The sequence below is a fragment of the Varanus komodoensis genome, unplaced genomic scaffold (genome assembly GCF_004798865.1).
Source record: "Varanus komodoensis strain SLA01 unplaced genomic scaffold, ASM479886v1 scaffold1, whole genome shotgun sequence".
Taxonomy (NCBI): domain Eukaryota; kingdom Metazoa; phylum Chordata; class Lepidosauria; order Squamata; family Varanidae; genus Varanus; species Varanus komodoensis.
Genome location: NW_025335268.1, coordinates 25,022,110 through 25,147,580, shown reverse-complemented (window position 1 = coordinate 25,147,580; position 125,471 = coordinate 25,022,110). Strand labels below are relative to the sequence as shown.

General features: G+C 40.2%; 3 protein-coding genes across 8 annotated transcripts; 2 read left to right on the top strand and 1 right to left on the bottom strand.

Moving 5' to 3' along the window:
* Positions 1–28,829: 28,829 nt before the first annotated feature.
* Positions 28,830–46,161, top strand: EDARADD (EDAR associated death domain). The gene is made up of 6 exons (XM_044448875.1): positions 28,830–28,860; positions 34,223–34,284; positions 35,993–36,032; positions 39,616–39,704; positions 44,253–44,298; positions 45,781–46,161. Exons 1-6 carry the CDS (start codon positions 28,830–28,832, stop codon positions 46,155–46,157), a joined length of 645 nt encoding a protein of 214 aa, XP_044304810.1. The 3' UTR covers positions 46,158–46,161.
* Positions 46,162–57,884: 11,723 nt separating this feature from the next.
* LGALS8 (galectin 8) lies at positions 57,885–72,430 on the top strand. Of its 5 annotated transcripts, XM_044419931.1 has the most exons (11): positions 57,909–58,013; positions 61,615–61,712; positions 62,717–62,839; positions 64,215–64,303; positions 65,268–65,478; positions 66,772–66,891; positions 67,369–67,425; positions 67,507–67,533; positions 68,788–68,876; positions 70,612–70,777; positions 71,930–72,430. In XM_044419931.1, the coding sequence occupies exons 3-11, from the start codon at positions 62,798–62,800 to the stop codon at positions 72,077–72,079; spliced, it is 951 nt and encodes a 316-aa protein (XP_044275866.1). In that variant the 5' UTR covers positions 57,909–58,013; positions 61,615–61,712; positions 62,717–62,797; the 3' UTR covers positions 72,080–72,430. The 5 variants fall into 5 exon arrangements, with proteins under 5 accessions (XP_044275847.1, XP_044275866.1, XP_044275875.1 ...); XM_044419940.1 differs by lacking the exon at positions 67,369–67,425; XM_044419904.1 differs by having other exon boundaries at positions 67,369–67,533.
* A 189-nt stretch (positions 72,431–72,619) lies between these two features.
* On the bottom strand, positions 72,620–122,761 carry HEATR1 (HEAT repeat containing 1). 2 transcript variants are annotated; one of them, XM_044419878.1, is made up of 45 exons: positions 122,691–122,761; positions 120,620–120,772; positions 119,414–119,630; positions 118,791–118,932; positions 117,984–118,085; positions 116,934–117,074; positions 116,091–116,302; positions 114,226–114,359; positions 113,884–113,989; positions 112,423–112,533; positions 110,115–110,232; positions 109,051–109,158; positions 107,916–108,011; positions 107,500–107,594; positions 105,895–106,106; positions 105,111–105,226; positions 103,144–103,344; positions 102,350–102,533; positions 101,989–102,137; positions 101,107–101,299; positions 99,688–99,860; positions 98,053–98,220; positions 97,485–97,727; positions 95,933–96,064; positions 94,064–94,170; positions 93,098–93,241; positions 91,639–91,754; positions 91,287–91,408; positions 90,121–90,249; positions 88,785–89,015; positions 88,546–88,672; positions 85,718–85,884; positions 84,624–84,670; positions 83,580–83,703; positions 82,735–82,875; positions 81,485–81,777; positions 79,498–79,648; positions 79,232–79,390; positions 78,611–78,745; positions 78,104–78,208; positions 77,860–78,028; positions 76,263–76,414; positions 75,404–75,562; positions 74,891–74,999; positions 72,620–73,027 (listed from the first exon to the last, which is right to left on the bottom strand). In XM_044419878.1, exons 2-45 carry the CDS (start codon positions 120,759–120,761, stop codon positions 72,939–72,941), a joined length of 6,471 nt encoding a protein of 2,156 aa, XP_044275813.1. In that variant the 5' UTR covers positions 120,762–120,772; positions 122,691–122,761; the 3' UTR covers positions 72,620–72,938. The 2 variants fall into 2 exon arrangements, with proteins under 2 accessions (XP_044275813.1, XP_044275805.1); XM_044419870.1 differs by lacking the exon at positions 122,691–122,761 and adding an exon at positions 122,559–122,619.
* Positions 122,762–125,471: the final 2,710 nt, after the last annotated feature.

The following is a 125,471-nucleotide window of genomic DNA, read 5'->3' as shown; positions in this document are numbered from 1 at the left end:
CTAATCACTTCCTTTATCAGTTACTACAAGATCAAGATGGATTTTTTTTGTCCCAGTGCACATTACTTTACACTTGCTTCTATTCAAACCTAATTTGCTATTTAAATGCCCATTTTCACAGTTTGGAAAGATCATTTTGGAGTTCTTCACAATCCCTTTTAGTCAAAAGTCTTTTGGAAGTTCACTAAACATAGCTGTCCATGTGTTTATTGGCAGTCTCAAAGAATTCTAAAAGATTAGTGAGGCAGGATTTACCTCAGTGAAAGCCCTGTTGTTTCTTTTTCAATAAGGCTTATTCTTCTATATGCTTCCCAATTCTATCTTTAGTGATACTTTCAATCAATTTACCCAGAACAGACATTAATCTGACCAGCTTATAACTTCCTAGATTTCCCCACCCCCAGATCCCTTAAATTGGCCATTCTCCAGAGCTCCAGTTCACAGCACGATCATATCACCATGATAAATATTTTTGTAAGAAGGTCAACAATGTCAAATTTGATTTGCTGGCCACTGTGTTTTATTTATTTTGGTTTGTTAATCAAGTTGAGAATTTCACTTTTTGTCACTACTAACAGTCTTAGTTCATCAGTTCAGGCACTGGGATCTGTCCTATATCTTCAGTGGTGAAGACAGATGAAAATAATTAATTTGGTTTCTGTGCAATTTCCTTAGCGTTCTTTAGCATTCCTTTATTTAGCATTCCTTTATTATTCAATAGTTAAACTGCTGCTCTTGTTTCCTGCTTAAATGCATGGTTTCTAAAGACCAAAGCTATCATTCTGAAATATCACAACATGGCTCAGATGACACCAGAAACCAACAGTGGTTAAAAACAAAAACCACCATGGCTTGCCATGTTGTTTGAACCCAGCCAATAAGTTTTGCTGTTTTAGACAGATTCATTAACTCCAAATTGTTATGCCTTCAAGTTAAATACCATGTCAAGGGTGAGGCTTTTTATATGGAACATGTTTCCATATACATCCCTCACAAAAATGGAGCCATAGAGATGTGTGTTACACAGCAGAGTACCTAGTGAGCCTTTTTCCTATGTTACAGTTTTAATATCTGCAAAGAAATTCCCAGGTGATCTGATGTACTATAAACGTAAGAATCCTGATAGATCAGAACAAAGGCCTGTCTTGCTACAGTTTGCTACAGTAACCAACAGATGCTTCTAGAAAGCCTACAAGCAGGACCTATATGAAATAATAGCAACAAATTCCTGGCTACCTTAACAAGAATGATGGTGAGGATCTACATACAGGAATAACTGTCTACTCTGAACTTCCACAATGGGCTGCTCTGTGAACTGAGACAATTTCCCCATTAGCCAGTTATGCTGGTAATTGGATGTTAACTATCATGAAGATGGGAATGGATGTGCCTATGATGAAGTCTAAGCAAAATCTTGTACATTGTACCACCAGCCTTGTTTAGTTCCCAGGCATCTTTTCCCTACAGATTATTTTTCAAATGCATATAGGAATATATAAGATCAGGCATAAAGATTTCCCATTTTCTGCAGCCAGTTAGTTTTAGTTTTATCCAATGTTACTTTAAGAATTTATGTAGTACCAACATTCAGCTGACCCTTTGCTGTTTTGTTAGTTGCTGCCCTGAGCAGGTTATTCCTCATGTTTGTGAAATGTTTAGCTGCCATATTTTAATGGAAATTTACCATGTGTACTGGGTAAACATTCTGTTACTAGAGATTATTAACCTTGCTTCTCAAATTACTTGGAATCTAAAAGTTATCTGGACCAGACTCCTAAGTTATTTTTGTAATTCCATACCTTTATTATGGATAAATCAAAAGACAGATTATTTTTAAATTTAGTCAATCCCACCATAGGATATTAATTTGTCTGCAATAGTTTTTTTCTTTTTTCATTAATTACTTTTTACTGTAATGAGGTTTGGAAAAAGAAAGTTCATCTCATGATGACTGGCAACTAATTGCATTTTGAATGGAGAAACATAATTAATAGAATCTTCACAAAGATTATCTTAGGCCTTTAGGTATGATTTGTACTTTTAAGTATTAATGTTAGAAAAAGGGCAGCTATTCTGTAATGATGCTTGCTTGCTGTATCTTTCAAGAAGATCATACGCAGACCATTTCTGTGACCCAGCAACCATGGCCTCAGCCAGGCCATGGGCCAAAGTCCTCTGGGTAGCTTTAACAATAGCTTTGAAGATGGTGAAAGCAGCTCCTGATGGAGGCTCTGTGTTTAAAGCTGTAGATCAGTGAAAGCTTTACATGTCTAAGGCTGCAGATCAGTCAGTTAGAAACTAAATTAAGACACCTAGACACTTGGAAGGTAACACCTAGCATAACCACCAATGTCAAGGGGAAGCAGTTCTCAGAAGACCTTCACTAAATCGAACCACAAACTAGGTCTGGGAGACATCTAGCAAGACCCCAAATGCCACAAAAAACAATTCTTAGAAAATACCAGCAAAACTCCTAGCTGCAAGATCTCACTCTTGTAAAGATGCCCTGACGTGGGAGGCCAGGATTGAAGAGAGAGAGAGCTCCTGGACATGTGCAGTAACTGCTTGCCGATCTGTAATCTATAAAGACCATGCCCAAACCTTTGTTTTTTGTCAGCTCCACTTTTGGACATGAGCTATGCTGCTGTCCTCTTTTGCATGCAAAATAAACGGTGTAAGTCTCTACTGGGTGTTGCTTCCCTTTTTACTGATAATTGAGACCCTCCGGGAAAAAGACCAAGGGCATTTTTGAAACATTAATTTCTGATATGTTTTCTAGAAAGCTTTCAATAAGTAATAATGGACAGGCTTGTGCCCCACAAATCACTGGGAGCAAAAGCTCAAATCCATTTCAGGAATCCAGTGACAATGTAGGATGGCTACATAGTTTATTTGCTATTAACTTTGCTGAGATTGCCAATGGTGATTCAGCTTTTGCCATGGAAATAATAGAATGTTTAAATGCTTTACCAAAGGCTTCCAGCATGATGCAAGCTATGAGTCTAATTGACTTTGGGAACTTTTCTTGGTATTGCCTGAAGCTAGTGGAAATGGTAGCTTCTCTGCTGCCTGAACTAATGGCTCACTATATTAAAGCACAGGATGATGTTTCTTTCTTTTAAAGGTTAACTTGATGGTGGAGTGTTACTGTCATGCATTTTCTCATTACACAACTGTATGTGTCTAACTTGAACTTTATTTTGAGCAATATATTGTTTGATACATTTTCTACAAGAAGAACAAGAAGGCATGTTGTTAAAACTGTTCTCCTACTTGTGTTTTTTCCTAACCCAGCATGGCAGAAGGAAAATTATGCAGAATTTCATCAGAAAGATAAGATGATCCACTAACAACAAAAGTGAGCCATAATGGTAAGTGCCATAAGGTGTGTGTATGAAATAACTGGAATTTGGACTATTAGAACAAAGATTTCAAGGAAATTACTTTTTTTCCAGACATGGATGCTTTCTATTGATAAACTAGTCTGTATAGGTTTAAAAGGAAACTGGGACTGATCTCTATCACTTGACATGCAGCGTCTTTGGTGTTTCAATTAAGGTACAATATAAGAATTCATTAAGATAAAAGGACATATGCAGCAAAAGTTTATGCACATTTACTTGGAAATACATCTCACTGAATTGGGTAGGATTATTCCCAAAATCATGTACATAAGATTTCAGTCTTATATATGATGGGGCCAGCCATGATCCTTTCACTATGAACATCATAATAGAGAAAAATGTTCTAACTTAATAGAAGATCAATCATTCATTAGAGCACATGATATAGAATATAATTATAAGTGTATATGCATTTATACCAATTTGGTATGACAATGAGTATAAAATTATTTTAATATAATATTTATCTGAAATGAAGAGCTTCTGGATAACAGATGTATCTGAAACACTAGAAGCAAAAATGACAAAAATGAAGCTGTCATTCTTTTGACATGTCATGAGAAGACAAAGACCCACTAGTGAGCACAAAAATACTAGGGAAAGGTAAAGGCAAAGGAAGATCAAAAGTAAGACCAGATATGAGATAGACTGACATTATAAAGAAGCCACAGCCTCCTTGAGTCTACAAGAGCTGAGCTGTGAAGGACAGGGCATTTGGAGGGCATTCATTCACAGGGTTGCCACAAGTTGGAGCCCACTTGACAGCACATAAAAACAAATCTGAAAGATGGAAGGGCATGTCTGAAATTATGCAGCATGTGTTTTTATGCAGCATCATGCAAGATGTATGACAAGTGATTCTAAACTTTGTAGGGGGATGATTGAAATAACATTAAGGCTAATGTTCTATTACAAAAGACATATTTCCTATAATTATTTATCAAGACACTTATAAAGGTCTGTAAAACTATAAATATAACAGTTGAATAAAGGACAGAGTGTTATATAGAAAATGACTACAACATAGAACAGGCATAGAAGAGCATTTAGCAATGATTCTGCCTGTAGAAGAGGCACTATAAGAATGTTTCAGGTATAATTCTATGGATTGTACACTTGATACTCATAAGCCACTGAACCCGGAGGGTTAAGAGCATCCTATGCAAAGCAGGAATAGTTACAGGGGTGATCTTCATCTCCTCACTCTTCTTATTCTACATTTTCACTAGATGGCCATTTCCAGCTGTCTAGCTAGAGTGCCTCAGAAGGCGAGAAAAGGACACAAACTACATTATGTGTGGACTCTATGATCTCCTCCCTCTCCACACCCTTTGCTCTGTCTCTGAGGTCAAATTCCTGTCCACAAAGAGTCACCCAGGCCTGTTCATTTAGCATGGGCTGCTAGGGAGTGGGATCAGAGTGCCTGAAGGTTTGAGTGCTGTCTCTGGCCTCAGATCTGGGAATCCAAAATATCTATGGGCCATAGAATTTCTTCCTTCATCTTTAAAGGCTGCATAGCATGGCAGTGATGGTAAAAATAGGGTTGAACTTTCTGATTTTTTTTTTTGAGAGAGAACAACCAGACAAGCATATGAAACAGTATATGAAAATCTGCACAGTTTTCAAACCCAGCTGTTATTAGAAATGGCTGGAAAATAAAATTCACTCGACACTGTAATACCTCTATTCTTGTAGGGGCAAATGATACCCCTCTTCTGTAAATTAGGGTTTCAAGCAGATTTAATGGAGTCATTTTTGTCCTTTATTGTCAGTGCAGTGATTATGAAAACAAAACAAAAAACTAATGCTCATAAGGCTAGTATTACAAATGTCCTTTGTTCTTTCAACATTGACACTATTTGATGTTAACAGTGACTGTTAATATTTTTTAGCTTTATCAAAGTTAAGTTTTTAGTATTCCAACAACCTCAGTTTTTCAAGCTTTACATACCAAAGCACATGCAACTTCGTTCTTTCATTCATTCATTCATTTATTGTGTAGCTGCACTTAAATATTTCAGGAACTGTGCAGGTCCTAGTAGACAGTATAATTGGGTACAACAAACCAAGTTCCTTTCATCCCCAGTCATTGGTACTCATGTTTGAAATGTCCTTCCCAGTCCACACATGTACCTGGTAATACATTCTCATGTTGTGGTATTTTTGTAGCATACATTTGGGACACTTGTTTAAGCAAAACAAATGATGAAGAAATAGCACCTTTCTCAAATAATTTCACAAGTTGCAGCACTGATATCCTGAGACAGATCTTGGTGAAGGAACAACAATGTTTGTTTTTTAAATTAATGACCATAAATGTGCATACATTTGTGAAATTGCTGTCAAACAAGGATGCTGGGTGTGAGCATAATTTGTAACTCATGCGATCTTCTTCAGAAATGTTGCTAGATTTGGCAACAAGGAGGAATCTGAGGAACAGGTGCTAGATCCAATTATTTATTCACTTTTCTAGGTATTTACTTTGTAGATAGTTCTACAGTTTTGTACTTCTGCTTAGAATATATATATTTGGCAGACTTTCCAATCATTTTTCTGGACAGTTTTGTTATGTTAGCTTTGACATCTGCAGATTCAACCATTCCAATAGCTATACTTTGTAACTGATTATCACCTTCAAAGGCAGACAATAAAATATTCAAGTACTATCTGAAAAATAGCCAAGTACTATCTGCACATCTTTACAGTGACCTGGTTAACATGTAATGAATTTCCCTGTGAGCTGCTAATTACAGTAGCAACTGACATTTTGAATGTTTCTGAATTCTGAAGTCATGGCAGGAGCACACCCTGGCTTATAAACTGCCCCAACAAGCCATTCTCACTGGATTCATACATAACAACATGTAGCATGTCCTTGTCACAGATCAAATATTCCAAATGGCAGTCATCACCACAACAAGAAAAGCCCTGGAGAAATTCATGTATAGTAGCTTCATGTTACATGTAAACAGAGCCAGTCCCTTTTCTCCTTGTGTTGATCACTTCTTAGATGGAACACTTTATTAAGCTTTTCAATCAGTACATTGACCTCCAACAATTTTCAAACAGTGTTGAATTTCAGACATTGATGGTCTATCACAAGCCCCACTTCTCAGCAGTCTTTTTTTCAGAGTTGACAGAAATAAATTCAGACTTGATCCTAAGGACTTCCAGGATGCTCCACCTGGGAAGTCCCCGGTATTCATACCAATAGTAGCCAATCTGCTGTGGCTCAGGACTTCATAGACACCATGACAAACAATGGGGCTGTCCCAACATGTCATTGGCCCAATGAATATGGTAAGTCACACTGCTTTTTGTTTCAACTTCCATTGTGGTGCCTCAGGAAGTTCGGTTCTTTTGCCTGGCTGTGTTCATTCATCCTGCCCTGGAGGGGCTTGCACAGTCCCTGAAAGATCATGTATGCAGCTTTGGGGTGCTCCTGAATCTATCACTGTCATTTGAAGCCCTGGTAGCTTTCTCTTTACCAGCTTAAGCTGATACATAGCTTCAATCCTAATTAGCCAGGGATAGCCTGGTGACGGTTATCAATGTTCTAGCAACATCTTGGTTGGATTACTGAAATGCAAAGTAGGTAGGGCTACCTCTGAAGATGGCTCAGAAGGTTCAGCTAGTTCAAATAAGGCTGCTAATTACTAATTAGAACTGATCAATTTTATAATGTGATTCCAGTGCTTTGTTAGTTGCACAGACTCCCAGTCTGTTTCTCAGTGGTAACACCCCAATTATGAAATAAAATCCCAAAATAGTTTCACCTGGCACTTAGATTGCTGTCTTTTGGTACCTGGTAAAGACCTTTCTTTTTCTTACAGGCATTGTGGAGACTAGTTCTAGGTTATCATGTATATCTTACTGGTTCTGGTGCTGTTTATTGCTTTGCAGTATATTATATTTTGTTCTATTAAATTTTTTGCATTATATTTTATATATTTAAATTCCATTTAAATTTAAATCCCATTTAATATTTTAGCTGTTTGCAATCTGCCTTGGAAATATTAGTTATTGGGCAGATTAGATAATAAATAAATATGATTTGCCTATTGTTGGTCTTCCAGCAGTTTTCAGTCTTCACAAAAGTTCACGTCCCATGACCAGCTCTCATGACAGACCTGCCCAAGCTCTGCCAGACCTTCTAATAATATGCATTCCATTTTAAAGTTTTCAGAAAACTGAAGGATTGGTGAGTTCATTTTTTTTCATGTTCAGAAGATAAAGGTATACTATAGCCACAGTAAAAAGAAAACATTTCACAGAGGGTCTGAAGATGCAATTTCTCCATACTAGTCTTTTCTGCTCTAATTCATTTCTTCAACAGCTGTACACATATCCATATACTGCAGACATAAAACTGTTGTATGTGCATTAGTCAAATGAAACTTCTTTATCTGAAGTGGTTACACAACTTCATTGACATTAACAGATAAGCAAACATCACAAACTTCCATGGTTTTTTGACTGTAAATCACCCTGAGGGCATCTGCCAGTTGGACACTATACAAAACTAACAGACGAATGAATGCATAAACCCAACATTACTCTGCCATACAGTAGGCAGACTTCCAAACTGCTGCATCTTCTGGTGATGAGCACTGGCCATCAATTGAAAAGTCTTCACATTGAACAAGGTTATACATACCAAAGCATGAAGGCTTCACTGCATTGTATATGGGGTCTGATAGAATGTGAAACTGTTTTCCTACTGGAAGCTATAGAATAGTACTTTCCACATAAATAAGTTCCATACCTTAATGGAGCTCAGATCAGGCATGTAGCCAGTCTAAAATTTTTGCAGGAGCTGTCAAAACAGTTCATCTGGTTTGCAGGCTTTTGAAAAACAAAACTGTGCACTTTTTAAAATTCTTTGCAAAACAAAACAAAAAACAAAACAAAACACATGAGGGTCAGGCAGAGAAAATTTGAAGGTGGCCACACACTCCACAATCATCCATTCTGTGACCTATACATCCCAACAATGCATCAGAATGTAAATGCCACCAGCCCTCAATTTAACACTTAAATGAAACTTTCTGTTCCCATTAAAGAGGCCATTTGCATGGCATTCTACCACATGGATTCTTGAATGACATGATATATGAAAAGTCAAACTTATGAGCTCACACAGCACTGTCTGCCCCCAGCCATTTCCTTTACATTCTTAATAGGTAGGTTTGCATGATCCCAGAGAGAAAATAACCCAGGGTTACTTTCTTTTTTATTATTTATTTTTGTTGTGAATTTAATGAAAAACAGCAAAATCAAATAAAAGAAAAAGAAAAAACCTCCAAAATTAATAATTGCTTATATGTAAATAGCCATATAACAGCATACATCCCTATCAACTAAGCTTCAGCAAAAGCAAACCAAATATTCATGTATGGGGCCTTTTTGTCATCTGCTCAGTTACTGAAAGCATTGCTATGTTTTTGATCCATTGCATTACAGAAGATGAACATTTATTTTCCAGTGCTGTAATATCAGTCTTTTATCTGTTATAAAAGGACATAAAAATCTATTTTCAATAACCATGCTGTACCTCTCAAGAAACAGATAATTTAAGATAATGGACATATCAGAAAAATATCAGACTGTTCCAATACAAAGGTTATCCATATTATAACTTCTACCCAAACCAAGGCAACTGCTGAATATTGACAAGTGGCTCAAAACAACAAGAGCCCAAAACAGCCATCCTTCTTACTCCCAACATCTCCTATTAATGAGACATTGTGTCATCTGATAAACACAGACCACAAGTTTTTGTTGAATAAGACATAATCTGAAGTCCACCGAATTTTCAGATATAGATGCTAAAGTGATACTCCACTGCTTAGACTGAATAGGACATTCTGATAATTGATTCCATTCCTCCATTAGACACTATGGATCATATTTATTCACCAGTAGTACTTATGTATACACATGGATTGTGTGTCAGCCCTAGCTGATCAGTCTCAACAAATATTTCCAACAGCAAAAAACTGTGAAGCTGCAAAGCTGCAGGGCCCAAACCTAGACTCTAGCAGTTGTGTGTTGCTACTCAAATGCCACAGGCAATTGTATTTGGCCAACAAATCAGAAAATGACAAGAAATCACCTTCCCCCATTAACCAATCCAAACTAATAACTTGTCTGTCCAAGTCTGCCATAGAACCTAAAAATAGGAGGACCCTTATCTGCTTTAATATGCCAAGAGCCTAATTCCATCCAGTTGAAAAGAGGATCCAGACATGATTATTCTAAAACTGACAATGGTGGAAAAACTGATCTAGCAAACAACATAATTTATTACAGGTCAGCTTAAAGACCTGATGACATAGCAGACAATCTGGAAAGCTGGTGGCTTATTTTCCCTCCTTGTGCATGCTAATCACAAGCTTCTAAGTATCATAATTACTCTTATTGGGCTGCATTGTCATGATGTTGGAACCCAGTGAGGGTGGGTGGCTGAGGTGGTTTGCAACTGTCCTGAATCCCGTTATCTGTTTCTAGGGACTTTGAAGCCCCCATAAGAGAGATGCTTGTAATGAATGGCCTGTCTGTCCTGTAATGATGCCAACCTAATAACCAAGGAATTATTTAAAAAAACAGGGTTGGACCCTATTTCATATCAAGCAGGATAGTTTGTTGTTTCCAGTGCTAATTATTTTCATAAAATAAATTCTATTGAAATTCTTTTCAAGTTTTTATGCATTTTTCACTGTCCCTACTGAACTATAGGAGCCAGTGACTATAATCAGATTTATTTATTTTTTGCTTTGCCACAGGGCAACTGAGAGAACTTTGCAGGAGAATTCTTATGAAAGGGAGAAAGCAGTAGGCTCCCAGCAGTGTCTGGCCCTCTGGCCAATTTATTTAAGGTGGTTAAAACAAAAGTGTATCAGAAAGAGCACTAAAATGATCTCTCCAACCTGATAAATGGGAATCTAAATGGCAAATGCAGTTCAATGTAATCAAGTATACAGTGATGCACGTTAGGAGAAAATACCCAGCTTCGTATATACACAGATAGTTCTGAGCTAGTGGTGACTAAGAAAGAGATCTTTGGGCTGTGATGAACAGCTTGATGAAAATGTTCACCCAAGGTTCAACTGTTATGAAAAAGGCAAAATCCATGTGAGACATAATTAGGGAAAGAATATTTTCTCTCTCTCTCTCGTAATATTACAAACCAAGGTTGTTCCAAGAAGCTGATTGGTGGGTCAGTTTAAAGGAATTTCTTCTTTGCATACTCGTAGAGCAGTTATGAAATTCATTTCCAAAAGATGTAGTGATAGCTATCCATTTGGATGACTTTAAAATAGACAATTTCATGAAGGTTAATGCTATCAATGAGTATTTCTCCTGTAAGCCACATGCTACTCTAGCATCAGAGGCAGTATGCCTATGTATACCAGTTGATAGGGAACATAATCAGGTAGTTGCTTTTGCACTTATCCTCTTTTGTAGGTTTCTTGTGTACAGCGGTTTGGCCTTTATGCGAACGGTATACTAGCCTAGATAGACCTTGCTCTGATCCAGCATGGTTCTTCTTATGTTCCTATTAAGATATCAGAGGTTTATATACATTTGTGGCAGGCAATTCCTACATTGGGAAGAAGTTTTAAACTTCCTGGCGTAGGTGGTAGTCCAACACATCTGAGAGTACTAGGCTGCAGAATCCCAACTCACATGCTGTTCTTTCCCAGGGACTCTGCTTTTACTTAAGAACCAACTTAAACATGCTAGGTGAAGAAGGAACCCATGAGATATCATTCATACTGTGCATTTTGCCTCACAGGTGTATACAGTATTCATTATCTAGACATCTATATTCTGGGAAGGTGCTGCTCAGGCATGCACACATTTTACCAATAGCTGTTTAATGAGAAGCCACAGAGATAAATTATTTGCCTGGCTACATTACTAAATTTGAATTGATATTTAATATGCTGTATCCCCCTCCAACAGCTGCTGCTTTCAAATTGGGTGTGAGCAATAGATCTTTCCCAGATAGGGTTCTGAGGAATGGGGCCTGTCCCATAGTGCTGGAGGGTAAGCAATCTTTGCATAAAAGCATGCAACAAGGCAAGTAATCTCCTTAATCCTCAAACACAGACGAGGATTCTCTCATGTCTGGCAATATTGTCTCCATCTCTTTCCCTGCTTTATTAAGTAAATCTTGCTAGTTTAGAAGAATTGGCCCACCACTCCTTAGCATTACCCATGAAAGTCAGCCTAAGATAATAGTAATGCTAGGTTCTTTTTCCACACTTGGACAGTGAATGGAGGTGAGTTGCTCTAAGTCCTGAACTTTTCAGTCTATTCTAAAATACCATCTGCACATAAGCTTCAGTTACCTGCATCTCCTTGTTATCCAAAACAGTTTTAGTCCCAAATGCCTAGCTAATTAAGTTGAAAATTCCCTCATGCATGCAGATTTATTCAATGTTCCATTTCTGTATTGCTTCTATAACTATAGCACAATCTCAATTACCCACTTCACAGGTGAGGCTTCAATAATGATTGTTTGTTTAAAATCCTTGGAGAGTTTAGATATAAATAATAGGAGTTCTAGACTAAAGTAATATTTCTGGCTTTAGTAATATGGACATAGCAACAACATATTATAAAATTATTTTTATTATTTGTTAAGTTACAGGACACAATCCTATGGACACATAAATCCTAGAAGACATAGCGTCTCCCAGGCAGCATGTCTTTCTGGACACATTGGAGAGTGTAAGATTTCTTTTGGTCTATACATGCATAGGATTGCACCATTAAAAGCCTTTTCCATTGAAAATTCTCGACCATGATAAAATGAGAGAATACTGTTTCTATGTGCTTATTTTAAAAATATAAAGTACCATTAATAGAGGGGAAGAAAAAATCTATATACTCAGATAACTTATAAGAAAGTTGATGTATTTTAATCCTTCAGTTGGGTTTTTATAGGAAAATGTAGAAAAGAGGAATGTTACAAATAGAGTGAGATAATCTGTACTGAGTATGCATAGACATTATCTATGTTCTGTTTTAAGGTTCTAAGATAACAAAAATCTATATTGTTTCATCATATTATAAGTATGCATGGGTATATCCTTTGCTCTGCTTTCCATCATTTCTTGCTCAGTAGCAGTTCTGCAATTTCTTAGATTTCTATTCCTCCCTGATCCTTTATTAAACTACTTTTTTGGTTGTCCTAAATCTCAGAAGAAATATTTCTTGAACTACATCATGGAAAAGGAGAATCAACACATCTCAGATGTTCTTTCTGAAATTACTTTTCTAACTCCAGAAAGAATATTCAATAAGAAAAGTAAAATTATGTGGCATTGTCCATTGCACTTCAGATTGCAGAAGGGATATTCATTGTTTAAACTTTCCCAATGTTGTGGAGCTATGAAGCAATCCTATTGCTCCTGCACCTTATCTGAGACCACAAGAGAGTGGGAATTTTATTTTCTAAGGTCAGAAACAGAAGTCTGACCTCAGAGGTGGGATTCAGAGAACAAACGCTCCACCCACACAGCTGACATGGAAAGAACCAAGTCAGCTGCCCTCCAAAGTAAGAAAAGTGGCCGGGGGGGGGGCACTGCAATGGGTTGTGGGGGAGACCAGCGAGGCCAGGATATTAGCTTTCCTTAGGCTCCTTCCCTCCCCCTCTAAAGCACCACAACTAGATTGAGAAAGATGCTCATTTACCAAACATGTAGGATGGGAAGACAAGAAGGCAAAGATCACCTCCACTGTTCCTCCTGCCTTGCATTGGATAAGAACCCTCCAAATTTGAGGCTTCTGATCGCTGAGAGCACACTCAATTATCCTTAGGCTGTAATCCTAGACTCCAGATATAGTGGCAAGTGGGCTGTCAGATATGGGGAAAGCCCTATTATGGTGGCATATCTGCATTTCCGGCTCAACTGTGGGTGACCAGATTGCATATACAGGAAATGCTGCATTCCTTCAGATCTTCATCCTAGCTGTGATACCTGATATAGCATAATGTTATACCAATGTCAGGGGTGCTGTAAATGAAAAACTACACATCAAATTCCACAGAGACCAAGATTTACATCCCAGCTTCTTTCATTCTCCTTACTCTACCAACATGGGACATAACGCTAAGTCTGCACCCCATGTGGGTTGCCACAGCAATGGCAAGATTCGGCCAAGATAGCTATCAGTCCACACAGCACTATGCCACTGTGGCTGAATGGGTGGGAAGTTGTTATCTTTTGTGTTTGAAATATGGGTTAGATATTTTGAATCACAGCAGCACTGTGCTTTGTTTCTGTTGCCATCAGTCATGCAAAAGGTAAGTTGGGCCTGCTTCCTGTACTTTCTCATTGGAGTGGCTTGAACTCAAATCTCCTATTTCCCAATCCCAAGTCCTCTGCAATGAGGCAATAGAAGCAATTCCTGTACAATTATTTTGTGGCTTCCCTTTCTGTTTGCTCTAATTCTTTCCTTTTCCTGCCTGCTAATAGGTTCCTTTCTCCCCCATGAGGTCTTGAACCCGTGTTCAGGGAGGCCTGTACAATGGCCTGACCTTCCTTTTGCACAGGGTTTTCTGAAGTCCAACAGTTGCTGTCCTCTTCTGCCTGCAGCTCATGAGGTTAGTGGTCTCGCTTCTAACTGAAGATTCACAAAGTTATGCTGTTAATAATCCTCCCGCATCTACTATATCGTACATTTCTAAGAGCTCTTCCATTTCATGTGTTTGTTTTTCCATTAAATATTTCATGTGGGTTGTGGTTGCTTTTTTGTTATAAAGGTTTTTTTCTTTTTTAAAGGGAAGACTCAAGAGTGTATGACAAATGATAAACAATTAATAACTTTCAAATAATGGAACTGCTTATATTGCTATGTAATTCAATTATACACAGGATGGAGACTTCAATTAGTAATTAGTTGGGAATACTTTTGGGCCTGATGTTCCTGGAAAAAATGTGTATTACTTATCATGAAACAAGTGCAGAAGATTTAAAGGTGTAACTAAAAGTGCTAACTGTCAACTACTTTAAAAAAGAAACACTATTTTCCAGAATCACTTACCTCTAATATAATGTAAACTATTTTGGCAATGGTGAAAAAAGGTATGAATAATATCCTTAAGATAGATAAGAGCATCTTATGTTTTATGGGTTTGAGGAACTTCCCTCAAGGGAAGAAATCAAGCACAGAAGCATGAGGATACTTATATAAGCAAAATAATAGAGTTGGAGAAGAAACTTCTTGTTTCCCAGAAAATTTAGAATATATTACAGTACTGACTTGAAAATGTTAATTTACATAACTATTATTAACTTAGATATATTTTAATTAGAACAATTCAACCTCATTAGCATATATATGCAGAGACATCTGTTTTCTTAAGAACAGAACAATAACTATTTCCATTCATAATCAATGCAATTTATACTAACTACAAAGGTATATTTTTTCAATCTTTTCAAATATAAATGTCATTGAGATCATTTAGATCTGCTATGCCAGTCAGCCAATATATATCATAAATACACTTAAACAGCAGAAATACTCATAGAACAGCTGAAGAGACTAGTCACCACTACCATTGTCTCTGTTGGAAGTTTGAGTATTGTAGTAGCATTACAGAGTGGAGTATAGGAGGTATCTGTTGCTGTAGGCTGCAATAAATCTGGTTGCAGTTTTCTAAAGTATTTTTGGAGGGGTAACAGCAGTCTGTATTTTTTATGAATGCCTCTCTAGCTTATGCATTACTGATAATTTATAGTGTCATCATCCCCCTCTTGGATGCACACTTTGATGTGGTGAAGGGTTTCAGTGTCAGAGAAGCTGGGAATGATGCACCTAGAAGGCCAAACTGGCTCACTAGGCTAGTCCAACAGGATCACCCAAGGTAAAATGGTCAAAGCTGAGACACCAGACCAAGATGCATCCACCCTCTTCAGGAGTATTGGTCACATCTGCAGAAGTGGATGGATCTCTCTAATGATGATGGGGTAGAGAGACTCCTGAAGGGCAGCTGCTGGGCAGCAGTGGTAGTTGAAAGCAAGACTGGCAAAGGATTACAGACAACAGCAGTAATGTCCAGGCTAACTCTAGTTAGTACTGCATAAAAGAAGGCAATGGTAAACCACCTCTGCATTGTCTTACCTTTTAAACCTTATGATGAAACAATCCAAAATGAAACAAGATGTAGTGCCAGAAGATGAGTGCACCCCCCCCACCCGGTTGGAAGGCACTCAACAAAGTACTGAGGAACAGCAAAGAACAAGTATGAGTAGCATTGTCACTAATGATGCAACTAGATCAAAGCCAAAAGAAAGTCTAATGGCTCACATCCACAGAGCTGAAAGGAAACACCAGTGCTGCACAACACATTCAGTTGTAAGGTGGATTGTCAGAAGTATGAATCAAGGCAAACTGGAACCCATAGAGCAAGAAATTGGATGGCTAAGCATTGTAGTACTTGGTGTAAGTGAACTAAAGTGGACTTGAATGGGACATTTTCAATCAGACACATGAAAGTGTTTTATTCTGGAAATGAAAAACTCAGAAGAAATGAAAAAACTCTAAAACTAAGGCAAGATGTAGCTCAGGCAGTAAGGAGCTCCAATGCAAAATCTGACCTAATACTATCAATCAGAATTACTGGAAAAGCTATCAACATAACAGTCCAGCGCTATGCTCTAACAACAAATGCGGAAGAAGAAATTGAAAACTTTTATTAAGGTGTTCAAGAAGAAACTGATAATACACCAAAGTAAGACATGCTGCTAATCCTAGGTGACTGCAAAAGTAGGAAAGAGCAGAATCCAAAGTTGTGAGTGCATCTGGCCTGGGGTAAGAAGCACAAAAACTCATAGAATTCTGTGAAGCCAAAAATATTATAAACGCATAATTCAAGCAACTGCTCAGATTACCATATGCATGGACATTAGTAGATTGCCAATCCAGATATCAAATAGATTATGTAATTGGAAGCAGAAGGTGAAGAAACTATATTTTCACTGCCAAAACAAGCTTGGAAGCAGCATGCAGTAGCGACCATGAATGCTTGATCTCAAAAATCAGAGTAAAGCTGAAAAAGATGGCTAACTAACAAAATGCAACTTCAATAACATTTCAGAGTAATTTAAAATCCATGTAAAGAACAGATTTGCATTACTCAACTGATCATGAGCCAGAAGAACTATGGACTGAAAACAGAGACATTATTCAGGAAGAGTGCCAAAAGATGATCCCTGTAGCAAAAAGAAAGAATGAGCCCAGAGAGATCACAGAAGAAATATTCACAATTGCTATAAGACAGTCAAGAAGCAGTAAGTGATAGAAATAATGTCAGAATCCTGAATGCAACTTTTCAGCCACTATAAAACACAGAGACAAAAAGAACTTTCACCAGTGAAAATTAATAGGAGAAACAAAAGAGATAAAACAAGAGACCTCCACAGATGATCCAGGAAACATAGATTAGGAATGTTGTAAGACAAACAAGGGAATATACTATCTGACCAGAGAAGGTAGAAACACTATATGGAAAAACTGTACAGGAAAGGATGATAGACTCCTTTGAAGAGGAATCCTATGAGAACAGCCTGCAATATTAGAAAGTGAAGTGAAAGCTGCCCTGAAAGCAATTGGAAGGAAAAAAGCATGTGGTGTAGACAGGGTACCAGTGGAACTTTTCCAGACTCTAGAATTGGTTGGTCCAAATTCTAACAAGACTGTACCAGCAAATATGGAAAACAAAACCATGGTCCACATACTGGAAACTTTCATTAAAATTTCCAATTCCCAGCAAGGGAAATGAAAAAGAGTGCAGCAACCATTGGTCCATTGCACTAATCTCCCCTTGCACAAGGAAGTGATGCTCCTTATATGATGCCTGATGTTTAAGCTAAATTTTGAAAAGGAAGAGGTACTTGAGATCATATTGCAAATATATGTCAGCTGTTGTAGCACACCAAATAATTTCTAAAGACCAGTTTATGATTTATAGAATATAGCAAACCTTTGACTGTGTGGATGAGAAGCTATGGATGGTTCTGAAAAACATGGGTATGCCTCAGTACTTGATTGTTCTGATGTATAACCTGTATCATGAACAAGAAGCTATGGATAGGATACAATATGGAGAAACAGAATGCTTCCTATAGGCAAAGGCATCAGACAGAGCTGTATTTTATGTCCCTATCTATTCAGTTTGTATATAGAACATATTATTAGGAAAGTTGGATTAGAATTGGAGGAAGGAGTGAACATTGGCAGAAGAAACATCACTAATTTAAGATATGCAAATAATACCATTCCATCCACAGAAAGCAACAACGAATCAAAACAACTCCTTGAGAAAGAAGTGCAAAAGCAGGATTGCTGCTGAACAGTAAGAAAACCAAAATCATGACAACAGAAGATTTACAGAACTTTACTGCCAACAATGAAAAAATCAAAATTGTGAAATATTTTGTATACCTTGGCTCAGCCATCAGTTCAAAGGGAAGACTACAGCCAAAAAATGTGAAGAAGATTGAGAATTGGAATGGCAGCTATGAAGTAATTAGAAAGGATTACCAAACATAAGGCTGTTTTACCAGATACAAAGGCCAAGATAATTTATACCATAGTTTCCCCAGTCACTATGTATGAAAACTAGACAGTGAAGAAAGCTGAAAGGGGGAAAAATGATGCATTAAAACATAGTGCTGGAGGAGAGCTTTACAAATGCCTTAGACTGACAGGAAGAGGAACAATTACATCCTAGATCAGATCAAGCCTGAGCTTTCCCTAGAAACAAAAATGACAAAACTGAGGCTGTCATACTTTGGACATATCATAAGAAGGCAAGACTCACTGCAGAAGACAATAATGCTAGGGAAAGTTGAAGGCAGAAGAAAAGGAAGACCAAATATGAGTTGAATTGACTCCATAAAGGAAGCCACAACCTTGAATTTAGAACAGCTAAGCAGGACTGTCATGGCTAGGACATTTTGGAGAACTTTTCATTCATTGGGTCACCATAAGTTGATGGCACATAACAATGGCATGTTCATTGATTTTGCCTATTTGTGCTATTGTTGTTACATGTCATATGGTGACCCTGTGAATGGATGCCTTCCAAAATGCCCTATCCTTCACAGGCCTGCTTTGATCTTGTAAGGCGACGGCTTCCTTTATGGAACTGATCCATCTCATAGTTGGCCTTCCTCTTCTTCTGCCTTTGAATTTTCCTAGCATTGTGATTGTATGGTTGATTACTGTTGTAATGATGTACTATCGTACTTAATGTATTGATGTTTTTCTTGTTTTTATATTGCTATAGTGTTAGCTGCTTTGGGCTTTTTTTTGTAGAAAGCAAAGTATAAATTAAGATGACATTAAATGAGAATGAACTTTTTCTGTCAGAATTCTCAGATGAATGAGTCAGGGGACATAGGATGATATTGGAATGCAATAAACCCCTCAAACCATATGTGAACATGGTGCTAGTGATGACATTCTGCCAGTTTCTTTACACTCTGGGAACAGAAGATTTCTTTAGGTGAGGCCTTTTCTCTTCTTTTTCTAGAACCAGTCCATAGTTTCATTAATTCAATGGACTGCATATACTGAGTCTGAGGTGATGATAGCAAAAAACACACAATGAAATAATTGCATTGCATACCTTGTTCCAATATCAGATGTGTACTTTAGCTAAAATTCACATGAATAAATTCCTTGTTTTCCATCTCAGTTTCTGGCCTATCCAGCTTTGAATTATTATGTGTATACTAGTATCAGTAAAATCTCTTCCATGTAGTATCAGTTTCATTTCTTTTATAATGTTCCATTTTGCACGCTTGCTAACTGCTTATGAGACCCTAAATGGCTCACCAGTTTGGAGAACTTAAAAGGGAAATTAAAATCAATATCTCGACCCCTCAGTTTTAATGCTAGCTAGATAAACAATGGTAATCAATACATTCTCTTATTACTGTTGCAAGTTGACAAATCATTAGTTGACATACAGGGGTTATTAAGCATTAAGCAACATATGTACCATGTGATAGCATCCTGCTTTCTGCAATGCTAATTTTTTAACCACCTCATGAAGCAAGAACCTTTAAAAATGCCACAAAAAGACCTTCTAAAAAAGAGAAAGTGAGGCTGTATAAAAGAGGAACACATGCAGATAATGGTAGGAACATAAATATAAGAGGTAAGAGCAGACTCAGAAGAGGAAAGGGAGACAGCAGATGTAAAAATAGTAACAAATGGAAACTCATGAGCTAAAAAGAATTAAGCACCATGCAAAACATTCAGGTGACACAAGGGATTAGCTCTATGTTGCAGCTGTTAATATATGTACTGAGTAATATTTGATTAATACAGGCTGTTCTGACTGATTGGAACATACAGTGAAAAACTAGAATTTTTGTGGCATGGAAAAAGGACAGAAGCAGCACTGAGAATGTACAAGTCTGGACCCTTGTAAAAATCTGTCATTGACATAGGTTCCTGTCTGCAAGCACTCCAAACTGGAGAATTTATACGTCAGTGCAACTGCCAGTAAAGAGCTATTCCTTAACTAGTACTCCCACAACTAGTATCCCTCCTCAACACTTCCTATCAGAGTTCAGTGGCACTTTTCCAGGAACCAGTGTTCCCAGAACATCTCTGACCAGAGGTACGCAGCTATTTCCAGGGCACTGACCTCTGTTTATGATGTACTCTGTCCTCATTGCTAAACCCAGGCTATTCTAGATCAGAAGAAAATTGGGGTTTTTTGCATCTCTTCTGCCTGGGAACTATCTATCTCTCCCCCATGTACCAAAATCAGCATTTATTTATTTTAAAAATATTCTGCTTTATTATAACAAAAAGCCACGTTACATTAGTTCAGTGAATCGATCAGACAAATAGCCATTAAAAATAATCCTTATTACAATTCTGTGAAACAGAACGAACAAAAATAACAATAGTCTCAAGTCTATTTTGACCCTGGGTGAATAAAAATACCAACAAGGGAGAGCATTCCACATATGCGGCCTGTGGTTCATCCAGCAGACCCCAATGCTCTCAAAATCAATGTCCTTATTCAATTCTGTCTAGGTTTTCCCCTCTGAGGATATTAGAGAAAGAATAAAGCTTTGGATCCTTGCATACAATGCAAATAAAAAACACTGCACATTGATTCCCTAGAGGGGTGTTCAAATGCTTGTATATTGGTACCTCAGCTCATGAATGCCTCAGTTCATGACCAAATCAGGTCGCAAACTCTGCATTGGGTGATGATCACACGTGTGCCCTCCTTCCCTGCACGGATGAGACCGCGGTCGTGCTGGTGGGGGGGGGGGGGTGGCCACATTTGTGCTGGGGGGGAGTTGGCCATGATTGCGCCCGTGTTCCCTGCCTGAGCGCGCCCGCCTCCCCACCAGCGTGCCCGCGATCACACCTGTCTCCCCCTACATGATCACCGGGGGGGGGGGGAGAGATGGCCACAATCTTTGTTGTTCTTTGTCACTTTGCTTCAAATTTTTGTGAGTAAAAAAAATAGTTGCAGAAAAGATTAACCTTATTTACATTGACCCTTATGGGGAAATTTGACTTGGCTCATGGCCAATTTGTGTCACAACCAGAGTCCTGGAACAAATTAAGTTTGTGAGCCAAGGTACCACTGTATTTCCATATTTAGCTTTGGTTTGCAAATTGAGACTTGTTCAAGAAGTATTTTGTCACTCTACCTTTACTGAATAATCTCCTAACACTACAAACAAGCCTGCATTAGCCATTTTCTTCTAGACTCAATATAGTTCATAGTTAATTTTTTATTAGGTTACCAACAACAGTTGGAGAGCTTATATGTAATTCTATTTCATTTAAAAATAATGGCTTAGACTGCAGTGTGATTTTTAAAAATAGTTTTGGTTGTCTAACTCCACAGCATTCAAATACCTGTGAGTTACTGACCCATTTTTATTAGTAATAGTGAAGCATTCAAGACTTTTTAGAATATGACTCTAGCTAATTATTGCCTTATTGTATGTGCATGCATACCTTGAAGTGACTGGCAGTCCACTACTATACAGTGGTACCTTGGCTCACGAACTTAATCCATTCCACGACTCAGGTTGTGACCCAAGTGAAATTTCCCCATAAGATTCAATGTAAATAAGGTTAATCTATTCTGGCCCCTCCGAATGTGGTTGTGAAACAATTTTGGTTGTGAGCCAAGTCAAATTTCCCCATAATGTTCAATGTAAATAAGGTTAATCCGTTCTGTAATAATTTTTTTAAATCAGAAAAATTTGAAACAAAGTGACAAAGAACAACAAAGCAACAAAGTAATGTACAATACAGTGGAGAACAATAACCTAGGTGGGGGGAGGTTATTGTTTTGAGGGAGAGTCCCCCTCCATAAGGACATGGGGGAGATCTCTTTCAGGGGTTTCCTCTCTTCTTTGTCTCTTAGCTGCAGGGTCAATTTTGGTGAAAAAGCTGTCTATAGTCACTTGTTTTTTCCTGCGCTGCATAACCCTCTGGAAATGAAAGACCACGTTATCGTTCATCAGATTCAACACTCTGTTTGTTACAGTTATGTTGGGGTGGTGCTTCTCAAAGAAATCCTGGCACTAATTCCATTTTTTCATAATGGATTGCATCACATCACTGCTAAGCTCCTCCCTGTCTTCCTCTTCCTCTGAGGAGGAGTGGACTCCTCCTCAGCAAGTGCCTTCTGCTGCTCACTCTGGAGTTCAGCAAGTTCTTCTGTTGTCAGCTCCTCTGTGTCTTCCCTGCACGAATGCAACTGCGATCATGGCTATCTCCCCATTCGGGGGGTGGGGGGGGGAGGTGGTTGCAATCTTGGTTGCCACCAAATGCAGAGTTTGCAACCCAAGTCAAAATTTTCATGAATTTTTTGATTGTGACCCGATTTGGTTGTGAACCAAGGCGTTTGTGAGCCAAGGCCCCACTGTACTTACTCAGAAGTGAGTCGTACATTTACATGTAAGTGTGCATAGAATTTCAACTGTGCAATGCAAACATGCTTACTCAGAAATAAGTCCCTTTGAGTTGAATGGTGCTTACACAAGTGATTGTGGTTAGTGTTGCAGCTGTAGACATTCAGAATTAGAGCCACTATTTAAGGTCTAATGAATGCTCTCATTAGACAAATTACCACATTGTTTAAAGATGTGTGGATTGCACAATGGAACTGCCTTGCAGTGTTTACTTTGCAAGATACAATCAGTTATAGATCTACCCCTTAATTGCTGGATTTATTGACTTCTCAGCTAAGAACATGACAAATGACAGTTTATAGTTTTGTGTCATTTTAAAGGCTCTTCAGCCAAATTTAAGAACCACAATGATCTATATAGATTACTATGAACTGGAAATTACACCACATATTTTGCAATTTTGCCAGGTACCAAACTTGAAATGAGCTTTTGTGGCTACTACACAGGTCGTTTGAATATGGCCTGTATCTTTTTCTTTTTACAGTGGATACAATCTTGGCAAACATTTTTGTTCACTGAGTTCAGGAACCATAGGTTAATACTTTTGTGAAGATCCTATGGCCTCTAGACATTGTCTGGGGGGGGGTGGGGGGAAGGATTTTTTGGAATATCTGCTCCAAGTTTGGAGAGAGCACCGTAATACAACAATCCTATGGCCCTTAGATAGCATCTGGGGTACCAGAGTCTATTGTGAATCCCCTCTCTGATATGAGAGACAAAGCTCTAGCCTTGAGGGAAGACATGGAACACCCCCTTCCCCACAGCCACTGGGGAACACTACAGGTTGACTCCTCACCAAGGACAATGAGGGAGAGAGAAGTGTATGCTGGTGATCAGGGTGGAAGGAAAAAGACAACAGAAAAAGAGGATCCTGAGCAGAAAAAACAGAGGATCTGTTGAGTCCAAAGGACTTTCAGGCCCCACTTCTGCCTTGACAGCATGGAAGAGCTAAAAGGACCCAGAAGTCCATTTAACAGGCTGTAAAAGCCCCTGCTGTTCCTCCTGCTCTCAAGATTGATTGATTGATTTGAAGAACAGCCAGCAATGCTTTAGGATTGCCCTGCAATTGGGCCAATGTGGCTACCTGCAAATTTTGTGGGATTCAAGTAAGAAACCGTAAAGGATGTGGCTAATCTTCTGCCATTGAAACAAATAGTACTTTACTTTTCTTGCACTGTATTCAAATATTTTGAAAAACAGTCTTCTTCACAAAGAGTATTCATATAGTGTCCATTTAAAAAACCAAAACAAATTATTATGAATGGCTTGAATCAATTTTATTTTTAATATCCAGTCTTAAATGGTACATTTCTAAAGTGTGAGGTTTCATTCTCCTTTGGAGCAATATTATAAGGAATGGAAATCACCAGGGGGCACTGTGCCCTTTTGTCACAAGCTGCAAAAGAGAACCTGCAAAGAATTTTATTTTGCATTAGCTTGTAACCATGCAGTGTAAATAAATACACTGCATGGTTACAAGCTAACTCAATTCTGCAATAAACTTTATTACAGCATCCATGATCAAATATAACAGTGTTCTATATAAATATATACAGTTAAATATAACCTTAGACGATATACTAAAGAAACTAGAGCTGAGCTTTATGTGAGGGTTCCTGAGGTCCTTTCTTCTAAATGCAGTCACCCATACTACCTGTCTGGCTACTTACAAAGGTAGAGCAACTGGAGCAGCCTTGAGGATAAAGCTTGAGATGCTATGATCACTGTGTGTAGTGTATTTCAGGTTAAGAAAGTAACCTAACTTATTACAGTTAAACTTGTTTCTATAGCAGCCTCTTCCAACTGAGTGTCCTCTGCAATTGTTGGACCTCATCTCGCAGCTTCCACCAGCCACCCGTTCCAGAAAACTAAGCTGGGGACAGGTGGTCTATAGATACAGACAAAATGTCATGTGACAGTGCTCTTGGGGCTGTACCATTTCTGATTCTGTGACTCTTAATCTCTAATATGAACAGTTAGCATGCTATAAAAAGTGTGGTACCCTAAGCTTTTCCCCTATGCACAGGGAAGGTTTTGTTTTCTGGGTTGCTTAGTTGATTGGTTTGCATAGAGTAAGGGCAGCAGCTTTTGGTAGTCCCTCAATTATCACCTAGCTATGGGTGTTCTATGAGACTACCCAAACTGTTCCCATCCCAACTGGTTATTATAAGAACGGAATGTTTAATTAGTGCTGGATTGCTTTTTTCCTCCTTGCTTCTTCCTTTTGTGCCATGTATTTTAGGCTGTAAGCCTGATGAAAGGGACTGTCTTAAAAACAAAAAAAAAACAAAAAGCAACTTAGCTTTCAGACAGGATGGGAGTCTTTCTGGCTCAAGAGTGTGGTAAAAATGTTTTAAATCAATGAATAATTGTCCTTTTGAACTTAGTCCACCCATTCTATTGCAAAGTTCTAGGAGGAATTGTATGTTTCCACATAAATTGTTTTTCAGTTTGTTTAGATAGCTAACATGCCACCCAATCCTACACATGTATCACTTGGAAATTAAGGGCACAATCCCATCATGGTGCCTGTAAGCCCCAGAAGGCTTATTGTATTGCAAACAGCAGGAGCAGCAGCAGAAATCATTATCTGCCTCCCAATCCTGCCCTAGATGTTTCACCAGATGGCTTTTTCATCTACCCAGCTTAAGTATTTCTGGGCAAGAAGGAAGGAAGCTGGAGAGGCCTCTAAAGTCTCCTCCCCTCCCCATTCAACAAAATGCACCCATTTCCCCTTTCCTCTCCAAAGTTGCCTTTCCAACCTCAGAGAACAGCCAGTGTGGCTCTTTCCAGACCAGCTGCAGCACTGGTTTGGAGTCTGATTTTTGGTTTCCCCTTGAGGTTGGAGAACTGTCTTTCACTGCAGATCTAGGATTCTGATATACCCTATTCCCCCACCCCCATGCTGTCTACGGGCCACATGCTTGCCTCCTGAGTCCCAGTTTGCTTAATGGGGGTTCTTCTAAGTAAAGAACTGCAGCTTTAACTAGCCTTCTGATTCTGGTCCTGGATTGACTAGATAAAATTCTTGTCTAAGAAAGAAGTACAATATTGAAAGCTAACCAAATTTCCAACCATTAGTGGTAACAAAAGGAACAAGATGTAAGTCACAATTAAGATAGCAAGTGCCATCAGTAAAAAGTTTCCTTGGACATTGACAATTTCAGACAGACTTCTCACAGTTGTACTGTACCTTGTGCATTCATCCTCCCTGCCTTTGACTTGTCCACATTTTGTTGATAGTTGCTCATGGACCATTTCGCCCATCTCAGCTATAGATCTTTCTACTGACCCTGGAATCATCATGGGCCTCTTGGATGTTTCTCTAATGCCCTCCTAACCCAGTCCTTGAGTTCTGACAGATGCCCTTCTCTAGGCAGATTAATTATTGGGGCATATTCCTTCCAACAGTCCTCCAGGAAAGTCCATAGTTTAGGATTATTCATTTTTATAACCCAACCGTGCTTGGTGGTTCTGCACAATTTTATCCTGGAGTTATTTCAACATCTCCTTGGTCTTCATGATTCTATTTAGTTATGCTCTTCAACAAACTCAGAAGCCTTCCAACAACAGGCATATTTGATTTGAGATCATGTAGCACAGGGATTGCTCACAGGGCTCCATGCAACTACTTAAAGTACATGACTTCTGGAAGCAGAGTTGCAACAGAGCTTAGACATGTCTCAACAAAGGGGATGAATATTTATGCAAGCAACAAGTACCAGTTTGTTTTTGTTTACTCAACTTTTGCATTACAATGTTTTTTAGCACCTTCAGAGTTGAAAATCTTGTGTACAAGTGCTAACTGTGTGAGTTCAATCTGATTCTAGAAGGTAACAAAACATAGAAAAATCAAAGAGAGAGAATACTTCTGCCGAGGCATTGTAGACCTCAGTGTTTCCAGATGGAAGACTTCTAGTGCAGCTAATCAAACAGCACTGTGTAACTATTGTCTCTTCCCCTACCTGCTCCAGTTTTTTGTATCAAGTAAAATGATGGAGGGAAGATGAAAAAATACAGGAAGGTTGCAAAGGGAAAATATCATCTGGATGCTTTGCAAAATTCTCATTTTGACACAGGTAACTGCATAATGAAGTCCATATCTGAAAGCATCCTGCCCACTCAGGTTATCAACACTGAGCCGTTTCTCTAAATAAATTGCATGTGGGGACAACATATTTCTGGCTAAATCCTACAGAACAAATTGATTGAGAAAGTTTGTTTTATTGTTCTGTATTTCAACCATTAAGTGAACATTACATGAATCAATGAACAACTTGATGATCCTGAAAGGAACTTAAAGTACAGGAATGATTAAACCCGTATTTCTGTTGGCTACTCTTCAAAAATGTAACATTCATGATATAAATCTGTGGTTTATTCATGCCACTGACTTGATGACCAGGAAGCCCAAAGAACAAAAGCACACACAATGACTCAATTCAGACATACTCAGGGGTTGAGCATGGGGTAAGTGTAGGTTGCTCTTGAACTACAGGTTGTTGAAATGTGGGTTATCATATTGTCTGAACCCAGACACATGGTTTGTTAACTACAAACAACCCATACTTTACAACCCAACAACAAAGCATAATTTCTCATCATGGCTCTTAGTTAATAAAGCATGTTGCATTAGCACAGTTGGGCTCAGACAGCTTGTTTCAACATTTCAGAATGACCCAGTCCTATACCCAATCTCTGAATATGGGTTATCATGTTATACATTCAATTAACGGTTGCTTTGCTTAACTGCACAATAATTACCAAACTGATTCTCAAACACAATAATTTAAATTACAATGCTCCAGAAGCCCTCATGTATAGGTATCTAGGATACCTATAAGTACATTTAAATATGTTCAGTGGCATATAAATTTAGTAAATAGTAATAGCTCAAGATTGCATTCCTATATGCAACCATTTTATCACATATTTTACTGCTTCTCATTATCTGATTAAAAGCTTAGAGCAACTTTCCCCTTCAAATATGTTAGATTCTTGTCATCACCAGTCATCAGTGTCCCTGTTGGGGGATGCTGGGAGTCATAAGCCAGCACATCTGGAAGACATGAGGTTAGAGAAGGCTGCTCTTGGGAATAACTTGGGCATGATTACAGGCAGAGAGGTCCTATAACAAACAATCAAAAGACATCGTGCAGCTGATCCATATTTTCTTGGGTTTTTTCCTGGTAAGAAAAAGTGATGGAAAAATGCAGGAGGGCTGCAACCTCAAGATGAGATTATTATTTTACATTGCATTTGTACCCCACCTTTTTTCCTCCTGTAAGTAACCCAAGGCAGCTTACATGGCTCCTAGCCCTGTGATGAAGGCTAGGCTGAGAGCGAGTTACTGGTTCAAATTCACCTAGTTAGCTTCATGGCTGAGAAGGAACTGGAACCTGGATCTTCCACTTCATTATTCTAATCACTCTATTACACTGGTTCTCATTATTTCAGGTCCAAACCTGGAGGGGGGCAAGGGGGTCAGCTGCTCCCCACTGGGCAATTTAGTTTTTACCTGATTGGTGGCGAGTGCTGCACCCCATTCCCCCTGGATCTGGGCCTGCATTCTATGCACCCCTGTAAATTTCTTTGAATAGGCTAATGTGACTGCACAATAAAAGCCTATCCTTGGGATCTGTCTCTTCAATGCAATTATAAAACCTGATCACGAGTGGATTTGTAAATCCAACTGACAATGGGATCTACATATGGATCTAAAACGCATAAAAAGAATATACATGGGTTTCAAAACATCAACATTTTATCCATTTCAAATTCTTTCTCTGATAATGTGCTTCTGGAAACTGCATTTACTATGGGCCTTCAAGTGCACTCCGAACTGTGCCTATTTATAATCCCACTGAATGCAGTGACTTAATCCCAGGTAAGTGCGTATAGCAGGATTGCAGTCTGAACATTACCTCATCTTTTAGTTAATCCAACTCACCTTCCATCTACTAATATAAACTCTGGAGCAGTATTATCTAGAGAAAAAAGCTGTTCCTTCCTCTGCAGATTCTAAAAGTCAACTTGATAAATTCCGCTGTTTCCTCTGGGGCCAAGGAGAAGTTTTTGTTTTTTAATGAATCAGAGAGAGAGACGGGATTTGGCATGAAGCACTGCTTGGGGGTGGGGAGAATAGATCTCCCCCCGCCCCGCACATGCTTCTTCCCCTGCTCGTCTGGGCTTTACCTGCAGCTTCCGCTCCCTTCGCAGACTCTTCCCCTGCAAAAGGAAGAGCTGGGCTAGGACTTCAATCAATCCCACGCGAGGAAACGTGGGGGAAAAGAAGCGCGGCAGGAGGCGGCTGCAACGGCCACGCGGCTTGAGGGCGCGGGAGGACTTGGCCGGCCGCAGGGAGTGCGGCGACCCCCGGCGCACCCTTTCTTTCCCGCTTGCCTCGGCTCTCCTCCCTCCCCCACTGCGTCCCCCCATGGCTTCTCTCGGAGACCCTCTGCCTGAAGGTACAGTGCACCCGCTTTGTGGCTGCCGCTTCCCCGCGCCCGACTGGCGGGAGAGCGGCGCTCGCGCGTCTTTTGTGACCTGGAGCATGCGGACTCCGGAGGGGCGAGGTGGAGCTGGGCAGAGCAAGGGAGGCGGGACCTGGCGGTGGCCGCAGGGGCCGACGCGCGAACTTGCCGGGTGGACACTGGTCCGCCCACCGCCAGCGCCCTCCGGCGGGGGCCGCTCTTGTCGCGTGTGGAGGAGCAAAGAGGCGGAGGCAGCCATAGCTCCGGCAAGCCCCTCTCTGGGGCTCGAGGTGGCGGTGTGCGCACACGGGGGTGGAAGTTTGTTGTCTTTTTTTTTGGGAAGGGTGGATTGCTGTCGCGTCTTTCCTCGCAAGTCATTCGGAGGTGACGCCGTTTCTTCCAGCCCCCCGCCCCCCGCCCCAGGTGTCTGGCTGGTCAGATGCGCGGCAGAAAACATTTACGCACTTGGGAGTTGAACTTGGAGGGCCTTGGCACCCCCCCGCCCCCCTCGTTTTTGTGTGCATGTGCGCGTTGGATTGAGAACGCTTTTAAAAGGCATTTACTGGAGCTCATCACCCTCAAAGGACTTAATGAATCATTCACTCAAAGGCGAAGTAAATTAAGCCCTGCAGCGTCTTTCTGAAGTGCAGTAAAATTGCTGCGAAAATTTGTCTTATCCTGAAACTTGTGAATTTTCTATATCCTTCAGCAAGAACAAATTTCTATCGAGGTGTAATTTGGCTCATTAAAAGTTTCAGTTATGCTAGACCAAGAAAATGGTTTGTATAGGTCATTCAGGCAAAGGTGACCAACATTTCTACCTCTATCCTTTTTATTTATTTTTTTTTAAGAGCGAAACTGTTTTAATGGAGATCTGACTTGTAAAGTACTTCTGTGTTTTTTATTGTAGGGTCTTAAAACAGGTACCATAGAATCTTAAACAGGTTTACTCTTACTTAAGCGTATATTCAAGAAAGCAAATCCTATTGAAATCAATAATATTTCTCAAATTACATTTGTTTTGTGTATCAGTTAAAAGAAATATACGTGGAAACCTCTGACTGACTTTGTCAAATGCTAAAGTAATTACACATGCATTGTCCTAAAACTTGTGTTCATGATTGTACTAAGGATATTATTTAGCTTAAAATGGACCATGAATGACATTTACAAGGAGATCACATGATGCTACTTTTCCTTATTCACTGCAGGGCAGAAACTAAAGGTTGAAAAACAATACTTCATTCATGTTAGTGCTGTCTAACCGAGAATAAGTGCTTTAATAATGGAACTGGTAAAAAACACCTCTAGTTTTTAAATTTAGTAATTATGATTGGGAGGGAGTAGTTTATTTAATTCTTCATGTCTCTTGCTGATGTCCAAAGCCAAATAAGGTTTACATAATCACCTTTTGAAATAGTAATGGAGGATTAGAATTTGATGCACTCTAATTTTATAGTTTCATATTCAATATTTATTCAGTTATTAGATTTATATCTAACATTTTTCTTATAACAAACTCAAAGTGGGTCACATTTTCCTTCTTATGCTCTCAGTCTTACTCCTTATGTGTATCTGAGGGAAGTCAACATGGTTTTCTAGTGTGTGTGCACTCCCCCTACCCCAGATCTTCAAACAGGAAGGACTATAGCTAGGAAACTATAGCATAGGAGAATTGCATACATTTGCAGGTAGAAGACCCCTGATTCAATCCCTGCCATTTCCAGTTAAAAGGATAAGGTAGCAGTTGATGGGAAAGACAGGTACTCTGTCTGGCCATGATTTTGCAGATATACAATATTGAGCTGAAGAAACACATAGTTTGACCCAGTAAAGGAACCTGTAATGTTACATGGTACAGAATAAATGGTGTTCCGGATAATTAAGGTTGAATCTGTGAAACAGAACAAATAATACAACTCTGCAGAAAAGCTACTGAAACATTTGTCCCAGAGATAATGTTACAAAGGACTACTCTGTTCCTTCCTGTTTGAAGATTTTAGAAAAGCAGCCATGATTCTCGGTGTCCTTTGGTTTTTTAAATCCTTCAAACACCATTGAGTTGGAGCTTCATAAAGCATCAAGGCATAAGATGTTTGGAAAAGGATTGTGAAAGTATCCAGGAATTTTGGCATGGGACCTTGCTGACAAGTTTTCAGCTGCTTTAACTTTAAAAAACAAACAAACAACCTCTTACACATAGGAATCCTTCAAAGAGTTAACACAAATGAACAGACTTATGAAATCACAATATACAGCAAATACCCATTTACCTGATTCTAGATATCTGAGAATAAGAACTCTCAAACTCAGTGAGACTTACATTCAATTCATATGCATAGGGTTTGGTCTGTTCATTTGTCAAGGCAAGTGCTGGCTCTTCTATATTTTCTTTGGCAGTCAAGCCAGGTCTTGGAGTTAGTTTAACCAATAAGCAGGGTACATAGTGCAGTCATCACAGAAAAATATCACTTCAGGTAAGGATGTAAGGGAACCACCTGTTTAAGAGTATTTCCATACTTAAATCTGCCTAAGCCTGCAGTGTTAGTACATGCAGAGAGAAAGCTAGAAATCTATTTTTCTCTGTGACATTTATTTATTATTACTCCATCCTTTCGCCAAAGAGCTTTGGGTAGTACACATGATGCCTTGTTGTAGCATGATAACCCTATGAAGAAATGTTACATCTTGACTGTTTAGCGTTACAAAAAGGCAAGTATGGCAAGATATAATGGAAGAATACACAATTATCTACATATACAGAAAGAGGATATGAAGACATTTTTCTTCCTTTTTCATAACACTAGAGCCTTGTGTTCTCCCATGAAGCTGATTGGTGAGGGATTCAGGAAAGAGATGAGGAAGTACTTCCTTACATAGTGCATTATTAACAATGGGATTTACTTCCACAGGATGGAGTGATGGCAACCAATTTAGATGGCTGTAAAAGGGAATTGGACAAATTCATGGAGGATAAGTCTATTAATGATTTCTAGTCCTGATGACTATATGCTATGTCTAGTATCAGAAGCAGTATGCTTATGTGGACCAGTTGCTTGTGGGAAGGTGCAATTTCACTCCTGTCCTGCTTGAGGGTTACTCACAGGCAGCTTGTGTCAAGAGAATGCTGAATTAGATGGACTCTTGGTCTGATCCAGCATGGCTTTTCCTCTGGTCTTAGTTGTGGTAACATTAAAAATGAAGGATACCTCGCCTTATCAATCCTGCCTTATCAGTCAGGAGATTTGACATAGACTAGCTCCTAAACAAGTAGACTTCCATTTTTACAAACTGTATGTGCATCCTGCAGTATTGCAAGATGTCAGCATTCCCATACAAGAATCAAGGGCTGCTATACAGGAATGAGATATTTTGTATGCAAACCTATGAAGATTAAGAATGGCACAGTGCAGCATTAACTTTAGCAAAACAATGGTAGTATCTGATGTGGCCACTAAATTTCAAACAAGAACATCTCTGGAAAATGTGCTGAATGGCTCGAAGTGGGAGGCTTGGCTGGGGGAGAGGCCATACTTCAGTCACAGAGCACCTGCTTGGCATGCAGAAGGTCCCAGGTTTAATCTCTGGCATCTCCAGGAAAAGCTTCTTCATGAAACCATGGAGCATTATTGCAAGTCATTGTCGATCATACCGGGTTACATGACCCATTGTCTGATTTAGGCAGCTATGTGTTGCTGTTGCTCCAACCAAAGGCAGATAAGTGTGCAAAGAAACATTTTGAAATACAAATTGGTTCTAAACCCATAGGAAAATCTTGAACTGTACCGTGTGGAAGAGGATATTCTGATTTAGCTTGTAACATCTAGAATGGTGAGCTGCTTTTTCTCCAATTCTATCTGCCACTGCTATAACTACAGTATATGATTTATCTGCTGGAAAAGCAAAAAGGGCCATTGCTAAATACAAATGTATAGGTCAAAAGAGTGTAAGAAGCACAAATGTTAACATCTGGTTAATGAAAAGAACAATGAGATCTCAGCTGGAAATAAAATCAGAGATGAGCATGTGGCATCCCCATGATTTGAATATTTCCAGATTTGTTTAATTGAAGGATAAGTATTAATAGAATTACTGTTAGTTATTGACTTGTTATTGTTAATTACAAAAAGTATTAACAGAATTGAAAGGATATATGACCGTGAAAACAATTTCACAAATAAAAACAATCTTGTAAATGTTGGGCCAATGTAAGGTTAAAACATATATGAATGTAGAAATGACAACAATATTTAGGAAGGAAGAATTAAGGGTCAATGGTAGCATATATGGAAAAAGGACATCAGTATTCAATATATATTAATATTTAAGGAAATTGTTTAAAATATTTTACATATTTCATAAAGCACACCAACTAAGTGGAGTAAAACCAACAGAATCTAGTGTTGCGTGATGGAATGATGAATACAGAAGTGTTATACTTTCATGGAAGTGTTGCAGAAAAACAAAGTGTTACTGGAAAACAATAAGTAAAGTGATTAATTTTAACTGGAAAAAGATAAGTAAAGTGATAAATTTTACTTTAATCACTTTAAGCAAGCTGAATTTATGAAGCATTGAGTGATTTAAAACAATTCATTTTCTAAATTTTGCCAATATGCAGGGTGGTACATAAGGCATTCATGGGTCATACAGCACATATTTTGCCTACAGAAGATCCCAGATTCAGTCCTCAGAATCACCAGCTAGGGCTAGGAATGAATCCTGTTTGAAATTGTGCCTGTCATGTTGACAGTACTGGGCTAGATGGGGACCAGTGGTCTGAAAACAGTATAAGGCAGTGCCCTGTGTTCCTATATGGTGAATTCTAGAATCTATTTCAATATATTTCATATCTAAAAGTAAAGATAATGATTTGCTCTCCCATGAGATACAGCATGGAAATTCAAGTTTGACAGAATGTTAGAACTTTTAAGGAAAGACATGGGAAACGTACCCAATTTCTCAGTTTGGATATTATGGGAAATCGTGTTTCAAGAAACTAGGAAATATTTGCAAAAGTTGAGCATGTAAGAGGAAGAGAGAACAGGAGCAATTTGGAGGGAATAAATGCACAAGCACATGGTTTGTTCCTGGTCTGCAGAATACTGGTTTATTAGACTAGAATTGTTATGTCCAAACTATTCCTGAATCAGTCTTGGCCAAATCATTTGTGGCTGTCACTAAACTTTGTGAAAAATGCCAGTGAGATTTTTACTATTACTAAAGATCATCCTGTAAGACATATTTGTGTATTATGGATTTCCATTTATATAGTTATACTATGTATTTTTCACCCATTAAAGTGAACATGAGATATTGAAAAACATAAATAGAAATCCTTCTTTATTTTTTCCAGCAGATCAGGCAACTAAAGAGCCAGTAGAAGATATTGATCCTAGCACTTTATCTTCAGAAGAAGTATGTAGCTTCCTGTATTTATTGTAATGTAAATATAATAGTTAATTTGGTTATTAGAAATGCAAGCAACCATTTCATAGTTCTTAATACTCATAGAACAGGAATATAACTCACTGGTGGTTATTGACAGAAATGAGATATGCAGCTAGCTGATATTTTACTCGGTGGGCTCCACAAATGTTTATTTATATTGGGGCAGCTTGTGTTGTTCCAGATATCTTCAAATATAATTCCCATCATCCCTCACTGCTGGCTGTGCTGGTCAGGGTTGATGGGCATTACTGGCCACAAGTTGGCCACCCTGATTTAAAGAACTATATGACAGTTGTGTCACTTTAAACTTGGGATAGATGACCATGCAAATAATCTTTCTGTTGGGACCCACGGAATCTGTATGTATGTAGATATGTAACAAAGGACTCTGATGGGATGTTAATGTAATTTTACAATTTAGTAGTAAATTTGTACATGTATATATGAGCAGAATCTGTGTAAAAGTAGTATGGTGTCTCCATACACGGTTTCATGTGGTCATCAAAGTCCTTTTAATATGACCATTGGACATGTGGAGAAGTTGTAAAGACAGCAGGTGGCACGGGGTGTTGCAGTAGAAGCAGTGGGGAGTAGCTGCAGAAGAGGCAAGATGGAGCATGAGAACCAATGGTAAAGGAGTCGGACATGAACATATCTTGGGCAACTGGTGTTAGGCAAGTGGAGAAGTTGATTTTTTCCACATTTGCTGCACTGACTTGTAGAGAGAAAATAAAAATTGCCTTAAAGCAAGAGAGTCACTAATGGTGATTTGCAGCTACCGTACAATGCTCAGCCCAGAAAAATACATCTTTGGGAAATCTTCTAAGGGTTTAATTGTTATCATCATTCCTTTTCCCAAAATATTATTTCCTGATACTAGTCTCCTACAAAGGAATTTCGTAAAGTACAAGCTATTTTATGCTACCCACTGTTGCCATCTCTTCCAACATTTATAACTGTTCTTTGCAAGTTCCTCTACCACAGAACAATCTCCCTTTCATTTTCCATGCAGATGACTTCTTTAGTATTTCCCCATGGCAAAGAATGTTTTTTTTAAAATACTTAACCTCAGATGTGTGGTGTAAACCTTGGATCTGTGTTGCATATCATTTGGTGAAACATAGTTGCACAAACCATATACCAGACTATCTCAGGGCATGGCCAGAACTTCTGAAAAAAACAAGAGCTGCCACCGAAACCAACAGCTAGCCACATGTTGAATTATCTTCCTCTGTCTGTAATGCACACACAGTACCCAGAATCCTAACCTTCATTACACCTTGTGTATCATCTTCCTATAAAATGTGGAAGAGAGCAGGGAAATGTATGTCATAATGATGTCAGGATATAGGGCATGTTGTGTTACAAATTACGGAGGGGAAAAGAGTTTGTTTGACATGGGAGCAATCCATGACTCCTGTGATGTCAGATTCTGTTGTGAGACCTTAAATGACTTGATCAATTTCCACTAATTTTTCTTTCCTGTCTCAAGAGGTTAGGATTGTTGGGGATATGACTGGTGGGCTATGTTTAACACAGAAGAATGAACTAAAGATACTTCACAAGCCTGTAAATATTTGGTTTGCCAAAATACATCTGTTATAATTGAAGAAAACATTGTCCCCTCCCTCCCCCCCCCGCCCTTGTTTGTTTGTTTTGGCTTTCTTTGAGACAGACAGAAAAATACCCTGTTCAAGATACAGCTCTACCAAAAGGTAAGTGCAAAATTCCAGTAGCTATTTATTTGTAACTTTTAACAATAAAAAAGCTTAAAATGTAATATAAGCATGAATGGTACTTTACACACTGAAAGTATACATAGGATTTATCTGCAATCTAATATAGCTCAGTAGTAAAGGGGCCACATGTGTACTAGAGTTATTCTGCTTATTTTATTTCATTGTCACTCCAGTCAAGAATTGACTCCTTAAGGGTAGGAAGATCCCAAAGAGCAGGGATGGGTAATGTGTGCCCCCCCCCCCCCAATTATTGGATTCCATCTCTCATCATCCATAGCCAGCATGGCCAGGGGTGAGGAATGCTGGGTGTTAAACTCCAATAACATATAAAGGACTAGACCCCTACACAAGATCAAGAGCAGAACTCAGTGCAAAGTGAGACAAAGGAGGTGGGAGTTTTGAGTGACCAAGCAGAGGCTCAGGCCTTTGAAGTGCCCTGAAGGTTGCTGCCCACAGGTTCCCAGCCCAACCGGGAGAGCAGGAATGTTTGGGAAGGGATGGGAGAGGAGTCAAGGAAGAGGAAGAGCGGTTGCCTTGCCCAGTCCATGATGCCATGCTGAGGAGTTGGGAGAGAGCAGCCCAGTTGGAGAGCTTGCGCTGCTCTCACTGGCAGGCCTTTCAACAGTGGCAGCCACCCTGAGGGTAGAGCCCCAGAGTTATGGAAAGGAACAGGTTCTGGAGAGAAGTCCTTAGGTTAGGTTCAACTACCATTGCTGACATGCTCAGAGGTGTAGCTTCCAGCTTATTATTCCCATTACTACTACATTTTTATACTGATCCAAAGCCAATTGGGTTCTCTGGGTGGTATACAAATTTAGTTACAAAATACACAATAAAACACTCTAAAATAAAAAATAAATAGTATAGCAGTATAAAAGCAACACTAAATAACAACAATAGGCCCAAAGTAACCCTTGTAGAAAACCTGACACCTGAAGCAACACCAAACAGGTATCAAATGGATGATGCCCTTAAGCAGCTGCCCAAGGGCCCTGCCCTGGGCGCTGACTGGCTATGAAGGCATGGCTAGTGCAGGCCCCTCCTTGACTGTGCCTCTGCTTTGCAGAGGCCGCAACTACTGCCCTTTCTTCCTCCCCCTCGTGCCAGTGCTCTCACCACTTGATGCTGGGGGAGGGGGGCATGGTGGCAGACAGTGGGAGCAGCAGAAGGTGTGCCACTCTGTGGGGGAGGCAGCAGTAAAGGTAACAGCAAGCAGGTCTAGGTGTTGGACTGTTCTGTGTGCCAGCTGGCTATGAAGATGTGACTGGCAAAGGCCCCATCTGATCTCCGCCTTTGCTTTGCAGGTGCAGTGACCACTCCCCTTTCTTCCTCTTCTGGGGCCAGTGTTCTCACTACTCAATGTTGGGGCCCTCACACTGACTGGCTACTAAAAGGCTTTTAGAATTACTGTGTCTTGTAGTTGCAAAGTGCCAGTAAAGGTCTGCTTGCAAAGAGACTGTCTCGTGTTTTGTCATTGAAGGAGCCATGTTTGGGTTTATCCACTTCTGGATACCTTTAGCCTAATCCAGTCAGTTATATTGCTAGATCACAGAGACGGGGCTGCTTTGGTGGTGGGCCAGACCTATGAAATTCCGTCCACAGAGAGGTACACATGACCCCAACAATTTTGGGTTTGGAAGAACTTTGAAAACCTTTATCTTTCAGCCTGTGGTGGTTCTCAAATTGGATTCACTGCTGCCTATCAGTTATAGAATTGCTTGGGAATCTTAGCTGATGTCATATATATATATATATATATATATATATATATATATATATATCATTTGTCCTGAAAAGTGGTTAAAATGTTGTGTTAACAAAAATTAACCTTTTAAAAGAATCCTGTTACTCCTTAGTAAATATTTTTAGTATTTTATTCTAGGAATTGCTTTTGGGTTAACATTAAACAAGACAGGATGTTAATTTTGTGAAGACAAATAATAGCCATGGTTTTCTAATAAAAATGGCAGACTGGTGAGGAGCAAACAGGGTCATGACTTTAGCAGGCCCATGTGATTTCCCTCCTGTTGGTCTCCCAATAAAAAAATTCCCCATGCTGCTTTTTGCATAAAGAGGGAAGACAAGAATTAAACTAGAGAAGGCAATCTCTGGTCCATGGCCGTCATCTGGTCCATGGAGGGTCAGCATTCTCTGTGGTTCTGCCACATGCCCTCCCCAACCCCCAGTTCCCCTTTCCTGAATGGCCCATGCCCTGACTGGGATGCAAACAGCACAGAAAATAAGGAGTCGACTTACCTGGGACTTGCAGGAGCCCGTTCCTGCAAGCCCTGCTGAGTCACTGTCTCCGTGCAGAGAGAGGTGCCTCTGTCTGCATAGATAGATACAGATACAGATATATTTGAAAAATGACTGGGATGGAGTAGATAATGTCAGGGGAGGGGAGGGCTGGGGCTTTAGAGTGGGCCCCCACCCCTTTGACATTATTGAGCCTGTCAGCTTGGATTTGTGGGGAAGGTAATCCAGCTCCAGGAACAAAAGTGGATGATTGCCATTCCTTCCCAATGAAAACAGCTTTGTGCAATAGATTTCATCATTCCACAGCCTTATCTGCTGAAAAGCCATCCAGGTTGTATACAATAATTTTTAAAAATAGCCCTTTCCAACAATAAAAAACAGGAGCATTATAAGAGATGAAAGCATGAAAGAAAGGTGAACTTGAAAAGATGCATCTTTACAGTCTTTCTAAAGCCAAGACAGTAGGGTCCAACTGTAGCTCTGGAGGGGGCACATTCCATATTTGGGGACATATTGAAGTTGAACAGCAGTGGCAGGAATTGGGTATAAGCTAACTGAATTCCTTCCCCTTGCAAACTCCTCTGTAAACTAGAATAAATTGGTGGATTCCATTTTCTGTTCTTGCTTTCTCCTATGATTATCTGTCCCTTCCTGCTTGGAGACACCCTAGCAATAGAACTGAAGGAGCCTGCAATGGAAGGGAAAATCATTTGTGAATGTCCATTGGGCTCTGAGTTGGTAGATGTAACATCTGTGTACAGGAGAAGAAAAACACCTTGGTCTGCTCTTGTAACTTTGAAGAATAACTGGATATGCAGGAATGAATGGAGGAAGCTTTTTATGGCCTTGGGATAAACATAACTCGTAACTTTATCAGATCACATGGAAGTGGGGGCATTTCAAAATATGATGCCTTTAAATGCAGCATGAGCAAGACTCTGTTTTGCAGTCAAGTGCTGCTATGGCTGATGTCTGGTGACAAGGCTACTGCAGTGTTTTGTTTCAGGGAAGGGGTAATGGAGTCTCCTCTCATTATGTGCACATGCAGGGCTTTTCATGCAGTCTGGGAGCCAGTGGCAGCTGATGTTGTCCTCAGGTTAGTCCCTTCTGCAATCTCTGGTACATAGAGCTCTAGTTCTGCTGAATGTTACGTGTGGAGCTGCATGGATTGCGTGCAGCTTTCCTTCTGCTGATGCCTAGCTCAAATGATTGTTCCTAAGTTTGCACAATTTTAGAAAGCAAATGTTTTGATTAAGAGGATTGAATGTGCTTAATGTTTCAGATTCTAATGTTTGTCTTTTAGATGAGGAGTACCAAACAGAAAAGGTGACGTTGGAAATAGCAACCATTAACATCAGAAGTCTAACCTCAGATTCGGGCCTGATACAACAGGTAAACAAAAGACTGCCAACTTATCATGGTAGACGACTCTTGATACATGAAGCATAAGACTTCTTAAGTAGTGGCATCTTACTGCTACTTCCAGGAGAAGTGTTATTTCAGACTGATCTGCGAAACTAGGAAGGAGATGAGGCACTGCTATCAAAGAGTCCATAACCCTGGTTACCAACCACAATTCTGAAGGTGGGCCCAATCAGAGAAGGCTTCCACTTAAGAGCCTTGCAGGTGGGCAAGTTAATATGAGAACATTTGGTCCTGGAGGAAACCTGATCCCACACTTGTTCAAAGTTTTCTGTAGTTCCAAATCAGTCAGTGAGACTGAAAAAGAACTAGCAGCCAGTGAAGCTGCACCATTAGAGCCCTCTGCTGTTGCTAATACCTCAGCCACTCGCACTCCCTTTTCCCTTTAGAGGCTGCTGCAGATTACTGTGTGCACTTGCTGCTCTGCTGTGTGCATCTGAGCTGCTATTCCACAAGGCCAGCATGGTCGTGGATGCTTGCCAGCAGTGCACACCATTGTCACGTAGTGTCTGGCGTCTGTCAACAGAGAGCTTAGCTGCAAATGTGTGAGAGTGCTTCCTCTATGGTTGGGGAAGATGCTGCTTCCTGCTGTTTTGGGGAAAGAGTATCAGAGCAACACAGTTCAGCTCAAGCTTGGTATTCTGTATATTAAGGGGAGATATGGAAGACATTTGCAGTAGCCATATTTTTAGAGCAACCGTCCCCAACCTGGTATTTTCTGGGTATGTTGAATGCAACATTGTCATGATGCTCTGGAGAAAATGGGAGTTGTGGAAGGTTGCTTTCAAACATGGTTGCATTTTTCCTTGCTTACTTGTTTGGCGTGCACTTTCTTAGTACCTCCAACTGAATGAAGTGGTATTGAGGATGGATGTCTGGCGGCTTGAGACAAGGCATGTGTTAGGATTGTAGGGAAAAGAAGGGTTTATAATATGCTTAAGTTCTTAGGAAGCAATTTATTTAGTGTTCCCTTTTTGGGCAAAGTGCTCCTCCCCATCATTCCCCTTGTGACTTCTAAGTGTGCATGTCTTTAGGGAGGAGCCATAACTAAATGCCAGAGAGCCTGCCTTGTATGTGCAAGGTCCCAGGTAGAGCTGAAAAATCTCCTGCCTGAAACCCTGGGGAGCCACTGGCATTCAGTGATTGGTTTTGCATGTTACAACAAGCAGTTGTGGTTTATCACCATAGTGGGCTTGTTGTGATAAACCATGACTGGCTCTGGATAAAACAACAGCCTGTTTCAGAAACTACAACTACAAAGGATGGTTCGTTGTATGGTTTCGGCTTGCTACAATTGTTACTGTGATATCCAGACCTGGGAGCTCCATTGTTCCATTCATGGTGAAAAAGCACCATAGAGTCTCGTGGAAAGACTAGCAACAGAGGGGTCACTCTAGGCATCTGGTTTCTACTATCCATGGCATCTTAACAGCACACACATCATGGCTTGCTTTGCTCCTATTGGCTGAGTAATGTACTTATTCCTTTTTTGAAACAGTGAAAAATAGGTAAATGCATGGCAGGAGAAGTGTTCTTTAATGTAAAAAGATATTGAGAGGCTAGATTAGCCAGGAAGCATTAAAGGGATGGAGGTGCTATTAAGAGGGCAAAGAGGGAGAACCTGCCCCAAGATCTCAGTAGACCAATCAGGAATAGGCAGTTGAAATATTTATTTATTTATTTATTTATTTATTTATTTATTTATTAAAACATTTCTATGCCTCCCCATTCGCCGAAGCCTCGGGGCGGCTCACAACATAAAGTTAAAATACAAAAAATAACAATATAAAATAAGTAACAATATAAAATAAGTAACAATATAAAATAAGTCGCCCTGGCCAGATAAAATAAGCAAATACTATTAACAATTAAAATGACGCTTAAATAAAAAGGTCTTTGCCTGGCGCCGAAAAACAAATAGCGACAGCGCCAGGCGGACCTCTCTGGGGAGCGCATTCCATAGATTGGGCGCCACCACAGAGAAAGCTCTCCTCCGAGTACCTACCCTCCTAATTTCTTTCACGGAGGGTTCCCGGAGAAGGGCCTCTCCCGCAAATCTCAAGGGGCGGGCGGGCATATATGGATGTAAGCACTTCTTCAGGTAACCAGGACCCAAGCCATTTAGGGAACAATAGATAGGGAACAATATAGTAATGGAAGGAGTTTTGCTCAAATGACTGCTGGGATGTGTGGTGAATAAGGTAACAGAGCAGAGGGGCAGAAAATTATGAAACCAGTGAAACTTTCTATTCATCTGTCAGGAAAAATGGGGCAAGTTATCAGACAAGGCAACCTCCCATCCTTGCTTGTCATGATGTGCAGTCTCACCCAACGTCAGCAGTTTCGGGCTAGATGGACCAAGGGTCTAACGCCATATAAGGCAGCCTCCTATTTCCTTACAAGGTGTATCGCCAGTGTAGCTTAAAAGCCAGTAGCATGTCTTGAGTTCTTTCTAGTGTGGTACCACTTTGGACAAATCCTGTAGCCACTCAGCTGGTAGAACACAAGAACAGGATTTCATCCTCAATGAAATTTCTTGGTCAGGCATTGTACCATATTTAAGCTGGAATTGTGCTTGCAATAAATTTTAACATGTTTTTCTATACAAATCTTTCATTGTATATAGATTTCCAGAAGCCATGTTTTACCTTTAGGGTATACTGGTTTTTCTCATCTTCCATCAATTTGTAGTTTTGTCTGGTCTTGCAATTTATTAACAGGCAATAAAATCCTAGTTAAATGGCAATATTTTATAGCTAGTACTTGTACAGTATTTATAATGCATCAGATAGTGTGCATTAAAACGGACATAACCTTAAGGCAGTAGTTTTTACCCTTTCATTCTATTTTATATAGTGTTTTTGCCAAAAGGTTAAGGAAAGTTTGTACAGTCATCAAAGGAGGATTAAACCACAGAGAAAAAACTGAAACTTTAGTTTTGTTTTATGATTTCTTGTGAAGTTCTTTGAAAGATGGGACTAAGTTCATATGATGACTCAAGTGACACTTTACAGATCATTGCATTGTCTGTTTTGTCTGTTTTAAAGCATGATGCCAACTTGCAGAACAGGTGCTACAAATGATACATGCAAAGGGATTTGTTTGACCTCAACTCCTATTACACCTACCCAGCTGTTGTGTTATGTGAACCAGTTCTAGGGTTTATTTGTAGGTTAAACTACCCACAGTGAATCCATGCCTTATTTTTAGGTTAACTGTGGATTATTTAATCCACTAATAACCCACAGTGTGCAGGTTCAGACATCATGGCGCAGTTAACCAATTGAGCTGATCCCAGGTTGCATATACATTGCAGTAAACTGTGCATGAGTAATCCATGATCTGCCACCATTATTTACACCAAAACCCACTGTATTCTTTGCACTGCATTTTATTCCTTCCTCTCTCTCTGCTTCCCCTTTAAACTAGGCCTAGCATTTCTGTATTGCACTGGAGAACTAGAGAGACTTCAATATTTGTAGCAGTTAATTTCGCTTTCACCACAACATGTCCCAACCTCAAATATGGATATCAGCTCAGCAACTCTTCTGAGGATTGGAATGAGAAGGCCCCAGCTGAATAACATTTGGTGTCTTTAAACTCCTGACTTAAAAAAAGTAATTAATGTAATGCTGAGAAAGAGAAGCCACCAGATGGAAATATACCAACTCTTTCTGTTTAGTATGTAACATTTAAGTTTTAGATAAGTGTCAGAGTTAAGGATAATTTCCTGACATTAGTCAGTATTGTAGAAGTGTGGAGGATATGGCAAAGAGCACAGAATATAAATAGTTTCATTTAAGATAAAGGTGTGGGCCGTTAACCTTCCTTCCCTCCCGCCTTCTGATTCTGATCATCCCCAAAAGACAGATTAGACATTGTGTGGATAATTGTCATGGCTGTACCACACATATTATCTATGTAGATTATTTGGAATTGATTTATTAACGCAGCTAAGTGTAGGCGGGTAAAAATGTCTGGTTGCAACATATTATATAACTGCATAGTTTAACTGTATTTGCATGCACTGCATATGATCTTCTCTAGAGTGTTCTGTGATATTCTCGGGTGAATGACACGACACAAAAGCCAGCTGTAGTATACTGAAAATATCTAAAGGGAAAACCCCTTCTGCTTTTATCTTTAAAGCTACAATAAAAAGGTGGGGAGGGGAAGGGCTTAATCTGGGCTTCTAGCTTTTTGGGAATAGCATGAGCAGCCGCGGGTGGTTTTTCAACCTAACCACATCCAGTTCTTCTTGGCCTTGGGAATAAGGTGCCTCCTTTTTGTGCTAGAATTACTTCTGAGAAACAGATCTTTTTAAGCCAGCCTTTTTCAAGCGCTTCAGATGGATTGGGGAAGACTGATTTAAAACACTGAATATAATGGTTCACCCCTCCTATTTTCTTTATGGTGAAATATCAGCCAGTTATTTCTTTTTCTAGGTTCAGGTTCCATTGATAAAACTTCCTGTCGTTCTTTGAACATGACTTTAATGCAAGATTATTTTGTTTGTAGCCAGAAGATGATGACAGCCAGAGTAGTTCTGGTGAATCACCTACAGGTAATGCAGCACCTGCACTTGAATGCATCCTTTACTCTCAACACAAAGTTTGGAATTGTGAGTCTGCAAACAAATTGCCTTTATTGCATTAACTGACAAAATTTTATCTCAATACATCTGTGCTCTAAAAGCAAAGTTCCTTAGCTTAGACTTCCGCAGACATGTTTGGTAGTTGCCGGGTGAGTGATCCTGTAAAACGGACACACAAAAAATGAACTTCAGTCTCATCTGCATAACAAACTTGGGTGTATATGGGGGTGGGTGATTAGGAATCCAGGGTCATGATCCTCTCATTGTTCCTCTCATGGTGTTAACTGATATGGCCGTAACAGGATCCTCAGCAGCATGTTGTCACAGGATCACTTCACAAAGTTATCCTGAGATGATCCAGCATTGCAGTGGAATTAGCCTTCTGTTTTATTCAGATAGCTATAGCTCTGGGGTAGAGCAAGAGCACATGATTTGCATGCATAAAGGAGTCCTGGCTCTGTGGTAGAACAGTTGTTTTGCGCGCAGAAAATCTCAGGTTCATTCCCTGGCAACTCCCTCCTGAAAAAGGCTCCTTTCTGAACCCCTGGAGAATTGCTGCCAGTCAGGGTTGGCAGTACTAGGCTAGACAAAGCAAAGGTCCTACTCAGCATGAGGCAGCTTCCTCTGTTCCTCTGTTCCTAATACCAAGGGTTCCATCCCTGACATTTATAGTTCAAAGAATTCCACATAGGCACTTTAGGAAAGTCCCTTTTCCAAGATCTGGGGAGGCCTCTGCCAGTGAGCCTGGACAATAGGAGACAAGATGGACTACCAGTCTTGATAAACCATGTTTTCATATGCTTTCAGATATTTGGAGGGAGTGGTCAATGCTTAGGAGCTGGAAGAATTTTTCTGCCTCAGCACACACAGGATTGTGCTTTAAGACAGTTTTCTAGTTCTGATGACATGGGAAACTGTAGCTTAAGAAACCAAGCTTTGCTGAACTGGGACATGCATGGGAGGAAAGGAAGGATAAGAAGAGTCTGCATGGGTACACAGTCAGTCACTGGGTGTTTCAGATGAGCCTGCCTTATTTAGGATACAATCCTATACATGTTGAGACAGAAAAAAAATCCTACAATTCCCAGCATTCCCCAGCCACCATGGCTGGCTGGGAAATGCTGGGAGTTAAAGGAATTTTTTGTAAATAAGCATATGATTGTATCCTTACAGAATTTTACAGGATGTTGTCTTCAGTCTGTAACCTTCTTCTATTTTCCTGCTGCTGCTTCCATACATTTTCTCAGAAAAGTTGTTAAGGAAGAAATGATGGAACAGCTGCACAATGCCATGTAATAGGTACTGCTGAGGAGCTCTCTGTTGGGAAGCCTGCAGCTCCAGTCTGATAAGCTGTTGTGTACTGGGTCTGACTCATTATGTCTGAACCAGGCTATTGAGTTTTATGTTTTAGAAAGCAAAGGAATAATTTCCTATTTATAATTGCAATTCTAGCTCTGAAGAAGTCGCATACCGAAAATGGCACCTGCTCTTTATGTATGTCTCGCTCACCAACCATCAGTGACTTGCTCAATGATGAGGACTTGTTGTATATGATGAGGATAAAGTTGGATCCATCTCACCCTACAGTGAAAAACTGGAGAAACTTTGCAAGCAAATGGGGAATGACCTATGATGAATTATGCTTCCTGGAACAGAAACAGCAGAGTCCCACCTTGGAGTTTTTGTTACGGAATAGCGACAGAACTGTGGAGCAGCTAATCGATCTTTGTAAATTATATCAAAGAGTTGATATTGAGAAGATGCTGCTGAAGTGGGTGGAGAAAGAATGGCCAAAGAGAGGGCATGGAACCTTTCAGAATGACTTTTAAATAAGAGAAACCCTGTGTGATGGAAAATTGAGAAAGTAGCAGGGCTTGGTTTATTTTGCCAGTAGTGTGTGTGGAGCTTATCTTTGCTAGGGAAACAGAAGTTCATTTTACCATATAAAATGTTTAATATATCTGTGTATAGCTTTTATAATGACAAGGGTGATCTTTAAATATGAAACAGGTCTATGTCGTTTGCAGATACCTTCAGTCTTTTGTATGTTGCTCATTGATTTTCTTTTTTCCAGGCAGCAGGAGAAGATTAGAAACTCAGAGAAAGTTGTAAGGCTGATGATGCAAACAATTACATCTGTTTGACAAAGATTGTGTTTTGAGTTCCTGCAATGTTTCCATTGTGACAGGAATTAGAGGGAATAGGAATTTGTGCTCCTCTTTAAAGAAGAGTCCATGCCTTTACTGAAAAATTGTTAGCCCTTCCCAGATTGCCTTAATTCACCACCAAGAGAAGAAGGCAGACAAGACCAGAACTGAGATGACCATATGACTTCACCAAACCTGCCCATTCAGGTGGTGGGGGATATCTTTATACCTAAAGCTTTTAGATGAATAGCACAGAAATAAGCCATGCACTTCTAAATGTTCCAGTGTAGGAGAACCTGGGGAGCAGTCTTTGTTAAAGAAGTACCCATTTGGTTGGCTGTGTTGAGCATCTGCCTAAGTTCATAGTGCCAGCCTCCAGAGTCCCTTGATTCTGCAACTGGACCTTTTTGCTTGCCCACCCATCTTCTCGGAATGAGCCGCAGGAGTGAGAAGGAGCAGCCACAGCCTCTGCTGACCTCTCCTTGTTGCCCTGCTGCAGATTGGGCCCGGAGCAAGGGCATGGGCATGGGCAGAGACAACAGTGATGCGAAAAAGGGAGGATGGCCCTGAAGAAGTCTTGGCCAAAGTTCCCTCTTCCTTCTCCCTCCAAAAACCTGGAGCAGGTACTTGGGAGTACCTGATACTCTTTGCCCTTGATCCTTTCAACATAGTTTCAGAGTCACTGCTACAGTTAGATCAGGATCTGTTGTTACATCACGGGATGCTGGTGATAGTTTGGTTAAGTGCATGGAATCAGACTGTGGTGAATGAAACGTTAATTGCTGTAGGAGGGGCATCAGCCTCCCAGAGGCAGTCAAGGCTGAAGAAATCTGGCTGTTGTTAGAGGTATGTTTGTTGTGAAGATGGCTGTAGCTAGAGGCTCTAGGCCTGAATTGCATTTTATAGTCAAATAAAATAATTGCACTCATTCCTTAGGCACTGTCTATTATTAGAGGAGTTTCTATGACAACATAGGTAAGCAATTTTTTCTCCAAACAATAGCAACAACAAAAAGATTTCCTTCCCTTCTATATTTGGCTACTAGAATCTCTGATCTGTAGTAACCTAAGGTAGATTTAGACTGGTTGATGTGGTTTCATCTGGCATATGGCTCATGAGTTACAATAAACAACCCTTACTGCCCTGTAAGCTACTGTGTTTGCATTTGGCTCCATTTAGTGGATCTCGAGAATCTAGGCAAAACAAAGTTGATCTTACAAGCAGAAGCCTTACCCACACCCAGTTTTAGATCCTGGTATCTGGGCCCACTTCTCCTGTAGACTGAATGGATGGCACAGAAGACTGTGGCAGCTTCACTCTGTTATTATCAGGAAATACATTCCCTTGACTTTCTTCTGCTATCCTCCAAATATTAGATGTCATCCAGCTCTTTCAGGTTCTAACATGCTTAATAAAAATAAACCCTGATCTTTAATGTTTAGAACAGCATATGTTTTGAAACATTTATCAATTGATTTAGGGAAAGTTTTGTAAATAATACAGACATTAAATTCATGTGGCATGAAGCAGAATCTTTAGGGTACACACTTCAGTATTGTGAGTAGAAGAAATAAAATACTTAGCTCACTGAGAATTATTTAGGCCCACTACTTCTTGATTACTTCAGAGTATTCAAGTTTGCCAGTGTCTACAGTTTTACATCTTTTAGCTGCTTTGAATTAAAGTGGTTAGATCTTAAATGTGGGTCATATATTAAAATGTTTGAGGAGTGATTACTTTAATTGGAATTGCTCATTCCCCATGGCAATTAGAAGATATGTTTGAACATGTTTTCAGAGACAGTTTCAAAACTCGTGCAGGAGCAGGCTGTTACAAAGCACTTATCTGTACAATATGATAATTACATTTGCAAGATCTATTAGTAAATTTTGAAGATACTATTGAAATAGTCTCAAAAATTAACTTTCAGATTAATTAGTGTTGCTTCATGCTGTGCATATATGTATTGGTTTATGTAGCACACAAAAGCTGACAAGAGTGCCAATTCCGAGTTAAAAATCACACTATATTGGCTGTCAGCGGTCCCTGCCTGTTGTAATTCAAAGTAGTTCAGGATGGCTTGGTCTTGAATGGGTAATCAGGGCCTATTAACTATACAAAAGACCTACTCCAAGTGGAGAAGAAGACTGCTAGAAAGCCTTTTATAATATGGACCAACAAGCTACCTATATTTTTGAACTCTCCTTGTGGGTGTTGCTATGGGACTTGCATTTCAACATGCAATATTATGCCGCTGCTAAGCATCCTTACTTGGCAGCAATTGGTACTATAATCAGTGGGACATATTTCCAAGTAAGTATGCTTACAATTGACGCATTCCTTTACAGACATCATGGACTCTTGAAATTTCCTCTACACATCTTTGTTAACCACTCAGAGAGCCTCAGATATTGGGCAGTATAAAAATGAAATAAATCAGCATAACGGGAACCTCCAAAAGGAAGATCACTTATGGGGAGTTCAACTTCTACAGTGTTTCATGCACCCAGCATGGAAATGCAAGTTTTCATAACTGTAGTAGTCTGCAGACAGGCCAGAAAGTTGGTTGGAACTAATGTCAAAGACTTTCTCCTGTTGCTGTGTTTATTGTGCATAATAACATATTCTATGTTTTAACACTTTGTCATACTGACACATTTCCTTACTATACTGCAGCTATGTCTACCACTCTGTTCTGCATGTATCATCAATCTCTACTGTATGTTTTTATTTATCTTGATACTGTCAGAATCCTGGAATCTCAATTTGAGAAGAGGAAATAAAATTCGGGGTCGTAGGAAAGATCAATCGTTATGAACCTCCGTGTCTTTATTGTCTATCCCAGGTTCCCGCGGTTGACTCATGATAATGCATTACCGGGCTAGCAGAGATGAACTCGCAAAGCTTCAATGCCATTACAGGGCATTTATAGGTACACAGGTACAGGGCAATTGATGACAGAATGCAGATTACAATAAGATTCTGAGGTCACCACATACAGAACAGATAAAGAAATGTCAGTCAATCACACTGTAACAATGAATTACAATATTTATAATTGTCTGTATTGACACTTTAGTTGAGTAACTTGAACCCATCTCCAGGTCTGCTCAGACATGCAAATTCAGGCTACTAGAAACTATTCATGATAAGCTCAGACCCCTATCTTGACTCTAAACATTCTGCATGATCAGGGCACATGAAGCCCTCTGGGCTATCAAAAGATTATTGTAAACTGAATTCCAGCAATGACTATTTATAATGTATGTTTGGGCTAAAATGGCCTACTGTAGCCTACAGCTAAAGGTGAGAGAAAGGAGGGGGGGGTGCCATTTTAAACAGTGACAGCTTGGTTTTGAGAAGGAAGACAGGATTTGATCCCACAATGCAAAGGCACACAGGAGTAATGCTTTTCAGACAGGATTTACCCAAATTTTCCCAACAATCCCCCCCTTTGTCATTAGCTTCGCTATGTGACACAAACAAGTGAGTCAGTTTGGATAAATCCTGTTCCAAGCTTTTTCCCATAAAACAGCTTCCATCTCACAACTAAACTAATGTGAGGAGAAAGTTATTTCATACAATGGAGACTTGTGTATTTGCTGAGAGTTCAAAGAGTAGGAAAAATGGAAAACAATTGGGAAAGCAGCAAAGAGAAAGAAGAAAAAAAAGTTCAAAACACATGATATGCAATCCCAATGCTAGTAGTCCTCCTGGGAAATGCCATGCTGATTTTGGCCCCCCTTTGGCTGCAAAGAAACTCAGTGCCAGCCAGCACTTATCCTCACCTGCTCCCCCACCTCTCTCCAGTTTTGTCACTCAATTTTCAGGCCTGGTTCCTTTGCTCCCTAGGCCTCCTCCCTCCTCTGACCCATTGCAGCCTTAAGAATTTCATCCTCGTCGGGGCTGAGGCCCTCACGGTGATGAATATCCTGTGTTAGGCCACCATCCCTTCTGGTCAGCAAACTTGGTGCTTTGCAAGGTGGGAACAGTGTGAGGTGAGGCAATGGCCTGATGTCCAGTTCAGTTATTTGTCTTGCCCTTTTAGGCAATTCTTCGAGATTTCGTTGTCTAGGCTTCACTCAAGCTTCTTAGTTGTAGACCTTGCATCTCACGGTTGGCCTGGTTAGTTCTTTGTTTCCCTGTGAATGATGCAATGGAACAAGGCAGAACACAGGAATGAATTCCCATCAGTCACTGCAGTTCCTAGAGCCAGGGCGTAGCATGGGACATGGAGGGCTTTTCCTTCCAGGGCTGTAGAGAAAAGGAGTCTTTTTTCTTTTTTCTTTTCTGGGGTTCCAGCGTGGCTATTTGGTTCCTGGAAAGCTGCAGCTCAAAAGAAAGGTTAATTAAGAGAGAAAAAAAGGCTTTTACACTTCTTCACAGAAGCTGGTTGTAGGCAGTGGCAGAGAGATCCAGATGAGTTTGGAGAGAAACCTCAAGATGTAAAGTCTATGTCCTTTTTTTGAGTCTCTTTAGCACAGTCTCAAGAAGAAAATGTTTGGGTTGCTGAAATCAATCTAACCAATGCAAAAATGCACACAAAAGAAATCCTTTGTTGAACTGGTGTCGCACGAACCTGTTGCTTGCCTAGGCTACAGAGAAATGTGCTTTCTGCTGGACAATGAGAACAGTTTTACACAATTTCTTATTACAGAGATGATACTCTCCCACATAGATACAAAATGCACCAATCCATTGTTAACACAAACATTTAGATGAACATATGAGTGCTTATGTTCATGGAAAGAAGTTTTGAGAACTTGCCATTTTAGCTGCCCACATCCTTGGGCTGGCAAATGAGCTCAGTCCCCAACAAACATTAGGCTACTGTAAGGGAATTTTTTTTCTTTTAGCATCATCAATAACAGTAACAACAGTAACAACAGTATCACTATGGTTAATATTTGGCAACATTGCAAAAGGAAAAAAGGGAAACAGAACTTTGTTGAACTCAAGGGTAAAGTAGCCTCATTGATTTGAAAAGAAATTCTTCCCACTGCATGCACGTGCGCACACACATACACAGCCCCAGAGTTTCATCCATTCCCTCCCATTCATTCAGTTGTAACATAGCAATGACAAGATGGATACTCAGAATTCAGAACTTATACACAGACACACATATATAAGACACAAATCCATATTGCATAGAAAAATGGAAGTTATTGGAGAGGGAAAAACTCTTGATGGCTGACACAAATCACATGCTCACAACATTGCTTTTTGGAAGGATTCCCTTCCTAAAAAAAAAATCCCCTAGCTACTCATTGAGAGTGCTTAAGGGTCTTTGTTTTAACCCAAACCTTCCCAGGCAGGATTTTTCCTGAGGCAATACAAGCTTTGAACACTCAAAGAACCTCAAATGCCTTGCATCAGTTACACAACTTTTTTTTTTTTTTAAGACACCAAGATTTCTTTTGAGAGTTTTCTAAAGACTCAAAGACTTTCTTTTGAGAACTAGTGCAAGCCTGCCTCCAATCTGTGGCTGGAAGGAGAGCCGCTCAAACTTTCCAAAGTACTTTGAACTCTGTACATGCTCAGAGGCTTTGTGTGTGCTGCTTCTGCAGTACTCACAAAGTGGTGGTATCTTCCTGCCAGAGCATCCCCCCTTTTCTTGGCTCTGTGGAATAGCCAAGCCCACAGAGTCAAGAAACCCAAATTTTCCAGCACAAATCCCCCCTGAATTTAGTTGGCCAGACCAAATCCAGAGAAGAGACTGCAGTTACTGTCTCTTTAAATAATGGGAGTGCTCTTAGCAAGGTAGACTATTAAAACTGTACATAATACATAATATGCATAATAGAGATTGAACAACATTGGAACCTGATAGTTCAATTGCCCAGTCGCTGAGGAATAGTCATCCAATGTTACTTTCTGGAAATTTACCCTTCAGGTAACACAGTGTTTCCAGTGCCAGACTGCCAAAAGTGATGGAGGATTGTGACTTCAGGCAATGAGGGATTGAGCAGAATCAAAAGGGTAGCACTCCCCTGTCCCTCTCTTCATCATGGTGATCAAACTGATTTGGCCCTGCTACCAGGTGAACCCAGACTGGAACCCAGTCAATCAGTATTCTTCAAGGGTGTCTGTATTTCCTCTACCAGAACCATCTCAAGTGCCTTCCTCAGAGGAGGATATTCATAACTAGGTGGCAGTTGCCAAATATTGTTGGCTCCAGAGTGAGTTTCTTCAGGCATGGTTGCATGACTGACTCCTTAAGGTCAGTAGGAGCCAGCCCCATCACACAAGGATGTACGTATTACCATTCCTGCACCCACTGGATTGTACCCTGTTGGGTAGCTTTCATTAGCCAGGAAGGGCAAGGATTAGAGGGCATGTGGCCAGTCACATTTCTGCAAGCACTTTGTTCCTGTCATCAGGCTACAGCAACTGAAATTGTTCCCATAAAACCGAGCAGATGGTGTTCTCAGATAATCATTTTTAACAAAACTGATTCTTTGTCTTTATGTCACAGGTCATGGCATCCAATAAATAGACTGTCAACCTGTGCATGTTTATTTGGGAGTAAGGCCATTTGAACTCAGTAGAACATACTTCAGAGTAAACAAGAGGTGCTTGGGCGTGAAGCCTCAAAATAAAGTAGCTCACTCCATCTACTGGTGAACATCAGTAATGCCATGATTTAATTTTCGGTGTTCAGGAATGTGGAATCAAAACCACTTCACCATAATTGTAAGGGCAGTGTGGATTGAATATAGTTGCCACTGAATTGTGGGTTGTTCTTAATAGTGGAGCTGTTGCTATATGCAATCCCTGCCTTCTGGTTAACTTTGCACTGTTGTCAAGATCCTGGGGTTTGTCATAATTTCCATTTTATTTTGATTGGAAACTCCCCATTTGGCCCAGCTGACATAGGATGTCATAATAGCCTTTGAACTGACTATCTGGAGATAGCCCGGGCAGCTCCAGACCAGAGCCAGACTCAATGAATTGTCTTGAATTATCTCAGCCTCCTTCCCCACTCCCTCCTATGGTATAGCAATGCTACTTGGGGAGCGGGGGAGTGCTCTGATTGGTAGAGACCTTCCCAGAGTTGCCAGGTTCATGCAAGTAAAAAGGCAGGATGGGAACTTATTTCCACCTTCCTGGATCAACTTGCCTTTGGACTTGTGAGTTCTTGGATTCTGGATTGGGCTCTGTCCTGCTGGGAGACCAGTAATCTATAGGCTAGCTGTAAGTATTGTTTTACTAAAATTCATGGAGCATTGTTTGAAAGGCTATCTTTGATCTTTGCCTATCTTTTTACTCATTTCCCTTACTTAAATAAACTTCATGTTTACCTTTAGCGCTGTGTGTGCCTCCTTCCAGTAAAGATCAGTGTTCAGTTCAGCACCTTCTTCTGGGTTTGCTGCTGTTAAGTCATGGGTCCTCAAACTACGGCCCAGGGCCCGGATCCGGCCCACCAGGGTCATTTATCTGGCCCGCCTCAGAGATTTTTAACACACCATGTGCACGCCTGCCACCACCTGCCTTGCCCCCCGTGCGGGGAGGTGGCGGCTTGCTTGCAAGGAGATAGTTTTGGACTCGCTAGGAGACAACAATCTGCAAGCAAGCAAGCAAGCCACTGCATCACACATCTACCACTGCATCGTGGCACGTGCCTGCCCTGCCTTGTCTCCCCTCTCCACCCCCACTTCCGCGCCGGCCTGCACACCCTACCAGCACCACCTTTCCGGTCCACACCCAGCACCCGCACCTTTCAACTGGCCCCCTGGTGAAAAAGTTTGAGGACCCATGTATTAACTAATGTTTTAGGCTCAGAGCCTTGAAATAGAGGATGTCAATGTCAACCCCTATTATGGCACCCAAACTGTGCCATAAAAGGTTTGAGAGCCCCCTGCTCAAGCTGAAGTCATCATGGCAGACTAGAGATATTGATTCATCCCTGCCTACACTGTAGGGAGTTTGGGCAACCACATATTTTCCTTCACTGTTGTTAACCATGAACAACCTGGACTTCAGAAACTAGCAACAAATCATGTGTTCACTTCCTGAGATGTTCATGGTTAACAACCCTTAGTTAAACCATAGTGCAAGATTTCTATGAAATGACAGCCCTCATTTCAACAACAGTCTTCAACAATAAAGCATCCTGGATGTGTTTCAGTGAACAGGACAAACATCAGGCCCAGGTGGAGGTGAAGCACAAGATGGCCCCCCATCCCATGCACAGAAGTCAACTAGACTAGCAACTAAAGCTTACTGGAACAGTGAAATCGCTACTGAGGGCCCCAGCTTGTTTAGGAGGTGCAGAACGGACCATTTGGCACTCACAGCTCTATCCTCCAACAGAGAACAGCCTGGAGGAATGGCCTGGGGAGCTATGACTGCTGGCCCAGCCGCTACCTACTGTCAGAGGTGCTGGTGTCACACTGCTTGATGCAAGGGCTGGCTGCAGCTTCCATTCTTCTCTCTTTGAGTATGTGAATATACTCTACCCTCCCCTTGCCACACACACCTCTCTTAATCTTTTCTCAAAGCACTTTCTGGTCCTGACATGGTTCTCTTCAATGTTCTTTCAGTCTTGAACTACAGTGTCCAGAAAGAAATTCTGTATGCCGGCTTTACTGCTACTGAAGCGAGCAGCATTGTCATGTCAACACTGTCTCATGCTGAATTCTGCTAATATGTGCGGGATAAGAGAGCACCAACCATTTTTTAAAATCTCATGATAGCATATTGTTTGTGTTCTACTTCCTAGGCTCCTCATGCAAAGTCTTGCGTTTCAGCTTCACCTTAGTGCTACAAAGAGGAGAATATGCCAGTGCTTGTACTGTTTTTTGCCAAGTTCAAATGGGACTATTGGCATCAGCATGTGTGCTTGGAGTCATTCCAAATGAGGGATTGCCAGAGGATTGTTGCACAAATTTTAAGGCAACCTTTGTACCTTATTTCTATGCATAGTGCTTCCCATTAAGTGCTAAATTGCATAACCTCTTCAAACTTTATCCTTGTAGAAGCAATGAGTCTGCTAAAGGGAATGCACTCTTGTAGCCAGATACACAACCCCTAGATTAAAATCAATACTCTTTAAGTATTTTGTGAATGCAGAGCTCAAATATGGGGAACATTCTGAAGATGTCTGATTTTGCATGTCAGAATTGAAGTTTAAGTCTCTAGTACTTAACAGCTATAAAGATAGTTTTCAATATGTGGACAGTGCCTGCTGAAAACTCAGAAGTTGTATGTCGGGTGGGGAGGAGTGTTGAATAATCAGGGGCAAAGCTCAGTGACTTGGACAGATTTCCAAGTCTAAATATGCCAATAAAAGGATGGGTATACACCAACACTTGACAGACTTTCAGGCTTGCAAGATCTATTTTGTTTTGTCAAGAACTATAACAATATCCAAGCGCAAAATAATGGCTCTAGGAAAAGCACATCTTTTCAAAGTCCAAGGTATTAGAAATAAAAAACAGAGTGCCTCCAAACATGTGCTCAGCCCAGGAATTTATTCTCAGTTCTAAATATCCTTCATCATCAAATCCTATTTTTCCTCCAAGCAACACTGCTAAGCTGGCTTTTTGTAACATTTTGCCTGATGAAAAGATCTAGGGATCTTGAAGGCCGCAACATGTGTTTATGTTGTTCCCACCTAGTTGTCCAAAGGCATAAATATTTCTTTTGAAAAAATGGAACTGAGCATGTTCCAGCTGATTTTTAGATGTCGTTCCAAGATGGATGTGAAACTGAGAGCTCTTTTAAGGAAGACCAAGATATAAACCAGCCCTTTTTTCATTTTAGTGCTGTCGGCTACATACGTTACAAAAGCTTACTCATTTTTTATGATCTTTTGGTTGGTATTACACCAATATGGACATGGAATATTTCTGAAGGTTCTTCCGCACTTGCTGTGTTTTGCAATCTCCTATCTTGCCTTGGGTTCTGTATCCTTCAACACACACTCACACACTCAAAAATGTAACTCAGACAAATTCAGCAATATTTACTCTGGGGAGGATGTAGAAGCTATTGTACCCATGTCCATGCTAACACAATGTTTAAAAGGCACCCCCACATTTTCTCCAAGAGGTAAGATGGGAGGAGTGGTGGTTTACCAGTGTCCACAACACTGGGACTTAGGAATGCTATCTATCTTTTTAGAAATAGTAAGGCACTAATTGATCACCACAGACGGGGACTGTAGCCAAGAAATTAAAAGACACTTGCTCCTGGAGAGGAAAGCAATGGCAAACCTAAACAGCATACTAAAAAGCAGAGACATCACCCTGGCAACAAAAGTGCGTATAGTTGAGGCCATGGTTTTCCCAGTTGCAATGTATGGCTGTGAAAGCTGGACCATACGGAAGGCTGAGCACCAAAGGATTGAGGCCTTTGAATTGTGGTGCTGGAGGAGACTCCTGCGAGTCCCTTGGACCGCAAGGTGATCAAACCGGTCAGTCCCAGAGGAGATCAACACTGACTGCTCTTTAGAAGGCCAGATATTGAAAATGAAACTCAAATACTTTGGCCACCTAATGAGATGGAAGGACTCCCGGGAGAAGAGCTTAACGCTGGGAACAATGGATGGCAAAAGAAGAAGGGGACAGCAGAGAATGAGGTGGCTAGATGGAGTCACTGAAGCAGTTGGTGTGAGCTTAAGTGGACTCCGGGGGATGATGGAGGACAGGAAGGCCTGGAGGAATGTTGTCCATGGGGTCGTGATGGGTCGGACACGACTTCGCAACTAACAACAACAACAGCACTAATACTATTGGGCATGACCGGGCACTTTTCCAGTATAAGCCCAATAACCTGAATGGAACTTGGGGCTCAGTCCATTGGATATGCCTTTGAAGAGGGAGAGGGGCCCACACTCTTCCAGCTCTGCAAAACAGCTAGACTGCGGATTTCAGCCAACTGTAGTGGTTCTAAGGAGGAAAGGAAGAGACTGAGGCCCGGCCAGCATGTGCCTCATTTTGATGGTGCAAGTCCCCTCCTTGTTCCTGCAAACTGCAGGATGCAATCCTGTGCATGGTTGGACAAAACATTGCCACAACTTAAAGCATAAATAAGACATACAAAATACAAAACAGCTAAAGTTCCATTAAAACACCCAAACATAATAAATTACACAAATAGTAACCGTATAATCTAAAGAACACCAAGGGGACTCAAACAGCAGAGTGAAATGGAGAAATACTTCGCCTAGGCTCAGGAATATCATTCTGCCACCTGCAACCTTCTCATAATGCTTCCAGTGAAAGTCAGCTCTGCCCCTTTTGACACAGAAAAAGTCCTACAATTCCTAGCATGGCCGAAGCAAGCATTTCCAAGCTTTCCTCCTGAAAGCAAGAACCGAAACAACAAGCCACAAGCGGCCTAGTCGGGCACAAGCCCTTTAAAAGAAGGAGGAGCTGACTGCGTGACATGATGTCATTATACGTGTGAAGCAGGAAACGGAAGAATGTCGAGGAACCATTTTAAATGTCTCGAGCTGAGTTCTGGGCGCGGTGAGGCGTGTTTGGGAGATTCTGTATGAGCTCCGAAAGTTAATTTGGGTCGTGCCTCAAGGTACGTGGAATATATTAATCTCTGCTCTTCCCTCGTTCTGCCTAATTTCAGTGGGCTCAGAGCATTCCTGCAGAGGAGCTAGCGAGATGTTAAAGACAAAACAAAACTGAATCAAAAAGGCTGGACTATCTCGTCTTGACTCTGTGGGGAGGAATAGGAATAAAAGGTGCGCTTTCAGTGGCATTTAAGGGTTGGGGTTACGGATACTGAACTTTACTCAGGATTTCATTGAGGCTAACTAAGTGTGCAGTCCTATGCGATCAGAAATTAAGTCCCATTCAATTTAAAAGAGGAACTCCCAGCTAAGTGGATGTAGGATTCTGTCCTTAGCTTTGGTTGGGCAGTGGCGTGTCCGCCTTATAGAAAGTAGCAAAGAAAGGAGTCTGTGATCATTCTAATAAATCCACATTGCAGGGGCTGGCTCGGAGTACAGCAGCTCAGCAGAGTCGCACAGTGTTGTGCCCATTTTTCTGGGGCAAAGTAGAGAGTTAAAGTAATGTGTGATAATCCTGTAGTGCTATCTGTTCTCCTGGTGTGAGTGTCTTTTGGGAAAGCTGAGTATGTGTTTGTGTGTAGCAGTCGTGCCGTCTTCTTAGAGACAGCGGTGAACCTGCAGGTTTTACTTTCTGTTTCCGCACGGGGACCTGAGCGCTGGGCCTGCTCTTGCCGGATCTGTGGTGGAGCTGGGGCGGCGTGCTGTGCGGGCCTTCCGAGACTGCTGTTTTCCGCTGTATTGAAGCAATAAAAAAGGCCGGTAATGAAGATGTGCGAATCAGTTTGCGTGTTCCCTGCAGAGCAGAGTGTGGTTATGGATTGCAGACTCACCTCCACCTAAATCACCTCCAGTGCCATTATAGGGGTGAATGGAGCCAAGTCAAAAACTAAAGATTTTAGCTGTAGGCGGAAAACCATTTTTTGGGAGTGATGTATATTCTTTGGGGGAGGGGACATTTATGGGTGTGGTGGAGGGGAGGGCTCTACAATTCATGGTGTACCGATTTCTATCTTCCTTAATAGATGTGGTGCCCAGGCATTGTAATTACTGACGCAATTTGGAAATGGTACCTCTGAACTTGAACATAATTTGGGATTTTTGTTTATTTGCAACAGTGTTTTGTCTGTCAGTGTTTCCAAGTTGAAGAAAACATGATAGAATGGGGGTGAGAACAGCTGAGGTGCTTTCCGGAGAAATCATGTCAGTGTTGCAATAAATGATAAAGAAATTATCCAGTATCATGTTAAGTCTGCTGTGCTGTATTTATGCAGCTAGATTTTTCTCTTGTTCTTAACATTTTTTAATATATTCCTCATTTCTAATAAAATTCTGTTGGAGTTCACAATGCCTTTTGAATGCTCTTCTGCATTGGTGTCAAATTCCCATGATTTTTGCCACTTCTGTGTAGATTCCTAAGTGTCATGAAATGTGATTCAAAGCAATTGACTGCACACAAAGGAAAACACAAAGACGTGTTGTGATGTGCAAATTAAAATCACATACCACTGCATGGCTTCTCTGAAGCAATATTTCCGAAAGCAATTGCTACTAAATCTTCCCCTCATACAGAGGCCAAGTTATTGAATAGAGAGTGAAAATGTAGGTTCCTTCAGCTTCCTGAATCTTCTGGTAAAGGATATATTGTGTCAATACAAAGAAGATAATACTGCTAAATCACAAGGCAGTTGTGATGCTATTCCACATTTGCGCTCCTGCCCCTTGAGATCAGTGGCAGAGACTCTCCTCCGGGAACCCTCTGTGAAAGACATTAGGAGATTGAGTACCTGGAGGAGGGCTTTCTCTGCGGTGGCGCCCCACCTATGGAATGCGCTCCCCAGAGAGGTCCGCCTGGCACCGTCGTTATTTGTTTTTCGGCACCAGGCCAAGACCTTTTTATTTAAACAATATTTTAATAACTGTTAATATTATTTATTGGTTTTAATTTCTACAGCCAGGGTGAATTTGCATTTTATATGTACTATTTATATGCTTGTTTGTTTATTGTACTGGAAGCCGTCCCGAGGCTCATGCGAATGGGACGGCCTACAAAAACTCCAAATAAATAATTAATTCAACCATCATATCATTCTGAAAAAATACAGAAAGAGAATCAGGGAAATCTGCTTGTAATACCATTATAGATGTAGCTAAGTTTGTGCTGAACTATGATGAAGCAGCAATTAGTTATGATAGATGTTCAAGCACTCTGCAGAAGAAAAACTTTGGATCTAAGGCATCATCTGGCAAGCTACAAATAAAGGTTCCTCTCACATGGTGGAAAGAAGCCTGCAAAACCTGGCTGTTGTCCAGAATTTCCGTAGGTGTTCAGAGCATTCCACCAACAGCAATTGGAAGGCTTTCAGCTCAGTCAAGATGAAAAAGAGGAACAGACAAATTAATATAGAACTAAGCTTGTCTATTTTGCAAAATCTTTTGATTCCGGATGATGAGTCACAAGAACAAATAGTAAAGGCAACATGTGATAGGTTATTAGTGACCACAGACTCACGCATCTTTTAGTGAAAAAGAATGTTGAACTGGTTGTTCTGAATAAGATTTTTCTCAACTTGAAAGAGGACCAGTAAGCTGTGCAGAGAGTGAATGAAGCTGAAGGTGTCACAGTTACTTCAGCAAAAGAAAATGAAACTCTTGATGTAAGTTCTATGGGCTGTCTAGAAACAGTGTATACTTTCAATGTCATATTTTGTTAAATATAAACAAACATCAGGGAAGCATATGCTTTAATTTTTTTTTGCAAATATTCCAGTGTAATCATTTCACATAAAGCTTTGAATGTGTTTGAATATAATATTTAAACTATATTGTTTAATATAATTTCCCCCAAACAACGATTTAGGAAACTATTTGGCTTCTCCGTATTCTGACCTAACAGTAGGTTCTGTAGTGATACAGTTTGGTCAAGTGCTAAGGCAAACCCATTTCTTTCAGGACCACCATAACTTCTCATGTTCCACACAGTGAAAGACGTTGCTGTACTCTGTAAAATGTAGCCTGATCATCTTCTGAAATTCTCCAGTAGTCAATGTATATTTGCAAATGTGATCTGAAGTGCCTCTTCCTTTTTGGAATCCAGCATGAATGTCAGCCATTTCTCATTTCATATGGAGTAATAATCTTTGTTGTAACACTTTGTGCATCACTTTGTTTACATGAGAAATTAGTGCAGTGGCCCTAGAATTGCTGTAGTTTTTGGGATCTTCTTTGTTGAGGCTTTGGAATGTTTTTGGACTGGAATTGAATGTATCCAGTTTGGGGGCCATTGTTTTGTTTTCCATAATTGTTGGCATATTATTAGGCTTTGTATAAATTCATTCTCTGCTGCTTGGAATAGTCCTGTTAGTACCCTGCTTGCTTTGGGTGCTTTGCTTCTTCTAAGTGCTTTCAGAGCAGCTTTCATTTACTTTCTACTACTATAGATTCTTCCTGCAGGATTTGAAGGAGCTTCTCATCTTTTTATTTCTTCTGTACAGTTTTTCCTTATCTTCTTTCCACTTTCCATGTGTTTTCTCCTGGCCAGATAGTATGCTCCCCTGTAGGTTTTTCAGCATTCCTAACCTAGGTTTTAATTTTCCTTACATTTCTCAGAACTGATTGATTGAATCCAGGTTGAGTAGTAAGTCGTAAACATATGCAAGGCCTTTACAGAGAAGGGGCAAGTGGGATCTGATGGCTAGAAGAAATAGGTAGGTGACAGTGGGATGATTTTACCCAAAAGAATGTGTTATTATTTGTACCAATGCACTGAACAAATGATAAGAAATGTTGCATCCACTATCGCAGTAACAGATTGTACAATAAAGAAGGTAAAAGAACAGCCTAAGTTACTTGTTTATGCGTTAGAGGATCCTTCTCCCAGAGGTTTCTTTTTGAAAACCTTGCTTGAATGGGGATAGAAGTAAAGATGAATTGAAGATACAACTGACATGGTGTAGTGGGTAGTTCCTTTGACTGGTTCTTGAAAGATCTGAGTTCTAGTCTTCAGTCAGACATGAAACTTATGGGGTGACTTTAGGCTGGTCACTGATTCTCAGTCAAACCTACGTTGCCTGGTGGTTGTGATGATAAAATGGTGTGGAGGAAAATCATGTAAGCAACCTTGGGTTCCTTGAAGGAAAAAGGTGGGCTATAAACATGGTGGGAGCTGTTACCATTGTTAATAAAAACTGAAGTTGGCAGGATAGCCAACCCCTTCAATGTCACTGTGTGGAATAAATACAGGTGGCTCACATGAGTAAGAAAAGAAATAGTTCATGGAGAAGTGAAATGGTGAAAGACTATGAGAAATGGTAGAATAGACTTCCAAATGTGGTGCAGGCACAGTATGCTGCAGGGCAGAGTTCAGCAAGCAAAATTACTCATTAGGAGAGGAGTGGGACCATTTTTTGGGCTACTTTTGCTTAAAGATTTGGGAACACTTGTCAACAACCCATGGTAAATTTGTTCTCCATGGTTCAGACACTATGACAATCCACCATGGGTATGAGCAACCCTCAAAGAAGCCACAGGTCCTCAGGCTGGCTTAATTTTCAGAAATGCCCTGGTTTTGGTGAATATGGAGAATGCATTGACTTTGCAGAGCACAACAACCCATCACAGCTGGCTGCCCATAGTGGGTTATTGTGCTGTGAAAACCCAGTGAATTGTTTAAATAGTCTGGTTACATTCAGCTGTCTGGCTTGCTTTTCAGGTTTTGTTTGCAGTCCTTTTATGAAGGCGAATGCTGTGGATTCTGTAGCGCTTGAATGCTTCCATTAAAAAAGGACAGAAAATGATATCCTTGGACAATTTTCGGAGAACAGTCAAGAACCCAGTAATTATCCCTTCTTTCCAGTAAATTTTCTTTTTTTCTTAAAGCCTGTGCAGAGGCTTGTGATGTTTTTGAAAAACTAGGCTGGCAATAAAACATATGAAGAAAAAGGATGGTAGAAAAGCAGGCTGAAGAAACTATAAATGTGCTCTTGAACTTGGGCTGAGAAATGGAAGAAATAAAGTAACCTTGGTGGGGAGTGCCTCACACAGTCTGTTTACTCACAAGTAATTCCCATTGTCCCCTCTGGGACTTACTTCCTAGTATTTGGGATTTCAGCTTGAAATAAGTTAGGCAAGTATGGAGCAAGAGTTTCAGTATGTGTCCATCTTTTGGGAGAAGAATACAGGAGTTTGGGTGTAGATCCTTCTGGGATAGATTGGTTGTGCATCCCCAACCTCAAGATGCACATGGATAATGCACCCATCCTAGACTCCTTCCTACATTGGTGACTTAATCCACATATGCACAATTTACACAAGAAATGGCGGTATGCTGTCTTATGTTGATGCTCTTCATGGTGCTCTCCATGATGAGCCATGTGTGATGTCATGTCTGCCTGTTCTTGCCATCTAAGCACCACCCATTAATTTTCACAGTCTGCAGTAATGGGATGTGAAGCGCAACTCTACATCAGCAGTTCCCTGACCTGGTGTCCCCCCGGGAGTTTTGAACTACAACTCCCAGCATTCCTGTCCATTGGTCATCTTGGCAAGGTTCATGGGAGTTGAGGTCCAAAGCATCTTGCTCTTAGAATGTCTGCTGTGTGATTGCTCATTTCTCTGAATTAAGCATGTATAGCCTGATTCGTGGATACTAGCTAAAGAAGGGCAATCACACAGCTACACTGTGACAGTGTTGGGATTCTCTAGTTTATGTGCTTGTGGCAAGGAGAAACCCTTGCTATGAAGTGATTCAAGTTTCAGAGTAGAACTGGGAGAATCTGTGTCCAGATCTGTATTCAGCCTGGAAGCTCACGGTGTGCCTAGGCCTAGCCATTACTCACCTTAAGCGAGTATAAAAGGGGCGAAAGAATACCTGAGCAACTTGGAGGAAGGCTGGACTCCATATTCAAAATCTATTCAAAACCAATACAGTGGGCAGCTGAGTGGGAATGGTATGAAGAAGATTTGCAGTAACGCCAGAGAGAGGTGCTTTTCTGCGACATGTAGCCTTCCTCGTTCTGATACCTTCCAGATGTGGTAGGCTGCAACTCCTGTCATCTCCCAGTTAGCATGCCTTTTGTATTGCAGTGTGAGCTGTTGCTTCAGAGGTCTGTGAAACCTATGAAAGGTTAATACTGCAAGTAAATGATGCATACATCTCATTTGTCTTCAGGAATAAGGGACAGTAACTCCATCTCCCCTCTGCTTTATAGGCTGTTCCATACACCGCAAGTATCATTGGGGGTCTTTTGCCTGGGGAGCTTGTTATAATACGCGGGTCTGTTCCAAAGGATGCAGACAGGTAAGAGATGAAATTAAATGTCTGTGCGGTTGCCAGCAGCTGTGCAAAAGCAGACAAATGGAAGTGCACTGCTTGAAACCGTGACATCCTTCCTTTAAGAATCAGAGCTTTTGAGAAACTTTATATAACTTCCTAGGAGGATTAACCATTGTCCGTTGATTCTGATTGGACCATGGTTTCTCTGATGGAGATATTTGTGTTGTGAAATAATTTACTTTCCCAAACTTAATTTCAAATGCATATGGCTTGGGAGGAAGGAGGGAAGGAACTTTTCATTTTTCAGAGGACCATTTCACTTTAAATTCTGTTTTAAAGTTAGGTGATGGAATGAGTCATTATCTAAGAGGTTGGACTTATACAGTGTTTACTTGATGCACATGTATATATAGTATGGCATATTAGCTAGATCTTTGGAAATGTCTTTCAAAAGTTTCCATAGACAGGAAACATATTCCTTTGAATAATGGAGTTAGTTAGAACTGTGATTTGTTTCCTATACACAGCTGGGCAACCTGTAACCCTCCAGATGCTTTGGCCTACAACTCCCATCAACCCTCTCACTATTGGCCACGCTGCCTAGGGCTGATGAGATTTGTAGGCCAAAACATTTGGAGGGTTGCAAGTTGCCTGCCCATTATATAGGCTGTGAGGATCCTGTTTGTGTTTTATATGGGTAACCGTTAGACATCTTCATTGTCAGAAGTTGGAAGCAGTGGATTTGGGGGTTATGTTCTAACCACATTGAGGTTCCATGATAAAAAAATTAAGTCCTCTGCTAATCTGATTCATTGAGCATGAGCCAGGCTAGGGCATGAGGGTTCTTATTGCAAAGTTCTGGTTTCATATAGTAGGCATAGAATAGAGTTAGCCTTCCCATTCTCATAGTTAGTAAAGATGCGATGTCCTGTCTTTGTGGTGGTTTGACGTTGCTGCATCTCACCAGTGTGTCTCCATTTGCTGGTAGGTTCCAGGTGGACTTCCAGTGTGGCAGTAGCACAAAACCACGTGCTGATGTAGCCTTCCATTTCAACCCCCGTTTCAAAAAATCTGGTTGCATTGTTTGTAATACCCTGCAAAGTGAACGATGGGGCTCAGAGGAGATCGCTTATGAGATGCCTTTTGAAAGAGGAAAGCCATTTGAGATTGTTTTTATGGTTCTGCCTGATAAATTCCAGGTGAGTAGCTGGGAGCCGATTGTTTAGCAATTGTCATGCCAGCAGCTCAGTGGTGCAATTCAGCCACAGTTAAACATGAAGTTGTATTCATTTCAGTAGAATTTGAAATCAATGGGACTGAAAAGTGCTAATTTTGCTTGGATTGTATCCTTTAAATGAGTTTTTCTGGATCAGTAGTATTCTTTATGTCCACTGCTGGTTAATTGGGTTTGAAATGATGCACTGGTGATGCAAATTAAAACATGCAATAGCAGCAGAGTTCTAGGATTGTAAAACCTTACAGAAAAAGATGCGTTTTTCTGTTTCTTGACAGAGTAAGGCAAATGGTTTCTTGCATGGAAGGCATGAATCAGAATGCGTCTAGGCTGGTACTTCATGGTTCCAAAATACATATAGTCATGAGGATGCAGCTTTTCCATCCATTTCCCTTCAGGTTTCTTTCAAGGTTGTGGGTGAATATTGCTAGGGTGGAGGGAAGGTTAAAAGAAAGTGAAAATGGAACAACTTACAAGGGAGGTGGAAGTAAGACATTGGCCAGAAAATGGCAACTGAATACTTTTGTCGACTAAAAGTAGTAGCAAATGTTTTTAATAATATGTGTCCTACCAGGAGCTCAGTCATGGGAAAGCACCACCTTCTACAACATGTTCTCCATGTTTTGAACTTCAACTCCTATTGGCCCCAGCCATTATGGCTAAAGGTCACAAACACTGTGAGTTGTAGTCCAGAATATCTGGAGGACACCAAGTTAGGGAAGCTTGGGATATAATGTTCCAGTTCACACAGCACAGGTAGTTTCTATATTAATTCAAAACTCAAGCAAGTGAGAGGCAGTGCACTCACTCCCATGTGCTCCCAAACAAACCATGCGTTATTTCATTGTGCAAACCAGGTTAGTGTTGATCGTATCACTGTTTCATGTGAGCAGTACATGAAACTGCCCTGGGATGGACACAGCCTTAGAAGTCAGGTGACCCTTATCCTTCAGTCCTACATTGTCCTTCAGGCTTGCTGTTGACTGCCCAGTAGTTTATATGTATGGACCTAGAGCACTAAAACCAGGGATTTTGGAACCATTTAATCAAATAGTGGCATGCTGTTTCTCTAGTGACATTCTTAGTCATTTTCAGCAATGTAAAAATATCAATAAGCTATTTGAAAGCTCTTTTTAAAGGCTATTATGTTCCAAAAACTTAAAATCAGGTGTGCTTTTGATCATGGGCAAGAAATAGGTGGGTAACAGACTTTCACTGCTGCCAAGTAAAATACTTGTTTGTTGCTTCTCTTTTGTAGGTATCTGTAAATGGAAGGTTCCTGTTGCTGTACAAGTATAGAATTCAGCTTGAAAAAATAGATACTCTTGGGATATTTGGAAAAGTGCAAGTTGGTTTGATTGAATTTGTTTCCAATAAGGTTAGTTATTAACCAAGGCAAGAATTATTTTGGGATTGAACTAAAAACATTCAAGGGCATTTCTTCTTAAACTTGTGCTGATTATGGGAGTATTAAGCACCACTTGACTGCTATGAACAGAATGGATCTGGCTTGGTGTCTTCCATTCCAGCCAGTTAAATTGGAGGAGAGTCTGCCTGTCACAGAAAATTGTGGCTTAGGCAGGGCAGACCTAACAGAAACTTTCTGGCAGTGAAGAATATTGTATCCCAGCAGCTCTCCAAGCACATTATTTCAATAAGCATTAAATGTCCTCCAGAAATTACTTTCTGAGCAACAAATCCCAGTTTTCCAAGTAAATCAACAGAACACTAAAATGGCAGATAATTACTCCACTTCACTTGACCTACTGCCTTCCATAAAGACACCTGAAGGATGTCATCTCCATCTTGCTAATGTGTGTGCAGAGGGTTGATCTGCCAACCTTTTTCTTTGCAGCCTTCTCAAAGCTCTCAGCCATCCTTGCTAGAGTCAACTGAGAAAGCCACAGGAAATGTATGTACACCTTTTCTCTGGCTAGGTTTTTGGCTATATTCTGCCTATGTTGTAATTAAATGTTTTTTCCCTTTTCAACAGAATGAACCACCTGATAGTACACAGTTTGTAAGTATCTTTCTGTATGTTGCTATGTATCATTCATAGTTTGTAAGTGTTAAGGAAATGAGCTCTGTGGAGCTTTTCCATGTGGTATCTTAGGGCTTACCATAAAGCCTCTTCCTTCTTATTTGTATATTAATACAGAACAGAAAGTAAAGTCAAGATTAAAGGGAACAGTGAACCTGTGGTATGCCAGCACTGTTCAGAAATTCACTCTGCAAGCAGACAAGATTCCCATTGCTACACCAGGCAGTAGGACAATCCTGGTTTGCACCAACTAGTATAGGGACTACAGGCTTTCCTGCAACAGACAGTTTACAGTTCCATTTTGAAGATTGCTTATTACATTGCAGAAGTTTTTAAGAAGTTTGTAATGAAGCTGCAAGGAAACTATTGAAGCTGTGGGGTTTTGTAATGTCAGGAGGTTGTAGGATGTCAGAAGTTATAAACAGGTACAAGATGTGTTTTTGAAATCCTTGGGATATGAAACATTCATCTGGGTGTTTGGATTTTCTGATATGGCTTACAACTTGCATAGCTTGGTCATTTAAAAACAAAAACCTTTAAACTCATATCTTCAGCTATATTACAGTTTCTGTGCACACATGTAGGGAAATACCAGATGAATCATCTGGCATTCTTCAAAAGGTAAAAGCTTCATAAAGACTACGTCCAGGTTCACACAACTAAGGAGGAAAGCCGTAGAGGTTCTTTTCCCCCCCTATGTTGTGTCAGTCACATGATGCCTTTCTGTAATTTCTGGACACAGTCTGGGGTGATGTCCAGACCATGTAGAATTGTAGAACAAGCCATGGGTTTTGGGCTGCTTTGGAAGCTAATCATTGCTCACCTTACTGAGTTCAGATGACATGGCAACCCACACATGGCAGTGTTAATTATGGAAAGGAGATGATGCAAGACCATTATGTGTTGAAAGCCCCCAATTGGTTGGGCCTCCTTACTAGGTAGTATTTGCATGTTTACTGCAGGAACGCAGCCTGTAGCTGAGGCAAATATAATTGCTGCTAAGCATGAATTATCTCAAGGGGATGTTCCTGTTCAAACACAAACATAAGGGAATGAGAGAGGGAACTTGAAAAGAATTAATCAGAGCCATGCACTGTTGAAATAAAGTTGTCCAAAAACTGGGTTGAACTGCAAGGGAGATCTCAACAAATCAGTGATGTCCCCATTTGCTCAAAACTGCAGCTTGTTAATATCTTGATGCTAATTAACTCTGAGCCATACTTCCTTTTTCAGGTGGTTCCTTACACTGCACGAATTAATTCTTCTCTTGAGCCTGGGAGAACAATTGTTATAAAAGGAGAAGTCAAGGAAAAAGCAAATAGGTTAGTAAATTGGAATAGTGCTCATGACTTTGTTAGAACATTTTAGATGTTGCTGTTTTTTTAATGGAAGTTTGTGTCTCTAGCAGGCTGCCAGCACAATCCTCAGCTTCAGAAGTAAATCCCAGTGCATGCAATGGGATTTACTTCCTGGTAAATGTGTACAGGATTTTTGCCTAAACATCAAGCTGTTCCTGTCATAAGTTTCTGAGCTGCTGTGATGTTATGGAATGTTAATTAACATGCTGTCTGCTGGAGCATAAGATTTCTGTAAACAACTTAGCTTATAGAAATGAACAAATAGGCCTGCTAGGACAATGGGTTTGACTTGGCATCCTGCACCAGCAGGGAGTTGGACCTGATGGCCTTCTTGGCCTGTTCCGAGACTACCATTCTATGAATTTATTTATTTAAAACATTTCTGTCCCATCCTTTGCAAAAAGTGCCTCAGGTTGGCTCTATGAAGCCATCTCTATGAATATTTGGGAGCTAAATAGGTATGTAGCACTATCTTCAGCAACTTGGCGTTTTGAACTCCCTGCATTCCTGACCACTTGCCATGGTGTTTGAGGTTGATTGGAGTCAGAGGGTAAAAGGTTGGGGAAACTAAAGTAAAAGAACAGTAGCCCAGAAGCAAGCTTACTGAAGGAAGGAAACAAAACTGGCAATGAACTAAGACTGTAATAAACGTATATGTGTTAGTAGTCTGTAAAACAAAAGGATATAAGGAAGTGAGAAAGGAATGTCAGTCTAAAGGAAATAATGGGGCAGAAATGTTACATAAAGCTTGGTGATGTTACATAACGCTGGGCTTTCTCCTATGGGCAGGAAAGGATATATGGATTACAGGTCCTTAGTATATTTACCTAGAATCTATGCTGAGGCATGTTAAGTTCTTCCTTCTGAAGGTCTGACACAAATATACTGTCAGTACGCATTAATGTATGGTACATCTATTGACGTGTAAATACATGAAGATTCAGAGACCGCAGTGGTAGCATAGAGAAGTCACAATTCTGAATTGTTTAGTCAATGCTTTCAGCATTGCTTACTTGGTTGTATCATTTGTACATCATGTACATTTGGAGTAGTAGCAAATGTCTAGGACTGGGACACCACTGGAACACTGTGGATGTGTTTATGATACAGTGTTCTGAGCTAAATGGGCCTGGAGATATATCCAACATTTTAAGGATTCTTTCAAATGTTTCTGCTTCAGAGATCCAGAAAGATACAAGCTTCTTTACCTACAGCAAGGAAGGGCAATCTTCAGATTTGTAGGATCCACCTTAATTTTTTACTAGATGCCTGGAATTCACCAAGTGGAGCCTGGTAGAAAAGACATACCAATATTCCTGTTCTCAGCATGTTTTTTGCTTCTGAATATTGGAAGTAAACATCGCTATGTATTTCCTCTGAAAAATTCACATCAGATTACTAAACTTTTCTTTAATTAGGGGCAGTCATTTTGTTGCTGGCTGTTGTTAAACAACTGGAAATGTGATAAATTCAAATCAATCTTCTGTCTACCAGATCTGCAGAAACAATTGCTACTTTTTGTGGAAAATGGAATTTCTAATCCAAACTTCCACTGTCAGTGATCATTTGTAAATCTTAATGATACTGAACTTTCAAAAGGGGCAGCAGGAGGAGATCACTGTACCTGTCAGTTCTTTAGTGTATTATAACTTCTACTCTATGTTCCACAGCAACATAATATTCACCATTTTGTCTGCAGCTTTGCAATTAATCTTAGATCCTGTGACTCAAATGATATTGCTCTGCACCTGAATCCCCGTATAAAAGTTAACAAGTTTGTGAGAAATTCCTACCTGTCTGGTGGTTGGGGAGAAGAAGAAACACACATTTCTCATTTTCCTTTCAAGCCAGGAATGTACTTTGAGGTAACCTACTCAACTAGTTCTCTAGCACATATTTGGGATCAAGTGGGGGAGGGGAAGAGATACCTCCTAGTGAGAAGAAAACTCATGCAAGGCTGCATTTATATCTTGTCTTACAGATCCAGAAGGGGGAGGGGGGCTGTTCTAGACCCAAGTGAGGGAATGGGTTCCTAGTGAAACTGGTGATGTTCCTTTGCCAGAAGCCAAGGCTACTATTCCTGAATCAGTGATAAGATAAAACCTTTTCATAGAAGTCACCTGTGCCGATAGCGTGTAACGCTATGAGCACTGCCTGGAAATGGTTGCAGCAGCCTGCTGTTCTGCATAGTGTTCACTCTAGCAGTAGTTTGTGCCACAGCAGCTAAGGCAGCAGTCCATTCACCGTGGGCGTCTGCCACACATTCCTCATCTTGTTCATGAATGAAACTCTTAAGAACCAAGCTGCTGGTTGCAACAAAAAGGAGGGTTGCATAGCTTTAAGTCAATGACCTGCATTTAAAAATCAGATCTCGTACATTCAAAAACCTAAGAGCTGTGCTGGATCAGAACAAGTGTCCATTTAGTATGCATTATGTTTGCTAAGCATACAACCAGTTGTACAAAAGCCTCCCACACAGGACACAAGTGTGACAGCACCTTCCTGATTAAGTGCTCCAGCATCTGGTGTACAAAGATACACTGTTCCTGATACAGGAAGTAGCATATAACCATCATGAACAGTAGCTATCAATTGCTTCCTCCATTAATTTGTCCAAGCCCATTTTAAAGCTATTCAGACTGCTGGTTATTACTACATCATGTGGAAATGAATTCCATAGATTAACCATGTGCTATGTGAGGTACTTCTGTTCTCTGTCCTGACTCTTCCACAAGTCAGCGTCATGGAATAACCCTGATTTCTAGTGTTATGAGAAAGGGAGAAAAAGGTCTCCCTATCTACTTTCTCCTCATAACTGGAATAAAATAGTAGCTTAAAGAGAAGGGCTAGGAGAACATAGAAACTAGATGGTACTAGAAATGGTTGCTCAAATCTAGGAGACCAACCTTAATCTTTGGGTAGGTTATTTTATTCCCGTTACAGAGGTAATCTTATTTGAAGTAGCCCACAACATGAATGTACCTTTTGTTTGACTAAGGATTTCTTTTCACTTTCAGCTGATAATACTCTGTGAAGCCCATCAGTACAACGTTGCTATCAATGGTGTGCATACCTTGGAGTACAAACACCGGTTTAAACAGCTTGGCAAGATCAACATACTGGAAATCTCAGGGGACATTCAGCTGCTAGATGTGAGGAGCTGGTAGCTATGGAATAGTACCTTTTGCATTACTTGACCATTCCTCAAAAGTAGAGAGAACTGGGCTTCATTCATTTTGATCTACTATCTTCAAAATAAATAGATGTAGATTGCTTGCAGAAACCTCTGAACATGCCCTAGAAATTAATTGAAGTATTCTGGCTAATAACTAACCATAGCTTATTAGTATATGTTTACTATGCAATTCAGAATATCCTAACTGATAAAATACCAGAGGCACTACTGAGATTATGCCTAAATCAGTGTATGTTTTCATGAAGGTAACATTGATGTTAGTATTAAAAATTGACTTCTGTGAAGCTACATAAAAATAAAATAAATCCAATGTTCTATAGTATTGAGCCTTGTGGTAGTGATGTTTTTAAACAAGTTGGACTAGTCTGCTTGAATTGCTTACTCTTTTGGACAAGACGTTGGGAGGAAGTTAACACCAAGGCTTAAATCAAAGAGAAAGGCATAGATTCACCTCTGACTTTACTCTGAAACCTAGCAACCACTAGTCTGGGCTTAAAGAACTAGTCAACTGTGGAAGAGTAGGATTTATTTAGTATAGACCCATGAGTCCATATGCAGGTAGGGTATGAAAGCCTTTGCTTTGTGTGTTACACAAAGCATACATGGAAATACACCTTCAGCAGTAGGTAAGGACAGTGTATGGATTTTTAAACTCAAAGCTCAAGGACTGTTAATACAACTTAAAGTTCTTGCTTAACACTAGAAATATTTATAGTTAAAATAGTTAAGTCTCATTCTTAGTAAAACATAACAAAAAGGGTGTATTTCTGGCTCCGTGTCTGTTTGGTCCCAATGTAGACATGCCATGCATTAAACTTAAGATGATGGGGTTAGAAATAGCTTTGCAGCGATTCTCCAAGAATAACTTCAAGCTGCTGAATTGTCTTCTGGCACTGATGTTCAACTTCTTCACATTCATCTGTCAGGGAAAAAACAGTAATTAAAATGTTTGAGGCGAAAAGCAATTTGGTCTTGTATTACCACCTTCACCCTTTCATTTGTTTTTAATGTTAAGGAAGCCAGTAAATCACTACTATTTTAACTTTTAGTGCTAGTACTAACTGGACACTTCCACAGCAGGTTTCAAATAAGTTATTCAAAAGAATATATTTTTTAAGTAGTACAAAAGGGTTACAGTTTATTATCACGGGGAATACAACCCAGAGTTCAGTTTCCACCAGGCAGTTGGAAGTCAACTTGCTGATAATAGAAGGATGTCTAGACAGGGTGATAGTGCAGTAACCTTTAGCACAAAGCAGCTCTAAAAATGATGCTGCTATTAGGAGCTGATTCAGCTAGTACTGCAGAATAGGAACATACTGCTATAACTTGTAAAAACCATCATGGTCAGACTAAGTGTCATGTAAAGCTATTCCACAGCAAAGAAGCAAACAGGAGAGGAAAACGTGGGAGGGCTTGGACTGGGCACTAATTGTACTGCATCCTAATGGTACTAGCCAGCTCTAGCAGTGCAACTCTGTGTGCTGAATATTGCATCGCAGCCTAGTGTGGCAGGACTGCAACTGGCCAGCTTCTCCAGGTCTGATCAATTTTTGGATGCTGCTCAGCCAAGCCAACAAAAGCATCTCTCTCTCACTGCAGCTAAAGCATCAAGGTAAGATAAAAACAAGAACTTGCCACTCAAAATTTTATTTATTTATTTAGACAGCTTATATGCCGCCCCATCGCATAAGCCTTGGGGCGGCTTACAATTTAGTTAGATTTCTTAATCTTGTAGAGTGCATTTGCCTTCAAACGAAAGACAATTCTTTTATTTTCTAACCCAGGCAGAATTTGAGGGGTCACGAGATTTTTCAGATTCCCACCTCCGAGGCAGCACTCTGACAATGGAGCTGGGAATTGGAGTTTTGCCCTGTCTCAGTAGTGAGGAAAGAACTATCCTGGCTACTTCTGTGACTGTAGGAACACAACCTCAGAAAGGGACATTTTGGTGGGGATGAGAAAAGCTATCCTTACCCCACTCCACACTTTTCCTCCTCATGTAAAAAGTATTACTATACAGGCAAAAAAGTCTTCTAGAGAAAATGTAGGGAAGCAAAGATTGCCTCTGTCACTGCTCTGCCTCTGTATAGGCTAACTGTAAGTGCTGAGTTCAAAGACTTACAAATCATAATAGAATGGCATCCCAAAGCTATTTAAGTATCATGAGTTTGTCAACAGGCTGATATATGCGCTGTTGCAAAGGGCCCATATATAATAGCACTATCCCATTCTGTTCACAAGCACCTTTCAAAGCCATGCAGATTTGCTAGTAAGTTTTAACTTCTAGCATGGAAACTTAATGTTTCTCAGTCTGGGACTGCAGCAATTCAAGAACATGATATTACTTTCCTTAATAGGCTGAAGATGCTCAATAGAAAAAGGGTTCCTTTTTAATTAAAAACAAAATATCCAGGTTTATTCTGAGCTAATTTTACATGCGGTGCGTGGAAATGTTCTTGGAATCAAGCAGGATAGTTTGCTAGCTAGGTGAAAACCAACGTTCCAAGGTTTTCCTTACAGGAGTGGGTTGTTCATGAACTATCATGGAAAGCACGGGAGGGCAACCAGTTATTCTCTGGATATTGTGGACTACATCTGCCATAAGCCCTAGTCAACATGCCCAATGATTAGAATTTCTGAGAACTGCAGTTCAAAACATCTTGAGAGATTCTGGTTACTTACCTTTCCATAAAGAAAGGGTAGACACAAATACAGAAATGCCTTCCTTCAAAGTAAATGGAAAGTGAAAATTCTCACAACAAAAAATGTCATACATTACCTTCCATAAGCTCAGCTAAGAAGGGAATAGACTCTGGTAGTAGCACCATGTAGTTCTCTCTTATTTTTTCTGCAAGTTCTAGCAAAGCTAATAAGGCAGCAAATCGAACCTAAACAAAGCAACAGGTAGGGTCAAAACAGGGCTTATTGAAATCATGCAGGGGTTCAGGGACTCCATTGCTAGACAAGATGCTAAGCATGCTTATGTCTAATACAACCATGATTCTGAAATTGTAAACACTGACCTGCAATATTATTACACAATTCATGTAACACAACACTGTCACTTACTAACACATGTTACAATTCCAGGAAATATTAAGACTGCACGAAAAGCCAAGCTGGATCAGATCAAGTCCAGCATCCATTTCACATAGCAGCCAACCTGCTGTGTATTCTTTCCCAAACAATGAGCACTGTATTAAGTTAAACATCTGGTCAGCTGCCATTTTAGCGCCATCAGGGTGGCTTTCATATGCTATTCTTTCAAGATCCATCCAGTTCAGTTACATACCTTGGGGGATGCATGTCGCATCTTCAGCAAAATCTGATAGTTCAGCGGCTTCCACAGAGAATCATCCGCCATTGCAACTGCAAACTGTGCTATACATGGAATCAAGTGCATTGTCACTCTTTCCTGGAACCTCTCTTCTCCTCCGACAATGTTTTCCAGCTATGTAGAAGGATACAACCACACACAGTGAAGAGAGAGACTATTTTCATTTCAGCCAATTGTAATACTGTGCTACCTAGCCTTCCCAAATTCTTTGCTGGTCACCCAACCGATGTTCAGTTTGGACCTTTTTTTACAACTAGAGCACTTTAAACACACCACCTTGGGGATCCATCTCAACTAATCCACTGGCATTGCTTGTATTTAATTTGGAAGACAGAACTAACCTTCTTTATAAGCAGTGAAGCTAAGTAAAAATGTTAAGATCATGTCCTAGGTCAGGTACCAGTTCTGACAATAATGGAAAATAAGGCAGAAGGGGAAGGAAAGAAGCCCAAATTTATGTTCGTATATCAATTGCTTTAATTCAGGGGTGGGCAATAGTAAGGAGTTGAGAGGTTCCATTGTTCCCTCATGCTGTACTCCCACCCCCTCTTGTGATTTTCAGGAAAGTGACTCTGCTTCCAAGGCAGGCAATCCCTGGCCTCTTGTTTTCAAGCAACATTGGTAGTTTTGTTTTGTTTCATGGCTGCCATTGCATCAGCAGGCAGGGAGTTCTTTGCTGGAAGGGGCTGCACAAAAGGCATGGGGAGATTTATGTGGAGCACATCCTATGGCTTAAACAACCATGATAATTCCTTAAGGAAGACTAGCAAGAATGTGCTATCCAACAGCTAAACCATAACCTGCTTCTCAGTACCTGATTGACCAAAGGCATCATCAATGTTTCTGCCCTCTCTTTGCTCACAAAATGATGGGAATCAAAAAGGAAGATTTTGTGTAAACAATCAAGGATGGACTGTAGCAACAAGCAGCTCTTTTCGGTGTTCTCATAGTCGAAGAAAGCATCATCTGCATTTGCAAACAGACAAAGGAGACAGACAGAGTGAGGCACCTAGTGGATGAGATTGGCAGGAGCAACAAATGAAGAGAATGTCAAAATGTTAAGCTGTGGATCCCTTACAATTAAAGCAGACATTTAAACAAGCTATAGATATGAGCAGCAGTCAGCCTATGATCTGGCTAGTGTTTCTGAAACTACTGTGACTGCTTTCTGGAGGGGGAGGGGTAGCCAGGTTAAAATTTTTGTGGTTCTCGCTGCAACAGTCTTAAAGACTGTATTTGTGCCGAATCAACCATGCAGACTTGAAGTGGACTTTTCTGCCCTCTCCTTTCCACAGCAGCTCCTCCATCTTGCTGAAAATGCTACACAAAAATCAGGAGACCCTGCTGGATGGAGTGAGCCAGAAGGAAAGAAGGACCCCCTCAAAATCAAGTGTCGGGACCTTCTTTAAGTAAAGCCTTCCTTCTTGCAGTAGACAGATCCTGAATCCAATTCTAAAATGATTGTCATGGTATATGCTTGTCCATTTCATCAGATGGTATTTTGAGGTGCCACAAGATTCTTTGTTATGACTGATGAATGTATGTGATGTAGTAGGCTGCAAACTGTGATACCTGGCCTCAGATTCTTGGTAATCCAAACTTTAACAAAAGCACAAATTTCTAGCCTTTACAGTTGTAGGGAGGTTCTCTATATATAATAGTACTGGTCCTTTATTTTAGCAATGTGTAGAGTCCAGTTAGGGGAAGAAATCCGCCAGATTTCTTGAGCTCAGCTCCCCAGACTCTAGCTGGCTTTTTCCTAGGCCTAAGTCATCTTGCACTGAGCTTTTGCATGGGTGTCTGGCTTGAAGTTGCATCCTATTTGGTAATACCTCACAAGTTGCACTCCTTGTCAAAACCATATGCAGAGTAGCCCAAATAATACTGCCTCAGACAAGCTGATCCAATAGTGGTTTGTGTAATTGTTAGGATTTATTACACTTACGATGAACTTGCAGAATCTGATCTTCTGGGTTGAGAAAATTTTGGATTTTGACTTGCTATAAAGTAGTGAACCATTACAACAGAGTCAGGAAAAAGTATTAAAGGCAAATTGATAGGCGCCAGGTAAAGACCTTTTTATTTAAACATCATTTTAATTGTTAAAATATATGATCTGGCCAGGGCAACTTCTTCTTCCTTCTCTTTTCTCCTCCTATATTCTTTATTTACTTATTTTATACTGTTAATTTTAATTTTATATTATTATGTTTGTATCTCAGTGTATTTTTTGTATTTTTGTATTTAGTGGTAATTTATTATGTTCTATTGTATTTCAATGTATTTTATTGTGTTGTAAGCCGCCCCGAGGCTTCGGCAAGGGGCGGCATAGAAATGTTATAATAATAATAATAATTATTATTATAATTATTATTATTTTATTAAATTCACAAAAGCTTCTGGAAACTTACCTGTTTGGGAAGTATTGACCTGATTCAGAGTGTCAGCAAAAGGCTTCACTAAATGACCAGCAAAAAGGGTGAACAGTCCTTTTAGTTGTTCGGCAATGCAATCTGCCAGTCGGCAGAAAGTCAACTGCCTATCCTTTGAGGTGCCCTCAGTCTTGGCCCAATCAAAGAGCTGAAACAGGGAGCAGAAAACTTAGTTTCGGTACAAATCTAAGTTGCTAAAACAAAAGCATGTCAAAACGCCTACCTTGAAGAAGAGGGGTCTGAAAGACATTTCAGAAAGCTTCATAACCATGCTGATTAAGCACATGATAATATGAGTCTCGATTTTCCCAACTTCCTCCAAATCATCCTAGAAACAAACAGCTGGTGTCAAAGGTTTTACAGCAACATTACCACATGTACTTAAGAGTCTGTGTTTTTACAATGCTTAATATTAAGGATGCCCTAGCTTTATATGTACAATAACCTTTCAAGTAATATGCAAGGCACAAAAATGCAGAACTAGTGAGTAGAATCCTGCATATGGTCAGATTGTTTAAATTCTATTTGTCAGTGAGATTTAAGGCAGGCTGTTGCCAGAATTTCCACAAACATTTTGGTGAGATTAATAAACTTCGGCCATGCTGGCTGGAGAAAATGGAATTCAAAGCCCAACTTATCTGGAGGGCAGCAGGTTAAGAAAAGCTGACAAAGCTTATACAGAACAAAAATATATACAAGTATATCAGTCACCATATCTCTGATATGCTACCTGAGAGTGTTCAGCTCTGAAGTCTAGGGCCTTCATGAAAAATGCTGTTAGTTCAGACTGATGGGCAGTGAGTTGGTCTTTTCCAAGAGTTATAATATGTTCTTTTAGAATATCCATAACTGCACCTAAATGGTTCTAGAAATACAAAATCATGTAAAAGAGAAACATTATGTGCAAATTAACACCAATAGAGGCAAACATATTTTCAAGATTGTTGAAACTTTTCCTTTAGTAATCATGATCAGTATTTTCCTGTCAGAAAAAGTTGTGGTCTACACAGGAACAATCAATATTAAATCTGAGAAGCATGGGTTTTCGCCATTATTAGTAATTAAGAAAGCTTCACCCCCTCTTTCACTTTATGGTGGTTCTGCTCCTCTCTCTTTAAAGAGTGAAACTGTTTTCCAAATATGAGATATTACCAGAGTATGTATGTGGGTGAAAGCTGCCCATTAAGCCTAGCATTCCTTTTGTAGAATAAGGACTTTGTGGATAGATTTTTTCCTCCTTGCTGCTTAACTGTTAAACCACTTGGTTTCTGAAGTCCCCTCAATTACCAATTTTTATATAATATAATATACCTATTTAGCACTTTAAGCAAAGAAGCAAAATAAGACTAACCTTAAAAGTTTTTGCAATTTTACGATAACATTTTGCAACTGCTGGCAGAAGAACTCTTGGTGGAAGCTTTGTTGCTAGGGTTGATTTCAGAGATGTCACACGTAGTTTAATGTGAGATGAAGGGCCCATTTCAACTGCAATTCGGTCCAAATGGACCACCTATTAGGTGACAAATGCACAGGTCTGAGTTCACAGAAAAGTCTCACACATTTTGTTGCTAGCAGATTCATAAATTCCTTATAGCTACCTTGAGATGTATCACTCACCTGCAGCAAAATATCCAGCAGATATGGACTGAGAAAGTGTGGCAGCGTTTCTACAATTTTCAGTAGAGAAGTCACTGTGCTAAGCAAGTAAATTTCACTGGCAATTAACTCCTTTTTGTGTTTCAGTATATTTATCAATGCTGGCATAAGTCTAGAAGTAATACATACTGAAGATTAATCCACTCATTTCCAAACAAAACAAAACCCCAAATAAGATTATTTCCTCACCAATTATATTCAAATATATGACACCACAGGGTGTTAATAATACTGCAGACAACTAATTCAAATTAAATATTCTTGAACTTATTGCTTAGAATTATGTCATAGAACTCTAACTTTGCAAGAACTGCTTGGTAGTCCAGAAATATGCAAATGATATAGTCATACAATGGAACATTTACTGCATTTTCATACAAGAAATCCTAATACATTTAGAAAAGGAATTCGAGTTTAAAGCACATGGAATTCAGTGCTTCCTAACCCAGTGTCCTCCTGAATTTTTGGACTTTTTTTCCCATCACCTGCAGTCAACGTAACTAATGGTCAAGAATACTGGGAAGTGTACTCCAAAACATTTGGAAGGCACCTGATTAGGGAAAGCTGCAATAGTAGGTAAATTTGGCCCTCGTTCAAGTCTTGCTTCAGTCATCAGTAGGAGGCAATTGACATGTAACAACAGCCCATGGGTTAAACAAACTATGGGCTGCCAGGGATGAATCAAAGAGAGCAGGTCTGCTATGCAAATGGTCATTTCCATTTTCTGTAAACAACTGCTGATCAGAGGTGGTCAGTGTGATGTACAAAAATGGAGAGCTGAAATGTTCAGAAACTGAACAATCCAGCAGTTAACTCAAGAACAAACGATGGGCTGTTTAGCCTTTTAACAAACCCATCACCCTCTGTTCACAAATTATGCTCACCAGACTGTGAATAAGCTGATCATAGGCTGTTAGTAGGAGTGGGGATGTGGCAGGCAACACTCTCCCTCCCCACCCACTTGTGCATGACAACCTAGGGCTTGTTTAAAACCATGGCTTATTAATGTTTAGCGACCCTATTCTTTCAGCTTTAGCCCAAATATCTGTATTACGAGGATAAAAATGCCTGACCTATTTTGCAGGAGTGCTACAAATGTTACTGAAATATTCCTCAACCTAGAGTCTTCTAGATATTTTGAACTGCAACTCCCATAATTGCTAGCAAGCATGGGAGTGTCACAAACTGACCTTAATTGGCTTATGCTGACATACCAGCTACAAACTTCTCTGGACAGAGATAGCTTTGTTTGCTACAGGCATCTATCCACTGATAAGTCCTACCTGGATTATTGCAGTGCACTGATACATGAGGATTCCAGAGAAAAAAGTCCAAAACCTTCATACAGAATAGAGGAGCAAGGCAGGGACTGGCTGTTTTGCACATATTATTCCAGTGCTGCAGCAACTGCATTGGTTGCCAGTCAGTTTCCAGACCTAGTTCAAAATGATGGTGGTGCCCTTTAAAGCCCTGGCCTTTAAAGGACCAGTCTACCTGAAGGAGTACCTTCTCCCATATCTACCTGAACCACCACTTTCCCTGTCAAATGTTAAGATCTTCTCTGAAGGGTTTTCTCTGATTATTGCTACTTACAATAGCACCCTGGGTGGCTACCAAGAAAGAAGCCTCTGGAATCTTCACTGCATATGTTTAGTCACCAGGTTAAGATCTTCCTCTTTCAGAAAGTTATTAAGCATTAAATGCTCCTAATATTGCTAATATTTTAAAAGTTCTGAATGTTTATTATTTTGATACTTGTATACTTTTTATTTATTTACTTAAGGTTATGTTGTTGCTTGGCTCTACAAGTGCTCCATGTCATGTATAAACAAGGCCAGAGGATGGCACTAGGCACCCAAATTTAATAAATAAGTGGGAATTACAGTCCAACACATCTGGATGGCATCAGATTGGGGAAGGCTGATCTCACGTGCTTACAAAGTTATACCTTGGGAGTTGAGGGATCGCCAGTGCTTTCACCACGCAGGTGACTTCAGCAGCACACAGCAAAGCGCTTCCTGCAACATTTTTTTCTTCCTTCCCTTTCACAGAAATCACGTCGATGGCAGTTTTCAGCACAGTCACAAACAACTCGGGTTTCTCTGTGCCAAAACACTTGCAGAGCAACTTCAGGCTGAACAAAGCTGTCTGCCTGTTGACCGCCTGTTCCTCCTCTGTCGCCCGTATGTTATGCTGCACGACAGCAATGAGATCAGGAACCATTTCTAACAACAACTCCACCTGGAACATAAAACAATACATGCATCAGTGCTCATTCAGACTTCAGTTCCAAGTAGTAACGGGGATCCTGCTGCTCTGATCAGCGCTCAGCAATAATCAAGAACCCTGCCCTGTTTAAAGCTGGGATTGACCACATAAACTCTTTTCACTGTTCTTTCCAAGCCAGAAAGTTGTGCTCTGCCACTTAGGAGCATCTTCCAGTTGATCCCTTAATCCCTTTTATTTATTTGCAGAATATAAACCCATAACTAAAAAAAGATCCCTAAGTGAACAGTAAAGGAATGAAAAATAAAAATACAAAAGAATAAATATATTTAACATAAAATAACACCGCTGCATCCAGGACTAGGGATGTGTGAGGAATCCACTTACAGGTGGAAATCCATCAGATTCCCCGAGCTTGGCTCCCCAGACTGCAGCCTGCTTTGTGGCAGCCCAGAACCTGATTTCCTGGTAAGCAGTCAAAGAATCCATGTGGCACACACCAGGAATCAAGTCCTATGCTGCAGCAGCAGACAGAGAAGGAGTCTGTTGCTATTAATGGTGCCTGGCACACACGCTCACAGTGCCACTGGTCTGGAAGTGTGGCGCTTTAAACACATGCGCCAGGCACCATCCCCAGTGCCTGCTCTTCCCTGCCTGGTGATGCCGGCAGCAGTGGCTGCAATGTGAAAGAGCAGTGCTGTGAGCATGTGTGCCAGGTCCCAGTTAACAGCAACTGACCTTCTTCTTGCCCAGTACAGGTGGCAGCAGTGGACGGGGAAGGTTGCAGTTGTGCAACCAGCAGTTTGAGAGTGTTCATGGACTTCGCTTTGCACGGTGAGCACAAGAGGAAGTCCAAATATCCTGGAAGGATGGATGTTGAAAGGGTTCATCCCAGCCCTATCCAGGACCTGCATTATGAGACAACACATTCCTACGATCATAGAAAGAGAGATAAATGAAGGCACAGGGAACCTGGGTTTGCTGCCACTGTGTGCGTTGCTGCAACTTGTTGTTCAAGAGATCCATTGCTTTGCGTCTCACAGAAGGGAGCTGGTTGGCCATCAGACCCCGGATGACAGGAATAAATGTTTCCGTTGGCATTAAGGCATTGACCTAGGAAAAAAGGAAATTTCAGAAAAGCACGTCACATTTAAAAGAGTGGGTTCCCATCACAGTTTGGACAGCTTTCCAGACCTCTGCTGCCTGACCAGGCTGCTCGTCAGGTTTCCTAGCAGGGCAGAGGACTCAGAAAATTTCCCTCTCATGAACAACCAACCAGTTGATACTGGTTGCTTCTAAAAACAATGAGGAAAGCAAAATTGCCCAATTAAGTAAAGCCTATCCACCCACTCAAGTCATTTTAAACGGGAGTTTTATGCTGGTTTTCTACTATTATTATTTTTGTAAATTGTAAATTGTTTTTACAAAACAATTAATTACTGCTTTTAGTACAACACAAAAGCCAACTAGGTTTTTGAAGGGTGGGATATAAACCCTTAAAATAAATTGTTCTCACACTGAAATAAGACTGGACAGGCCAATTGTTCTTTCTTCTGCAACTCACATTTTGCTTGGTTTTCATTACTGCTTAACATTAATTGATACATGAATACACACGCACAGAAATGTTACTATTCTTTTTCTTTGGACATAACTGCCCACTTGTTTTGCCTCAGATGCTTTAGGAAAGCATAAAGCTGAACAGTTTTCTAAATTGATTAACATAATGCATAATATTAAGTCCATCATAATGAAGCTTCAGCATCAGAAACAGAGGCCATAAGGCACATTACAAACCAGCAATAAGAGAAACTTACCTTGTCCAGCATGTCGTAGGACTTATTGAGCAGTGCCCTCCAGAACTTCGCTGTCGGTGTATCTGTATGTTTTTCCACTGAGATTGCCACAACGTTAATGAAGCAAAGAACATCTTCCAACAGTCTGAATAAACAACAGAGAGTTACTGACCACAACAAAGACATACAATATTTTCAGTAATAGGAAGTCCAAAAATGAACCATTTATACATGAGAATCACTCCAGAAGCAACGGAGCCCAAGCACAAGCAGAGTTCTTGCAGCTGCAAGTTCTCAAAGGGAGAAAGAGACAGTTGTGTTTCCTGTGGACTGTATCCAATGTCAATTCAACTTAAGTCCCAATTATTTTAACAGGCCTACTCTAGGTAGACTAGCATTGGATACAACCCTAAATGGAGCCACCTGGGTGACTTAGGGCCAGTCACAGACTCTCAGCCCAACCTACTCACAGGGTTATTGCTGCTAGGAGGAGGAGATTGAAGTAAGCTGCTTTCTTTGCAAGAAAAAAGGCAGGATATAAATCTAATAAATATACCATGGGTTGGATCAAGATTCATTCATGTAACTGCTTTCCTCTAAGTATGACTAAGTGCACAATCCTATGCACACTTAGACAGAAAGAAGGCCTGCAATTTCCAGGCATGCTGCATGGGGCATGTTGGGAATTGTAGCCTTTTTCTCTATCTAACTATACATAGGATTGTGCTTTCATGCTGGATCCAATGCTTTAAAAGGTAAACTAAAGGAAAAACGCACTATGTATTTTATAAAACTGACAGAGTCAAGATAAAATCACAGATATCTTGGTCAAGTAGCCAATTATTCTTTTTTAACATACCCCCTACCCAAGTTATAAAGATAATGTTTATCTTTCCTTTTCCTGTCTTCCTTGCATCTTGAGCATAGATTTGTTCCATGAGCCTTTACGTAGCAGGCCATAGATTTGAGTCATCAAATATATATGCAGTAGATATATTTAGATGCCTTGGAGTGAATATTATTTCCTTTAACATAACCAAAGTCCTACTTTTAGTTGTCTATTACCTCTGTTCAGACTCCTTTAACTCCTCAGCATCTTCACATTCAACTACCTGTTAGGAAAGAAAAGAAGGGGAATCTCAGTTACAAGGACTTCATCTTTATTTGCTTTTGTTTTTAATTTTTTAAAGAGCCCAATTTAGATTTTGAAAAAGAGGCACCCTTGATATAAGAAGGTCTCTGGTTCAATTTCTGGTCGCCAGAAGTATGCCTGCCTGACATCCTGGTGAGCTGCTGTCAGGCACTGGAGAGAATATGCAGCTGGAGGGACCAACAGTATGGCTTGCTGTAAGGCAGCCTCCTATATTCCTACTGCTTGAAGACACAGCAGTGAAGTTCCACTCACAGAGTCCCCACCACACAAGAGGATACAGTTTTCCCAGTGGTACAGCCTCAAGCTGCTTACTGTTTGTCCTCTTCTCATCATTGCCTTGCTTATTTATTTATTTGTTGCTTTTATTGCTTGTTCAACAGTGATACATGGCTCCCATGTAATGGTGAACCTTCCTTAGACTTTCACACCCAGGATGCAGGGATGAGGATGGCTGTTTTTCAACCTCTTCTCATGCAGATGCCTCTTCCACTCAACTTTTCATGTTAGAGGCAAATACAGGATTAGGACTTTGGAATGCCTAGTTCCATCCTCTGGCCTTGTTTATACATGACATGGACAATGGGTAAAGTGCTAACCTAGGTACAGCCACTTAAATACATTTACCACGATGATTATCGGTCACACATGTGACAAGCACATTTCAATGTGATAGTATGTGTAAACACTCAGTGCTTCCATTGTTAGTCATGCCCCCTATAAATCCTGGCCCGGATTTATTCTAAAGTAGGCAATCGGAAAAGTTCCCCTGTACAGGCCAAATTCATTGACACTACTTCCTAAAAGATGCTCAGAGATGCTCCTGCTGGTATAATGGTTTCTTCATGGGCTGGTTTTGTTTATATCAAAAACATAAGTATTAATTTATTTTACACATATTGTCCAGTACCCTTCATGTGAAACAACAGGCAACAGGAAATACTTTTTTAAGAATCCCCCAGAAAGTGGGAAACCTCATTAAACCATTAGAAAGATGAAGTTGCCTTACTTTTTTCACAAAACTGTGCGAAGCCAGAAGCTGTGACATGAAAGAGACTGACAAGAACTTGAAATGCCTCAGCTGTTTGCCAGAGTGAGAGTCAACATTAAAGAGCTCTGTTTCTTCACTCTGGGATTTTATCTTGCGCACTCTTGATTTCTTTTTTCCAGGATCATCTGCAAAAAATAGACCCAGACAAGAATGTTTTGCTAGCCCTATTGTCTGCAACCATAAATGCTAGATTAAAGATGCTTACTACCAAAGGCAACATAGGACAAGCTTTCCAAGTGATGCATAGCTTAGAAGAGTCACTGAAACTAAAGGAAAATCTTTTGAAACTGTTTTGCAAACTTTAAAAACCAATGATTTTGATAGAAATAAATGCTGATAATTATGATCCACTTATTTATTCTGCATAACTATAGTCTGGACAGGAGGGTTTTGTACAGAAATTTTGGTCAGGTACTGGGAAGGAGTGTAAACATTGGGATAGATTGGTGGCAACTGATGTGTCACTAAGAAAGTAAGAGATGTGTAAAATAAAGGAGCTCCCCTTTGCAATAACAGATAATTGTGATCCTTTTACGTTGTACCTGTAATAAGGCCAGGCATTTGTTTCTTTGAGAAGGAAAAGGAAAAAATGGGCTCGATGCAGCAAAAGCCCCCCAGGAAAGGAAAAGTTCCTTCTGTTACCAGGAGGGTTTTGTTCCAGTAGAAATTTTCCACGGACTCAACAGAGAGGGAATTCTTCTTTCCTGATTCTGCCTGCCTCTGCTATTCCTTGAAACCTGCTCTGGAAAGCTGGGGGTTGTCTGGAAATTTTCTGCCAGTCTGCAAAAAAGCCCTGATGGAGACCTTTGGGGGTGGGGGCGCAGCCCCCTGTGGAGCCAAGCATCACAAAGGAGGGGCAGCATATAAGTGTAGCAACTCAGGCTCTTCCCACTTGCTCAGTGCTGCTGCAATCCCCAGGGGAACCAAACGGATCATAGCAGGAGGTGAGAAAGAGCTCACACATCTCCAGACAAGGGGCAGGGCCATTCAGAGAGCCACCAGGCTGGAATGTGGGCTGGAGATGCTCCATGGGAGCCAAGCTGCACTGGTCCACACTTTGGGCAGGGCCCTGAAGAGTGGGCCTTTTCTGCTGCATTTTCTCCTGGTAAGGAAATGTTGAGGCAGGGTTCTTTCGACCGTGTTTTCCTAGCCAATCTGTGCTGGTGTGTATGGAGGTTGCACTGGGTGAGGTTTATTGTATTTCATTATTTAACATTATGAACATTATTGTACAAAGTAACATTGTTTGATTTTGTATTGCTCTGCCGTTATTGTATTTGAATTTGAATTTGCTATGAGTATAGTACTGCATTTATATCAATTTTGTATTTTGCTATTGTAATTTTTTGATCAAGTATTATTGAGAAGAAGCAACATCAGATTTTGCACTAGCCTTCTTTGAGATAAATATGGCTCTTTAAAATTTCAGTTGTATTTGACTACATTTAATTTCAATATTTTATTCTTTTATTAGCATTTTTACTGCTCAGATTCTGGTTATTTTAGAGAATTATGTTTTGGTATTATATTTAAAAACTAATGCACAAAACACTATATTATGTATATAATGCTTTTTATTTCTGCCACAGCAGTCCCCGAAATAATTTTCCTATTTTCTCCATTCCTCAGCTGTAAAAAGATTGAAAATTACTGGTTTAGACCAACAGGAGAGATGATACTGGAGGGCTGCAGGAGGAGGAGGAGGAGAATCATCAAATATCATACTCTTGCTTTCCACCAGCAGGCGTGTTCTGAGCTGAATTTCACTTAAGGACACTCCTGCTAGTGCAATAAAACTCTATATCTAACCCATGTAAGTACAATGCATTGCAGTCACTCTATTTCAGCTTCTTTCAGGAATATTTAAATATGTTATATAAAATAGTATGGATACCCTTAATAAATTCTATGAATGTTCTACAAGGAAGTTTAGATATTTACTTAGGAATACATTCACATACACCTACAGCCACATGGAAACCCTTTAAAAGGCTCCCTGCAGGGATCTATCATACATATCATGTGATTTTCTCCACTCACTGTCCTGATAGCCACAAAGAGGTCTAATAGCATGATGGGGAAAGATAAATGAGCAGGTTCATGGCATGACAAGTCACAGTGGTTTCTTGTGCAGGATGGTCTCTGTCATGTTATCCAAACCCTGTCTTAGTATTTCATCATAGTGCATGTGGTTTTTAGAAACCACAGTAAGAAATAGCGCTCTGTTCTATGGTTTCAGCACTTCATCATGGTTTCTCAACTGGACCAGGCCTCCTGATTTCTACAGTGCTACACAGAGTCCCAAGGAAAGTGTGGCAGCTCTTGCAGGAACTGCTCCATCTGCTCCAACACAGAATTGAATTTCAGGCTTACGGTTGATGAGATATGTGCCAGTAGTGGGGGGACTGAACAAGGAGGACAGAAACCACATTAGCATAGACACCACTTAAATATTGGTCAGGTAAATCCAGACCAAAAAAAACAAAACCAAAACCACACACACACACACACACACACACACACAATGGAAACCACGCAGGGTTGCTTGTTATGATGTGTGGGCTGCTATGGCATATAAGTTAATAAAGCAAAGCCCATAACAGAAGGAATAATTTAAACCACTTGAGTACTCATTTCCTAAATAAGGCAGAGAGGAAACAATGTTAAACCTGTGATTATGAACCCTTTTTGGAGGAACACTTGAGCTGGTTTGTATCCAAAAGTTTTTGTCTAAATGGTTGTACTCGGGCAGAAGCATGCAAGTGATTTCCCTAGCAATTAATTACCTTCTTTGTTCTCTGGCAGTTTGGTTAAATAGTCCAACACTTTCCTCAGACTCTGCAGCTGTTGAATTGCACTAAATTCACAGCATACCGAGATCCAGAACTCTGTGTCACTCTCCAAAATAGTATCCTGTATTAAAAAGACAGACAAAAGGAAAAGAAAATATAGCATTTCAAGAAGAAAAATTAACCAGTCATGGCCTATTCTTAATAGGAGAAGCATCACAGAAGAGTATCCTTACCTTCTCCCCATTGGCTACTGCAGTCACTGATTTTGTCACATGCTGTTCAAACAACAGCACAAGGAGAATCCAGAGGAAGCGCTCTCCTCCCAAAGTGCTTATCAGCTGTTCTAGGATGGGGAGGCAGCGATGCTCGGGCACATGAGGCAAAGCATCCACAAACACACGGATTATTTTTATCACCACCTCTTCCAAGTTTCCCGAGGTTTCTGAAGAACCATTGTCCTCAGCCTATAAAGCAGACATTCAGGAATTAGTGTGGAGTACACAGATTGAAATCTGTTCAGGATCTGCATAATGCTAAACAGTTCTTAATAATTGAGGCATTGGCTTTTTTCCAGCAGAGTGGAAAAAGTTAAAATTAAAGTATGAATGCTGAAGAAATGATCATGTCAAAAGGCTGTGGGATTGTGCATATATACTGACGGTCAGGTACTAGTGGCCATCATTGATTGGAAGTCACTCATGACTGAATACATAATGAATGGCACAACTTGTTCTCAGAAGGCAATGCAGAACTTACAAAGGAATAATTCTAAACCTTTGGAGGGGACTTGCATGGAATAAGGATTGGTATAATTTCCACCTACGAGGCCACTTTCCAACCAGAGATATTTTCTAAGCTCTCCTTGCACAATTTACAGGATACTAAGGTTAGGTTACACTAGTCAGCCAGTTCTGCTGGTATAGTGAAATGTTAATTAGCAGCCCGCCTGGTCAATAAGGTCCTGGATGAAGCACTCCTATTGGCTCTGCATGGACCCAAGATCCATCCAGAAAAGAGCTTTTAGTGTACTGGCTCAGTGTACTGGCTCCCTCTCTGTAGAATCCCTGCCAGCCAATGTCAGGTGGGTACCAATGTTGTTTTTGGTACCTGCCAAAGCCAGTGTTAGTCAAAAGAGCTTACTCTGAATGACCAGCCATGGTTTTAAAAGTACAACATGATTTTAAATAAGTTTATACATAGCAAATTATCTATATATTTTGCAAATAAATAAATGGTAAGTAGTTCTAATACAGACACTATCACTTACTACTTACTCCAAGCAATTGCCCCATACCATCTCTCAAATTTCATTTTATCAATCCACTAGCTGCAAACAGTCTCCTAGCTTCCTTACCACCAACTCTGTTCCAGATTAGAATCTTCTTTTAATTGATACTGTAAATTTGGGAACAGATATTTCATACACACTATGGAAGAAGATAAAAGTCCACCATTTGATGAAACAATCACCAGGTTAACCCAAGAAATACAAACAATTCTGTTTTGGAAGTAAGCCAAACTTGTTCTGTCCTATTCTAGTGACATAATTTCCCATTTAAAACATCTTACCTGTATAAGAGCAGGAATGACCATCTTCACTGTCTTATTAATCACTTGGAAACTGTAAGCATTGTCCAGACGCATGACGTTCGCCCCCATGAATGTAAAAATAGGCATGATATTGTGCAGCACTTTACCCTATTCAAGATAAATCAGTTGACCCCATATTAGATTTGTGTTTGCTTTCGAATGTCCATTTTTACTGTGCAGTTAATTTTTCCAGTGAAATAGTTCTTTATCTACTACTGAAAATCCTACTGCCTTTTTATTTGAATTGTAGGACATTCTTTACATACAAGTCACTAGTTGTACAGCTTCCTTCAGCCCACAGGCCAAATGGCAGGCAGAGCTGTAGGAAATGCAATGGAAAAAATTACCAAAATATTGTTGGTTTGCTGATTAAAACTCTTACTGGCAGTAACTTAGGAGAGGCATGACAACCTTTCAGAATGGGAAAAAACTCTCCAAACACCAGAAAATCACCAAACTGAAATGAAGTGGTTTGGCTTGCAGCCCCAGGACTCAGGTTCTGCAGCCTGACAGAGGCAAAGCCAATCACAGCACAATGCATCATCAGGACAAGGACCCTATCTAGACAAGGCAAAGCTTGTATTTCTGGTTTTACAGCCTGAGATACTGCTGTGAACACGGATCTGTGGCAATGCAGGCACTCCCTCCCATCTGCCAATAAAAAGGGTCGGTGCTGCCAAGGGCAAACGGTACTTGCTTTCCGACATTTAATCACTGCATGCTAATCAGAAGGTAAGATGCAAGACCACTGCCCAGAAGCAAGGGTCATGCTTGTGGAACAATGAGGAATTGAGAAACGAGAGAATTTTAGAGATGGGGATAGGAAGGAGCAAGGCAAGTTCAGGCCGAGGTAGTTCCAAGAATAGCTGTGATGGGGAAGTGGTTTTCAAGCAGGGATTGAGAGGAAGGAGGGAAGCAGCTTTAGCAGCAAAGGGAAAGCTGGTGAAAGCACAGGAACAACAACATAGGGCTGGGCGAGAGGACACGGTGAGTCACCCAGTAGCGCCCAATGCTTGATCATGAATGCTGAACTGCTGTTCAGTCAAAAGAACTAGAAAAGCATTCTGCGTCTTAGAAAGCCACCATCTGTTTCAATGTTCACTTTCCCTTCTGGGTGATGTGCATGGAAAAGGAGGCATACTCACAGGGAACATTCCAGCAGCAGCTCCCAGCAGAAGCAGAGCGTGGTGATGGGTCTGAGGCATTTCAGAAACCCGGATGCACTGAACTATCAGCTCCACATTGAACTTCTCTTCATCGAGAACACCTGAAAAAGCAAAGGAAGGACCCCTGGATTAGCAAGATTTAGGTTTTCATTAAGACTAAGCCTGGTTACAACTGCAGTCACATATGGATACATGCTATTTTTACAGTAATTACCTCATTTTGTAACACACACATCAAAAAGGCAATAAAGTCCATAAAGCCCAGAATAAGTTTTCATACCCCAGGTCAAAAACTAGGGAGTTGCCCACTTAACTTGTTCATCTGCTTTACCTGATTTCATCCTGCTACCATCTGGAGACAGTTTCTGACAGATGTTTAACAGGCAACCAAGTATGAGCTGTTTTATGTATTCCAGGTTTTCCTTTTCTGCAGAAGGTTCAAGACATCTGGAAATTTGGAAAACAGTCAAATAATAATTCTGGTGAATACTGTGCATCATATTATATCATGCTGCTTAATAAAAAAGCAAACTTTTAGCTGTTTAAACTGTTTTAAATTTTATATACTAGATTTTTGTGGTGTTTTAGTATCTGTATTTGTAATGTTTGTGAATTGTTGTAATTTGTGATTTTGTCATTTGTAATTTGTATTTACTGAATACTACTCAGACTGTTTCAGCTGTTGTGCAGCATAGAAATGAAATAAATACATACAAAAATTAGTAGCCCAGTTAGATATTAAAAATTAGGAAAAAAGAAATAAGAAATGAACATTTCCTGAAATCAAACCAAGCTTAGATGGCATTCTGATGTCCTCATCTCCCCAGCCCAGTGTTCTTTTCTGAATGGCCAACACAATTCTAAAAATACAGAAGGGTACTTCTCCCTCAATCAGAATTCAGTATAAGTTGTATGTTTATCGGGATGTAATAGCTGTGAGACGAGTATGCATTGTGTTTTCCAGGTAAGTATGCTATCAGCAGGGCTGGCTGTGTCCTTTATGGAAGCATTCACTGAACAACTAAAGATTGGGCCACAAGCCAGGAACACAGAGCAGGAAGTGATAAAAAACACAGCGCAGTGCTCACTTCCTAGTCCTCAGCTGTTCCCTACAGCCACATACACTACCACCACCACCACCACCACCACCACCACGTCTCCCCCTTCCAGGTTCAAGGATACACACTGTGATACTTCTAGGATAAAGCAATGAAGGACCATTCTACTTTATATTCCACCCAACAGAAGAAAATAGGAAAAGTGGGAAAAAATGTAATTGAAAAATATGCTTGTTGTGTCCCACTATGTATAAGGAGACCACATTGTAAAACCCAGTAGGTTTACAATGAAGATGAAATAGATTATTTGGCGAAATCTCTATGGGAACAATGCAGCCTATTTTGTGCATGAACAAAAAGCAAGCACAAAGACCTGTTCATGCCCAACCAGTCCTGGAGGAAAAATCATGCAATGGAATTGCTACTCAACTATGTGCCTGATGATGAGGCAATAATTGGTACCATGCTTGAAACCAAGTAGTGACAATGGCTCTAGGAGGCCAGGCACATCCTTAAGTCCCAACCAGCAGATGTAGTTTGCTTTGCTCTGACCTCTGGCTAAGCTTTCCAGAAGGCCACACCCACCGGTCTCCCCTGACCACCCATCCCCATCCCCATCGAGTCTGGGTTGAAATTCAGCTGGGGAAGGGGCAGAGAACATCCAACAGAGCCTTACTGTGTTCCCCAGTAAAGACATCTGGCATTGCTCTCTAAAACCAACGCAGTCATTACCTGGCCAGCAAGCTGAAAAGGGTAGGTATCAGTGCCTGCGGCTGCTTGAGCTTCTTCTTGTGCTGCAGCAATTCCAGAATAAGTGTGACTCTTTGCCAGTTCACACTGCTTTCTTCTGGTGTACACTCTTGGTTCTGAGCTTTTCTGAAGGATGAAAACAGAGTAAGAAAAAAAATACCTCTCATTACAAAGGTCTATTCCAACCTTTTTCAAAGGAAGCCTTCAAAGCATGAAGTAATTATCAACAAAGCACCACTAATGCAAATAAACAGAACATCTATATCATCAAACCCCAAATAAATGCTTGCATAAATCAAGCCAGAGACCAAATTTGCAAACTTGGTCAAGACAGGTTTCAAGACACTTTTTTTTATTTGCCATTTAATAAAATCAGTGATGTTTTTCAACAGGATATTTGCTCTGTTTCACAGTATCGCCAGACGCCTTGCATTTGCTTTTCAAAAGAGAGTAGACCCGGAGTCCGACAGGGGCAGGATGACATCTGGCCCTTAGGAAGGAGCAAAAGGTGCTTCTATGCAGTCCAGCCAAGTCTCTCTTCCAGAAAAGATAATGCCTCCAAAGGGAAGCAGAGAAAAGCATACCAGGGTCTGGACCATTACATGGCACCAAGTAGTAAGAAAGTCTTCCACACTTACATCCTTTCCAACAAGCCCCACCATCTTTTTGCAAAGATACTGTTTGTTGGATATATTATTGTATTTTTATGTGGTTATGGCAGCTGCTCTGATTCAGCCAAAAGAGACAGGATACAGATACGAATATGAATTCGTATTCAGGATACGAATCAGCCAAAAAAGACAGGATACGGATTAGGTAAACAAACAGCCCAAGAATCAATGCAAGTGCAGTTTCAGAGGGGCAGCATCTCCTGCAGCCTTGGCCCAATGTCCTTTATGCACTTCTATACACAGTGCCTGTGACATTTACTTCTTCGGTCCGTTTTACCTCTGCTGCTGCATCTTCTGCCTTCTTGTCTGGTGAACAGTAGCCAGGTTCTTGGCCTTGGGTAGAGGTTCCAGTTCCATCCTAACCTGCTCAGCATCAACTGAAATCTAAACAAGATACAAGGAGGTAATATTTGGTTTAAAGAAACACAGCACATCAGTCACCCACCACATGTCACAAGACACACAGTATGCCTGGGCCAATGGCACACTGGGCAAGGATGGACTACCAGTAGAGCGTGACCTGACCAAGTATTCATTGGGTGTTATGGCAAGGTCATTTCTGCATGCATATGGAGGACAGAGAAAGTTTAATTGGCTGGGAAGTGCCATGACTAAACTGAGCACAGGAAGAAGTAGCAAGAGTAAACAGGCTCTCTCCATCAGACCTATATACACTTGCAGCTAAGAGGCCCTATCTTAACAGCAGAAACTTTGGGCATCATCATCCAATTTTAGAAACCGATGGGAAAAATTAAACTTCATGCATTTTCAGGATTGGGCTAAAATCCGGGTAAAGGTTTGGATTAGTGAAACACGTTCCTGATGAAGATTTCAAGATGTCAAACGTGTTTAGAAAGAGAAGAAAGGAAGAGCTGTGCTGAAAATCATCTGGAAAGCTGGCAGTTTAAAAATTTGTGTGAGGAATGGATACTACCCAGCCTAGTCAGATTAGAATAGGATTAGTGAAAGCAAAGTTCCTTTGAAGATTTCAAGGCCTGGAAAGTTTTTAGAATGGGCAAAAAAAGAAAAGCTGTGCAGGAAAGCAACTAGGAAAGTTGCCATTTTTGAAATCCTGGTGAGGCATAGGTCCAGCACTGCCATTTAAGCATTAGGGTTAATGTCCAGGTTAGGGTTAGGGTTAGTGGAAGCAAGGTCCCTGGGAAGATTTTGAGGCATGGAGCATGTTTAGAAAGCACAAAAAAGTTGTAGAGAAAAACATCTGGAAAGCTGGTATTTCCCTAATCCCAAAGAGGCATGGGTCCTGCACCCCCTTTTAGGGTTACAGTTAAGGTCCACCTTAGGGTTAGGGTAAGTAAAAGCAAGACCCATGTGGGCTTTGGAACATGTTCAGAATGGGCAACAAAAAACAAAAGGAAAAACATCAGGAAAGCTGGCATTTTCGAAATCCTGGTGAGCCATGGGTCCTACACCCCTATTTTAGGGTTAGGGTTAAGGTCCAGGAGGGTTAGGGTTAGAAAAAGCAAGTTCTTTGTGAAACTTTCAAAGCTTGGACCATGTTTGTATCCCACTTTATTTGTGAAGCACCCTTCACCTTGGAGAAGTGGAGTGGAGTGGACTATGACAACTGGTGTGGTGACCTGAAGAGAAGTACCTCCTGCGAGAGAAACAGAGGGGGACTTTGCCTGTTTTTCTAGAAACTGCCTCTTCCTCCTCAGCATAAGCTTGCAAAGCTCAGAGGAGTACTTTGAGATGGTTCTGGGGAATGGCAGAGGTTGAGAAATTCAGGTTCCATCTATCCCTTTCCATAAGTGTATATCCATATCCAACACCCTGTTTTTAATATTTTAATATACTTACATGTGCATGCATTAATGCACGCACACACACACACAATTTCCAGAAAATTGCTGTAATGGCTGTTTTGCACTTTTCTTCTCCCTTACTTAGCATTTGTGCTTTAAGGAACAATCTTATGCATGTTTACATAGAAACTTTTCTTTTTTTACAAAAATTAGCGCACTGGATCTTGACATCCCCAGCATTCCCCAACCAGTATGGAGTTGTGCCTTACACTGAGAGCAGTGCAATCTGTAAATATAATCACCCTGCCATGATTGGAGAATCCAATTCCACTAAGTCAAAGGACTGAAATTCTCATTATTTGGAAAGATAAAGGTCACCTTACCCCTTTAAACACATTGTTGATTGCCTGTGCACAATTTGGATTTTTGCAATTTAGCAGCAAATCAAATAGAACTCCCAAAATTTTTTGCTGAACCTTCCCATCTGCCACAGCAGCAAAGAATGGTTTTGTAATCTAGAAATGAGAAACAGGAAAGTGTATCATTTATATAAACAATTTTGTATGCATTATCCTCACTTTCTGAAAGAAAGAGACAGTATTATTTCCATTTTACAATGAGATCTTGTCTAGGTTTCTCAGGTCCAGGTTTCTCAGGTCCAGGTTTCTCAGGTCCAGGTTCAACATGCTCTTCACTAACCTACATTTTAAAAAAATACCTTATGTTCCTTGGTCTTCAGGATGTGTGTGGCAGAACATTAATATAAATCCATACATTAAATCAAATGTTGCATTATGTGCGTATAACAGACCCACAGGAACTACACTTGAGCACGGAAGAAACAGCTTTAAGATGTTACTTATGTGGAAATTCCATGAGACTACCACACTCTATAGTCAGAAGCCTCTGAGATTGGAAGCTTCTGAAAATCTTATGCTGCTGTCAGGGCAGGAAGGGGATGGAAGTGATTTCTCTCCCCGTTTTTCTTCAAAAATTGTCCAGTTGACCTTCCTCCCTTGTGGACATGGATGCAAGCAGACAATGGAAAGATCCTAAGATTCTGCAGAACTTGGTCTCTCGTCCCTCCACCCAATGTAATGCCTGCCTCTCAATCTCTACTCTAATACCTGATTCAGTATTGAATTCCACCTCCTGAGGGAATAGACATGTCTGGGATGGAGAATCCAAAATATCTAATGGTCTTTGGGACAGGATTACTCTAATTAATAAAAAAATAATGTTAACCTCCTTTAAGTATGGATGCTCTCAGGGCTGTATAAAGAATAAAGTTAATGAAACCAATATAATAATTATCATTCAATCCGTATTCAATAAAAGCAGAAATTAAAACCCAAAAAACCCAGAACAAAATCCATTGTGAAAATTATTCATAGTGAAACCGTCATCATATATACATGTCCCCAGCAGAACTTCCACTGAGTTCAGTAGAAATTAGCTAAGTAGACATTTATAAGATTGCATTTTGACTTGAATTAGAACCAACAAAGTCTTTTTTATAGGCTAATAGCAAAGTTAATCTCAAACATAAAACTTATTATGCATTGTGTATACCATAAGAATATAAAAGGGGCAATTCTGGAAAAGATAAAAGGTCTAGTCAAGGACCCCATTTTCAGCAGTGGCCAGTCAGGTGTTTTTGGGAAGTCCAGAAGTAGAGTGAAACAAAAATGGCATTCCGGTTAGGATTTCACTGTATACACAACTGTTTAGCCAAATGGGTTTGGCCAATTGTTTACTGTAGGGGCATTATTACTGTGTTGAAGCACTTGTTTATTGTAATTCATAATAAAAATAAAAGGAAATGAAAGGAGGAAACCCTATGATGAAACAATGCTGTGTTCTGAAAAAGTCTGGAGGATCTCCATGTTTTAACACTGAGAATTATTACAGTGAGTTTTTCTCTCTCATTCTTACCTGTCCAAGAGCTCTAATTTGGAAAGTAGAAAGTCCTTTATAGACTTCCTTTGAGGTGTGCAAAGCTTTGATGAATAGTTCTAGACACTGTTGATCTGTGCAAATGAGTGGTGCTGAGTGTTCATTGAACTTCCCAAGAATGAGATGCAGAAGAAGAGCTTCATCTTTTAACATCACTTCTGCTCTCTGATTAACTTTCTCCAGTAACAGATCCAGGGTGGGCAGCAGGCAAGAAAGCACCATCTGAAAGTAGACAACATGAAAAAGAGAAAGTGGTTTTCAAGATCAACTAACTGCAGCTTTATCCAACTTCCAGAAATAGGACTTCAACTTTAAGTTGAAGTCCAAAACACTTCACTAGCTTCACTGGAGGGCACTAGCTTCCATAACTTTCATTAACCACTCAAACAGCCTAAGCTATTGGGCAGTATTAAAAAAATAGCTTAGGGAAATCTATTTCAGCTGATTTCATGAAACAAATATTTCAAGGTACAGTTTAGTTGACAGCAGCAAAAAAGAAAAAAAATGCATCTGGATGAGTTAGCATATTGTAGCATATTTCACGTACCTTGCCATTGACATAATCAAGAATTTTCAACACATTTCTTGCAATGTATGATGGACATTTGGATGCTTGTACACATTCAAATAACCCTTCCAGTGCTTCTGACAACTTCTGCTGCTGCGTCTTTTGCTTATGCTGAATATGCAGTTCCGCAAACAACTGTCCAAGACTCTGTTTTATAAAAAAGGAAGGTGGCAGGAAAGGAATCAAAGAGCTTTTCAACGTGCCTTTTTTGATGAACTATGGAAGCATATGTCCATATGTATTGCTGCCCAAACAGCTAAGGTACAAAATCTGGATTGCAATGGTGTATAAACAACAGAACTGCTATGAAATGGAAGATGAGGTGAAAGGGCTTTTAGCAAACTCTCTACTCTCTAAAGGATGTGTGTCCGTGTACTCTCAGTTTTTGGTGTTCTCTAATTCTTTCTGCTTACATCTCACTCCAAAAGTACTACCCCTGCTCGGGATACTGAGCCACATGGAACTGCTCCAACGTGGTGCTCTGCATGCAATTGCACTTTGTGAAAAACTGCAACCATATGAACAGTGCAGCTCACATGAGCTTTCCCATCTAATTAGTGTCTTCCTAGTAGAAGGGAGGGACTGCAGGTGGCGCAGTGGTTTAAACCACTGTGCTGCTGGGCTGGTTGACTGAAAGGTCACCGGTTCGAATCTGCACAACGGGGTGAGTTCCCGTTGCTCTGTCCCAGCTCCTGCCAACATTGCAGTTCAAAAGCATGCAAATGCAAGTAGATAAAAAGGTACCACTTCGGTGGGCAGGTAACAGCATTCTGTGCACTTTGGTGTTTAGTCATGCCAGCCACATGACCACGGAGACTGTCTGCAGACAAATGCTGGCTCCCTCGGCTAGGAAATGGAGATGAGCAATGCCCCCTAGAGTCAGGCATGACTGGACTTAATGTCAAGGGGAAACCTTTACCTTAGTAGAAAAGAGGGAAAGTTTTATCTTGTTGCAAACAGCTCAGCTGGCAACCTTCTGAAGCCAACTTTAATAACTACTTAATGTGCTTGAATTATGAGGAAATGAAGCTCAGCTAGGTTCAGTATCCATCTTGCTTTAATCTGGCCAGCACAAAAAGTAAAGCCTTGGCTGAAAGCTTCTGTAACAAGGGTATGCATCTCCATCCTAGGGTTTAATCCTGCTAGGCTCTCACATCCAACCCATGGAAACTCCTATGGTTCCCTCTCCAGGGTGCAGGACTTGTCTACTAAGCCCCATTCTTACTTTCTTTGGGGAGAGCCACCTTATAAATCCCCTCTGCCACACACATCTCCACTGTAAGCTCCCCACTGCCTTTATCCCCACTGTTATTTCCAGTTAGAGAGAACAACAGGGGAATTCCCCTGAATGCTGATGCCCATCCTGCTCTTATCTCCAAATCAGAGACATGTAGAGTCTACAACTCTCCCTAAACAAAAGCAAGAGAAAGATGGACTCTAGAGAGGAAGTGGAAGTGTGTCCTAGTTCAACCCCTGGCAAAAGCTTTCTACAAGGAGTCTGCCTCCTAGGGATTTACAAGGAGCACGCCCAGTACATGGAATCACTGAAACAAAGAAGAATGGAGAAGAGGAAGCACCTGAATACCTCCCCCCCCCCCACCACCACAAAGTTACCTGGATGATGTAAGTTTGGTCAGAAGTGATCTCCTCAGCTTTCTGCACCAAGTTATGAAGAATAGGATGAAATGCAGATTCTTTTATATTACTTAGGGAATGAAGACAGTTAAGAGCAGCTCTTCGGACTTCACTCACAGGACTTGCCAAGTTGATCAGCAAAGATATGATCACTGGAAAGCAACAGGTAGGAAGAAACTGGTTTTTGTGTTTTGTAAAAACAAGCAGTTCTTAAGAATTGTTATAAACTACAAGGAAGTCTTAAAAAGTGAAAACATCCCTATACCAATTGGAATCTCATTCATTTAGCAGGCCTGACAAGATATCTAAGGACACAAGCCAATGCATGTTAGATAGAAAAAAAATCCTGCAATTTTCAGTAAGCCCCAGCCAGTATGGCTAGCTGCAGCATGCTAGAAGGTGTAGGACATTTTTCAGTCTAAACATGCACAGGGCTGTACCCTCAGTGTTGTATTTCAGAAACTTGCCATCTTCCTGTGATGGCAAGACAACTGAGAATCAGGATGAAGGATGGGATATAAATACTCCAGACAGACAATACTGGAGATCTAGCCTTTGATCAGGATTTAGCATTCAGCATTTCCTCAACCAGTATTGAAACTGATTTTGCCTAAGGTTCCTGCAGTTTACTTCCTTTGTTCACTGCTTTCCATGTCCTTTCCTGTTTCTACCTTCCAAGTTTCTTTGTGCCACTTGAACCAGGTGGTTGAACTATCCACCTAACAAAAATAAGTGCAGTCTAGTAACACTTGATTCAGTTAAGAGGTTTCCATAAATCTTGGCTTTTAGACAGTAGAGGCTTATATAATGTTTTCAGTGAATCAGAAGTTTAGAAGGCTGTGAATTTTCTAATTCTTTAACTAGCTGGTGCACAACTAAAGGAACTGATTGTAATTCTTAGACAGCCCCATCAGCAGCTGTAAAAATGGTGTACACAAGAATACAGCACCTATTATTAAGCAGAGAGGAATGCGCTTGCCCCAAGGCAACAAGCCTTTCCTGCTTGGGCTGTCCACCCTTAAGTTTGTCAGTCCTTATAATGGCACAAAAAAGTTATGGCATAATTTGTAGCCATCATCAAACTGGATAATTCATCCTGATCACAGAGTTTAGCTTACAAGTGAAATTTAGCTTACAAGATACATGCGTTCCTTTTCACCAGAACTGGGATTTTGATACAAAACTATGTTCTGCCCTAAAAACATCCTTGTTTCACTAAAATTATAAAAAAGACATCTACCATAATTAAACATCCTCTTAAATGGTGTGGAGCTTTCCCATGTATGTGTAACCATCTTGTGAGGGAAGATCCTCTGAAATTGCTAAGGCAATAAACCATTGTTTCCCTATAGCTCATCTGAGAGGACCACTGATGTGATAAGCATCACTGCACAGTACCTGGAGAGTCTGCGGATGCTAGCTGCCTCTTCTTCTGCACAGCTTGTGAAGTAAGCATTGCACAGCCTATATACAAGGCTCGAGTCTGCAGTATGGCATCCATTACAAAATCTAGTTGATTGGTGATGTTGTAATTGTAAGTCCACAGGACAGAGAGAAATTTGAATTGATCCTCTGGCTCTTTCAAATGTACCTTGAAATTAAAAAAAGTGCAATCCTTCATTTGTATGTACCCCTCTCTCTCTCCCTCTATGCAGGGAGTCAGTTACTTACTTCTGGCTTTGAAAAGACAAAACTTCTACACTTGATTTCATTGAGAGTACTAACATAAAGCAAAGCTTCAACAAACATAACATTTTAATAAGTTTCCTAATACAGAAATGAACAAACAACAACTATGCACTGAATTTAATACAGTTTTCACAGAGATATGGTACATTTAGTGGTAAACTATGCAGTACCATTGCACTGTAAGTAGTACACAATGCAATGCTAATGCAGTACAATTGATGCTGGTATTTGCACCCCACTGGAGATGGCCGCTCATGTTTTTCCCTCTGTACTTTACATAACAGTTTATAGATGAAATTCATTGACTGTTTGAAGGTTTTCTTTATGCTTCTTCATAATAGGAAATTATATTTAGCCTCTTTTCACAATCTGAGAAAAAAGTTTTGACACATATTGTTGCACATGTCCCTCATTTGCATATGAAATAACAGCCTTTAGCTAATTTAAGTATATCCATCTGTCCACCAATGTGTATTTTCAAAAAGCATATTGCAAAGATAACTTTTTAAAAATACCTGAACCAGCAAAATAGTCAAATGGGCTCTCTTTGAAGATTATATATATAGATTTCAACAAGGGAAAAAAGAATACCTCAAAGAGAAGTCTTAGCATTGCACGAAAATCATCAGCATAGAATCCCTCACTGGCTCCATGAACAAGAATGTCAAAGAGTTGCAACAGCAGCTGTAAATAATCTTTGCTCTTTTCACTTAAAGTTTCAGGATTCCACCACACCTCATCTGTATAAATGTAAAGTAGTACCAATTAGCAGGTGCTCCTAAAATATATACAGAAGCAACAACAAGTAAGCTCTGTGCAAGCCACAGATTTCAAAATGTTGGTCTGGAACTTAAAAAAAAAAAACAAAAAGCTTGCACTTTGTTGCAACAAGCAGGCAAGTGCAAGATGAAACTTTTTCAATCCATAGTTTCTTTTGCAACTGGAAACTTACCTTTCACAAAAGATGCTGGAGGTAACAGCCCTTTGATAAATCTTCTCAATGAAACAATGAGTAAGAAAGAATCTTCTAAATCACTGTCCTCCCTAGCAATTAGCTTTTGTATGTATGTTGTTAAAACTTCCAGGAACAGTTCACTGCCAGATGTGGTCTCAACGGAGAATTTGCAGAGAAATTCCTGAAAGTGAAAATATAGCTTTTTACATGTGTCAATTTCCCCTATTCCTCCATTTATTTTAGGGTTTCTAAAAACTGGTTGCTTGAATCAGAGGGTGCAGAACTTCAGGCCAAAGGGTCGCATCTGGTCCTCTGCAGTTGCCCAGCCTGCCTTTCCCTGCAGTTTTCTGGGTTTTGCACAGATTTCCCCACACTGAAAAGGCTGAAAAGTTTCTCCTAAGGCTTAGCTATTCATGGTGAGAGCTTACAGCTATGATATGGTTATTTTTTGTTTTCCAGCTTTAACTTTTTCGTTTGTCTCCTCCCATGTCATCCTCAGAGCTTCTCTGAAATGGAATTTAGCCTTTGAGCTCTTCTTAGGCACCCTGGCTTAAGAACAGCCTCAGGCAACAGAACTGGAAGCCATGCAGGTATGTTTGAACTAGAGCTGTGAGTTTAAATCAAGGAGAAAGTGTTTGATTTAAGCTGCAGTTTTACAGATCTATCTTGATGGAAGGAGTTTGCCCTGTCTGGTTTTAGAAGTGCTTGAAAAAGGAACAAAAGCATACTTCTTTCTTTCCCTGTTCCATTCAGTTCCCTTTTCTTCCAATGTCACAAAAATCCATCCTCACCTGTACGGGACAGTTTTCCTCAAATTTTTGCATTTTTCTGCTCAAAAGGCGGAAGGTCTTCAAAGCTAGCGGTAAGTGGCGCTCTTCCATTTCTGATGTCTGGCAGCAGGACTGGACAAGGACAGAGCTGATCACATGGGCTGCGATCTTCTGTTTCACGGTATGAGGCTGTTCCTCGGCAATACTGATGAGACCTTCCACCTTGAAAGGGAATCACACCATTACTGTACAATAGTTTTATTTTTTTTTCTACACTTTTGAGAAGAGGGCTGTTCTGAAAGGAACTTGGCCAACAGCTGTGGTGTTTTCTAAATGTTCTGGGTTTTGTCATATTTCTCCCCTATAACTATGCCATATTTGCAGTACTTTTTAATTAAATTTTAAAACAGTACTAAAAACCATGACAGCCCTGCTCAGATCTTCTAAATTCAAGGCTGTGGCTTCCTTTATGGATTAATACATTTCATACTTGGTCCTCTTCATCATTGTCTTTGGCGTTGTTCTCTTCTGCTGCCTTTCATTTTCCCTTACATGTTTGTCTACTCCAATAAGTCTGGCCTTCTCATGATATGTCTGAAGCATGACAGCCTCAAATTTGTCATTTTTTGCTTCTAGGGAAAGTTCTGGCTTGATTTGATGTAGGACCCACCGATATGTCATATGCAGACTATAAAGCTAAACAAATATAGCTGCTACAGTTAAAAGTCAGTCTATTGGAGCATCAGGCTCTGGGGTCTCTGACATGGTGCCATGAGCGCTAATGTACCTCACGGACACCTTTCTTGCTGCTCACTAGGCTCTGAGCTCCTCTTGATTTTTATTTTAATTTTTAAATATCTTTTCAAATTTATTTTAGTTCTTTAACAAAGAGGGTTCTGCAAAGCAAATTGCTGTGGTCCACTGGCATCTTCATTTGTGTTCCAAAGAAAGGTTTTGTGTTTGGGAGCTAAGATTCCACCTCTGCTTTGTCCTCCTGTGCAAGTTACTTTTCTTTTTATCTCTCCAATTTGCTTTTTTGGAAATGGGTGTTTTGTGATGGGCTGTGCCACAGTAGCCATTTCGTGAGAGCTCCCATGGGGCTCTCAAACTGCCATATAGGTTCAATGAATCAAAAAGTATGAATCTTCCTGATCTAGGCGAGTGCCACGTCCACTGGCTGGCAGTAGATCTCCAGGGTTTCAAAAGAGTACTCTCCCTCAGTTAGGGAGGGAAGCTCTTTTTACTTCAGGAAAATGAAATTCCTGAAGAGAAGCAACACAGTTTGAAAAACAACCAACTATCTGTTCGAAATGAAACAATCTTCTCTACTTGTTCTTTCTGAAGAGTACATATTCTACATACGTAAGAAGTTAAACAAATTGCAGAGGAAGCAGGATGTATTCTCAGGGAATAGATGGGTTTGCATTAAAAAAGGACCCACATTTTATTCTTAGGAAACCTCTGAAATGGAGGCCAAGTAGCAGTGCTCAGAAAGGTCATTAGCTGTCACTGTCTGTGTAGCACATATCTAGCTAGGTGAACAGATCCTCTGATCCAAGGCAGCTTCATATGCAATCATCTTGCATTTTTGTTTATTCAACATAGAATGTAAAACATAAGCATTCTATGTGTGGCGTCAATTTAACATGATTGCTACCATACATTGGCTAGTGCTAATATTAGGGTATGTGATGGCACAAGTTCCCCTCAAAAGCCAGTCACATCAGCAAATATGATTGGTGCTGCACTAGAGGCCCATTACACCAGTAAGATATCATTTACAACAGTGTTCATGTTGAATCCTACATCTGTAATTAAAACTGGGTTCAGGATTTAAACGCTGCACTAAGCTAAGGTACCACAAGAAGCATGCCAACAGCTCTGTTTTACTGCTGTATCATCCAGCTCATGAATCCCTTCAATCTGCTAGTCGGACAATTTAAAGAACAACCTTTTAATTAAAAATACCTAGCAAATCGCACACATACCATTTGTAACATAAAGGAAGGCTCCTCAGAAATTAAGTTCTCTGCCAAGAGGTTGATGAATTTTGAATTACAGGCACCTATCAAGTCTTCTGAGTTAGAGGTTACTCCTTGAAAAGCTATTTCAACAAAGCAAAAACAAAGAAGTGTATCAGTCACATTATGGTTAATAAACATAGGAGAATCTGACTAAAAATCATCAACATAATTGCTTTCAAGGCAACCTTCTCTACTTAATTTTTTGTGTAATCTTCTGCAAAATCTTAAGCCTATCAAGCCTCAATCAAGGCCCCTTTTTTTCTCTGTCTTTCTGTCTGTCTTTCCCTCTTTCCTTCCTCTCCCCCCACCTGTTTATGAAGAGAGATCCACATTTTCAAAACTGTGCCAGACATGAGCTGTTTTGCAACTGATCTGTCATTTTTTCATGTAACCATCATGACTATTATCCCATCTTAAATGGGGAACTTTTGTTACATGAGATCAACAATGCAATTCTACTCATAAAAACCAGAGTTCAATTTCATCTTTTTCAATCCACTTCAGGAGCAGCAGTGGCATGAGTCAAGGGCTGCTACTTTGCTTCTCACTGCAGACAAGTCTCCGACCTGTGCTTTAAAATACTCACTTTATTTATACAAAAAAGATACAGAGTAAGCAATATTCCTTCAGCAGGTTGAGTTAGAAACATTGGCTTGAAGAGGAACAAGTTGTGTTAGCAATGGCAACACAAAAGTGGGAAATTTGCTACTTATTCTGCTTTTTGAAAGCAATCATTTTTATGACTTACCTTCTGGCCAACCCTTCAACAAAGGATGTAGGGAGCACAGACCAGACTCTGCTATACAAAGGGCCACTTCCCACTCAGTGGATGTTGAATCATTGCTGGTTATTATTATAAGTGGAAGCAATTGTAAAACTAATTGATTTAAGAGATCTCTATTCTCTCTAAGAATCTCTTCTTTGGATAAAAGGTGAAGTGCACTCTTCAAGATCTTGCTCCTAGGATACACAATGAAGAAGAATGAGATACATATAGATCATATCCCCACAGTCAAATGTTGCCTCAAGATTTCCCTTCCTAAAATGTATTTTAATGTTTTCATACAATACTAATAATGCTATTAATACAAGAGTAGCATATTTAGTGTCAATGGTGCATGCAGGGGTATTCCAAGACCTCTGATGCCTAAAATGGGGTTCCAAACAAAAATGCATTGCACTCAAGGCTCTTCTCGCTATTTCAGCATCTGAAGCAGAAAACTTTCTCTCCTTCCCTGGATACAGTAACAATAAATTAAATAAATGGCAATTTGCAGCCCTTCCTGATATGCAAAATTAGTTGCCTGCTGGCCACTTCGCTCTAACTGTAAAGCTGCCTTGTATTTACTGACAGAGCAAGTACATCGTTAAAATTTGTTAACATAGGTTTTGCATTGTTTGGAGCAGAATTCTGCTCTAATGCACAAGATCAGAGTCCTCTTATTCACAGATACGGAAGAGGTCATATCCTGAACTTCTCTCTTGCATTACAAAAACTCCTTCTACATCTCCCTGAATCCCCCCTCCCTCTACCCCACCACACATATTCCTTTTATAGATACAGATGCTTGCTTGCTTATTTATTTATTTGGAAAACTTATATGCCGCCCCATTAACATAAGCCTCAGGGCGGCTTCCAATCCATAAATAAATACAATCTGTAGAAATACATAAAATACTGGAGACATCCTGGTAAAAATTTTTAAAATCAATAAATAAAATCAACAATTAAAATAACGTTTAAATAAAAAGGTCATGGCCTGGTGCTGAAAAGCAAATAACGATGGCGCCAGGCGGACCTCTCTGGGGAGTGCGTTCCATAAGCTGGGCGCCACCACAGAGAAAGCCCTCCTCCGGGTACTCACCCTCCTAAAATATTTCACGGAGGGCTCCCGGAGAAGGGCCTCTGCCACCGATCTCAAGGGGCGGGAGGGCATATATGGATGCAAGCACTCCTTTAGATAACCAGGTCCCAAGCTGTTAAGGGCATTATAGGTGATAACCAACACCTTGAATTGGGCCCGGACTTCAATGGGGAGCCAGTGAAGCTGATGGAGGACTGAAGTCATGTGAGCACAACGCCCAGTCCCCATCAGCAACCTGGCAGCTCTATTTTCAAGATGCTTGAAAACAACAAAACATAAAACAAAGAAAAACATGCTATTAAATCAGAATCTGCTTTATACAAATGAGCACAAGACAAGAAATTAAAATGAAATGTGTAAAGTTTCTAAAAATTAGAAAAAGTATTGAAGGACTCTATACAAAAGTTCCATATCAAGAATCAAAAGAAAATAAGGAATGAACTAAAACCTAATAAGCCTTAGAGAAAAGTATAAAAATGAGCATTTACCATTTTTTGTCCTTTGAGAGGTCAGCTCTTTCAAACAGACACAATAGATTGAAGCCAATTTGTTTATCAAAAGACTTCAGACTATGCAACAGAGTCTAGAATAAAGCAACACATATAAAAATACACAACAGCATATAGTTAAAAAGTATACATAATGCAGAATCTTATGGAAAATTTATTATTCTTAAGAAGTACCTTTTATATTTTAACATTTTGATTTAAAAAGTTGAAGATTTCTAGATTATTCTGAATATGGTTATTAAATCCACTATAAAGTCAACTTAAATGTTATATTCATCATAATACGTGGCAGAGGTCTAACAAGGAATCTTTTCCCAGAGATGTCTGCCACTATAAACCCCTGATTCATTCTAAGTTTCAATAATGCTTTGGCCATTCAAGAGATGAAGACATACCTCCAGTGCACCAAGAGCTGACATAACCACTTCTAGATTGTCATCCTTAAGTCGTGCTGAAATTGCTTCTTCTATGAAGGAATCATCAAAACCTTCCTAAAAAGGGATGGGGAAAAAATAAACGTCTTAAAGTTAAATTAAAATATCTTTGAATTTTGGATTATCAGCAAAATTTTCAGAAGCAGACACTATTGTTTTAATCATCATACACTACATGTAGCAATAAACCACAGGCCAAGCGATTGCTAGAATCATAGTGACAACATTCACAGGACAACAGGCTAACCTTTTTGTGTATCTTATGGCAATGTCAGAAAATTAGCTGAAGGTTTTTCTAGATTCCCATTTCCAGTTGTGCAATGCAGACCTGCACATCATGAACAATGCACAATCACCATGAGCAAAAGGACAGAAAACACACATGCACATGTTTTCCTACCAGTGTCTGGGCCCAGGAAAAAAGGTTGACAGACTATTGCCACTGAACTATAGGAAGGAATGGCTAGCAGTTCATAAAGAATAACCAGGTAAGAAATTTAACTGGGGAACAGGAACATAGGAAACTATGTAATATAGAGACAGGACACTAGTATATTCAGCCCAGTGTCCCATGTACTGTGGACATTGAATGGCAGTGGCTTCCCAGAGTTCCAGGCAGAATTTTTTTCCACCCTACCTGGAAATACTGCTGGAGTGTGAACTTGGGACCTTCTACATACATGTGTCCTACCATGCTGAGCTATGGCCCTTCCGGCTGTAGCCCATCACCTGAACACATGCTTTACACACAGAAAGCAATCAATGGCTGGTATCTGCAGTAGGACTGAGAAAGATCTCTCTCTGAAATCCTAGAGAGAAACTTTCAGTCAGCATAAACCATACTGAGCCAGATGGGTCAACAGACTGACTCTGTGTAAGACAGTGTCCATGTTCCAATTACCTGTTCCACTTACAGTAAGTTTCAGCTTGTTTATCAGCATGAAATTTGGTGACCTCCAAATAGTTAGTTGTAAGATTAAAAATGTGAGAAATACACAGCTAAAATGTACTTTTGGTGTTAGCTAAATTAATAAGATCTTATTAAAAATCCACTGAAGAATTAGAGAGACCTCAAACAAAAAGATGAAGAACTGACCTCTGATGCTTCAATGATTCCTTTCAAATGCTGAACAGCCAGAACTCTGACTGCTGGCTGTGGATGATTCAAGCTAAGCAGCAGAGATGTATCAGAATCTTCAAGAAACTGGGAATATAAGTTTTTAATTATTCAGTCTACAATCCAAATCCACCTACTTTGAATTCAATGTGACTTTAACAATGTGCTGTTACTATGCCAATAATGGTATACATCTGGAGTAAAACTGCTCTAAATAAAATTTGTATAATATATAGTAGCAAATAGTAATCTTGATTTATACCAGGTTTCCTCAGCCTAGTGCCATCCACATAACCTGCTTAGCAGCTAGTTCCAAATAAATATCCCAAGGATATACTAGCTATACTATACTAGCTGCATTTCTCTGTAATCTCTGAGAAAAAGAAAAGTCTCCGAACCACCTTTAAAATACCCAAGATGGAATTAGGGAATGGAATAAACCAGAGGGACAGCATCTAAAGCAACTTTTTATCTTTCCACACTCAGATGTCTGCCAAAGAACTCATTTCATCTTGGATACTGGCCAGGCCTGTAAGTCTTAATTTGGTACCTCCCATGAATTGAAAATATGGCTTAGAACATGACCACTGTTTCTTGGCATCTGGTGGGAAGTAGCTGTGAACAAACCACCTTTTATCTAACATCACAGATCTTCTCTTTGAAAAGCCTTTGATAAGCTTCCAAAGAAACCCAGAATGAAAATCACAGATCTTGACACAATGGGGGCCATCTCTTCTCTGTTATGGTTGTTAGCTATGGACCAAATGGCCTGTTGGCATCTCTGTGATTCCAGTTGTAAGAATACAGAGAAAGAATGGTGGATGCCATGTCCTCATAGCATGATAACAATGTTGCATAAAGTTCCTCTAACCAAAGGGCTAAAACCATAACAATCTTAGAAGAAAGCAACTTTTCATCAGAAAAGTATAAGAACCCCATCAAAGTTAATTTTAAAAGATTGTGCCACCCATCACACCCTTATTAACTAAAACTTCAACAATGGGAAAAATCCTTAAAGACTGCAGAAAATTACTTTGACTTACTTGGTATTTACCACCACTCATTGAAAGGGAGATAAATTGATGGAATTTGTCTTGCTCCTTCTGATTCCTAACATCTTTCAGATATTCCTCCAGTACCAAATCTAGTGTTCTGGGATATCTGCCATTAGCAAAGAAAGCAATGAACAATATTGTATTATAGGAAATATAGTAAGCCATCTCATTTTTCAAATTTCCGGGCAAGTAACATTAGTTTCAGATTATCACTCAGGCCACCTGAATATGTAACTCAGTGAAAGGAATTCTGTTAATCAAAGAGTATGTTCCACCAACTGAAGGACTCTGTCACTGCAAAATGGAAGGACATGAAGTTCACCTATTCCCCCTTCCCCATGTACCTCTCACAAGATGACTTGGGACGTTCAAAAGTAGAATGAGAGGCTACAGTGGGAGGGGGAAGGCTGAAGATTGCACCCCTCCCTGGTCCACTTGCCTTAGTGGAGGTAGTTGGATTCTGGCTGAATTTATTTTTGAACTATTCAAGCTCTAGGTAGGTAAATTAGGTAAATTAAAACATTAAATTTTTAACAGCTATGCCAGAATAAGCAAGACTCCTAAATAGCCTTCTAAATCTTCTCATTCTGGATGATTTTAGCCAGTGATTTTCATTATTACTGCTATAGTGCATTTATATCCCATGTTTTCCTCTTGCCAGCAACCTAGTATAGGATGCATTGTCCTTCTCTTTTCCATGTTGGCTTCACAACAACTGTGTGAGGTGGGTTCAGCTGATAATAAGCCAGTGACTGAGCAGTGACCATGGCTAAGTGGGGACCTGAACCAGACCTTCTGAGTCCCAGTCCAACATTCTAACTCTTACACTATACTGACTCTCCAGTGATCTTTAAGCTCTTGTACTTATCTTTTAAAAAAAGTGTTCTACAGAAATTGTTTTCACCACTAGAAGAGGTCCACTTGTTTTAATGTTTGCTTTGTGTTCCACAGCTTTCAGTAATTTTGTATTATTAAATTTGTTTTAACTTCTTGTTGTTAGCCATGATCCTGACTTATTTTTAAAAAAGAAAGATGAAGGATAAATATTTTAAATGAAGAAAAGCACTGCAAACTGCTCAAACATTATAGTGGTGTTTTGAAGGGAAAATTACATATTCAAGACAGACTTTCCAGTTTTCATGAAATAACTTATACTAAACAAGAGGTTTTGCTCATATTGATCAGTTCAGACTAAGCAAAAGCCCTGGTTCTGGACAATGCGCCAACCTTAGATTAACATCCTAACAGCTTCAAGGTGTTGCCGTTCAGAATAGCAGCTGCAGTGGTAGCTGGAAATGCAAATGCTGGGTAGGAAGACAATTAATCCTCTCCATCTGGAGGTGAAGAGTGGGACATGGATTTATCTTGCATGCTGCGTTGAGGTTGGTAGAGAACATGACAGAGTGCCACTTCACAGGGATGTTCTACCAGGAACGCTTCATAGTGTAATGTCCTAGGCTGGCTTCCTACACACTTTCAGATATAATGCATGGAGTCATTTGCCCTGTAAAGATTTCAATAGTTTGGGATCCTAGAAACAACATCCTTCTCATATCCTACTGCATCTATTAGCTGTGGCTATGAGCCCGTTGGGTGCTGTGGAGACAAGGCAGAGGCAAGGGAAGCACTCTTAAAATGAACATAAGCAGGCAACTTCCCTTCTTGCTCACATGCAACCTGGAAAGGAATTACATATGGCCTGTCCTGCCCTACTGCTATCAAGGTTTTCTTGCTGGAGTCTCTAAGTCCCCCATCTTTTGGTCAAAACTGGAGGGCAACACCCAAGCAGAACCCCATCCAACATGCTTCAAGTCAATGGCCTGCTCCAGACTTGAGTCCTGCAAGCTCTATGTTAACCCCATCATTCATACGCCATATCCAAGCAACCTCGACATGTTTTATCATCTTCAATGACAGCGGAACCTTCTGTGTAAGACTCACCACAGGCCAAGAATTTTCAAGCAACAGTAGAAGGTCTTCCATTCAGATAAGTCTTTGATGGATAGGAGACAGAGCCTTAGGGAGCGTTTTTCACCCAATAATTTAATATCTGTTTTTAAACTGGAATCTTTAATGAAGCTCAATGTAAACTGATTCCACCTGTTTCTAAACATCTTAACCCAACCGCTACAAAACCTTTGGAAGATTGCAAAGTAAGACAGACTTAAAACAATAGAACAGATCTACAAATTTTGTTACAAATTCAAGTATGTATTCTGGTACCAGTTCCACATACTGACATACTATGTATGCCAACGTACACAGAGATTTGTTACCCATAAACCTCATTACTTACTTTCTTTCGAAAAGCCTAATTAGAGGTAGCAGCTCTTTATTAACTGGAATCATTTCAGCAGGATCAGAGTCACTTTCTGCACCATAGGAGATATAGTATTCCAAAAATTTACTAAAGGGTTAAGAAAAGGAACAAATTATCTCTTTACACAAAAGGCAGTGGCAAATAACATTATTTTGTTAATGATTTCAAGCAATTTCAAAACAGCAGTACAAGGTTTTTTTTTTTTTTTGTAAGCTGAGACTTTTTGAAGTACATAATCACCAGGTAAAAGATTTTACCTCTTCAAGGACAAACATGAGTGCTTTACATATATAGCAACATTCACAAAGAGTTCAGTGGAATTTAAAATACTGCAATATCAAAATGTTTCCAGTTTCTAAACACTAGATTTTCCAGAAGTAGCAGGAAAAGGGACACAGATTGGCAATCGATACTAGTTCATATCTGAACAGTCAAATTGTAACATAAAAGGAGTTAATGGTTGCATTTGGATGTGACAATATTTCTTTAGAATTCTAGTGGATTCTGAAAGCAAGTGTGCTGACACATGCTATTCACCTGCTCCTCCTTCTGCACTGGGACCAGGAACTCAGCCCTGATTTGTTCAGTGTAGTTTTCTTCAAACTGGTATAATCCAGGTGTTTTGGACTTTTTCCATCAGCCTCAGCCAGCATGACCAACAGTCAGCAATGCTGGGAGTTGTAATCCAAAACATCTGGAGTGTATCTGGTTGGAGAAAGCTGGCTTTGTAGAATGTCTGAACAAGAATCCCTGGGTTCTTGCTTTCTCAGCAAGTGAGAGTAATAAGCCAAAAACAAGTTCTGGATAGCAACTTGGGTCAAATAAGAAGGAAAAAAACAGAGATTCCATCTTTGGATGTTGCATTAAAGAAATCAGAGATGAAGATCAGATTCACACAACACAGTTAACAATACTCAAGTGTTGATTGTGGGCTGTTGTTGAGCTATGGACTCTCATGTTGTCTGAACCAATCCATAATAAGAAGTCAGGTTTGTTAATCTCAAAAGGCCCTAAAAGGAAGCCATGGCTTACTGTTCAATTGTGAACTGTGCGTGGTTCATAGTTAACAGACCATGGTTATCATTGCTAGGTTCAGACACAACAACCCACATTCCTCCAACAATCCACAGTTCAATCACAGCCTGCATTTAACCTATAGTCAACCCCTGAATGAGGTTTATTGTATTGTATGAACCTAGTTAGAAAGACCCAAAGCAGAGACCCCAGTTTGGATATCACACTAAGCAAACATGCATGGAAAGTCCTTGGCTTATTTAGTTGCTTCCACTAGAGAAGCCAAATGGCAGCAACTGAACAGCATGTATAAGCACACTTGCTTCTTCACACTGTGGCTTAATGTGATATCTAAATAAGGAAGTCTCTAACCAGTGATCAACATCACGAAATAAAGTGGCTCAATAGAAGAGGTTAGCTTACCAGGCCAATAAGTGATCCAAACCATTTTCTAATGCTATATTTGTAATTATATCTTCCAGCTGTTTTATAGGGCTTTGAATGCCAATGATGTCAGATTCTTCTAACTCTGAAAACAGGAAGTTATAAAGAAACAGCAACTACTTTTAGAAATGAAGTCACACATATATATCCCAATATTCTCAATGCTTACTATACTGAAGCACAAAGACATGCTGTATTATAGCATAATGTCACAGTTTTGGAGCACGGTGACAGAGATCCAGCAAGTCACTATCAACAATCATTCTTCTAAGCAAAGTACAATAGCTATATATTACTTATAAGCAGAACTACTTAACATACCTGTCTTTCCATAAATAACCGACTGAACTAGGTATGGCAACATGTAGCGCAAAACTGGGCTGACATCATGAGTTGTTGAAATTTCACAAAGCATGGAAATCAAGTTGGGTATCATACACAGACGGGTAAAAGGCCTGCAACAGAAATAAAAAGAAGCCATCATAAACATGCTTTTCTTCACCTACACTTTCAAGAATTCTCAGTTGTTAACAACTTGCTATTAAGCAAAAAATTTCTAGTGGCTTAATAAGGCTTACATTTCACCTGATAAACTACAGATCATGATGAGCTCATGAGATTTAAAGATAAGGCTTGAGTACAGAATATACTTGAATCTTTGCCAGAGATGAACATGCCTTTTCCAACATTTTGATGAAGGTTTAGTTTATAGCACAGCAAAGTTCATTAAGTCCTTGAGCTGCCCATTAATTTAGTCTCAGTTCGGTAGCTACCTCACTCTGTTACCTTACTCCAATACTCCAGAAAGAAGTATTTTCAGGTATAGGGTTAAGGGTAGTTGCCGATCATTTTGGAACAACCAGAAAATCTAGCTGGTCTTGTCATCCTATGCACTGTAGGAAGCAGTACACTTTCCCATTCAAATCAGTCTTCAACTCCTCCTTCTCCCATGGCTTGACCCCAGGAGATGGCTTGACCCCAGGGTTCAGCAGTGATCTGGACAAATACAGAGACTAAAGAAACAGTGGTACCAATGGAGGAGGTACAAGGCCCAGACTCCACTGAAGAATTAAGAAACCCTGCTGGAGACTTCCAAGGTAGATATGTCAAAGATTCCCAAGACAAACTCCTTTGAGCCTGGAACAAAAACCTCAGCCTTTTAACCCAGCTCCAGCAATGAGCTAGCACATCCACCAGCGAGATCTACAGCCTGTGGAGCCAGGGCACCAATACAGGCTATTTGCCTGACATCAGCTTTTGGAGAGCTGAAGGACTGCTAGAGCTCCTGGCAAGGTAGCTGCCCCTTTCAACTTTCTACAGAAATGGTAGAGTCTAAGAGAGTCAAGACATAAATGGCTTCAGTCTTTTTGGAGCAAGTTGCTCATTATGAATCCTCTTACACAAAACACTATGCAATTCTTGGGATCAAAACAGAAGATACCCAAAGCACTCCAGGAGACTGGATGCTTTACCAACAGGTGGTTCCATCTTATTGTAATGATTCTATTTGTTCTTAGAATTCCTACTTTCTGGGGAATGCCATATCTGGGTTAGTGCAGCTTGTTTGTTGGTGACTCCTGGAATGCTAATAGCCCAGTCCTTATTCCTGAAACACCAACATAGATCCTTAGGAGAAGGAATCCTCAGAGTGTCCAGATATTTACCAACATTAAGCAATGCATCTTGTCATCCTTTCAAAAGAAGCATTACAACCTCCAAGATATTTTAAAGGTATCCTGAACTAAGGCTGAAATTCAGTGCATGTGGCCATAGGACTGCACTGCTAGTTTGCTTTTGCAAAAATGCAGTTATGTACATATTTGAAATTTGGATGTCAAAAGAAAAGTCAAAGAAGTGGGAATTGTTTTTTCAGAACACTTTAAATGCATCAGCATCTGAATTTTCTTATTATTTACTCTTGTTCAAAAAGCTTCAATCATCCACTCAACTCAAATTCAGTAGGCAAGATTTCCATATTGCCCCCAATCCCCAACATTATGGATAAATGTGGTAGTATAATTATAGTATAGTTACTCTCTCTTTTTCAAAGACAGTAACTATCAACTTGAATTCAATGTTTGTAGAAAGAAACAACCATAAAATGCAACTTAGTTAAAAGCTGCTTCAGTGACTGATGACTAAAGAGATGTATCAATTGCCCTATCAATCCTTATTTGTATGCTTACTTTTTCCCAAGGCCATCTCCCTTCTGATTCTGTAGAAGAATGATCAGGCAGCTCAGCCCTTCTTTGATAAGGGAGGGTGTTTTAGCCAATGTCTTGCTGATTTGTAACATCAAGGAATGGAGCAGAGACTTTTCCATTGTCATCTTCACAGCCAACTGGGAAATGATCATGTAAGTTGCAGCTCTATAATCTACCAATGACGATTTCAAGCCCTACAGAAAGGAAATAAATGGAAAATATGTCTGACAACTTAAGCACAAAGAAATGTCAACAACGTTAGAGGAAGTATTTCATTGCAGGCTTACAAACCTATAAAAATGTTTGCCTTCCAAAGCCTATGCAAACATAGAAACAATATAACCACTGACATGAAGATGGAAAACCTTAGCAAGCAAGGGAGTGCCTGCTTCTGAAAAAGAATACCTCAGGTGGACTATTGCCAATTAACAGAGCATGTTTACCAGCAGCTGCGATGTGGAACTTAACCCTGAACCAATACTGAAGTACCATTTGGGTTTCCATATATCAAACAGGGATGATAATGAAATAAGGATTATAAAATCCCTTGTGTTCTAAGAGAGGATGAAAGAAACTTTTATTTCTAATTCAAACTCTGTATAAATATGAACAGTTAAGAAAATAGGGATTAATTTTTAAAATGTGACAGATTGTACATATTCCTTTGACAAAGGTGTTCTATAATGCTGGTGCATCTGCGAACTCAACACTGAGCATACAGCTAATCAGAAAAGTGATCTCACGCAACATAATTCATCAAAAACTAACGGCTGTAATATAAAGAACAAAACTAATCACTTTGAGGAAAACTGGGTCAATGGATACCTTTTGGATATAAGGGAGCAACCTGGAGACAAGAGTGTCTGTTATATTTTCTGCAGCTCCAAGAGCAGACACAATTGTAGAGGCATAAAAAGTAAACAGGACTCTCATCTGTGATAAGCTCTCTGGATACAATGAGAAAGCCTAGAAAGATACAAACATAAATTCAGGATAACAAAAAAAGGGCAGCATTTCTTTGACTACAAAGAATATGCTTTCCATAGCATCTTAAGAAAACATTAAACTGGTTCACACACTCACCACTCAGAGACCCTGTACATGTGGTCAATGGAACTGGCATGCACATACCTTTTTATTTAAGCAGCATTTTAAATGTTAATATTATTGAATTTTATTTGGCCAGGGCGGCTTATTTTATTCTATTGTATATATTTTAATTGTTATTGTTTCAATTTATTGTGTATTTTATTCAATGTTATGAGCCGCCCCGAGGCTTCAGCAAGGGGCGGCATAGAAATGTTTAAATAAATAAATAAATAAAATACCTCCCACTACACGTACATAGTTATGTGTACCTGCAATTTGTAAGACTAGCAGGGACACGATTGTACAAGCCGGAAGATATGGTATGTGACGTTCCCTTGCATGTAATACAGCATTAGAAGCAGGCAAACATGCACAGGATAGCCAGCTAACGAAGATGCAAAGTGTCAGAAATTTCAATTACAGCAATGTAAGCGGAGCAACTCTATTATTCTATGTTGTAGAAGCGAATTCCATGGTTAAAACAATGCACTGGGTGAACTGTTTCCTCTTGTCTGTAGCAATTTTCCCACCATGTGGATGACTCCATACTGTAGTATATATAGTTGTCCAATAAGTTTGTAATTTCATAGTGTGATATTAAGTAAACAAAGCTGTTGTTCAGATGTGCCCAGCATAAGCAGGCTCAAGCACAATAATTCCAGCTTTGTATATTTAAGCACCCATTTTCTTGTTTCCTTTCAGTGTTTTAATTAAGTACTTGTTTTGTTACTTGTGTATACTGTTGTGGAGCCTATTAAATTGAATGCACTGGGGAGGTTCACCGACCTTTACAGATTTTGTCACTAGGCTACATATGAAGTCCATGAAACCCAGATCTTTGTGGCAGTGTGTAATTAAAGTTCCCCTTGCAAGAGGGACTCCTGGTTTCTGTAATTGAGAAGGTCAAAAGGAAATAATTAGAGAAACTGAAATAATGTAGAACTGTCAAATTTAACAACACAGACAAATTCAAGTCATGGTACAGCTCTCATTGTCATAAACATAAGGTACCTTGAAGCACATTAGTTTTAGGTACTGAAGAGGAAGCAGCCATGCTGCAAAGTGATAGTATGTTTGCCACATGACACTTTTGCCCAGCAGCTCTCCATAGCAGAGGTGGGCAAAGGTAGAATTCTACATGGTAAGAATTCAAGGTCCCTAAGCCCTTGCCAACATGACTAATGATTAGGAATCTTCTTTCCACTCCTGCTCTACCTTTATTATATAAAAACAACACTCTACCTAGTTATATTAAGTAGGTCTCATCTATCTTCATCGTATTTGTGCATATGACATGTTACATGATTGCAGCCTTGTGGGCCAACCCTATTCATTTATACCCTAAGTAAAGCTCAGAAATAAATTAATTTAATGAGATTTATTCTAAAGTAAAGGGGCAACGTTATACAGACTTTCATGGGAACAGCAGCCTGCACCTATCTCCTCACCCATCCTATCAGAGCCAGTCTGGTGCATGACTGAGTGTCACACTAAGAACAGACAGGTCCAGCCGCAATACAAAAAAGAAAGACAATTCTATGCACAAACATACTGATGAGAGAAGACATTAGGAACAGAATATCACTACTTCACCTGAATTGGATGCAGCCAATGCCACTTATGAGTAGGGTCATTTATTTTCAGAAGCTGGATAACACGCACAAACAACTTAGTCTCATGATAGGGCAATACACAGCCAATCAAACTGTCTTGGTTGTAAAGATGAATATGAAACCTGAGTAAAAAGGTAAAGCACACACACAATTAAGACATACTTTATAGGTCGTACCCAGTTGTGTTCTTCCACCAGAACAAATAGTACTGATGAATCAAATTTCCCTTCGCCAGTGCATGCCCCACAACTGTTTCACAGGGTGGAAGTTCCCCCTGGAACAGATTTAGGGATGAGGGGAAGAAGGGCAACTCCCACTGGGCATGCACTTGCATAACCCTGGGCATAGTGAGCCAAAGAATTTGACTGCAGAATACCTGTTAGGGATCACAGCAATGTCCATCTGGCATGTTAAAATGCATGATACAAAATTAGTAGGGTATAACTCAAACCCCTCACCACTGAAAGATATGCACGTGGTTGGAATAAAGCTAGATCTGTGCATTGTCTTCAAGGGCAAACTGCCCAGAAAGCTTGAACAGTTGACTTCATTAGTTAGAGAAGTTCACTATAAATAAGCAATTGATAGGCGTGGATGGACTACCTGTGAATAAGCCACTCAAGACACTTCTGTGCTGGCTTAAGCATGAAGTAGGGAGACAAGTGAATCAGGAACAATGAAATACTTTCATCCAGTTGCTGATTTACTGCTTTAGTTTGGACACTGCGCTCCAAACCTTTGGACAGTTGACTGAAAAGTGCTGACTCAAACTTCTGAAAGGATGGATCAATCCCAATCAGCTCTTCTAGGCCAGTGCACCCTATGAAAGGCATTAGAATAGTTTCAGTGTATCGTATTAAATTTAAAGCCCATTCAGACAGTCAGCAATCTATTCAGTGCAGAGGGTTCCTGAAGATAAAACCTCATGGAGAAAGGAAATTACAGCTCTACAGATATTATCTTTTCCGCACAAATGCAGATACATTCTAGAACTGTTTGAACTACTCAGTCTAAAGCACTCTACTATGGTTTATACAGACTCAAGGAATGCAGGATACTATTTATTACATTTATACATTTCTTTTCAACCAAAATTATTTTCTACTACACAACATTTCTTGTTCTAACCACCCTGAACAAACCATACTAACCTTCTCCAAGCTGTACCCTCCAGAAATGTTGGGCCACAAATTTTAGCACCACCAACCTTACAGTTGGATGCTGGGAGTTGCTGCCCAACACCTATGGAAGGCACTAGGTTGAGATCAAATAAACTATAATACTATCTCTCTCTCTTAGCATATTCTATGAATACAACACAAATTTATAATTGACTGAATCCAAAAACAGCCATCAGCCAGATGGCAAGAGCTTATGGCTGTTGTCTAGATGAAAAAATGTTATTATTAATATGTCTAATATAACTGCAGTTGAATACAATATGTGCTTTTTTAGTTTAATATGCTACATAACGTAAACAGCTTTCAAATTTTGGGGGAAAGAAGTGTAATGAGAATTCATTTCATACTTTACTGCTACTATACAGGAATTGTGAGTCAAGATTAAAGAACTTCCCACTTGAAATTCACAAAGATAAGAAAGCATTTGTCCACTTGGAGCAACAAAAAACAGTTGTTCTGTTTTTCCTTATGGCAAGATGACAATCAGCCTTACCCTGACTGCAAATACACTTATTAGCAGTGAGCTCATCTTTTATTTTTTATGCACAAATGAGGGAGGCTACCAAGGCCAACCAACATTTGTTGATGCCTGAGAATACTTAACAGCTGCCTTCAGGACCATACTTACCTATTGCAAAGAAGGTCTCCCTGTCAATACTGGCCGCTTCCTTGCAATCAAACAGCAGTGATGCTGCTTCACTTCGAGACAAGAGACTTGGATCATTTTGAGGCAGCGCAAGGCGCTTCAGCTGGTGGGCAAGGGATGTCATTTTTCACACTCCTGTGGGAGAAAAATTAGTTACTGCATGTCATAGATCAACCCAAAACTTATCCAAAGAACGTATCCAAAGACTCTCTTTCCCAATTGTTACCAGTCTAATATCTACATAAATCATATCAGTTTTGGCTGAGTTGGCTGAAGGCCAGCACCATATAAGCTATATTGGTAGCAGGCTATACAAAAACACAGGAATCCACTAGAACACAGCAATGAAGCATCACAGTGGTACTGCTACTAGGGGTAAGCTCAAATGTACATGTTCATCACACATTAAGCAATACTGTGTACATGTGAGACTCTCATCATGTCAAAAGTTCCACAGAGATATTCCAAATTGATACTTTATAATGAAGGCACTTCGTAAGTCCAGCTCTATGTACCTTACTTATTGAATATCACATGACAGGCATTCATGGCTGAATTAAGGTCCACATACCCTACAACAGTATTATTGACCCTTTAGAGGTCACTCATATGCTGGCTGGTACATGCTGGGAGTGGTTGCTGTATGCCAAAGCATACAAAGGATTGCACCCTACCAGAAAATTAAGTTTCCTGACCACAAACAGTATACATGCTATAGATAACAGACAAAATGTTTATATTAATGAACACTGAGAAATGCTAATAGCCACAGACACTTTTCACATACAGTGAACACAACTGCAAGTGACAGTAGAACATTGTGGCAAGCCTCACATATACTTACATGTATTCACAGAGGGAAGACTCTGTATACAACACTAGGGAGAGTGCTTTTTTGCAGTGCTTATAGGCTTGTATACCATTTATACAAGCCTATAAACACTTTTCAGGCATTCTGTCCCCACACAGCCTGAATGAATGGAGGGGGGCCATATCAGCTGAAGATCTGGAAGGAGTTAGATCAGAAGCAAGGTGTTATTGCACTTCATAAGAAGAGTTATGCTGGAGGAGACAAAGGTCCATCTAATTGAGCATCTTGCTTGCACAGTGGTCAACTAGTTGCTTGGCTGACTTTGATCTTGACACAGCATCGAGTAACACGGCCAATAGACAGGGATTAGAGCAACTAGTCCAACAACATCTGAAAGGTCATAGATCTCACACCCCAAGGCTAGAGAGTTTAGTGAATGCATACTTGGGCTTGACCTCACAGTCTGACTCTCCTGTGAGCCACCTTCAGTCTCAGTGAACATCCAAGACTAAAGCTACAATCTTTCAAGCATTTACTTGGGAGTAACCCCACTAAATTCAGAACTGAGACTTTGGAGTACCAACACACAAAATAGAACTGTAACAGAAGTTTGAAAAACTGGGAAACACAAAGCCTATGCACATTTAAACAAGTGCAAGCATTTCACAGCTCTAACTCCAGTTAAACATGCCCAGTCAAAATTGGCCTGTGACTTTTGAGAGGACCACACACAGTGTGGTGTGCATGTATCTGCAGTAAAAGTTTTGGCTTACGACTCTGATCTGCTCTAGTCTGCATAGGCATTGCTAAGGCGTTATAGGAGCTGCTATGGAGAACTTCTGGAGAGCCACAAGTTGCTCACGCGTGGTTTACGGCATGCCATCCATGCGTACTGTACAAAAATTAAAAACAGACACAAAATTTTCCTGCCCGGAAGTCTTCGCACCATTCCAAAGCCCTCCAGACACTACTGCGTGTGTGTGTGAGAGAGAGAGAAATGAGAGGAAAAGAAGCACAAAGTAGCTGTTCTTGAGGGTCTGCCAAAAATGAGGGCCTAAGAGGAATGGGAGACAGCGAATTGAGCTACGGAGAGGAAGAGGTGACCCTTACGGATTTCCGTTGCCTCCTTCCCAGAGGGTGCTTTGCGCCTTGCAAAGAGAACCAGTAGACCTTGCCAGGAGAAGAGAAAGGGAAATCGTGCACTGGAACGGCAAAGCTTCAGCGTACCTTGCCGATGCCTACCTTTAACGAGCAACTAGCAAATCCTCCTTCTTCCCACGTGGATAGGTTCTCCCGATGTCTCACCCTTGACCTGGAAGTACAAACATGAGGCCGAGTACTTCCGCTTCAGTCCTAGAGCGTAATGTCCAAGACTCTCGGCGGTCTCTCGCCTTCCGTGATTGTTTGGGGGTCTCTTTGCTGCCCCCACGAGGCTGTTGACTGAGTCGCATGTGACTAGCATGGCTACGGGCTCAAGAGCTTTGTTCGGTGGAGGGTTTTTTTTTAATATGTAAAAAATACATGCCAGCCAATGCGAATATTTATGACGCTGTTTTCATGTGGCAGAGAAAGATAGACTTGTAAATCGTGTAATTCGATTTTGGGTGTAAAATTTTAAAAAGGGATTGTTTCTTTTTTCTGCTTTTAGTTTGTTTTGCTGTCTCTTTGAACTAATTAATATGTCTCAAGATATTTTTAGGTCCACAGAATAAGCTCAGATTTCAAAATCTGAGGCAGAGGTTCGCTTTGAGACCAGACCAAAAAAAAGGGGGGCCTCCAAAAGTTAAGTGCAATCTAATGCATCCTTATTCAGAACTGAGTCATACCGAATTCAAAGTTGCTCACTGATTCTTTGTTATTTTTAAACTAAAATCATTAAAATAAATAGGAAAAAATAGCAGTACAAGGGTGCAATCCTATGCATGTGTAGGCAGAAACGTCCCCTGGGGAACCATTGTAGCTTGATAATCCTGAGACTTCTTTTATGCCTAAGCATTTGTAAGATTGTATCCTAATATTTTTTATTGATTTATTTATATTGCAATTTATATCCTGCCTTTTTCCTACAAAGGGCTCAAGGCAGCTTACATCATTCTCCTCCTCCATCTGATCCCCACAACAACAACCCTGTGAGGTAGGTTGGGCTGAGAGTCTGTGACTGGCCCAAAGTCACCTAGTTGGCTCCATGGCTGAGTGGGGACTAGAACTCAGATCCTCTGAGTCCCAGTCCCCTGCTCTTAACCACTACACCACACTGGCTCTCTAATACTGGTTCCAAAGTTCTAATACTTTGGAACTTCATTGAAAAGGTTTTAAAAGGCATTGTAACTACATAGCTAAGTATCTAATACTGGCATAAATAATACTGGCATAAAACCCTTTTGTTTTAATACATTTTGAGGGCTTTCCTTGTTCATTCAGCTGCCACTTGGTCATGCAGTTAACCAATGTGTTATTTAGGCAATAGTTACATGCTCTGATATCTTTGTTGCAGTTAATTCCCGCTTCATCTTTGCTTTGGAGCTGGATGGCCCTCACCAGTGGAGTGGTGGATCAAAGTCCTGATTCATCTTTTCACTGGAATAGACACATCCAGTCTATTCAACAGAAGCTAACATTACGCTTTACGTTGGCAACTAATACCCACCCACAAAGCATGACAGATTTGGAAGGGCCCTTGATGATCATTCCATTCCAATTTCCTGTCACAGGTACAATTATTTAAGGGTACAATTCTATACGTGTTTAGACAGAAAGTGGCTGGGACATACTGGGAATTGTAGGATCTTTTCTGTCTAAATATGTATAGAATTGTGTCTTAAAGCACGTTCCCTTCGAGCCAATTGCTGCAGCAATATTTTACCCACATATCCAGGACTGAATTACATTCAATTCAAGTGAGAGAATGCTGCAATCTTGTCAGCACAACAGCATACATTGCGCTCTTCCCGTTTTCAAGCAGCACTGTAGCAAGCATTTTCTGTGTCAGGACTGAGTTCTGTACTATGCAAACTGTTCCCTATGACAGATTGCTGTGACCTTACCGTACTTACAAATGCATCAAGTGGGGATGTGGGAAGTGATGCCTCTGTGCGCCTTATGAAGATTCTACCTTGTCCAAGTATGGCATCCACGTGGAGAAGAACTGACCCCTACATATACTCAGTGCTGTAACAAGTCTTGAACCCACACACACAGATTTTATTTTGTTATATGATGAGATGATTTTTAGAGAGCAATTTACAACACAGCATCCAATAGAGAAAAAAGATCTATTATTTATTTCTTCAAAATATTTCTCATCTACCTTTTAGGGCAGGAGCCTTTTCAAGGCATCTTACAACAATAAGAGACTTAGGGCAGGATCCTATACCCACTAGGCAGAGTACAGAGGTCTCAACTTCAACATGAGAACACACTTCCTGTGCTCTTGTAGTCAGTGCAGTTCCTTTCATGCCAACTGCAGCTAAGAATTCAGAAAACTGGAGGTTTATAGGAATTCTGAGGGCAAGGCAAGAAGAAGTGAGATTCCGCCTCAGACTGTTGCACTTAAAATCTGGGAGAAAAGACTTCGCCAAAATTGGCTGTCTAAGCCTTAGCAAGCTGGATAAGTATGGGGTGGCCCTCACTTCCATGCACCTAACACCCTCAATTTGCATAATCCTCTGAGTTGGGAGGGTTACAGGCAGCCACATTAGATGGTGTTATTTAATTTCATAAAAGTGATGCTTTAAATGCAGCAATAAACATGCCTGTGTGCACACATGAATCCGGGGAAGCCCAGAGTAACAAATAGGTTTTTGGAGCCTTCCTAAAAAGCCTACATTGTTGGGCCTGAAGTCCTCAGAACTCCAGAGGTAGGGGTTCACTATGGAGAAGACCCTCTTTCAAGAACTTGCTGATGCAGCTGCCCTAAAGCTGGGCAAGTGGGAAAAGTTTTTTGTTCTGTTTTAATCTTAAACTTACCCTATAAATCATATTGCATGCTGTGACATCAACACTAAAAATATCAGTACTTCATAC

Bases quoted from the DNA above. Each gene is read 5' to 3' on its own strand.
- EDARADD (XM_044448875.1), top strand. From the start codon at position 28,830: ATGGCTTCTCTCGGAGACCCTCTGCCTGAAG. The intron at 39,705-44,252 runs GTAAACAAAAGA...TTTTGTTTGTAG, and splicing joins ATTCGGGCCTGATACAACAG to CCAGAAGATGATGACAGCCA. The intron at 44,299-45,780 runs GTAATGCAGCAC...TTGCAATTCTAG, and splicing joins TTCTGGTGAATCACCTACAG to CTCTGAAGAAGTCGCATACC.
- LGALS8 (XM_044419912.1), top strand. From the start codon at position 62,798: ATGATATCCTTGGACAATTTTCGGAGAACAGTCAAGAACCCA. The intron at 64,304-65,267 runs GTAAGAGATGAA...ATTTGCTGGTAG, and splicing joins GTTCCAAAGGATGCAGACAG to GTTCCAGGTGGACTTCCAGT. The intron at 65,479-66,771 runs GTGAGTAGCTGG...TCTCTTTTGTAG, and splicing joins TTCTGCCTGATAAATTCCAG to GTATCTGTAAATGGAAGGTT.
- HEATR1 (XM_044419878.1), bottom strand. From the start codon at position 120,761: ATGACATCCCTTGCCCACCAGCTGAAGCGCCTTGCGCTGCCTCAAAAT. The intron at 110,233-112,422 runs GTAAGTAATGAG...TGCTAATGGCAG, and splicing joins ATTAGGCTTTTCGAAAGAAA to ATATCCCAGAACACTAGATT. The intron at 79,391-79,497 runs GTGAGTGATACA...GTCACCTAATAG, and splicing joins TGCTGGATATTTTGCTGCAG to GTGGTCCATTTGGACCGAAT.